Source organism: Apodemus sylvaticus, chromosome 17 (assembly GCF_947179515.1).
Source record: "Apodemus sylvaticus chromosome 17, mApoSyl1.1, whole genome shotgun sequence".
In the NCBI taxonomy this organism is placed as follows: Eukaryota; Metazoa; Chordata; class Mammalia; order Rodentia; family Muridae; genus Apodemus; species Apodemus sylvaticus.
Genome location: NC_067488.1, coordinates 2,067,692 through 2,179,300, shown reverse-complemented (window position 1 = coordinate 2,179,300; position 111,609 = coordinate 2,067,692). Strand labels below are relative to the sequence as shown.

The following is a 111,609-nucleotide window of genomic DNA, read 5'->3' as shown; positions in this document are numbered from 1 at the left end:
TGCTACAGTAAACTGCTTGACAAAGGCCATCTCTACTCACGTTAGATACCATAGCTGAAAATTCTCGGTCCCTTCCACAATTTGTGGAACTGCTTTTCCTCTCATGCTCTCACAGTTCAAGAGTTAACAGTGTGGATACACCTAAGGCCAGAGATGTTACTCCTATATATAATATCAGGGGATAATGACCTCTTCTTAGAAACAGAGAGTTATTCAAAATTGACCGATCCTGTGGAATCACATGTCCTAGTGTCTCCCTTGCTATGAAGGGACAAAATAACCAAGGTAACTCTGACAAAGGAAAATATTTAAGTGGGGCTAGCTTTCAAAAATAGAGCTTAAGTCCATGATCATCATGGTGGGAAACATGGCAGCATGCAGGTAGATATGGTGCTGGAGGAGCTGACAGTTCTACATGTTGATCTGAAGGCAGCCAGGGGGAGGGTCTGGATCACACTGGCCAGACTTGAGCATATATAGGAGACCTCAAAGCCCTGCCTCCACAGTGACACACTTCCACTAAGAAGGCTATTCCTAGACGGGCGGTGGTGGCACACGCCTGTAATCCCAGCACTCTGGGAGGCAGAGGCAGGCGGATTTCTGAGTTCCAGGCCAGCCTGGTCTACAGAGTGAGTTCCAGGACAGCCAGGGCTATACAGAGAAACCTTGTCTCGGAAAAAAATCAAATCCAAAAAACAAAACCAAAAAAATCCCAAACAAACAAACAAAAAAAGAAGACAAAGAAGAAGAAGGCTATTCCTCTTCCAGTAAAACCACACCTCCTTGATAGGTTATTTCTCTGCCAGTGAAACCAGTCAATTCAAACCAGAGTATATTATATTAAAGGAATGTTTATTGGGAAGCTGCTCTTGGCTGGGGCCAGGGGAGTCACTATGTGGAGGGTAGAGGGAGAAGAAGAGAGAGTGGGCATGTGCACAGAAAGAGAAGAGAAGGGGCTGGAGAGATGGCTCAGCAGTTAGGAGCACTGACTGCTCTTCCCAAGGTCCCGAGTTCAATTCCCAGCAACCACCTGGTGGCTCACAACCATCTGTAATGAGACACCTACAGTGTATCCATATACATAAGATAATTAAGTAAATAGTAAATAAGTAAATATTAAAAAACGAAAGAAAGAGAAGGCAAAGGAGGAGGGGAGAAGGGAAGAGGAGGAAAGGAACAGAAGAAGAGAGAGGGGAAGAGAAGGGAACAAGAAATAGAAGAGAGAAGAGAGAAGAATGGGGTGTGCAAAATGTCTGGATTATGTAGGAAAGAGTCTCTGTGGGAAGGAATTCAGGGTTGGGGCAGGGTATGCCAGGTAGGGAACGCCAGGAGAACCTGGAGTCCAGGTCTTCTTTGATACATAAAATATACACTTCAGTCCCTTGTTGGGGGTGCAAAACCAAACACTCCTAACAGTGGCACTTCCCATGGGCGGAGCATATTCAGACCACCACACCCCGGAACTTCATTTATTCGCTCAGTTTTGCTCTACAGAAGGCGCCTCTGCCCTCCACCACCCCACATCCTAGCGCATGGTCCTAGGGAGCTATGCATAACAGAGTTCCGCCTTTTGTGGCAGGCTGTGTTGTATCCTACTGACAAAGGAAGCTTTAGGGCTGAGGGTGTAGCTCAGTGATGAAGCACTTGCCTACTCCTGGGGTTCTATCCTCAATACCAAGTTAAGTAAGCATACCCTATTTCTAGCATGGAGTTAGCCTACGGGTGGTTCTGCTGGCTTGCCCTCAGGGACCTAGCAACACCTGCTGCCACCACCAAGTCCGACAGGTGAGCTGTGGGCAGGTCACCCCAGCTCTCTGTTTTACATATCCCCCTCTGCCCCATCTCTGTCCACCCCCTTCACTCTATCCTCATGTCTCTCACTGCCGCTACCCTCTTCCCCAGGTCCTCACTCCTCCCCCCAACCCATAACCCTCTTTACACCAGATCTGTTACAGGCATAATTTCTCAGGGATGCACTTTGGCTCTGGCCTGCCAGAAATTATATGTTATAACATCGATGTCATGACCCTGGGGCTCTCCTGGTGTCTAGACACACTGGGATCCCACTTGACTGCTACATGTGACTACACATCTGCTTTCTGGTCATCAGTCACTAGGCACTCTATCCACCACAGCTGGTGAGTTCCCTAATTTCGACGTAAATGCTTCTCTGAGTCTGACAGTTTCTCTGGATGAGGCTTGGTCTTTCCAGCACGGTTTCTCTCACCCCCTTGACTAATCTTAAAATCCCTGGTACCGGATGAGCTGTGTCTGCCTATGCTTTTCACACTGGCCCCTGGGTGAGTGACAATTGACCAGGACAGCTTGTGCCTTCTGAGGTAGGTCTCCCCTGAGTCCCAGGGACATCTCGTTTAAGACTGGCAAGCCTTAACTTACAGGAGACCCCAGCCCCAGCCCCGCGTGAACAACACGGAGCCAGAGATCGATGCAGAAGCAGAAGGAATTTTATTGTTCTGGTTTGCTAGGGTGGCGCTGCACGCCAAGGACAGAGAATGACCCCGAGCAGCCCTGTCGGTGAGTGAGTTTTTATACAGTTTCAGAGCAGCACATTAGGCACAATGTGATTGTCAGACCAGTGTGACTTTAAACTGATTGGTCTTTAGGGAATGAGGTGCCAAGGACTTCCCTTGTCTGTAAGTGGCCAAGGTTGTGGACTGTGTCTATGTGCTCTGGGTCTCCCTCACCTGCAGGTGGCTGATGGCCAGGTTTCCCCCCCCCCTCCCCGCCCTGTGTGTATCCCCCCTCCCCATCTGTGGAATGTAATTAGCCCCTCCCTTCCAGAGAGGAGAAGTGACTTTGTGCTCTATGACCTTTCTCTTCAGGGAGGGGAGGGGTCTGGTAGAATTTTCCCAAGTTCCTGAGCCAACCTCTTTACTCAGTCCCAGGCTCCTCTGTACCTCATCCGTGGGAACTATGTCCTGGTACGCGTAGCTTCTAAATTGATCAAATCTGCCCTCGGTAAACTGCTCAAGCTATTGGAGAAACATGAAAAACTTCAACGTAATTTCCTTTTCCTTGCTCCAGCTCTGCTTGTTTCTGTATGGTCCCCTCCCTCCCGCTTCTCTGCGTCACACACATCTGCTCCGTCCAAGGTCTGCTCCAAAACAAGCTGCTAATCCAGCCATGCTGAAATATGAGCGTATCATTTGTCTATGCGTGTGATTCAAAGTCTAGTGTCCTCCACATGCTCTGGCTCCTACAGCTTGCCCACGTGGACCACGGACCCCTAACAGCTCCTGACTTCCCACAACCAGCCTATGCTCTCTTTTCCTTCATGGACTCAGATTTTATTACAACTTGGCTTAATTCAATGGCCAGAAATTGGCACACCTGATTTCCAAATTCTCACTGCCGTGGACAAATGATTCCCAAATATCTTATATCTAGACTTGCTCTGCTCCACACTTAAGGTTCCACTTCCCCACTCTTAAAAAAATTGTTATCTCTTGATTTTTCTATAATGATTTTTTAAAGATTTATTTATGTATGTGAGTACTCTGTCATACTCTTCAGGCATGCCAGAAGAGGGCAGCAGATCTCATTACAGGTTGTGAGTCACCATGTGGTTGCTGGTAATTGGACTCAGGACTTCTGGAAGAGTAGTCAGTGCTCTTAACTGCTGAGCCATCTCTCTAGCCCTAGAAATCTTGATTTCTTTGCAATCTACTCTCCAAACAAAGAAACAAACAAACAAAAACTTAAGATTATTCTATAAATTCTTATCTAAGTATTTGTAAGTTACTCACTGGATATGACTTAAAATCTATCTATTTATCTATCTATCCATCTATCTAGCTATGATTCAATTGCTGTTTAGAACAAATATATGCATGTATGTGTGTATGTTTTCAAGTTCAACTCCATATATGTGTATGTAACTTGGTTTTAATGCTATGTGAATATGTGCATGCAACTTGGATGCAACTTTAAGCTTTAAAAAGTATATATCTGGGGCTGGAGAGATGGCTCAGTGGTTAAGAGCTCTGACTGTTCTTCCACAGGTCCTGAGATCCATCCTCAGCAACCTCATGGTGACTCACAACCATCCATAATGAGATCTGCTGTAATGAGATCTTCCACCAAGATAGGCTCTGCCCCCTTCTCCAAAAGACACCAAGAGCCGCCTAAGATGTGGGAAGAACAATCCTCTCTTCCCCACAAGAGGAATTAGGTCAATTCTTCACCCTCACCCCCTTAGTTAAAAGGCCCGCTTGTGTATCAACAAGACCTTGTGCAAGCAACAAGATGTCTGCTTGCTCACTGGCCTCAGAAAAATGAAAAGAGAGAAAATGCCAGGAACCAAACTGACCTTACTTTCCATTTTTCTTTCTTTCTTTCTTTCTTTCTTTCTTTCTTTCTTTCTTTCTTTCTTTCTTTCTTTCTTTCTTTCTTTCTTTCTCTCTCTCTCTCTCTCTCTCTCTCTCTCTCTCTCTCTCTCTTTCTTTCTTTCTTTTTTTTTTTTTTTTGGTTTTTTCGAGACAGGGTTTCTCTGTGTAGCCCTGGCTGCCCTGGAATTCACTTTGTGGACCAGGCTGGGACTAAAGGCCTGTGCCACCACTGTCCGGCTTACTTTCCATTTCAAAGATAGACAACAATATAGGCCCATTGCCAGTGGGAGGGCACTGAATTATGATTTTAAGATTAAAACCATGCAAAAGACAAAAGTGGGGAAATGTGGACCGCGAGGCTCCTTCCCAGTGACAGTGCTGCTCTGTGTAAGCTGCTGGAAGCTTAATCTGTGGCTTCCCCTTTAAGAAACACAGAGATCAGCCTGGCTGAGGAGCTGACAGGCGCCTGACCTTTGGTGGCTAGAGAGCAGAGTTTTCTGAGAGCATAAACAAAGTTTTGATGAACAAAGTGACCAAGATGTTCTGACCGGTCTGACCAAGACAAGATAAAATAAAAGTAACAGTTCTCTGAATCACCCCCCTGCCCTTCCTGCTACTGGGTCGCAGAGAAGGCCACAAACTGTCAACAATCTTATTGCAAAAATCCCTCTCAACCTGTAAATTTTAAAAATATATTACCATCCCACTTGCAAATAGGGTATAAAAGGTGTGTGCTTTCTTTGTGTGGGGTTGATTCTGCCTGCATGGTTGAGCTCAGACTCTGAGGGGTCTGTTGAGGTGCAACAGGGTTATTAATAGGAAAGTAGATTCTAACAACACATATGCTCAGCTTTTGTGTTGTTTATGGATTATTGTAAATATAAAGGTTGGGTGTGTCTTTTATCCAGGAAGTTAAGTACCTAAAGCAGGACAGAAATCTTGGCCCTTGATTTAATATATTCTGCTACAAATATTTATCACTTTAATAGCAGAAACCAAGGTTTCAGAAATCTTCTAAGAGTTCTTCATGTGTAAAAATCAGGACACAGGCCTCATCCTCCTTGAGCCCGTACTGCTAATCTAGGCACAGTCTACCTTGGTACCAGAATCAGAAAACACATTTCTTGTTTTGTTGTTTGTTTGTTTTGTTTTGTTTTTTTTGGTTTTTTTTTGAGACAGGGTTTCTCTGTGTAGTCCTGGCTGTCCTGGAACTCACTATGTAGACCAGGCTGGCCTTGAACTCAGAAATCCACCTGCCTGTGCCTCCCGAGTGCTGGGATTAAAGGCATGCGCCACCATTGCCCCTTAGAAAACACATTTCAATGTAACTTTTTACTATTCCTTCATTTAAATGACTGTTTCTAGTAGTCAACCAGATGTGTCTCAGGGTAAACAACTGGATAGAAAAAGGTATAAACTGTCTGTAAGGTCCGAGGATACAGACGTTTAAGCTGTGAGTGTGTAAGGAAGTGTTGTAAAGGCTATGAAGGTGTTTTAAGGTTGCAAGTGAAAGCATACATGGTAATAAAGTGATTTAAGGCATAGAAAGAAAGACAAATGCGTCAGATTTCTTCCCCTCACTATGTGACTGTTGTATTAAGACTTCAAAAGTTTAGCGTTTTAACATTAATCAACGGGGTTCTGATAAGCTATTAGTAACGCCTTTCCTCTGTATGGTCCATTAATATCATAGTCACAAGCTCAAGATTTTCAGCTTCCTTTGGTTGTCTTTTAAGTATAGACTTAAAAGTCTTTCTCGTTGTGCTAAATCTGTATACGCCCACTCTTCTGGAGAGAGGGAAGAAGCCCCTTTTTCACAGTCTGTAGTCATACTGAAAATCAAGATCAAGTGAGCTTTTGTCCCTTCGGTTCCACGGAAGGTTTCTGTCTTCTCTGAGCTCACCTTAAAGACTATTCAGACTATTATTCATGCTTTTTGAATCCCTGCCCCCCTCTCTCTTTTAATTTAAAAAGATTCTTGCAAGTTTCAGGGAATTGACTTAAATCTACCTCTTATGGGTCAAATGGAGCCCAAATATGTACCCTGTAAAATCAATAGCCTAAGGTCACTGTCTAGTGCCTTATCTACAAGGCGGGGTCTCTTATTTTCCCTCCCCCAGCTACCAAGACCATGGGTCTAAAATGTCTCAAGTGTATATCTAAATAAAAACTTTTCTCCCTAACCTCCTTAATTTTCTCTTTTGCCCCTACTTTAAACACACATGTCCCAGCATCCTGCCAAGTCCAGGTGTTTCCTCAAGATCTACAACAAGGACAACTCCAAAGCGGCCAGCCTCAGGTGGCGCAGTACAGTCTCACAGACTACTTCAACTGGGCCTGCACTCTAGCCCCAAATGGTCCCACAGGGCCCGCACAGCAGGTAAAACAGCCAGCTCTCCCAGGCCTTGACTAGCACCCCAGTTTTCTTAGGGCCCCCAAAGATGTTGATGCCCTCAGACAGCAGGAAGCAGTCTAAAGGACACAGTGCCTACATTCCTGCCCCACCATCCCTTCCTAGTTCCTCATCTTTAGTTAAACCAAAAGGAAGGAATTGTTGGTACCAGGACCTCCGATACCTGTGACATCACATAGGCGCCAGTGCCACAATCTATTTCATAATATATGGTATTATGGGCATATATTTCCAGCGCATAGGAGGATGAGTCAGGCAACCAGGAGTTAGTGTTGCCTCAATTTCTCTTGAGTAAGCCACAGTATAAAGATTAGCATTTCTTCTAGCCTTCCCCCGACAATAACCTGGCAATAGCCAGGTATGCCTGATTCAGTACCAAAGGGGCTGCTTGTCCCCTCCACACTCTGTTGCCCTCTTTCTTTCTGTCTCTGTCCCTTCTCTCCCCATTCCCCTCCCCATTCTCTTCAAGTGCTCATGGCTAGCCTCTATTCTCTCTCTGCCTTTCTCTGTCTCTCTCTGTCTCTGTCTCTGTCTCTCTCTCTTTCTGACTTTCTCTGTCTCCAAACATATTCCTAGCTTTGAGAACTCTAGCACAAATAGCAATGTCTGAACCCAGATATCTCCATCTTGCTGGCAAGGTCAAATAGGTTCATGCTCCCAGGCTCAGGAACCACCTCCTAACCTGAGTGAAAACTCCCTGATCAACCCCTTACACCAAAATATAATTGGACAATGCTACAGCTCACCCCAATCCCCCTTGCTTTGTGATCTCAGCCTTTAAATATGCTGTGCAATTTCTCTTCAGGGTTCTAGTTCAGCTTCTGAGTCTGTTCTCTGGCCCCAATCCATCAGTAGCAGCTTGATTATAATAGATTTTTTTTTTTATCATCTGCATTAACCTGGTGTTTGAGTTTTGTTAGGTTTATATTTAAATTTAAAGAACCCTACAACACCACAACCTACAACCAAACTTTTACCTCATGGACCTTGAGGGAACATTCCACACCTAAGTCATAGAATCTACTTTCTTCTGAAATAGTCATGTACCATACAATGTTTTAGCTAATGGGGTATGTCCCATGTAATTTTGTTCCCTGAAATGTGTAATAGAATTTAATATTACTACATCCAGGGACAAATGTAGTTGCTGTAAAATGATAGATCATGTGATTTGGATGTTGGGGGTGGGGGGCAGGGGAGATGCTGATGTCAATGACCACACTACACTGCTTCTGGTCGGAAAGGATAGCCCCTAGGATCAGACTTGTACAACATAATGTCTGATCCTAACTGTGCTACTTGCTCATACCTTTACTATAAATACTATACTATTTTTCTGGATAGACATGAATAAATTTATATTTACCCCATGTAGTGGCTATTCCTGGTTGTCAACTTGACTATATCTGGAATGAACTCTGACCTAAATCTTGGCTTGGGGATCTTGAGGCATAGTGACTATGAATCCCAGAAGATTAAGAGAGGGAGCTTTCTGAGTTCAAGTTCATCTGGGACAAAGCAAGTCCCAGATTCAGGCTTGGTGGCACCCGCCATTAATCTGGGCTGCACCTTCTGCTGGAGACCTACATAAGAACATTGGAAGAAGGAGGATTCACTCTCTCTTTTTTGCCTGCTTGCCTCATGGGACCGAGCAACTACTAGATCCTGGGATTTCCATTCATAACTGCTGCTGATCATTGTTGGGAGTTGGACTACAGACTGTAAGTCACCAAAAAATTCCCCTACTATATAGAGATTACCCATACATTCTGTGACTCTAGAGAATCCTGACTAATATACCCCAGATGGGGCACTGATGACAGAATATAACTTGCTGAGCTAAAGAGCTCTCTGGGACTGCTTACCGGTGAGTGTAAAACGGAAATCAAGACAGAAGCCAGATTGTTATACATGGTTACACATTGTTACTAAGTCTCCACACCTTACAAGAATACATTTCTGTTTCCAAAGCCTAATGTAGCCTGCAGACCACATTTCCTACACCTGTGCTGAACTTGTGATTCCCCATAGTGTATGCCCATCCCTTTTAAACTCCTAAACCTATGATACATGATTGTCCTGTTGCATTACAAAAATCTGTCTTCCCAGATCCCTTGATAACTCTCCTTCTATAAGATATATTCTTGCAATTTTTTACCCCATAAAGGCTTGAACCCTGAGCTCCCCACTCTTCTGTCCAGGTGCCAACAGTCAATTATCTCCACAGCTGCTTTCTACCAACCTCAACCCTTCCCCATACAAGAGACCTCAAAAGTCATTGAGCTGCTGCTCTCTGAAATCGGGACTTTGGGAGAGGCATTTGTCTGGCCAGCCTCTGATGCACCTCTAAATACAGCTTGCTTTAACTAGACATTTAATTGCCTCCCAGCCCCAAGGTCTGACAGTGAGGAGTTATTTCCAGGAGTGTGGGTGACCAGCTGTAGCTGCATCCCTGGAAAGCCCACCCTGACATGAGTGACAGCTCAGGACAGCTGTGTCCCTGGAGCTAGCTCCCTGCACAATTTGCAGGCAGTCTGGCCAGCCCAGGAGCCTCTTCTCAGCATAGGAACTGAGAGGGGCTTAGGCATCTTTTAAATTTCCAAAAGTTTACCAAATCTCCTGAATGATGTGTGTCTTCCCCGAAGGATGTTTAAATTCTGAAGAAATAGCTCTAAGACACTAAGCTGTTTTTTTTTTTTTTATCACTATTTTAGTTTAAAAAAAAAAAAATACTTCTGGGCTGGAGAGATGGCTCAAGCGGTTAAGAGCACTGACTGCTCTTCCAGAGGTCCTGAGTTCAATTCCCAGCAACCACATGGTGGCTCACAGCCATCTGTAATGGGATCTGATGCCCTCTTCTGGTGTGTCTGAAGACAGCTACAGTGTACACATATACATCAAATAAATAAATAAATAAATAAATAAATAAATAAATAAATAAATAGAAACAATACTCTGACCAGGTGATGTGGCACATGCTTTCAATCCCAGTGCTTGGAGGAACTCTGTGAGTTCAAGGCCAGCCTACTTCAGGACAACCAGGGCTGTTACACAGGAAAGATCCTGTTTCAAAAACCAAACACAGAGAGAGAGCGAGAGAGAGAGAGAGAGAGAGAGAGAGAGCGAGAGAGAGAGAGAGAGAGAGAGAGAGAGAGAGAGAGAGAGAGAGAGAGAGAGAAACAATACTTCTATTTATAAAGAAAATCCTGCTGTCAATCAAATGTATATACACAAAAGTAGTAAATAAGTACAATTAAAAGTTGAAATTTCATTTTTCATTTTTTAAAAAAGATTTATTTATTTAACGTATATGAGTACATTGCACCCATCTTCAGACACACCAGAAGAGGGCATCAGATCCCAGTATAGATGGTTGTGAGCCACCATGTAGTTGCTGGGAATTGAACTCAGGACCTCTGGAAGAGCAGCCAGTTCTCTTAACCACTGAGCCATCTCTTTAGCCCTGAAATTTTTTTCTTAAACCTTGATGGTCATGTCCTTCCATCTCCTGAGATGTGGCAGTCCTCTAGCCACCAAGGCCTGTGGTGTCCCTGTGACTACCAGGCCCCTGATCACAGTTCTGAGGAGTCCTGTCTGAGCTACAGGAGGCAGCTTCCACTCACAGGGTCTCCATACAGCAGTCTTTTTGTGTTAGACTGAGTGAAGGTAGAGGTTTTAGGGCAGAGTGAGGTATCCCAGAACGCTTCATTTCAATTCTAAAACAAAGAGTTCCCACGGGAACTGAGACAAATTGGCCACCTTGAGTAGGTTTGTCCCTGGTCATGTCCACCTCCATCCAGCTTTGTAGAGAATGACCAGAAGAGTCAGACAAATCTGGTCCTGTCACTGCCTGTCTGGAGACCCTTGACAGTACAACCAGTTTTGTGTTCTCCTGTCCCTCCCTGCTCAGTCTGCCCCCCACCACACACACACACACACACACACACACACCCCTTACACAAGGACAGGGGCTCTTGGGATCCAGTTCCTGATGTCCTTCTTGGCTTTGTTGTTAATCAGGAGTCCTCTCTGGCCTGACTTGGGGCCAGCTGCACTGTGGTATTCACAAACTGAACCCTGCCAAGAAAAGACTGTCAAATCTTTAGGAGGCCAGAAAACTGTCTGCAGCAGCCTCTTCCTTGATGTGACCTCTGCTGAGTTTTATCTGATCCTCCTGGTTTGAATTAGGGTATGTATCTGTTAGGATGATTTCTGGCTAGTGAAACAGAGGCCCAACGATTCCGGTTTAACAAGGAGATTAAATTTCTTTTCCAAGAGAAATAACAGTGACGATACAGTGACAAAGGCCATTTGACAGCTTTTCACTCCTGGGCTGGGGACAGAATTGTGGTATCCTAATTCTGTTCTTCATCGCTGTCACACTGTGGTTCAATGCTGAGTGTACCACAGTCACATGTCCCAAGAGGCTCCAGGCCCCTTCCAGCTATCCTTCTCTACCCACAGAGCAGAATCACGATTAATCTCTGCCCACATCTGGCTCCAGAGAATACTCCCAGAGAACATCATTTGCCCCAAGTACATATGGTGAGCTTACCATGGACTCTACCAACATTCAACCTTTGTCCAAAATTACTCCCTTATTCCCTAAAGACCAATCAGTAGGATGAGGAAAGAAGTCACACGCCTCCTGTTGACTGACAAGCACAGTAATAAGCTGCATCTGGTAAAACCCTCAATTCTTTCTTTTTCCCTGAGACAGGGTTTCTCTGTGTAGCCCTGGCTGTCCTGGAATTCACTCCGTAGACCAGGCTGGCCTTGAACTCAGAAATCCGCCTGCCTCTGCTTCCCAAGTGCTGGGATTAAAGGTGTGCGCCACCACCGCCCGTAAGACCCTCAATTCTTGTATTCTAGTTGTTTTAAAATATTCACAGTGCCCCTTATCAGCAATAGAAAATCAGAGACACTGTATCTTAAGTATGACTCTCCCACTCTGCCCTCTGCACTGTCTTCTCCAGCTTCCAATAGCCAATAATCTCTCTACTCCAATTGATAGACCAAAACAGGGACAATATACTTTACAGGTAAGGGTCATGTTTGCAATGGAGACAGTTAAGTTCCTGGCCGGGCAGTGTGGCACAGGCCTTTAATCCCAGCATTTGGGAGGCAGAGGCAGGTGGATTTCTGAGTTTGAGGCCAGCCTAGTTTACAGAATGAGTGAACACCTTATCTCTCCTATAAAAAGAACTGCAAGAGGTTGGCAGATGTTGCTCTCTCAAGTCCCAATTTAGGGTGAGGCATCTGGCTGGTCAGTCCTGGATGTACCCCAAAATACAGTTCTCTTTCATTGGTCTTTTCTCCTCAAGATTCTCAGGTTTAATACTATAAAATCGGTTTCTATAGATTTCACAGATGGGTTAAATCATATAGCACTTATCTTCTCTTGGCTTGTTTATCTCTCTTAATTGTCCCCAGTTCCATCGCTGTTGCCTCAAATAATTGGACTTCATCCTTTCTGAAGGCTGAACTGTGCTGCACTGTGTATCCGGGGCACTTTTCCTTTACCTACTCATCCGCTGGGAGACATTTAGTTGGTGTCTTCCACCTTTCGCTGTTGTGACAAGCACCACAGTAAACACATAAGCTTAACATTCCTAACATTATAGGGAGCCAATACTACAGAGAGAAGGGTAGCTGGCTGGCCAAGAACTTAGGAGCAGAGTCAGTGCACAGCTTCAGTGCCAGGTGAGGTAGGCACAACTGCCTTTAAAAAAATGGTCAGCACTTGGACATGAATCCATCTATTGGTGTGGTCTTTGAGCTGTGAGTATCCAGGAATGCTATAACTGTGAGAACTTCTATATTGATTTTTTATTTATTGTATGTAAGTACACTGTAGCCGTCTCCAGACACTCCAGAAGAGGGCGTCAGATCTTGTTATGGACGGTTGTGAGCCACCATGTGGTTTCTGGAATTTGAACTCAGGACCTATGGAAGAGCAGTCGGTGCTCCCAACCGCTGAGCCATCTTTCCAGCCCCTCTATATTGATTTCTATAGTAACTATACTAATCTATATTTATACCAGAAGTGTCTTATCTTAGTCAGTGTTCTATTGCTGTGAAGAGACAGCATGACCAAGATAGTTCTTAGAAAGAAAAGCATTAACTGGGGCTTGCTCTCATTTTCAGAGGCTTAGACCATCACCATCTTGGCAGGGAGCACAGCAAGTAGGCTAGAGAAGTAGCTGAGATGTATATCCTAGTCAAGAGAGAGACTGGGCCTGACAGCGGTCTTAGAAACCCCAAAGCTAAAATAAATAAATAAATAAATAAATAAATAAATAAAGTAAATGAGTAAAATAAGTAAATAAGTAAATAAAAAAGCTGGACAGTGGTGGCACATGCCTGTAATCCCAGCACTTGGGAGGCAGAGGCAGGCAGATTTCTGAATTCGAGGCCAGCCGGGTCTACAGAGTGAGTTCCAGGACAGCCAGGGCTACACAGAGAAACCCTGGCTCGAAAACAAAACAAAACAAAACAAAACAAAACAAAACAAAACAAAATGAAAGGAAACAAAACCCCAAAGCTCCCTCCAGAGGCACACTTACTCCAGCAAGGCCACGCCTCCCAATTCTTCTACTCCTTTTACTTCCTGGTGACTGATTGGCAACCTCATTATCTGAGTGCAATCCATGGGATCCACATGGTAGGCAGAGAGAATGGACTCCTGTAGATTGTCTTCTGAGCCCTATAAACGTGCTTCAGTAGATGCATCCTCTTTTACAGAAATAAAAAAAGAATCATTATGTGTCTTAGTTAGGATTCTACTGCTGTGAACAGACACGGTGACCAAGGCAAGTCTTATAAGGACAACATAGAATTGGGGCTGGCTTACAGTTCAGAAGTTCAGTCCATTATCATTAAGGTAGGAGCATGGCAGCATCCAGGCAGGGATGGTGCAGGAGGAGCTGAGAGTTCAACTTCTTCATCTGAAGGCTACTAGGAGAAGACTGGCTTCCAGGGACCTAGGAAAGTGTTAAAGCTCATACCCACAGTGACACACCTACTCCAACACGGCCACACCTTCTAATAGTGTCACTCCCTGGGCTAGGCATATGCAAGCCATCACAATATAATACATTTTTAAGTTTTAAAAAAGTTATGAGCTGGGCGGTGGTGGACACGCCTTTAATCCCAGCACTTGGGAGGCAAAGGCAGGTGGATTTCTGAGTTCGAGGCCAGCCTGGTCTACAGAGTGAGTTCTAGGACAGCCAGGGTTATACAGAGAAACCCTGTCTCAAAGAAAAACCAAAAAAAAAAAAAAAAAGTTATGTGTGGGGCTGGAGAGATGGCTCAGTGGTTAAGAGCACTGACTGCTCTTCCAGAGGTCCTGAGTTCAATTCCCAGCAACCACATGGTGGCTCATAACCATCTGTAATGGGTTCTGATGCCCTTTTCTGGTGTGTCTGAAGACAGCTACAGTGTACTCATATACATAAAATAAATAAATCTTTTTAAAAATTATCTACCAGAAAACCTGCAATCAAATATAAGAAGGGAAACAACAAACAAACAAAACCATACAGATCTTTAAAAATCCAAAAGTATAAACTCCAAATGCTCCTGTCAAAGGGCACTGTGCTCTCCCACAGCCGCTAGCAGCAGGGAGTAGTTGTGCTTCTTCCTCTGTTTCTTTGAACTTTCCAGATGTACATTGCTTATTTTTTGGATTTTCTAAGCTCTCTCTTCCTTGTATAAGAGGTTATTGTTTTCACTTCTCTCTACTTCGCTGGTTTTACAGTCTGCCATCTTGCCCTGACGTTCTTGCACTGAATTGTTCTAATTTTTATGTTTTATTTTCCTTTTCTCTATGTGGCCCTGGTGTGCTATCTAGTCTGCCACTTCCCTTATCTTGTCCTGTCCTCCCCAAGCCCAGAGCTGAGATTACAGGCATGCACCAACAGACTAAGCCACTCACAGTCTTTTACCCAGCCAGAGCAGTGTTGAGAATACCTGGCTGATCATGGCCTTCTTTCTCTCCTTCAGGGCAGTCTTAACTCTGCTCACTGTACAGTGAGTACTCAGTAAATCTCAAAGGCGCTGCAGACGATGCAAGAGGGTGCAGAGGCTTTAAATGTCCTCATTATCATTCCAATTTCCTCTTTTTAAAATGCCACTTGGTCATTCTTACCTTTTATGTTTTATAGATCTAGAGAAATGAATAATAGAATAATTAAGAGTTGGTATAAATTTGAATTACCTCTCCAGGAACATTCTCCAGCATTTACCTTTGAATTTGGGGAAGTATTGAAGTGCATAGAGAAGAGGTTTCCAGAAGCAGCTGAGCAGCACAACATAACACGATATCATTGTTCCTGAATCCAAGTTCTCAGCCTTCACAGTCTAACGTGGCATGTCTAGCTACCTTTATGATCTCCACATAAATAGTTCAAAAACTTTAATTCCCTAAGTGTGGTTCCTCATAAAGTAAATTGCTTTTCTAGTTATCCATTGGAATGAAAATGGTTTTTTTTTTGTAGTCTTAAATCATCTATGCATTAATTCTCAGCACATTTGCTTTTCTAATGATGATTTATAAAAGTGAATTAAAATACGTATGGGTCAGAGACAACTCACGCAGATGCTTGTGGTTTTACTGCCAACGGAAGCTGGTGCAAGATGCAACGAGTTTCCTAGCCATTCTGGTCAGTCTGGGTCAGCAAGGTGAGGTCAAAGCAAGGATCCTTCATTGCTTTTTTCTGTTTCTGGAATGTTGAAAGACGCCATCACTTCAGTCATCTGTCTTCAGTGTAGAACTCTAGCTTAACATCCATTCCTCATTCTCCCTTGGGCTGGGCTATATCCTTAGACATCTGGAAATAGAGGGCCTCCATTTTTCTTTCACCCCAATCATAAGTTCAAGGTCATCCTCACCTACATGACAAGCTTGGCCAGCAGGGGCTACATCAGACTCTGTCCAAAAACAATAAATAAATAAGTTAATTAAAAAATAAGGGAAAAAGTAAAAAAGGAAAGAGTCTCAAACAATCAAACCAACCACCATAGTCCAAATGCTACTGTGAAAGTATCTTTTATGTATCATGAACAATGGACTCAACAGACTGAGAGATGCACATGGCCTGCCCCAGAGAGCATGCGTGTTACCAGTGGGCTGCAGTTCCTCAAAGGGAAACCTGATGGCCCTGGAGAGAAGACCCGGACCACTGACTCCCTGCTGGCTAGCCCACCTCCTGATTTCAGTCAGTCCGCCCCATGACTTTGACTTATGTCTGTAGCCTCAGTACTTCTACAACACAGTGAAAATCTGAGACAGGAGGATCTCCCCAAACCTGTGGGCCTGTCAGTCTGCCCAGATCAGCAGTAGATAACAAGAGACTCTGTCTCAAACTACGTGAAAGGCAAAGAGTTACACTCAAGACTGCCATCTGACCTCCACATAGGTCATGACACACACAGATACACACAGACACACACACAGACACACACGCACACACATATATACTCACACATACATACATGCACACACATGTATATATACATACTCTACCACACATAGATATTTACATACAAACAGGCACATACACATCATATACACTATACACATGAGCACATAAAATGCCACCTTATGTCTTATATGGTTGATGTGTATAGAATTTGTAGATTGGGGCTGGAGAAGTGGCTCAGCAGGTAAGGACCCTTGCTCCCAAGGTTGACTACTTCAGTTCAGTTCCTGAGAACCATGTGGTAGAAGGAGAAAACTGACTCATGAAAGTTGTCCTCTGATGTGCACCCATGGGCCCCCTAACCAGCAAACAAACAAATGTAGTAAGAAACATTTTTTCAAAATTTGGATCACACAAACTTTACACAGTGGGTATTTAAAGGCTGTAATAGGAAGCATTAGAAATAGCCAGAACTGACTATGGTTTGCACTGTTAATGTCTTTAACAAGCCTATAATTTTGCTCTTACCTACACCATGAATATAATGTCTGGATCAGAGCTCTCTCTTCCAAAGACCAAAGTCAGAGAGCAACTTTCTCACTACTGCTAAAACTTTGCATTCTCTGGCATAATCATTGATCTGTTTCATTTCTTTTTAATTTTAAATTTTCACTTTTCATCCTTATGTTAGTCAGTGTTCTATTAATGTGAGAAGACACCATGACCATGGCAATTCTTATAAGAGAAAGCACTTCATTGGTGCTGGCTTACAGGTTAGAAGTTTAGTCTATAATCATCATGGCGAGAAGCATGGCGGCATGCAGACAGGCATGGCGCTGGAGAAGTAATGAAGAGTTCTTTATCAGGATCTACAGGTAGCAGGAACAGAAAGACACATGCACGGACTTGGGCTTTTGAAATCCCAAACAAACCCCCAGTGATACACTTCTTCCAACAAGGTTATACTCCCCATCCCTCTCAGGGGTGCCACTCCCTCATTTAAATCTATGAGACTGTTGGTGGCCTTATTCAAATTGCCACATTTCTATTAAAACTAATTCTTTATGTGAATACACTGCCACTGTCTTAGACACACCAAAAGAGGGCACTGTATCCCATTACAGATGGTTGTGAGCCACCATATGGTTGCTGGGAATTGAACTCGGGACCTTTGGAAGAGCAGTCAGTGCCATCTTTCCAGCTCCAAAACTAATACTTTAATAGCTAAAATTTATCCTTCTCGGTCCAGTATGGTGATGTATGCCTTTAACCCTAGCACTTGGGAGGAAGAGGCAGGTGGGTCTCTGAATTTGATCTATAGAGTGAATTCCAAGACAGCTCAGGCTACACAGAGGAGCCCTGTCTTAAAACAACAACAGCAGCAGTAACAACAACAACAACAACAACAAAACAAACAACAAACCAGAAAAAAACTACAATCAACCAATCAAGCAAAACAATAAACCAAACCAAGGCAAAACAAACAAACAAACAAACAAACAAACCCCATATACCCTTCTCAGAGTGGAAACGATGGCTCATGGCTCATATATTAAGCACATGTACTTCTTTTGCAGAGGACCCAGGTCTGGTTCCCAGCAAGTTTGGAGGTGATTAGCTCCAGAGTTTCAATGCCTTTGGTCTCCTTAGATATCTATACTCACAGATGCATACCCACACAGACATAAACACAAAGACATACTTTAAAAATGAAAGATACATTTTTTAAAGGAAGAATTTGTCTTTTCCCATCTATCTAAATCAACATACATTCTTTTGTACAGTTCTCACTATCCCTTTTTCTTATTATTTTTTAAACTAGCATACAATATAACAGGTTTTATTATGATATTTTCATGTATGCATACCACCTGCTTTGTATCTTGTTGAAGTCTATTTCTCTAACCTGGTTCCCTGCCATTACTTCTTAGAAATAACTTTAGCCATTTTGCTTCATGCCTGCCAGCCATTCCATATTGATAGTACAAAGAAGGGAAGAAAGAAGGAAAGAAAGAAAGAAAGAAAGAAAGAAAGAAAGAAAGAAAGAAAGAAAGAAAGAAAGAAAGAAAGAAAGAAAAAAAGAAAGAAAGAAAGAAAGAAAGGAAAAGTCAGCCTGACTATATAATTTGGCTCAAAGCAAGTTCAAATTGACCATATATATGCTCAGAGGTTTCTTAACATATTTTGAGAACTGCTCTCCTTGGAAAATTCCCCAACTGCAGCCTTCAATTAGGACCATGCAGGATAGGGGTCAGCTTGAACTGTTATGTCTAATTTACTAAAGAAATATGGAAAAAGACCGGCCACCCTATAGCCCCTCTCTCTCATCTGCTTATAGGCTTTGTCCCTATATAAGCTGACCCTGAATAACACACAGGCAAGAAGCTTTCAACTCCGGATTCTGAAGCTGTTGCCCTGATTGGTAAGTCTTTAGGTGTGTGTTCAATAAATTATCCTGAGCTGGGCGGTGGTGGCGCATGCCTTTAATCCCAGCACTTGGGAGACAGGCAGGTGGATTTCTGAGTTCGAGGCCAGTCTGGTCTACAGAGTGAGTTCCAGGACAGCCAGGGCTACACAGAGAAACCCTGTCTCGAAAAAAACAAATCCAAAAAACCAAAAAAAAAAAAAAAAAAAAAAAAAAAATTATCCTGGTCTGACTGAGATTGGTGTTCATGTGGTTTGTGTGGCAACTTCTGAACCCTAACAATATTTACCTCCAAACAGTCCTCTCCTGTCCCTTCTGGTAGTTTCTGTCTTTCTTCCTCAGAGAATTTCCCTTCTGTTTCACCTTACTCTGCCTGCCTGCCTGCCTGCCTGCCTGTCTGTCTGTCTGTCTCACACACAGACATGCATATATACATGCACATATAATGATGGGAGCACAGCAAAAATAGTCCTTGCGCCCACAGATCTCCAGAGGAACCAGGAATGTTAAGCACACAGGATTGTCTTTCCAATGGGAAAAATGAAAAGCCTGGTCTTCCATCCAGAAAACTGAGAGTTGGAAATGATTAACTACTGGTGGTCTACATTATCTGTTGGGCTAGGCCATATTAAGCTCCTACGACCAGGACCAGAGGTAGCTAATAGCCCACATGACCTCTATGTTATGTATGGCCAGTCCAAGCCCTCAGGCCCTTAAGCTAGCACAGATAGCATAAGTCTAGAAATCATTTTCTTTGAAGAAATGATAGTGCCCTGAATTGAGTTTTAATGTAATTACACTTCTTTGTGCACCAGGGATTATATTATACCAGGAAAGTTGTTTTTTTTTTTTCAAATTACACTGAGCTGAAATACATTGGCAACAAACCACCTGTTATTAGACTTCCTGAAGTCTGATCCAGGTTGAAGAAAATCTTGAAATTTGAAAACCAAATCTGGGTTTTTATTTCTATCTCTTCCTGCAATTTGCCTCCCTGTATAACAGGGCAGGGACCCTTAACATAAGGCTCTTTTTAACCTTCTTTTCTCCCCAACCTCTCTTTCTTTCTTTTTTTGAGACAGAGTCCTCTACATAGCACTGGCTGTGCTGGAATTTACTAGTAGAGTAGGCCAACCTGGAACTCACAGGCATCCACTGGCCTCTGCTTCTGGAGTGCTGGGATTAAAGGTGTGTGCTGCTATACCTAACCTGATACTGATTTCTTTTTTGTTGTTTTTGTTTTGTTTTTCCAAACAAGGTTTCTCTGTGTGGACCTGACTGTCCTAGAACTCACTTTGTAGACCAGGCTGGCCTTGAACTCAAGAGATCCACCTCCCTTTGCCTCCCAAGTGCTGGGCTCAAAGGTGTGTACCACCCAGTCCAATACTGATTTCTGAGGAAAGATTTACTTTTATTCTGTGTGTATGGATGTCTTGCTTGCATGTCTCTGTGTGCACTGTGTTTGTACCTGCTTCTCTGTAAGAACAACTGCTCTTTAGTACTGATTTTCATTGGATTGTTTAAAAGAATTTAAGGTTTAAAATAAGAAGAGTAAACAGCACTATTTCACTTGAAAAATATTGATTACTGCCAGGCGGTGGTGGCATACGCCTTTAGTCCCAGCACTTGGGAGGCAGAGGCGGGCAGATTTCTGAGTTCGAGGCCAGCCTGGTCTACAGAGTGAGTTCCAGGACAGCCAGGGCTATACAGAGAAACCCTGTCTCGAAAAACCAAAAACAAAAAAGAAAGAAAAATATTGATTACTTTAAAAATAAAAAAGTATCCCAAATTAGAATAGGGATATAGCCTGCTGGTCTCACCTCAATGTTACCACTTATCAAAGCCTGCTTGAGACAATGACTGCTCCAAACTATTTGTGATGTGCTCAAGCTTCAGGTAGTGACCAAGTTAACTGCCCCCAAATGGAGCTTATAGGTTATTACACATCAGCAGGTTTTAATGTTCTGGCACTCTTCTTAATCTAAGCACATTAATTTTAATAAAACATTTAATTTTCAACAGGAGTTAGACTTATTTTAAGTTACTTTTATTTTGAAAGTCTTGCTTATGTATGTATGCATGTATTGTATTTTTGAGAGAGTGTCTTAAAAAATTGCTGTCTTGAAATTGCTATGAAGTTGGATATGACCCTGAACATCTTATCTTCCACCTCCAGTTCAGAGGTTCTGGAATTGTAGCATGTGTAGCTACAAGTTATACAGTGTGGTAGGTGGAACCCAGCATCTCCTGCATGCTAGGTAAGTCTTCTAACAACTGGACTACACCCCAGCCACAAAGCCTTGTTTTCCAGGAGTATAAAATAGTACAGACTCTCTAGAAAATAGTTTAATGAGTTTTATTTAGTTGTTTCAAGAGATTTTTAAATAATTATTTTAATTGCTTACATCTATGTATGTATGTGTATGTGTGCATGTGCATGTGTGTATATATGCGCGTGTGTGTATGTGTGTGTGTGTGTGTGTGTAGATGTACATGTGTGTGCAGGTACCCATGGAATCCAGAAGAGGGTGTCAGAGTCCTTGGAGCTGGAGTTAAAAGCAGCTGTGAGTGGCCTAATGTGAGGACTGGGCACTAAACTCTGGTCCTCTCTAAAAGTATTATGCATTTTTAACTGCTGAGCCATCTCTTCAGCTAAAACTATACAAGCAGTAACCATACAACACAGTACTATAACATAGACATTTGTTTAGATTGATAAAACTTCTGTTTATACAAAAATAGCTACAGGAATGTTCACTGAAGCCTAATTCAAAAAAAGTTAAAAGCTAGAAATGGGAGCAAAGTCTCCCAGGAGATGGTTAAACAGGCTGTAGTATATCTGTAACATATTAAACAGTATGTAGTAGTGAACCAGCTATATATACAGGCTGCAGTACATCTGTAACATATTAAACAGTATGTAGTAGTGAACCAGCTATATACAGGCTGCAGTACATCTGTAACATATTAAACAGTATGTAGTAGTGAACCAACCACCTATGTACAGCTGAACTCCTTTTCACAGAGATTATTCAGATTGTATAATTTATGGACAGAACACTCTGCTTTGCTTTAAAAATTTTAAACATTTAATCTCTGTGTATGTGTGTGTGTGTGAACATTTTTCTTTTTCTTTTTTCTTTCTTTCTTTCTTTCTTTCTTTCTTTTTTTTTTTTTTGTTTGTTTGTTTGTTTTTGAGACAGGGTTTCTCTGTGTAGTCCTGGCTGTCCTGGAACTCACTCTGTAGACCAGGCTGGCCCCGAACTCAGAAATCAGCCTGCCTCTGCCTCCCAAGTGCTAAGATTAAAGGCATGTGCTACCACAGCCCGGCTGTGTGAGTATTTTTCTAAGATTGAAATGTGTACTCAAGGTTGATTCTATGCCAAAGGATCCTCCTAAGGTCAAGGTTGCTCCTGCTTTCTGAAAGTTTGTTTTTTGTTTTTAAGCTAGAATCTTTTTCTTTTTATTTATTTATTTTATTCCTCATATAGACGGTTGTGGGAACCTTGTGGTTGCTGGAAATTGACCTCTGAAAAGCAGCAGCCAGTACTCCTAACTGCTGAGCCATCTCTCCAGCACATTTTTATAAGCCTTGCTTATCAGCAGTGTTGCTTTAAGTTAAATAATCACATAAAATGAGGGCTGAACTATGAGTTCACAGAGTGAGCAGGCACAGTATGTATTCCTCTGTGTTGGGTACCTCCCACCCCCGGGGAGGTATCCTTGACTGCTTTTGTAAGACCCGAAAGAACCGAGGGCACCCCAGCGCCCCACGCCTCAGAAAACGACACCCAAATCACTTGCAAGAAACAGTCTTGATGCAATAGCAAGAGGATTTTTATTCCAGATCTCTGGGGTCCACAGTCATACACCGTGCAGGGGTAGAGGACTGTAGGACCCCTAGTGCCGAATCAGGGCAGCTTTTATGGGTTTATAACAAAGCCCTCGAATCATAAACCAATCATTCCTTAGCATCGAGAGCCCGAGTAGTGCGAGCCAATCAATTTGTACCACTCCATAGTTTTTAGGTCAATCAGTTTAAGTTATCTGAGCCCGAGCTTTGTGGACCAATTAGTTCCTAACTAAGGGCGGGCTCTGGAATGCGACCTTTCACCTAGTTTCTAACAAAGAGCGGGGTCTGAAACTTCTGACTTTTTGGGGTCATTAGAGAGTTAGGCTGTATTTTTTATCCTTTCACTTTCGGTGGTTTGCCTGCTATACTCTGGATTGTGGTCATTTTCTTGAGATTACAGCACTATTTCTATAATATTTCACTACTAAATACACGTCTTATGCATAAGGCATATAAAATTTTATAAGTTCTTTTAGACTTAGTGGTTCCTATGGTGGCCTTTGCAGAGTTCAGCCTAGAAGCCACGCTTCCTTATCTGTCTTTCCAGCAGTTTTCCATGTACTTTCTTTCTCCTTGAATGAAAAAAAAAGAAATGAAAAGGAAAGGAAAAACATGACTGCTCGTTCGTATGGTAGAGGAGAAGTTTGTTATAGATATGTGGGAGAGCATAGGCAGAGGTAGGGCACCTTGGAGCATCCAGAGCGGTCACGACCCTGAGCCAGTGGGGAGGGGAAGGGAGAGATGAGAGCCAAGAACTGCAGAATTTTAGCAGAATCTTTGTATCTGGCATGAAGCTGTTGTGTTGGCACCTCTGTTGTGTTGGCACCTAAGCTTTGAAAAAACCTTTTGTCAGTGATTGTTATTGAAAGGATAGAAAATACAGCCTAACTCTAATGACCCCAAGAAATCAGGAGTTTAAAATGCTATCTTGCTTTGTTAGAAACTAGGTGAAAGGTCACATTCCAGAGCCCGCCCTTTGTTTAGACCTAGCAGAAAGGCCTTGAATAGGTGATCCTGGCCCCATAAGGTAACTGGAAATGGGCTAAGCTTATCTTCTGTAAACTTACGCCATTACCCCTAAGCAGGAGTTCACGCAGCTGTAGACATTATAGGAAACTAATTGGTCCACTGAGTGTGGGCTCCGATAATTTAAACTGATTGGCCTAAAAACTATGGAGTGGTACAAATCAATTGGCTCCCATTTCGCGGGCTCTCCATGCTAAGAAATGATTGGTTTGTGATTCGTGGGCTCTGTCGTAAACTTATAAAAGCTGTTGCAATTCGGCAATCGGGGTCCATAGTCCTCTAACCCTGCGTGGTGCACGGTTATGGAACCCACAATTCTGAAAATAAAGAAATCCTCATGCTATTGCATCGAGACCGTTTCTCGCGAGTGATTTGGGTGTCGCCTTCTGGGATGTGGGGTGCTGGGGCACCCTCGGTTTTGGGGGTCTTACATTTATCAGAGATTTTTCATTTGTTTTTCCAACACAGGTTTTCTCTGTATAGCAGAGGCCTGTCTTGCACTCCCTTTGTAGACCATGCTGGCTTCAACTCACAGAGATTCACCTGCCTCTTTTTCCTGAGGCAGGCATTAAAGGCATGCATCACCTGGACCAGCATTATCTGAGATTTTATGGGTCTAATTCTTTTAGGTTTCTCAGAGCCTTTGCATAGCTTAATCTGGAAAGAGGCTTGGCAAACCAGGAAGTCTCCCATAGCTGAGAATCACTTAGGCAATGGGTCCTTCAATTGCCCCTAGGTCAGACTGAAGTTTGGGTGTAAGGGGAAATTGACCTGCCAAATGTACCTTTTCTGTAACAAAGAGAAGCGCTTCAAGGCTGTAATGGGTACCCAGGCTGACCCCCTGCTGGTGAGAAGCCTAAATTCATCCAGTAGTGGTCCCTCTGCTATCAATTGTCCCTCCTAACCCACCAACACTGGCACAAATGTACAAAAGGGGGGGCACAGATAACCAAAATGTCTGGATCGTATAGGGAAGAGTTTCTGGGAGAAGGGAAGCCCAGCCCTTAGGCTGGAGATTTCTGGGGAGAGAGCAGGATATGCCTGGAGCAGGTAGGAACTGAGAGAGGCTGGGGAACCTGGCAGCCAGGCCCACTTTGATGTGTAAGTAGGCATCACAGCACCTTGTCCTGGGTTTGGAATTCCATACTCCTCACCTAGAGGACGAGGATGTAGCAGCTAATGAAGATGCTTCTGAGTTCCCCAAGACTGTCATGCCTAAGTGGCAGGGAGCCAATTCCGATATAAAACACACAAAGGTCTTTATTAAGAGCTCTTGAGCATGAACTCTCACTGTCATGGTCACAGTGGGTCAGAGTGAGAGCCTCTAGTCTAGTGGTGCAGGGTATCTACTGTGGTTACAGCAAGCTTGGGGAATTTCCACACTAGTCAGCAAGTTAATATTCTAAAAACTGCATTTCTGGTATAATCTGCAGGAACCAAACACAGACAAAACAATCTGACAAAAATGATGGCTAGGTTATCTATTTCCTGCAGGATGTCTTAGGTTATCTATATGTTGAAAGCGTCTACTCATTCCATTTTTTGTCTCCATTCAGAAAGTAGGCCATAGCACATCTATTGCAGGAGCAGATCAGGAAACTAGGTCATAAGGCATCTGCTCCAGTGGCAGACCCCAAAGTCCAAGAACAAGAGAAAGTTCCCCACCGAGGAACAGCCTGAAGAGAGCCACGTGAATGGGAGATGTGTTATCCCAGGGTAGGTCTGGGTTGGGCATCCTATACAGTAGCTAATCATTCAGGACACAGGAATGCAGTCTATTCAGGACATCTCAGCACCCACCAATAATGGTTTAGATTACCTAACCCTAATATTGTAGCCAATCAAAATTGCACTAATGTCAGGGTTTTGGCCCCTACCAATCACATTAGAGATTACCTAATCCTTCTAGAGAGTTCCCCTTTGATATGTTTTTATAGAGATAAAAAGAAAAGGGGGATATGTCCTATGGATGTGTGGTGAGGTGTGGGGGAAGGGGTGCCTCAGTGGGCCCATGCTGAGGCATCCCTTCTCCCTGAGGGAGCAGCCACATGATTGGTATAGTATAGAATAGAGTTTATTCGGGGCATGAGGAGGGGAGTCAAGAGGATAGTAGAGGCAGAGAGAGAGAGAAGAGAGAGGGGACACACACACACACACAGAGAGAGAGAGCAGAAGTAGAAGAGTAGAGGAGTAGAGGCTGTCCATGCACACATGGAGAGAGAAGGGGGAAGGGAATGGGGGGAGAGAGGGAGCAAGGAAAGTGCAAGAGAGGAACAAGAGAGCAAGGAGGGGGCAGGCATCCGCTCTGATAGTGAGTCAGGCCTACCTGGCCAGGTAACTGTGGGGTAGAGCTTAGATAGAATGCTAACAGCCCTGGTTCCCCATAAGAAGGCCTGTGCTCCTTTGTCTGGGTCACCACCATTTTGATGCTGTGGTGACCCCAGCATGCTGGTTGTTTCTGCAGATTAAATGGTCTTTGTTCTTGCATACTGTTTGAGTCTGGGGTCTTCCTTCAGTGATTCCCAGTCAGGGCAACTGTCTTGCAGGAATGAATGGCCAGCTCTCATGTGGAGGGGCCCACTTCCCACCTTCCTCCTATCTACTTGGTTAAAGGCATTGTGTATGGAAACCCTGGGCAACCTGGCCAGTCTCATACATCACTGTGTGGCAGCATCTAGTGGAGCACAGAGTGTGGATCGTGGAGCACAGAGCATCCCCCTCCTTGATTGGGGCCTTTCCTACCTCTCACACTGGTGATTTTACAGGTTAAGGAAACAGAGCCCCTAAAGAATCAGTAAATTGGTGGATTTGTCCCCCTAAACTCACAAGGAAGATTTCTTCCCATCTCTTAAAACCCTGCTCCAGTGCATAACCCCTCCTCTGCAAATGGCAGATGCAGATCTGGGCCTGGGGAAGGCAGAAGGGGATATAACTAGCCCTCCACACACATGGGCCCTTGCAAGCCACTGGCCCCCCCTTGGGCAGGGTAGACTTAACAGGACTCAAATCCCCATTTCCACTAATGATCTATACAAATAAAAGATGCAGAATCCTTTCTCTGAGAAACCCACTGCCCTTAAAGATATATCAGACTCTGTAATGGTTACTCACAAACCCTTGTGGGACAACTGGCAACAACTTTTGTAGACACCCTTCACAACTAAGGAATATTACAAGCTAATATAGATGTGGCTTTTCTCTTGATCTTCTCTGATTAGAATCAAAACTGCTCCATGGGTGAGGAGAGGCTTAAGGTCTCCTGCCAGATTCTAATGAGGGGTCTCCAAAAGGCTGCTAGGAGTCCCACAAATATGTCTAAAGTAGGACAGGTCATACAAGGTAAGGAGGAGACTCTAAGGGGCATTTCTCGAGAGATTGCTGGAAACCTACCACACCTATACACCTCTGGACCCAGAGGCAAGGGAAAACCAACCTGCTGTGAAACCAGGCATCCGTCAGCCAAGCAGCACCAGACATCCACCAAAAACTCCAGTGACTGGAAGGATTTGAAGGTAACCGTATGGCTGAGCTTCTGGAAATAGCTGAAAAAGTCTTTAAAACAGGGAGATTCTGGAGGATAGGCAGAACAGGGGATTTTCCAAGGTACTACTGGTGACTTCTGGGAGGGAGAGACCTGATACCTGAAAGTAAAGAGTATAGCATATGAAAGAGAAGTGGGGAAGCAGGCCCTCCTCGGAAAGGATGGCCAACCACGTCAGGAGGGAGGCCCTGACTCTAGAATGGTCAATGCACACATTGTGAAAAAACGGGCCATTGGAAAAATGAATTTCCCAAGAGACTTAAGAAGGGAGAATCCAAGGTATTTGAAATAGAAGAACTGAATGACTGCGGTTGTCAGGGCTCACGTCCCCTCTATGAGTCCCTAAAGGTGGAGGGGAAGCCAATAGAATTCCTGGTAGATACTGGGGCACAGAATTCACTCTTAAAACAACCTATAGGACCCCTATCCAACAAGAGAACATGGGTCCAAGGAGCTATTGGAACTGATAAATATTCATGGACTACCCAAAGAAAAGTGGACCCAGGAATGGGATGGGTAAGTCATTCATTCATGGTCATTCCTGAATGCCCATATCCACTTCTAGGCCAAGTCCTCCTAACCAAGATGGGGGCATGGATCCTCTTTGGTCCCAAGCAAGTGCAGGTCTTAAATAAGAACGGTCCCATACCTGTACTGACTGTGACCTTAGAAGAAGAATATAAGCTGGCTATATGACATCCTTCTAAACACTGGCAAAGACCTATACCTAGAGAGGTTATGGGAAGAAATTCCTGGGGTATGGGCAGAGAAAAATCCTGCAGGGCTAGCTAAGCATTGTGCTCTGATCCTGTTGTAACTGAAGGCCAATGTCAGCTCAGCCAGAGTTCACCAGTACCCCATGCCTAGAGAGGTAAGATAGGGAAAAACACCACACATAACTCAACGCTGGGAGCAAGGGATACTGGTCCCTTGCCAATCAGCCTGGAATACACCCCTCCTGCCGGTAAGAAAACCCCACTCCAATGACTACCAGCCCATACAAGACTTAAGGGAAGATGTGAACAAGAGAATAGAAAATATTCTCCCTATAGTCCCCAACCCTTACACGCTGCTAAGAAGTCTGCCTCCCAAACGGGATGTCTAACTGTACTAGACCTTAAATATGCTTTCCTTGGTGCCATCAGCACCAGCTCATTAGTCCTTGTTCACTTTCAAAAGGAGCGATCCAGAGAACAGATTTAACAGACAGCTAACATGGACTAGGCTGCCACAAGAATTCAAGAACTGCAGACCACCTTTGATGAGGCACTGCATGAAGACCTGGGTGAGTACAGGCAGGCCTACCCCTAAATAATTCTTTTGAAGTAAGTTGATGACCTCCTTATAGCTGTTCCATTTGATGACAGAGGCCTTGCTCAGAGAACTTGACCAGATGGGATATCGGGTGTCTTTGGCAGGCCCTGCTCTGCCAAAGTGAGGTAGCCTACCTTGGAAACATACTTAAGGGGGTGGGGGAAAACGCCTGCTATTCCAGGCTGGAAAAGAGATAGTTCTCAACATCCCTGCCTCCAAGACCTGGTATCAGATTCATGAGTTCTTGGGCTTAGCAGGATTTTGTAGACTCTGGGTACCTGCATTCATGGAAATCCCACCAGAGGGCAGGAGAATACTTTATTTTATTGTTGTTGTTTGGTTGGTTGGTTTTGGTTTTTTTGGATTTGGGTTTTTTTTCTGACACAGGGTTTCTCCGTATAGCCCTGGCTGTCCTGGAACTCACTCTGTAGACCAGGCTGTCCTCAAACTCAGAAATCCACCTGCCTCTGCCTCCCAGAGTGCTGGGATTACAGGCGTGTGCCGCCACCACCGCCTGGCTAGGAGAATACTTTGAACTGGACTCAGGATGGACAAAGCTTTTCACAAACTCAAGGAGACACTCCTTGAGGTCCCAGCACTTGCCTTGTCAGATATTCATAAGCCCTTCCACATGAAAATAGACAAGAACAAAGGCATAGCCAAAGGGTTATTGACTCAGGCTCTGGGCCTTTGGAAAAGACCAGTGGTCTGTCTGTCTAAAAGGCTGGACCCTTCAGCAAGGAATGGCCAACTTGGCTACAAATCGTGGCAACCACTGCTTTGCTGGTCAAGGATGAAGATAAAATCTCCATGGGACAAGAACTGATTATAACCACCTCTCATGCCATTGAGGGGATTCTCAAAAACTCCCCAGACTTCTGGATATCTAGTGCCCGCCTGGTGCACTATCAGCCCCTGTTCCTAAACCTGCCTTACATTAGATACCACCCTGCCTCTGCCCTGAGCCCGGCTACTCTGCTCCTGAACCAGACCTGGATGTCATGACTTCTCGATAGTGCTGAACCATGTCCAGAATCTGAGACCAGACCTACTGGACATCCTCTGGCCAGATGCAGTCACTGACTGTGAGTTGGTGGTCCTCCTGTGCCTGATATAAGGCTAGAAACACCCCTATTTTATTTTATAGATGGGAGCGGCTTCATGAAAGGTGGTGCAGTAGAGGCTCTTAACTCATGGCCTTTAGTCTCACCACCTGGGACTTTGGCTCAGAAAGCTGAATTAGTTACCTTGACACAGGCACTAAAACTGGCAAAAGGCAAACTTGTTAGCATCTGCATGGACAGCCAATATGCTTTCACTATGACTCGTGTTCATGGACACATGTATAAAGCATATATCAAGATTGGGGGTTACTCCTTTTGGCAGAGTATAGACTGTCAAAAATAAAGATGAAAGCCGGGCGGTGGTGGCGCATGTCTGTAGTTTCAGTACTCCGGGAGGCGGAAGCAGGTGGATTTCTGAGTTCGAGGCCAGCCTGGAACCAAAGAAAGAAAGAAAGAAAGAAAGAAAGAAAGAAAGAAAGAAAGAAAGGAAGGAAGGAAGGAAGGAAGGAAGGAAGGAAGGAAGGAAGGAAGAAAGAAAGAAAGAAAGAAAGAAAGAAAGGAAGGAAGGAAGGAAGGAAGGAAGGAAGGAAGGAAGGAAGAAAGAAAGAAGAGGTCCTGGCCTTGTTAGAGGCATTATGGCTGCCCATCAAGGTAGCCATCATTCACTGCCCAGAATATAAAAAAGTCACATAGAAGAGGGCAAGAGGAAACAGGCTAGCTGATAGGCTGCAAAACAGGCTGTGTTAGACTCCACGGTCAAAGTCACGGTGACACTGGTCCCTCCAGAGTGTCCCCAGGCTCTGCACTACAGCCTGGAAGAAAAAAGGGATAAAACAAAATGTCAAGGACTTTATCAGAAAGAAGGATGCTTCCACTCAGTGGATGGTCTCATGATCCCTCCTTCAGAATTTGCTAGACAGCTTATACATCAGATTCATCAGAATACCACCTGGGTCCCAGGAAACCCAAAGAACTGCAAGGGAATGCCAAATATAGAATCTTTCACCTAGGACCCTTAGTAGATGAGATCATTTCCCACTGCCTGCCCTGTAAGGCAATAAAACCCCCTAACCATGGGGCAAGGAGGCCTGGGAGCCCAGCTGTGAGGTCAAAGGCCAGGTGCAAACTGAGAAGTAGACTACACTGAAAACAAGCCAGGTCTGGATGGATGATGGATGGATGGATGGATGGATGGATGATGGATGGATGGATGGATGGATGATGGATGGATGATGGATGATGGATGGATGGATGATGGATGGATGGATGGATGGATGGATGGATGATGGATGGATGGATGGATGGATGGATGATGGATGGATGGATGATGGATGGATGGATGGATGGATGATGGATGGATGGATGATGGATGGATGGATGGATGATGGATGGATGGATGGATGATGGATGGATGGATGGATGATGGATGGCTGGATGATGGATGAATGGATGGATGGATGATGGATGGATGGATGGATGGATGATAGATGGATGGATGATGGATGGATGGATGGATGGATGGATGATGGATGGATGGATGGATGATGGATGGATGGATGGATGGATGATGGATGGATGGCTGGCTGGATTAGATTCCTTTTCAGGCTGAGTAGAGACACTCCCTACTAAGAGAGAGACAGCCACTTTGGGTGCCAAGAGGTTACTGGAGGACATCATCCCGAGGTATGGACTGCCCCTGTTGCTGGGCTCTGGTAATGGACTGGCGTTCATCTCTCAGATAACACAGTCACTTGTTAAGACATTGGGGACAGACTGAAAACTACATTGTGCTTATCACCCCCAGAGTTCAGGGTAGGTAGAAAGGATGAATCGGACGCTAAAGTAGACCTTAACTAAATTACCTCTAATAACTGGCTGTGACTGGGTGGTCCTTCTGCCCTATGCCTGATATAAGGCTAGAAACACCCCCTATATTTTAGATTGACCCCTTTTGAGATACTTTATGGGAGACCTCCTCCCCTCCTATCTAACCTTCAATCTGAAATTCTTGGAGAATATGACCATCAGAGATTTCTGAAGGCTCTTCACAGGATGCAAAGCAAATATGGCCAAACATCCGTCAAGTCTGTGAGTCTGCATCTCCTAGTCCCCATTGCTTTGAACCAGGTGATGAGTTCTGGATTAAGAGATTAACCACAAGACTCTTAACCCTGTTGGAAGGGCCCACATATGGTGATACTGACAACACACATGGTTATAAAGGGTGACAGGATAAAGACTTGGATCCATAATTTCCATGCCAAGCTTGCTGGGTAAGAAGCAATTTAACAGCTGAAACACCACAGGGAACGACTTCTAAAAGAGCAAGCACCTGAGGCCAGCATCGGACGTTAGCAAGGATCGCCTATCTACTAAAGCTAAGAGTTCAAATACTCTTGCCTCTTGTGTACCCCACTGCACCCTACACCAAAAAGGGTCCTAATAGATGGAGAAAAAGCTCCATCTACCTGCTCCTTATACTTGCTTTGCTTAGAAATCAGGCCATAGCCAATAACCAAATGGCCACCTTGAAACCCAGAGACTTATGGAGAGAGGTATACACTCTGACCCTGACTGGTCCAGTGAGTACCACCTTTCCTGTTTTCAGCCAAGACATTTGCACCCTAGCTGGAGACAACATACAGAAGAATCCAAGATCAAGAGGCAAGCCCTGTTCATCATATCAGGAGCTGCAAAATGCTAGGTCAACTTGCGGAAAGGACTGTCAAGAATGACAATTCGCAACCATCCAAGTCTATGTGTGCTCAGGGACAAGTGACTAGGGGACTTGCGGTGCTACTGAAAGCGTCTTTTGCAGTACACGGGGCTAGGAAGCTAATGCTCCTTGGTAATCCAGATCTTATCCAGATCCACATATATAGAATAGCAAACCAAACACCCGAGGACTGGTAGGCTCATCATGGGGGAGAAACCCCATCTCCATCTTAATATCAGAGAGGGGACAGAAGAATAGAGGCTGGGAAGCTGGAAAAATTTGGGGCTTAATGTTGTATCATGGGAAAAATAGGGGACTCCTATCCAGATCTAAAAACAAAAAGTCCCATCTGGACCTTCCCCTGTAGTGATAGGACCAGTGGTTCCAGTGGTTGATGCCAAAACCTGTCCTAAGAACCGTGAGTTCAGCTTCTATCTTAGACCCCTCTTCCCTCATAAACTCAGTCTCGTCCCCTGTTCTCACACCTCTCCCTAGAGTCTCATCTCTCCTGTTTGGACTGCTCAACTTTACCTTCAATTTTATTAACTGCTCTACTAACATGGCCAGAGAAGATTGCTGGCTCTGCCTGGACCCCAGACTTCTTCTATATTACACTGGCTGGCTACCACAGGAAATTTGTTAATGCTTCTAAAAAGCCCACCAAGATATTCCTGGGGAACAGCCCCCGGCCCTCACCCTTTGCAATGGTTTGTATATGCTTGGCCCAGGGTGGCATTGTTGGGAGATATGGCCTTGTTGTGGTAGGTGTGATTTTGTGGCTTTGGGCTTTAATCACCCTTGTCTTTGTTGCCTAGGAGCCAGTATTCTCCTAGCATACTTTATTTTTTTCCAAAGATTTATTTATTACTATATGTAAGTACACTGTTGCTGTCTTCAGACACACCAGAAGAGGGTGTCTGATCTCATTATGAATGTTTGTGAGCCACCGTGTGGTTGCTGGGATTTGAACTCAGGACATTGGGAAGAGCAGTCAGTGCTCTTAACTGCTGAGCCACCTCACCAGCGCCTCCTAGCAACTTTTAGATGAAGACTCAGCTCCTTCTGCACCATGCCTGCCTGGATGCTGCCATGCTCTCGCCTTGGTAATAATGGACAGAACCTCTGAACCTGTGAGCCAGTTCCAATGAAATGTCCTTAGAATAGTTGCCCTGATCATGGCATCTGTAAGGAATAAAATGTAAGCAATATAAAAGAAATGACTATGGAAACCCAGCCTAGAATGTGTGTGTGTGTGTGTGTGTGTGTGTGTGTGTGTGAGAGAGAGAGAGAGAGAGAGAGAGAGAGAGAGAGAGAGACAGAGACGGAGACAGAGAGACAGAGAGAATGATAAAACTGAAGGCCAATGCCCTAAGGTAAACGCCTTAATTCTGATTGACTAAAATGTAACGACAGAAACCAAGCCAAGAGTGTGTTCATGAAGGCGCTAAGCCGAATGCCTGATGAAGTAATGCTGAATACCTGAACTACAATTGGCTGAAATTAGTTTAAAAGCTCAGGTCTGGCCACTTGCTTGCTCCCAGAGCCCCCCACGGAGACACTGTTGAGAGACCAGCTCCTCCTGGAGCCAGCCCAAGCAGACCGGGTTCCAGGGAGGCCAGGAAGCAGACCTTACCTGCACCGCACCCCACCGCATCGCACCGTACCCCACCGCACCGCACCGCACCCCACCGCACCGCCAGCAAGTAAGGAGGTCAGTGCAGCGCGCCGCGCATGTAAATGCGATCCCATTTTGCCATCTAGTGGTTTACTGTGAATAAACAGGCTGTAATAAATCTAACCTCTAGGTGAGAGGTTTCTCTTTCTGCCATAATAATTTGTGAGACAGTATCTGTTCACAGAATTAAAACCCTAAGACAGCCTTCAAGCAGTGACTGGAAAGGGACTATATGTGACAGGAGAAGGGGGCTTCTAGATAGCTTCTCTCACCTTAAGCATCTTTGCGATCATAGAAGGTAGCAACTCCTGCCATGGTTTGCATGCACATGTCCATCCACGTATACGCCAACACTGCAGCTGTGTGTTCTGGTTGCATTATTACCTCAAGTTCGCTACCTTCCTTCCTGTCAGCACCTTTGTGGAAAACGGGTTTTGGGGGCCTCAGCAATTCTACTTTCGGTGTTGGGTCAAGCATAGCTGCACGAATCAGCACTGGTGCTACAGCCTTAGTCAAAACTGATCAGGCTCTTCAGGCCATAGCAATCTTATAGATTCTGATTTAGCTCACTTAGAAAAGTGTATCCATCACTTAGAACAGTCAGTGGGCTCAGTGGCAGGAGTGGTACTACAAAACAGAAGGGGATTAGATTTACTCTTTCTGGAGTGGGGAGGGCTCTGCCAGGCCCTGGGAGGGCAGTGTTGCTTCTATACCAACATCTCTGGCATCATCAGAAATATTAAAGGCAGGGTTATTGGGAGGCTGCTCTCAGTGACTTCACTGGGCCCAAAGGCCACTGCCAGGGAAGTCAACATGGGAAGAGGGGCAGGGAGGGAAAGAGAAAGGGAAAGAGAGAATGTATGTCCACACACAAGGAGAGAGGAGAGAAGGGGAGGGGGGAGGGGCAAGAAGACCAAAACGTCTGGATTATATACTGCGATATTTTTTCCAACCCAATTACCTGGTGTTGGTTTTTTCCACACAGGTTGTCTGCCTACGCCAGCAGCACAGATCACCTGTCTGCCCGCCGTGTGGGCTGCAATGAGATACCCCAGGCCAAATAGTTCCACGTGGGACTTTAAGATGGGGAAAGGGGAAGAAGGAAGGAAAAGAAAAAGAGAGGGGGAGAAAGAAATCTCAACTCAATTAGTATCAATACCAGCTATACACTTAGATTGGGCGGATCTACCACTATTCCCATCTGTTATCCCATAGAATTTGTGGTTTCTCCAAGCCAGGAGCTTCTCTCCACCCTCTCCATTGATCCTCTGTAGCTCCTCCCCCTTCCCTGTCAATCCTTTTCTCCTCCCCCAAACTCTCAGTTCCGCCTCCTTCCTCCTGCCCAATCATTGGCTCTAGCCGTTATTTGAAAAGTAAAGGTAGGGAGAAGGTTCACAAGGCACCCGGTTACATGACTAACTCCTTGTCTGCAGCCCCTTCCAGGAGTGGAATTAGCATCAAAATACAAGCCCAGGGCTATCCACAACATATAGGGAATATCCTCTGGGAGACAGGCAGCCCAGTCCCTGGGCTGGAAAGATCAGGGTTGGGGGCAGGGTATGCCAGGTAGAGACTGAGGATGATGCTAGGAGACCTTGGAGGCCAGGTCTGCTATGTAAAATATGTAACTCAGTCCAAACAGGAAATCCTTGTTTTAGGGAACAGAAGACAGTTGGCTAGCCACCTGGAAAGCTCCCCTAGAGTCTGGGATCTTGAACTTAACTTCATTTTATGATCTAAATGAAGTCTGAAAATAAAATGGCAGCACTTAGGCTAAGTCTCATTTGATCCCGACACTGGTGCTTGCTCTAGCTGACTTGCCAGTGGCTTGTTGTCATACTTCTCCACCATGACAGACTGACTCCTCCTTCTGGACCTATAAACCAAGCCACACTCTCTTCTTTAAATCGCCTTGGACATGGTGCTTAATCACAACAGAAAGGGGACTAGTATGTCCAGTCCAGTCTGAGACTCTAGGTAGTCGAGGCTGGCCTTAAAAGCAAGACACTCCTCTTGCCTAAGCATCTTCAGTGCTGAAATTATAGGTGTGAACCACTATCCCTGACTCCAGGAATTCTTTCATGTGACACAAACTTTCAGGAGCATTCTGGTGAATTTATTAAACTTACAAGTGTTCATGTCATCTGCCTCTTCAATTTTGCAACCTAAGATTTTTTAGCTTCAGCTATACTTTAACAGGTAAACAATTATTGGCATAAACTTAAATTGTCTAAACTTACATTCTTTCCATAGATAACTGATTAGGTGATCTCCAATATCACAGCACTGGGATGAGAAGAACTGATGTGTTTGTGGAATGAGGTGGCGAGATCTCCAAGGTACACTGCAAAATAGCCAAAGCAATAACATGTTGCTAGTTATGACATCCGATATCTGTCTTAAAGGAGGGAGAACTTGTACCTCTGCACTCCCATCTATACGTTAATTTACTCGCATTGAGTAAAACATCTGCACAAGAGTATATGTAAAATTAATGACATGCTTTGCACATCTGATGGGAAGCTACAAACTGAAAAGGAGACATTTTGACTTCATTCTGTTATACTAAGTTGGAAGCAGTGTTAAATCCAAAAAGTGCATTAAAATATACACTCACAGTTGGGCCGTGGTGGCTCACATCTTTTAATCCCAGTGCTTGGGAGGCAGAGGTAGGTGAGTTCGAAGCCAGCCTGGTCTACAAAGCAACTTCTAGGACATACAGGGCTGGCTATAACACAGAGAGACCATCTTGAAACAAATAAAAATAAACATCCATTCATAGTGTGCCCGGTTGCATCCATTTCCCTCCAAGTGCCCCGTCTAAGGAGCTGCTGTGCCCTCCTTCCCGCCCTTCTCTTTCTTCCTCTCTGCTTGCTTTCTCTTCCTTTATAAGTGAGGAAGCCATGATCTACAGTGAGGTGTTCAGGGAATCTTCAGGGGCTAACTTCATTTTTTTTTTTTTAAATACATACAACAACGGCCAGGAGTGGCAAAAGATGCTGGCACCTCCTGTGGAAGGAGGAGCACCAGGAGCACCTCCTGTGGAGGGAGGAGCACCAGGAGTCAGGGTCATTCTCAAGAACTCAGAAACTCTCCTGCCTCTGCCTCCTGAGTGCTGGAACTAAAGGTGTGGGCTATTACACCCAGCTTAAAAGTAAGTAAGTCTTATCAAATAGAAAAGTGGTTGAGTGGGGTATATAGCCCTCTTGCAATCCCAGTGGACAGGGCTCTGGAAATTAAGCTGGCTAGCTAAACTGGCCAAATCAGTGAGCTCTGGGTTCAAGTAAGATAGCCTGTCTCAATATCTAAGGTGTGGAGTAACTGAGGACAGGAACCAACACCAGACTGTCTCCACATTTTTCACACTCATGCACACACCACACATACACACCCTCCACATTCCCCCACCCCACCTCCCACCCCCACATATATACCCCCCATACCACATACACATCCCCCATACCACACAGAGAGAGTAACTGATTTAAAGATATTACTTAAGATTTTATTTTAACAAAAACCATAAAAACTCCTGTGACGTATTCAGTCTGTCTCTGGGCATGCATGCACGGCTCCATTAATTGCCTTTCACCTTAGTTTTTGAGACAGACTTTCATTGATTTGACACCTGGCCATCAAGTCCTGGGGATCCTCCTGTCTCTGCTTCCTCAGCGTTGGGATTAGTCACAAAGTGCTGTGGCCAGCTTTGACAGGGCTTTGGAGATTTGGACTGAGGTTCTCATGTCTGTGTAGAAGCACTTGGCCCACTGAGCCAACTTGCCACTTTTGTTTTAAGTAATGCATTTCTCACCCCTTCCAATGCCATATATAGCAGAGGATGGTTTGGACACTGCCTTACCCCCACCTCCCAGGCCCAGTGCTGGGATTACAGGCATGTGCCTGCATCATATATTCGTATTCTATGAAGGGGATAGAGACGATGTTCGTCAGTCAAAAGTGCCTGCTGCTTTCAGGGGACCCGTTTGGAAAGCAACCACCAGGGTGGCTCACAGCTGCCTAGAGCTCCAGCTAGATCTGGTGTCCTCTTCGGGCCTGAGTGGCCCATACACGTGGCATACACACACACACGTAAATAAAAATATCAAGTGTTATATTCCGAGTTTGGTCACCAGAGAGAGAAAAGAAAGCACAAATGTGTGTGCTGGATGATGCCAGAAATTAAAAGAAAAACAAAGACCCATTTAAGAGAAAAATATACAAAGAAACAGCCTAAGAGAGAAAACCAGAAATAACAGAAATACTGTCCCAGGGTGCTGAGGCACCACACTGGAATCCAGGCAAGGAATCTGACTTCCAATGCTTGTTGCCTATGCATGCATGTCTACCTGGTGATGTACCCCTGTGGCTTCCTGTTTGAAAAACAGCACTCAGGGCCTGGTCAAAGTGTTCCCTCAGATTTATTTCTTGGTTTATTTTTGGTTTTTCGAGACAGGGTTTCTCTGTGTAGCCCTGGCTGTCCTGGAACTCACTCTGTAGACCAGGCTGGCCTTGAACTCAGAAATCTGCCTGCCTCTGCCTCCCAAGTGCTGGAAGGCATGTGCCACCACTGCCCAGCTGTTTTTATTTTTAATATTTTAAAGATTTATTGTACATGCACATGTGAGCACATGCATGCACACATGAACTGGAGTTGCAGGTGGTTGTGAGTGGCTTATCCTGGTTGCTGGGAACAGAACCCAGGTTTTCTGCAGGAGCAGCATGCATTCTAACCACTGAATCATGTCTCTAGCCCTATAAGCCTCTTAAGTGTAACCTGTTGTTCTAAACAGATACCCAGGGCTTAACAGCAAAGCCATTTGCTGTCAGAGACGCTCCTCCAGTTCTTCCTCTTCCTTGGTTACCTGCAACCATCTGTTCGGAGACTAAGTTTTTGATTGGGCTGGGGTTGGGTGGAGAGAGGGGAGCAGTAGCCTGGGCTACATGAGATATTGCTTCAAAATATCTTGCCTGGGAAATCCTGAAGAAGTCATTGGATCAGCTGGAGCTGGAGCTGGGGTCATAGCAAATTATGGGCTTCCCTCCCTGGGAACCAAATTCCAGTCGTCTGGAAGACCTTAACTGCTGAGCATCACTCCAGCCCCCTACTTGGGGTTTGAAACGGAGTTTGGTTGCTGTGCACAAAAGCCCAACGAGGGTAGGGAGGATGCTGCATATTTGAACTTAGAATCTGGACTGATTCATGGATTTGTTTCCCTTGCAGCAAGGTCCCATTTTACAGTTTTATATTGTATGTATGTATGTATGTATGTATGTATGTATGTATGTATTTAAAAGTAGGCTTACAAATACAGTGAGTTTATTTATGTGCTCAGGGAATACACTCCAGTATTACACTGTGTGTGGAATTCTTGTGAAGTCAACTTCCCACCACTCCTGTGGTGGTGGCAAAGAGAATGGAGGGCCTTGTGATTACTAGGCAAGCATTTTACCACTGAGCTAAATTCCAACTTCACACTGTTTTGATTCCAGAACTGACCAGTAAGCATAGTATCAGAAGAGTCTGTCTCAGAGAAAGTCTTTGTATTCTTTATCTCTCCAATCAGCAAGTCATCTGTTATTGTTTGCATTGGTTTATTTTTGGTTGTGTCACATCTTAATTTTCCTGTAGCTAAGTTGTACCTGTCAAAAGTTACATTAGATTTAGGGTTCTAGTCAGAATATATTTGCCTATATCCATGCTATATGGAAACTTGCATTTTTTTCTTTCATTTTTGTTTTCAGGCAGGACATCATGGAGCCCAAGTTGGCCTCAAATTCTCTACATAATCCAAGATGAGCATGAATTTCCTTTGGAATTTGTTAGATCTTCAACGATCACACCTCATAGGAACCTCACTTTCAGCGGGGCACTTGCTGCTCCCCTAGAACAGCGTTGTGATTGGCTCTATCACACACAGTTGTGCTCTAACCCCCAGGGGGCATCATTCAGATCTAGTCATTTTTTATCTATGCACATTCTGAAACTTGACCATGAGTTATCGCTTTAATGTCTGAAGAGTGCATATGGACTCTTAGTCCTTTCTTCCAAGGTAGGCATTTGAGAGTACTGAACCATCAAGGTCACCAGGACTCTGATGTTCCCATACTGGCAATATTTAAGCACAGTGGTGGTTTTAGATGTGTATTTATACTGTTCTAAAGTTTCTGGAAGTGTTGCATATATTAAATGTAATACTTTGGTACATTTGAAAAGGACACCACACAAACAAAATGGTTGGAGCAGCAAGAAGACTGTGTGCTTGCTCCCAAGCCTGGAAGGATAGAAGAACCAGCAGAAAGCTGTCCTCTGAGTGCCACAATACATTTGTGCCCACACATGTAATGTAGTAAAACACAAGCCAGGCAGTGGTGGTGTATGCCTTTTATTCTAGGACTTAGGAGGCAGAGGCAGGTGGTTTTCTATAAGTTTGAGGACAGCCTAGTGTATAGAGCAAGCTTCAAGGTCAGTCAAGGCTACACAGAAAAACCCTGTCTTGAAAAACCAAAAACCAAAAAATAACAGACACCCCCCCATAACAACAAAATCGACCCCACAATGGCAAACCAAAAAAAAAAAAAAAAAACCAGTAGTAGTGTTTAATTTTTAATGATTTTGTATGGCTAGGCATGTATTAAAATTTAGCCTACACTTGCAGTGTTCAGTAAGAGTGCTTTGGCCTGTCTTGAGTGTCTTAATGAGTTTAGTGTGGCGGCATGCACACGTGCGAGCTGGAGGACCCTGGGGCTTCCGCTGTGTCTCACTGGCACCATCATGGCCCATGCTCCCGCTGTGTCTGCCTCGCTCTCACACCAGTGCTGGGAGTCAGTCCAGCTTGTGCAGTAAAGCACTCTTACCTTAAGCAACTCCCCAGCTCTGAAGCTGTTACAGAGCAGCAGAAATTCTTTCTAGACAGAAACTTGGGACAACTGTAGTGGTTCACACCATTAATGGTTGTGGTGCATGCCTTTAACCCCAGCACTTAGAAGGCAGGGGTAGGTGGCAAGCCTGCTGTCTGGAGTGAGTTTCAAGACAGCAGGAGTTACATAGTGAGACAAGAAAAAAAAAAGAAAAAGAAAAAAAAAGAAAAAAAGAAGTTAAGAGCATCCAAGTGCCTTAAAACAAATTTCTGCACAGCTGGAAGTTAAATTGACTTTATCAGTGCTTTGGTGAAGCAGATAGACTGTGTTTGAGACTAGCAGCATCCAATACCAAGTCTCTTCCTCAGTAACAGAAGCATAAAATGTAAATCTGGTTAACTGGGACCTTGAGTAACAGCTACTTGTCACTAACACCCTTCTTTATAGCTGATGGGACAGAGCACCATTTGCAAATTAAGTCTCCAGAGTGATGTCTCTGAACATTCTCTGGGAATGCTTTTTCCAAATGGCTCAGGTGATGATAGGAATTGTGAAGTGAAAACCATCTGTCTTCAACTAGGAATCAACATAGAAGGCTCCTCACTGCTTACTGCATACCAGGCCTGGGCTACATCCCAGACCATTTGTGAGCATATATTTGTTTGTGTGCGTATGTATGTGTGTAAACCAGAGACCCCTCACATCCCAGACAGGGTCTCACTGTGTCCCAGGATTCACTGTGTAGATAGAGTAGTGGCCTCAGACTTTCAGAGATCTGCCTGTCTCTGCCTACTGAGTGCTAGGATTAAAGGAACGGATAACTATGCCCAGCTGCACACACTCATTCTCAGAGGTTAACTTCAAATATTTGGTTTGTTGGTGGCAAAGCCAGAAATGGGTAAGGAAGGTAAAATAAAACCCATGAACCAAAGGTGTGTTCTTAGTAGACCACAATAAAAGGACAAAGTCCCTTCCCACAGAGAATGTAACAAACAATTTAAACAAAACAAAAATGGTCTGTTTTATTTACAACACTCAGTGCATCTTACACATGACATATTTTCATTTCCCAAGTCTTTTGATAGCAATTCCAATTCCAGTTTGTGCAATGAGTTTACAGAAACACTTTTAAAATAGCCATTAGACCTTAAACGTAAATCCTAATTTTTGATATTTCACACTATATTAATAAAGGACTGCTTTTAATTAAGAAAAACTAAACTCTGCAATTAATTACTACCCTCTGGGATCTTTAACTCAAATACAAACTGGATTAGCCTATGAAATAATAACATTAGATTTGGATAAATTATTCCAACCTCCCATCCCCAATAAAATGCATGCACAAATTAAACATGGTAAATTACATTAAAGATATTTTATTTCAACATTCATTTTGGACTCTCTCAACTGTTTTATTTCTCAATTTATGGTATAAGAAAGGGACACTGCAGTTGGAGAACGGTGACACGCCCACGCCCTGCTCCACAACAAAGGCTTTCAGAGAGCCTATTTTAGGGAAACAGGCAGGCATCAGGGCTCTCATTCCAGCCGGCACGGCAGGCTTTCTGTATTGCCACTGTCTAGTCACCGTCACATACATTTCAGAGTTGATGACAGAAACCAATTCCTCTGTTCAGTGACAAGAAATCGCTGCCGTGCCACACAAAGAGGCAAGAGTAACAACTTTACACAGACAACTGATTTTTGACCCATATCTGCCTCCTTCTACCCAAGCAAACAAAAAAACAAAAAGGCCTGGCTCACAAGCCAGAGAGAAGGAAGGCACAGAGGCCACTTCCACACTGACCCACCCAGTGTATCGCTGTGCTTCCACTCCCCATAATACATTTCTCTTCAAAAAGATGGTATTCTTGCTACCTGGTGTAGGTACCACCTTCTACAAGTGATTGCACTGGGAGACACTGAACTGAAAAATAAAGTTTCTTATTGACTTAGCCCAGAGAATTATAAGGAAAAGGAACAGTGAGGTAGAGTTGAGAGAGTTCAATTAATTTGTGAGCACTGACCTTTTGGCACACTGTATAACTACAGACTCCCATGACCTTCTCCTTGAGCCGTATCGTGGCATCCCCTGAGGGAACATGAAGCTCACACCAGCCACCTGAAGGCTCCATTCGTGGCACATCAGCTATTATCCACCCCAATAGTGAAGCAAATAAAAACAATGCTATCCATTTCTGAATTTATTTAAACAAGTAAGTTAATTTAGAAATCCCATTCAATCAAACAAAACTTCTGACGACATGTAAACATACTGCCATGTTCCTGAAAGAGATGTTAACACCCAATAAAAAGTTATTAATCGCTTCTGAGGAAAGCTGTCCATTAATAAGGCCAGTCTTCAACAGAATGAAAACCATTTTACATCCTGTAGCCTTCCTAGTTGACAACACTATTAAACTAGTTTAAGGACAGTATTTATTTAATGGATAGACCAGTACCATTGGTTACAGCTTTTAAAAAGGTTCATTCCTGGCGCCACATGAAAACAAGCCGCTCAAATCAATAAATCATGGCTTTTTTAAGAATCACAATTCACTAAAGTGATGTTAATTATGGTCCTTGTCAAATATGTTTGGTAAAGGCTATTTACAGTGTACATGGCCAAGCATGCACTATGAACAGTTACAGAGAAGCCTGCCACTTTCCTAGGGATCACACAGTGCCTGAAAATGGTGACAGATCATACGTCATTTAAATCAACACAGTTTCAAGCAGAAAACATTTTTTTTTCTTTTTTAAGCACAAATGCAATAGTTACATGAAAATTCTTATAAAAACATGAATCCCCTTCAAGAAATTGATGCATATTCTACACACTACAGGAGGTTAAGGCAGTAAAAAAATGTATTCCTGATAACCGGAGGTCTCCACAATGTCAGTTAAAGCTGTCTGACTACTCTTCCATTCTCCGTCATATGCTCAAAAGTTGTGAATTACTTCATTTTTAAGGTAAAAAAATTACTAGCAACTAAGAGTTGACACTGGAATATTGCTAGGGAAAAGAAAAATATTAAGTTGGATTTTGCCTGAAAAGTTTTCAAATCATAAACAAGAGCATTGTTAGTCTCAGTCTTAATGTATCAAATAATATATTTACCTTTCTTAATTTAAAATATACTGTTACTTTGAATAATTCAAGTAATGTAAGACTATCAAAAATAACTTTGTAAGTCATACAAGTGTCTGTCAATTGCATTTTTCAATGTTTTAATTTAGAACTTTTAAAGAACTGTAAACTAAACCAAGACAGTTTAGTTAAATAAATGATAAATGACTTTTTATTTGCACTTGTGATTCTTTTAATACAAATTGCTACAACAAATACATAAGATATGGCAGATTATGCATTTGATCAAAGCACTTTGATTTAAGCCTAAACAGATCCGAATGGTCTAAGGTCATGCGTAAGATCCAAGGACTAGCCTACTGGCTTCTAGGCAGCCTTCTCTCTAATCAGAATCCATCATTCCTCAGATGCAGATGAGACAGGACACAATCTGTTGTAAACAGGGAACTGCTGTTAAACCAGGAAATATTCTTAAATTACGATCATTCTCGTTCAGTTGAAAAGGCCCTCCCAAGTGTCCTCCAGCACTCTAGTGTGTATTCTGTCGACCTCTTAATTTCATAAATTAACTTTCCTTTGATTCCATTTTATGGTGGTTGTGTTCAGTTTTGTTTTAAAAATTGGTTTAAATTTATATAAAACTCTGTACATGTTCACAAATTATTGCATAAACAGCATAATCTTCAAGACAGTGTTTGTAAACACATGTCCAAGTCAGGAAAAAAAAAATTCACGTTTCCCGTCTGGCCTTTTTCTTCTTTTTTATTTGTTTTGGAGATTCCCAGTTAGTTTCAGACTTGGCTAAAGGGGGAAAAAGGGAAGGAGAAGGAGAGAGAAAAATGTAAGGAGAATAATCAGTACATATCAACAGATCACACAGTGCCTGATAATGGTGACAAGACTATGCGTCACTTAAATCAAGTTTCAAGCAGAAAATGTTCCTTTTTTCTTTTTTAACCACAATTGCAATAGCTACATGAAAATTCTTATAAAAATGAATCTCTTTCAAGAAACTGCTGCATATTCTATACACTACAGGAGGTTAAGGCAGTAAAAAAAGTAACAACTACGGTGACAGGTAGTGGTGGTGCATGCCTTTAATCCCCACTCAGCAGGCAAGTTCCAGGACAGACAAGACTACAAAGAGAGACCCTGTCTCAAAACAACAAAATGAAGTAATGAAACATAAAACAACCCCCCACCAACCCAAAAAGTAACAACGATGAAAAAAACTTTACTAATGTTCACATTTTATTGTTGGAATGCCTTGGATATTTTCAAGTTAGCTATTCTCTGCCTCCCTTCTTTTCCCACGCAGGCTATTAACCGTGAACTGCGGATACTGAACTACAGACTCTGAGGTCCTTTTTCTCCTCCTCTCTCTTTTGGAGAGGGGACACCATTCTGCTGCTTAAGCTGGTTCCTTGGTATAGACAGCTGCTGAAGGAGGAAAAGGAACCACACAAAGCCCCAGGGGCACATGCAGGTTAAAGGGCAAAGAGCCCAGGGAGCAGGCCTGCCCTAAGTGGGCTCTCATCGTCCCTGCTGCCTGCATTAGCCTAGTAGCTTGGCCCTCACAACTCAAGCCCGTGATGTTTCAAGGAACCACATTTTTACAAGGCAGTTCTGTTCTACTATCCCACCAGACAGCTAAGAAAATGCAAAACAAAGCACTTACTTTGTGAGGGAGGCACACTGTTTTGCTTAGCATTTGACTTGGGCTTGTCTGTGTCTTGTAACATTGGTGGCACTTGGGAAGAGCTCTTGTCAGAGTCACCTTTTGATAAGGTAACGGATGGCTCGGCAGATATAGCAGGTGGAAGAGTCTTGATAGGCTATTTCGGAATAAAACTGTCTCAGGATTTTGTAAATTTCATATAATATGATGTAGTAGAGCAATATCCAGAGAGTAGCAGCAAGCAAAATTAAAACGGCTTCTAATTAGTTTATATGTAGCAGTGTAATTCGTTTCTGCCCTCTGGAGGCACAACTAAACAAAACATCATCTACAGCATCTATGAACACAGCGTGAGATAAAACAATAAGCACCGCCAGGTGGAGGTGGTGGAGGAGGTGGCGGTGGAGGTGGAGGTGGAGGTGGTGGTGGAGGTGGAGGTGGAGGTGGTGGAGGTGGAGGTGGAGGTGGAGGTGGTGGAGGTGGAGGTGGAGGTGGAGGTGGCTGTGGAGGTGGCTGTGGAGGTGGCTGTGGAGGTGGCTGTGGAGGTGGAGGTGGTGGAGGTGGAGGTGGAGGTGGTGGTGGAGGTGGAGGTGAGGTGGAGGTGGAGGTGGAGGTGGAGGTGGAGGAGGTGGTGGTGGAGGTGGGGGGGGGGGGGCGCACACCTTTACTCCCAATAACCCAAGGGCAGAGGTGGGGAATCTGAGTCCTAGGCCAGCCTGGTCTACAGATGGAGGTCCAGGACAGCCAATGCTTAAACATATAGGTTAAAATTATGAAAATCTAATTTCGAGGGGGAAGCTTTTTTAAAAACTAATCTTTACCAATTTGGGCTACCTGGCAGAATGAATAAGGGCACACATTCCATAGTGGGCTAGCCAGTTAGTTAAGTTACTATAAAACTTAAAGAAACTATAGAAAACTTAAGAAACTATAAAATCAAGTTTCATTTTCTTGATTTATCAGAAAAGTCTATTAATCAATGTCTATCAGCTTTGAATTCATGAAAACTGTTTAAAGACAAAAATATTTTTCTATTTAGGTTTTTTTCTCTTTTTCTTTTTCTTTAGAGGCTGACAGACTAGGCTGTATCTGAGCTCAGGACATCCTTCTTGCTGATACATCCTACCCTCCACAACCAGGGCTATTACAAACAGCAGCAGCAGCAGCAGCAGCAGCAGCAGCAGCAGCAGCAGCAGCAGCAGCAGCAGCAGCAGCAGCAGCAGCAGCAGCAGCTTGTGTGTCCCACCATAGACTGGGAATGGTCCTACTGACTGAATTCACCTGTCTACACCGTCAGATATGGCGTCTAATAATGAAAATAAAGAGTCTAGGGTAGTGACTAGTCAGGGCAGTATGAAGAATGCGTATTTGGAGTCCCTGGAGGCTTAGAGATGAGTGGATCTTCTCACTGGACAGCCTCACCTCTACCGTCACTCAGGACGCAACAAGGGGAAGTTGCGTTTCTCTTGCTCCTACTCCTTCCTGGCTCCACGGACACAAGACAGTGATGTGAGCCCAGCACTCCTTCCTTCCATTGAGGTGTTGGATCTACGTTCATGGTCTCCCGTGTATCACCTCATATCCACAGCTTTATTATCACTTCTCGTCTTCTTTCCCCTCTATTTTCTCACTTATATCAAGTCATAGAAAGGCTCCATTGCATTTTTATAAGATGGCCTCAAGCACAATTTACTTAAAACACTAGAATGTCAAGACTATTCTTTGCAATAATAATCACCTTTATGTATACTGAGATTATATCCTTTTACCTCAGAATACTTTTAGGGGTTTAAATGCATCAAATCTCTGTGTGAAGTATGACTGCTACTGTTTTAGAACAACACTGCCACGGTCCTTCTTTTAGAAGCACAGTTTGTCAAAGCCAGTTTACTAACAGTAAAGGTTTCCTCAGAGATGTTATGGCTGGTCCACTGCTGTAATCTCAAACCTCAAACAGTAGGTGGCTCATAATCCTCAAAAATAATTTCTGAATATGTGAGTCAGGCAATTCAGTAGAATGTTATTTTATTTAAATCTTTAAGATTTATTATGTGTGTTTTGCCTACAAATATGCATGTGTTTCATGTGCTTGGTGCCCAAATGAAGTTATACACAGTTGTAAGCCACCACGTGGGTGCTGGGAACCAAACTGGTCTGCAAAAGCAAAACCACTGAGCCAACTTTTTAGCCCCTTACTTTAGTAAGGCTCAGTGTATCCTGCTGTTGTTTAGAGACATCATAACCAAGGCAACTCTGAGTGACTGGGGGCGTGCTTACAGCTTCAGAGTTAGGCCGTATGGTGGGCACTGTGGCAAGGACGGCACCAGTGCAGCGGCTGAGACCTACATCCGGACCTACATTCCGGGACAAACTAGATTTAGCATGGCATTTGAAACCTCAAAGCCTATCCCTAAAGACACACTTCCTCTAACAAAGCCACACCTCTTTTTTTTTTTTTTTTTTTTGGTTTTTTGGATTTTTTGAGAAAGGGTTTCTCTATATAGCCCTGGCTGTCCTGGAACTCAGAAATCCGCCTGTCTCTGCCTCCCAGAGTGCTGGGATTACAGGCATGTGCCACCACTGAAGGCAAAGCCACACCTCTTAATCCTTCTAATCCTTCAAGGAGTTTTACTCTCCTATGACTAAGACATTCAAATCTATGAGCCTAGGGGTGGGGGGTGGGGGTGGGGGAGGGCTTACTCAAACTACCACATGCAGGTTACCTAATTAGAAACCATGTTTTTATTTCATGTCACCTTTCATAAATTCATCTCTTCTCACTCATCAATATTTCCATAGAAGGCATATGATTAAAAAAATTAGTCACTGTCAGGTACAAAAATTTGTCACATGCCTAAAATCCCAAGTTAAGGATTTTATGCCAGCTTTGGCTAGATAGTGAGTATAAGGTCAGCCAGAGCTATATGAAACCTTGTCTCAAAGAATAACAACAAAGCAAAACCAAACCAAAAGAAAATTAAAACAAAGTGAAGCAAAATAATTAAAAAACCTTAAAAATTTATCAAAATTTTAAACTGAAGATGTACATTTTAGGCTAATGTGGCTGGTAAAAGCACCTTCTCGTTGGTCTTCTGTTCTTTAGAAGAAAGCATGATATGACAATTCCCTTTAGCACTGGGGGAATCTGTTTCACTATGGGCAGTGGGTGCTTGAAACTTCAGGTAGTACCTGAAACTTGCTCTGTAGACCAGGCAGGCTTCCCTTGAAACTCAAAAGATCCACCAGCCTCTCTACCTTCTGAGTGCTGGGATTAAGGGTGTGCATCATGCCTGGCTTGTTCTACATTTCTCTTCAGGTTTTCTTTGTGGCCACTTCATTTCATGTGTTTGGCATAGTATTTTAATAAAATATTGATTATTGTATAATTATTAAGGCAACACAATTTTATTCTTCTTTAAAAGTTACCTGGCTATTGTTGATGAGTACTTCAACTGGACCACTAGTGCTCATGGTCTTCAGGGAACAAGCTTTCTCCTGTTTTGGACAGGCTTTCGAGGCATTCACTGGAAGCTCTTCTCTAGTGTCCTTCTCCAGGTCTTCTGCGTCCTGCAGAAGAAAGCTATTTATTATATTAAACTTCTTGATGACTATAACAATTGATTCTAACAATCATTCTTTATTGATTAAAATCCATTTTATTTATTGTCCTGAACACACCCTAAGGTATATTCACTTAAAAAGGTGTTCTAGCCAGGTATAGTGAGCCTATGGCTGTAATCTTGGTATCTGGGAAGTCAAGGCAGGAAGGCTACTACAAGTTCAAGGCCAGCTTGAGCTATAGAATGAAACCCTGTCTCAAATCTTGTCTTCTTATCTATACTAAAACAGATCCCAGAATGGGAACCTTTGTGATCAAAAGAGACCAACTCAAAGAGAATAAGTTTAGCATTTAATTTACAAAAGGAAACAAGACTTTAAAAACAGCATTCCATTCAGTGACTTCAGGGAGTAATATATTTATTTATATATACAAATTATAAAGCGTACATAGAGAACTTCAATTAGTCATGATATGACTCAAGCCATGTAATTTCAGGGACAAATGTCTTGGTTTCTTTGTTCTTTTATTCCCTTAGTTGTAAAAGTTTGTACAGGCAATTTCCAAGGCCCTATCTAAGTTTTAATGTATTCCATGTTCATTGTTTATATTTTTAAAGTATAGCAAAATAATCCTAGACTTACAAGAACACATAGAATGTGACATGCATGTCAATGCATGTGAATGTCATATTCTACTGACTATTTTAACTACTGCCCAAGACTTTCCTTTCTGGGCAGTGAGAGTCCTCACTTGTTACCAGGCCCACAACTTGAATCTGATCCCCAGGACCCATACAGCAGAGAGAACTGCCTTCTCAGAAGTTGGCCTCTGACCAACACATGTGCACGCACACACACACACACACAAATAAATGCCATGACAAATTTTCTTCTAATACTGCTATTCTATGACTACATGACATTAGTGAGTTTGAAAAGCAACTAAATCCTGATGTGAATTTAAGTTCAGCAGGTGGGATTTTGTTTTTTTGTTTTTCCTTCTCTAGACAGGGTCTCAGACTCAGAACTAAGATTAAAGGTATAGACTACCAAATCCAGGCAGCCACCTTTAAATTTTTCTGAGATAGTGTTGCTCACTGAACCTGAAACTCACCAATCTGGTAAGCTTGGCTGGACACAGTTTCAGGGATTTGCTTGTCTCTCACCCTGCCTTTCCTTGCTGAGATTATGATTACAAGCACACATCAATCACTATTTCCAGTATTTTCTGTGGGTTCTAGAGATTCAAACTCAAGTTTTTGTGTTTGTGTAGCAGGTTCTTCAGCAAATGAGTCATCTCCCAACTTCCTATTTTCTTGATGAACTTGACCATTTTATTTATAAAGAAATGGTCCTCTAGGAAGTCAGGGACTAACTAGGGAGGAGTTAGGGATACAGACAGGGCTCAGGGCATGAAGAGTACATGGACCAGGTTTCTTCAGGACCATGGAGTCCAAAATCCTACCCTTCATCTCCCAAGGCTTTCTACTGTCTTAGAAGATCATATTAGGTTTTTAAGTTCGGGAAACACTGAAAGACTTGCACTTCACAATCAAGTGGCTTGTGGGAAAACAATGGAGCAATATTATCCTTGACCCCACAGTAGCTCAGAGAGGCCCATAGATTCAAAGTGACAGGTGGCTGATGGAGGCCTCCATCTTGGTGGACTATTTCTGAAGTATATGGAAGATCATAGTTAACAGTATGCAAAGAGCCAAAAAGCAGTATTGGCTGGTTTGGAAGCAGGAAATAGGTATGATGTTTCTGGGGAACGTTAGCACTGGAGAGGAGGATCAGAGGGTAGGTAGAGAGGAAAATGGAAGTGGGCCCAGGTCTGTTCCATCTACCTGCTGGTGAGGCTAAAAAGGTAGCTCTGTAATTTGTTTTGTCATGTGTGACCTTGTTCTGCCTTTCCCATCTCACCATTTCATAATAAAAAGTACATGTCTGATTTTGTTTTAAAGGTGTAAATCATTGATACAGTTTTTAGGGTAATACAATTTTTATTATAATATAATATAGCAATTCTCTAACATGTCTAAAATTTTAAAAGTCCAACTTTCATATTTTAAAAACTCACTGGAGAGGGCAGTGACCAGGATCACTTGCTGCTTCTGTACTGGAATTGGATTACTGTCATTCACAACCATCCATAACTTCAGTTCCAGGGGATCTGATGGGTTCTTCTGCCCTCTGTAGGTCGGTACTAGGACTCATGTGGTACACATACATACATGCCAAACACTCAAACATTTCTATAGATTGCTCACACGCTGTCGTTTATCTCTACTTATTCCTAGTGCTTATACATCATCTTTCCATACCACCCACAGTGGGTGCATCATAATGAATGCTCATTGTTCAAGTATGTCACATACCTGTGTGTGAGAATTATCTTCACCTTGCTTCTTCTTTTTCTTTTTTTTCTTTTTCGATTTTCCAGTTGGAAGAGATCCTTCTCCTTTTTCTTTATCATCATCATCTGAAACCTGATGTTAAAAATAAAATACTGAAGCAAAACCAACTGGTTAAGTTTATATTTCTCAGAACAATTGTGAAATAATTGCAGTCACTATGTTTGCTCTTTATCTTCAAAAATATAAATTAGAATAAGCCAATTAACAAAACTTTAACACCTCACTGGCTTTGGCACTTAGCAGCTTCAGCACTTGGGAGAGTGGACTCTGCCCTTGCCCGGGCAGTACAGTAGAGCTGCCCCCAACCATGACTGGGCCCTGAGCCCTGAGCCCTGGGGTGACGCTCTCCTGCTCCTCACCTGGGTAACACGGGTGTGGATGAGAGTCAGAGAGCAGCCACTGCCTCCTGCAATGGTAGGCTAGCCAGGCAAAGCTGGAGCACTCATCCTGGTGGTGCCAATGGAGGAGAGGATGTGGGAGAGCAAGTAGGCTGACTATCTGAGCTACCACCCAGGCTCGGCTCGAGGGCTTTGAGTTGGCCCACCCCAAAGTCTACATCATCTTTGAACTGTTGGAGCTCATGAATGAGGCAGTTCTGCATGCTTCCAAGACAAGATCTTTTCTATATTCCTTTTTTTGTTTTTTAACTTTGCTTTTGTGGGAGAGGCTGCAAAGGTGGAGGGCAGATATGAGGGACAGGGAGATGAGTAGGACTTGGGCGCATGATGTGAAACTCAAAGAATCAACAAAACCTTGGAAGAAACCTCACTGGATGGACACACAAGGATCAGGACTCTAAGGCCAGCTTGGGCTAGATGAGGCTCTCTCAAAACCACTCCAAATCTCAAACTCTAGATCCCAAGAGAGGACCACTACCTTGAATTTTTGTGTACATTCGGTTTTTTCTAGAGATTTATATAGGCATAAAATTTTATAGAAATATACAATATCACTCACCTTTTGCTTACTGATTAGTGCATTTCCAAGTGTCTATTCATACTTTGTTGAATTTAGCTTTAATTCCCTTTTTCTTTTCTTTGCAGTGTTAAGGATCAAACCCAGGGATCTACCACTGAGTAGCTGAGCTGTACACATACATCCACACCACTCTCTACATCTCAAACTTTATTCCTGACTTTCTTCTTTGCACATATATATTAATGAAGTGGATGGCAAATTATAGTCCATCTTGAGGCCTACTGTTTTTCCTTCCTTGTGTGTGTATACAGACAGATATTTGCACATCTGTGTTTGTATGCCCATTTGTGCCATGACATGGGGGTCAAAGAGTCCTTGTCTTCCCTCTTAAGACAGAATCTATTAATTATTTAATGTTATGTACACCAGCCCAGGTGGCTCAGTGCCTCCTGGGATTCTTGTCTCCACCTCCCATCCTGGTGAAGGACCACAGGGATTAAAGGTGTGTGCTACCAGATGTGGCTTCATATGAGTTCTGGGCATTCAACTCAGGTCCTCGTGCTTGTATGGCCATCTCTTCAGCCCTTCCCACATCTGTTTGTACAAGCAAATTTCATTTTTATATTGTCTAAAGTTACCTGCAGAACACAGGCTGACTCTACAGCTCTTCAGTAGTTAGTCTGCCACTTCTTCACTAAAATCTCTACCAGCCTCCTCCATCCCTCCTCATACTGTGCATCACTGTCACCCACTCGTTGCCTCTCCCTCAGTTCTATCTACTTTTCCCCTGAACCTTGTTTGCTAATACTTCTTTTAAAGAAAATTATTTATTTTATGTGAATGGATGGGTATTTTGTCTGTTTGTGCAGTGATGCAGTATCTGAGTTGTTGGATACCTTGGGACTAGAGTTACAAATGGTTGTAGGCCACCATGTGGGTGTTGGGAATCAAATCCAGTCCTCTCTAAGAGAAGTATTCTTAACCCTGGAGCCATCTCTCCAAACCCTAATACTAGTCTCTTAACTACTAAACTTTATAAAATATGGCTTTAAGTCCAGGATTCTTTTAATCTTCTTGATACTGAGAATTGAATTCAGGGCCTTGTACATGCTCAGCACATGCTCTTCCACAGAGCTACACCCTCAACACTGATTCCAAAATTTGTAATGAAAATGCTCTAAATTACAAGGAAGTAAGTACAGACACAATCTTTAGGCCGAACCACTCAGTATTCAGTACCGCCTCCTTCCCGAGACTCAATAGTTCTTGCCTCTGAGCCCTAGAATTCTCTTTAGTCTCTTTAACAAATAAATACCTTTTAATACCCTACACTTACCCTTTGCTCAGTAGAAACTGGCTCCTGGGATTTTAGAAGTGAAGCTCTATCTTCATCTGCCCAGTTCCCCCACTCCTCTGCTGGTGCATTCCAGTCTGAGCTAGGATCAGCAGAAGACAAACCATCTAAAAGATAATAATTTGAATTAGTTACTTGTCATTCTGCCAGAAGCTAAAATCCAAACCCTAGAAAATCTTTATATGGAATTAAGCTGTAGCTTTAACTATTCTTCTTTCCACTGAGCATATTTTAAGAGGTAGGAAAAAGTGGAAACATAGTAACCTTTGTCCAAATGTTGCTAAGCACAAGATTCAGTGGAACTTTTAGATGCACCACAAGACATACTTTAATGTTACTCTCCTTTGTCAGTCTTCTAAATCTTTACTTTTTCCTCTATTTTTAACCTGGCCATATTTTTATAACCAATCTATTTTTTAGGGTACAGAATTAAGCTTTATTTAACAATAGTACCAAAATTATATACCCTCATAATACACTTGTCCTATCCTTGTAAGCTTTTCAAGATCAGGCTCTTCAGGTTACCAAATCATGACAGACTATGTAAGCTCTTTTCTTTTTTCTTTTTCCTGTCCTGTCCTTTCCTTTCCTAAGACTTGTAGCCTCCTAATATTTTCAGATGATTCAATTGCCTCTAATCTGATGACTCTAACAGCATCCAAGTCACTTGTAAGGCTTTCATCACCCTAGTCTTAAATGTGTTTATCCTAGCACTCAGAATTCCTGTCTTTCACTTTGGAGACATAGCCATTTTACTTAGGAAACTATCACTGGTCAATGCTAGAGGGGAGCAGAGCACAAGCCTTTGTTTCTCTTAAGCTAAGTGGTTCCCAGAGTTAACTCTTCCCTCTTCCTCTGCAAACCATTCACTTCCGCATACATTCTTATGGTATCCACTTACAGTCAAGTTTTGTTTAGGATGACAGAGATTATACTTTACTTCCAAGTGGTCAATAAGTCTTCCTAGCATCGTTTAACTGTACAGAGCTCAACAATTTCCCATCATTTTTTAAATGCTACTAATACCAAATACTAAAGTTTTTTTGTATGCACTCTATTGCTTCTGGAATTTCTAAACCGTTCCACTGATTTGTTCCTGGGGTAAGGCCAAACATGACTTGACATACATTTTAGCAACAAGGAGGCACATCTGCCTCTTTTATGCTTACTGTTACTTTTTGCTACTTTAATTTTCCCAGGTAAACTTTTTGTTTATAGGAGAGATACTAACAGATCTTCACAAAATCTTTAATACACATTTGAGAAAACCAAAGAATGATCTGAGAGAATGCTCACAGGAAAACAAACAAGCAAAAAAAAAAAAATTTTCTGCACAGTATGTTCCCAAACTTATGTGAGGAAGACACATATTATAAATAAATATAACATATAAATATTATATATTAATATGTAAATATATCCTCTCAGGATTGCAAGTTCATCTCCTCATGAAGAAGTTCCTTAGTAAGCTCTAACTATGTAGTAGAACCAGAGTCAAGTCAGTCCAAGAGTTATAAGATGTGTACAGAAGCCACTCTCACTTGCTTCTAACAGTCTAACTACTCAGTGGAAGATATGTAAGCATAAGAAAAGAATGACACATTTTTACCACAGGAGACTGTGGAAATAGAAGGGTGGGAAATCCAAAAATAAGCAGATCTCATAGTCAAGAAAATGTGCAACAAGTGATTGCAAGTGTGAAGTGTGCTCCAAAAGACAATTTATTCTTCCAGATCAATATTTATATGTATCATGAGCAGATGAATATTTAGTCAGTAGTTTGGAGTATTAATATAGAGGTTAAGAACATGGGCCTCATTGTCAAACAAATGTTCATTAATAACCCTTTATAAGGTAGTATGATACAACATTGCTTTTTCTTCATTCTTTCTTGCCAAGACAGGGTTTCTCTGTGAAGCCCTAGCTGTGCTAGAACTCAGCTATCTGCCTACCTCTGCCTCAAGTGCACCATCAAGCCTGGTTTAGTCCTCCTACACTTCTGATTTTCTTATTTTTAAGTGCACTGGTGTTTTGCTTCCATGTGTGTCTATGTGAAGATGCTAGATCTGCTAGAATTGGAGTTAGAGATAGTTGTGAGCTGCCATGTGAATGCTGGAAATTGAACCTGGGTCTTTAGAAGAACAACCTATCTTCTTAATTGCTGAGCCATCCCTATAGCCCCTAGCTAAGTTTCTTAATCTTAAGGAGCTCTATATCAACTTCATAGAACACTAACAAGAAAACGGAAAATATACTTAAAGCACTAGTTCATAGCAACATAATAAGCATTCAATAAACGGCAGCTATTGTTCTTAGTGTCAATGATCATATTAAGAATTTATAATTAAAACTGATGGATTACTGAGAAATTGCTATGAGATACACTTGTTTTTTATTTTAAATGCTAGAGATTCAATCCAGGGCCTGGCCCATTATAGTAACATCCCACGTCTGATATATTTGATATTTTAAATATAGAAACAGAGTTGTTTTTATAAGTACAAATAGATCCAATATATGTTTTGGAGCTGCTCATTTTATAAAAAACATTTGTTACTAATATTGTTAGGAGACTTCAACTTTCTGAGCTTCATCTTAAGATTTAAATCTCATTAATGAAAAACTCTAAAAACTTTATCCATTAGTCTTGTCTCTAAGACTCATTGCCAGAAAAGAAACTATCAACTAAATATGCAGCATACTAACATATGACTCATTTCCTCAATGAATACTATAGGGTGTGTGGGAAGAAATAAAAATCTAGATTAATATTTAGTGAATTACTTTTCAAAAGGTATAGATAGCTTTCAAGTCTGGGAAACAACTTCACTCTCTGATATAGTTTCTGTAAAAGCATTAACAGAAGCATAAATCTGTGGCGACTACATAAAATCCTATGCTATTTTTGTTTACTGAATAGAGATTAATTTTTTAATTAACTGGGATCAAACAAAAGCTACTTAACAGTATAATAACCCAAATCCAAATATTACCTAGAGATTTTCCCATGAATTATACTCAAGATTCATGTGTTAATAAACTATGTAGCTTTTGTCTGTTTTGCTGGTGATAGTGTTTGAACACAGGGCTTTGTGCAGGCTATGCAATGAGCTATATCTCTATCACTAGTGAACTTCTTGAACAGTTTTCTTGAAAATAAGTCATTTCTTGGCACCCACAATAGTGTCGGGGTTTGATGACTGTATATGGGATGAATCCCCAGGTGGGACAGTCTCTGAATGACTTTTCCTTCAGTCTATACTCTATACTTTATCTCCATATACTCCTGTCTACACTTTGGTCGGTCTTTCTTTCTTTCTTTCTTTCTTTCTTTCTTTCTTTCTTTCTTTCTTTCTTTCTTTCTTTCTTTCTTTCCTTTTCTTTTTCCTTCCTTCCTTCCTTCCTTCCTTCCTTCCTTCCTTCCTTCCTTCCTTCCTTCCTTCCTTCCTTCCTTCCTCCCTCCCTCCCTCCCTCCCCCTCCCTCCTTCTCTCTCTCTCTCTCTCTGTCTCTCTCTCTCTCTCTCTCTCTCTCTCTCTCACTCACTCACTCACTCACTTTGGTCTTTCTTCTTCTTGAGCTTCATGTTGTCTGTGAATTGTATCTTGGGTGTTCTGAGTTTTGGGGCTAATATCCACTTATCAGTGAGTGCATTGGGCTACCTTACTCAAAAGACTAGATATTTTCTAGTTCTATCCATTTGCCTAAGAATTTCATGAATTCATTGTTTTTAATAGCAGAGTAGTACTCCATTGTGTAAATATGCCACATTTTCTGTATCCACTCCTCTGTTGAGGGACATCTGGGTTCTTTCCAGCTTCTGGCTGGAATAAGTAAATAAGGCTGCTATGAACATAGTGGAGTACGTGTCTTTATTACATGTTGGAGCATCTTCTGTATGTGCCCAGAGTGGTATAGATGGGTCCTCAAGTAGTACTATGTTCATTTTTCTGAGGAGCCTACAGACTGACTTCCAGAGTGGTTGTACGAGCTTGCAATCCCACCAGCAATGGAGTGTTCCTTTTTCTCCACATCCTTGCTAGTATCTGCTGAAGTTTTTTACCTTAGCCATTCTGACTGGTGTGAGGTGGAATCTCAGGGTTGTTTTGATTTGTTTTCCCCTGATAACTAAGGATGTTGACCATTTCTTCAGGTATTATTTGGCCATTCAATATTCCTTAGTTGAAAATTCGTTGTTTAGCTCTGTACCCCATTTTTTAATAGGGTTATTTGATTCTCTGGAGTCTAACTTGTTGAGTTCTTTGTATATATTGGATATTAGCCCTCTATCTGATGTAGGATTGGTAAAGATCTTTTCCCAATCTTTTGGTTACCATTTTGTCCTATTGATAGTGTCCTTTGCTTTGCAGAAGCTTTGCAATTTTATGAGGCCCCATTTATCATTTCTTGATCTTAGAGCATAGGGACTAAGCCATCAACCACGGAGTGAGTGCACATGGCTCCAGCTGCATATGCAGCAGAAGAATGCCTTATCAGGCATCAATGGGAGGAGAGGTCCTTGGTCCTATGAAGGCTGGATAAGTGCCCAAGAGCAGGGGAATTGAGGGTGGGGAGGTGGGAGTGGGGTGGGTGGAGGAGCATCATCATAGAAGCAGAGGGAGGGAGGATGAGATGGGTGGAAACCGGGAAAGGGGATAACATTTGAAATGTAAATAAAGAAAATATCCAATAAAAAAACATGAAAAATTTGAGGCCAGTCTGGTCTACAGCATGAGTTCCAGGACAGCCAGGACTATACAGAGAAACCCTGTCTTGAAAAACCAGGGGGAAAAAAAGTAACTATGGACATAGAAGACTGTCAATATGCCATAGAAAACATAAACATGGTATTGATACATATTAAGTATAAAACTTTTTTTTTTTTTTACAATAGTATCTTGTTCAGGTTGGTCTTCAACTTGATACTGATTGTAATCAAGAAAAGATTTTGAATCCCTGATCTGTCTTTTCCTTCCAAATGATTCTATCCCCCAATTACTGGGATTTCACTCATTTACTTCCACAGTTAACTTTCTAAAAATATACTTTATTTTTTTATTTTTATATTTTTTTAGTCAGACAGGATTTCTCTGTGTAGCCCTGGCTGTCTTGGAACTCACTCTATACAACAGGCTGGCCTCGATGTTAAGAGGTCCGCCTGCCTCTACTTCCTGCATGATGGATTAAAGGTGTGTACTACCACTACCCAACATTTTTCTGTGTTTTTATTTTATGTGTATGCACGTGTGCCATGCCCATGGAGGCCAGAAAAGGGTATCAGATCCCATGGAGCTAGATTTCAGAGAGTTGTGAGCCATTATGCATGCGCTGGGGCTGAAACCAAGTCTCCTGTATGAGCAGCAAGTGCTCTTAGCCCCTGACCCACTTCTTTAGACCCACCAGGACCACCAAATCCCAATAAGATTAATGTTTATTTAGTAATTCACTGTTTGTATATTCATGTTTATGTATGTGGAAATGAGATGACAACTTGTGGAAATTGGTTCTTTGCTATCATGTGGGTTTTGAGGCTCAACCTCAGGTTGTAAGGCTTAGAGGCAAGTGCCCTTATCCACTAAACTATCTTGCCAGACCACACCTTGCTTTAAGTATCTAGAATCTTACAAACACACTTTTATATGTAATTTTTCTTTTTCAAACTATTGGTTTAGCAGCCAATGATGCTTTTTCATATTTAAAAGTTTCATACGGGTAAGGTTAAAAATGTCCAGCAGGAAACCTGAGGCTGCTAGTTCAGTGTTCTTATTAATTCTCAGCAGCCCAGATCCTTTACTGATGCTCTCCTGTAATTACTCCCTAGTTCTGTATTGTAGAAAGAGTTATTTTTTTCCTAAAGCAGCATAGATTATTTTGTCTTTAAAACCCATGCTTTTGTATCCTTATACACCTTGATATAACTTATAAAGTTTTCTCAAAAATATTCAAATTACACAGAATAAATTATTTATTCTATTTTATAGTTCAATATACTCTATTCTAAACTCAGGACCAAAACTAAACTTTTTCAAGCAAGTATTCTTAGTTGGGAATCATGGTACACCCTTGTAATTCCAGAACTCAAGGGATGAGAATTTGATGCCAATGGGCAACAAAGTGAGAAGCATCAACACAATACAGCAAAATAAGTCTTTTTGCTTGTTTGTTTTTCAAGACAGGGTTTCTCAGTGTATCCTGGCTATTCTGGAACTCACTCAGTAGATCAGGCTAGCCTGGAAGTCAAAGTCTTCCTACCTCTACCTCCAAAATGCTGGTATTGAAGGTTGGCATTCTTCCCCCAACACACACACACACACACACACACACACACACACACACAGACACGCGCGCGCGCGCACACGCACACACACTAACTCAGTCTTGATCCCATCTTTTCCATCTTTGGATATGGGTCTCTCTAGTCATCTTTCTAACCCCATCTCAATCTTTAAGGACTGCTTCATTCACTGTGTTACAAGCTTGCCTTCATGATGACCATTAACTATTTTTATTTCATTTTTTCCATTTACATATTTTTATGTGTAGTGCCATTTTGCCTATATGTATGTCTTGTGATTACTATTTTCACTGTGACTGTAACAAGCAGGAATTAATAAAATCCAGTGGTGCAAGACAAGACCAGCAAGGCCTGAATCTCCTCCTCTTCCATTAAAAAAAAAAAAAATTTTTTTTTCTTCAATTCCTTTATGTGAAAAGTGTGAGGAACAACAATGTCTACGTAATGTACCTGAATACTGAGTGGGATGTAGGATCTGGGCCAGTCCTGGGCAGAGGGTTTGTGCTCACCTTCCTCACCATTCCTACTTCTAAATCATGACTTTCATCATACATTACACTAAACCGCCTACAAAGAAGTGCATGCAATGGCTGGGGACTGTGGTGCTCGCCTTTAACTCCAATACCTGGGTAGATGGATCACTATGAGTTCTAGACTAGCAAGGGTTATTTCATTAGATTAGACCTTCCCCCACAAGTATGTAAGAATTAGCAAGTTTTTCTTTCAGGAGATTTCAACTCAAAAACAAAGCAAAACCTATTAAATTAAGGTCAAAGAGAACAAACAACATCTGGAAGATAATTTTAAAAACTTATTTAAAAACTTTTTCACAAAACATTAAATCTATATTTTCTTTTCTAAAATAGGGAGCAAATGATGGAATATATACACGGTAGGAAAGAATGTGATATAAAAATTCAGAGGAAAGAATAAATTCGGAAATTTCGAGTTCTGGGAGGTGGGGGAACCTTGTAAGTTTGTAATTTTAAATGAAGGTAGTAAGCTCTTTCAACATGGAGGCAATTTAATTTTTTTATTTTGAGACAGGATTTGGTATGCAGCCTTATCAGATTGGAACTCCTACACAGACCAGACTGGCCTCAACTCACAGAGACTGGCCTTGTCTTTGCTTCCTGGCACTTTGGGGCACGTACACACATACCTTTTTAACATGTTTCTATTGGAAATTGGGCTATGAAAGTGATGTCAACTAGCATAAAAATATATCTATATCACAATTCAAAGCCACCACTATAGTGTCTATTTCTTCTTTTATACTAAAAGTAGAGAAATAAAACTATTTAAAACAGAAAAAAAAAACTAAAAAATTAGTCCTACAGAACTGATAAAACTCACACTGCCTTAGTCATTACGGAAAGTTAGTTTTAGTTCCATAAGTATTCAGAATCAAGTTCCAAGTAGTACAGTTGGTGTTAAATTATATTACTATGACCTATAAAGGGGAAAAATTAGGATTAAAATTAAGACATAAAGCATGAATCCAGGACGCTAAAAAGAAAATTCTCAGAGAAGTAACTGAAAAAATTTAAAAGGACATACTTAACCCAGACCATTCATCATCGAAATAAGGTTGATTACGGCTAACATCCCACTGATAATCAGAAGTGGTAGACTGAGAAACTGGCTCAGCAGTAGATCCTTAAATGAAAAACGAATGCAATAAAATTAAAAATGGAACTTCCTAAGGAGGTTTCATAACAAAAGTTCTAAACTTTTCACATGGACTCTATTTTTTACTTCTCCTAAAAGGAAAATTTAGACATAACAAAAGAATTAAAAGTAAAAGTAAAATTGAGGGCAATTTTAAATAGTGTATAATAATAACTACACCAATTCAACACCACCACCATTCCATAACAATTAGAATCTGACTTGTTATCTGCAAATTTCAAAATGCTGAAAAAAATGTTCCATTTTTCTTCTTAAAGATTAAGCAGTAAAACAAAAAATCTTAATGCTAGATGCTTCAGGGTATGCATATATCCTTAAAACTCAGAAAAATGATTAGAAAATGTTTTTAGTTAGCTCAACTTTTAGGCCACAGAAAGTTAAAGAAAGAGAATTAACCAGAGAGGTGAGACACACAAAAGTCAGAGAAACAAGAGTTGCTGGAAGTTTAGAGAGTTATGTTCAGATGCACTGAAAAGAAGAGAACATTATTTTTCTAAGTTGAGTTGTTGGAAAAGGGATGAGAGTGAGGGGTTACAAGGTTTCTTGGGAACTCAATGAAAGCAGTGGTGGCCCAATGTCCAGAACTTTTTATGCAAAAATCTGAAAATACTTTGGGGGCATAAAAGTCCATGAAAGTAAGATACAAATCCATTGGCTACAAATTAATTCAGAATGCCAATGAAAGCATGCGATCAGGTGTACACACACACACACACACACACACACACACACACACACACACACACACGCCAGACCATCTGAATCCAAATTTCATGTGCATTAAGAGTCCTTCTGTGACTCTGTTAGTCACTGGAAGTCAGAGCCACTGGCAGGAAAAACATTTTAAGAAATATAGGTTCCTGGCTAGTATAAATAAAACTAACAATCACGTCATTCCCTCATAGTTTTCACTAATATTTACATTTCCATTTAGTTATGTAGATGAGACTGCTAATTACTGTCTATCTAGATACTCAAAATGGTAATATATTTTAATATAAAATTTAACACATTACTCTACGTATGTGGTAATATTTAGCATATTAGCCACTCAAGTTGCATAAACATAACCTCATTACTTCAATAGCTTCTACTGCTTTCTCTGTTATATAGTCATCAAATGAAGGAAATAATCAACTTGCTCTTCTGGAAATGAAATATGGTCAACAAGATGAGGAGTTAGCAAACTGCATCTTGTAGGTCAACTCCAACCATGATTGGTCCATTAACCAAGAAAAATTTCATACTTTTAAATGGTTGAAGAAAAGGTCAAATGAATAGTGTTTTGAAATCAGTATATTTATTTGCCTTTGATCTTAATTGCTTTCTTATGATCATGGCAGAGCTGAGCTGACAGTTGTGGAAATGAAAGTATAGCTCACAAAACCTAAACTATTTACTCTTTGCTTTTACAGACTCTGCTAACACCCATTCTAGGCTACTGTTCCAGACATCATGAAATAACATCATTAGTAAATGAAGTCCACAGGAAGCTTTGTGAACCAAGTAGTATAAATCAAAGTGCTTCATATTTGATAAATATGTGTAGCTTCTGTTGATTATAAAAGACCTATCCATTTAAGTGTATTGACAGTTTATAGTGTATACTCCCAATCAACAGGTTCTTAAAAGAACTACTGTGTATGTGTCTGAGAGGCTTATTTATAAATTCAAAACAAGTAAAAGTGAATAGAAATATGCCAAATTTAAGCAGAAGTTTGGTGGAGTGTAGTAAGCATATCCTAACCCAGCAGTTCACAATCTGTAGGTCATGATCCCTTTCATGGGAATCACTTTAGACCATCAGAAAACACAGATATTTATATTATGACTCATAACAGTAGCAAAATTACAGGTATATTAAGTAGCAATGAAAATAATCTTATGGTTGAGGTCATCACAACATGAATTGTTTTAAAGGGATGTAGCATTAGGAAGGTTAGGAACTACTGTTCTAACCTAAAGGGAAGACCTTCCAGGCATATTTATACTAATAAACTGCCAGTGTTAGACCACAGAATCTACGTCACTTAGATGTCCCCTACAACTTAAAAAGACCTTTGCTATTACATATATTAATTATGTTGATAGCAATATATGATGCTAACCAATTTTCTAAATAACAAGTTCTAAAATTAAACAAAAATGTTTTGGTGAATTAAAGACTGTTTTCACATACCAGAGACAGCAGAGTTAAGTGTGAGAGGTGCAAAAGAAGCAGAGTTCTGTTGAGAGGCACTCGTGCCCCTAGCCACACTAGACCAAGCAGCTGGCAAAATAAAGAACGTCACTTGCAACCTTCAATTTGCAAAGAACTAGAAAGATGTACAGATTTAAAACTATGATAGCAATATTTAAAGATTATCCTTAAAAAATGAGAACCAATAATACAGCACTAGTTGTTATTTACAGAGTGTCTACTATGTGGATGGCTCTTTTATACACTGAGTTCTCAACCCTGCTAGGCCACTTTAGAGCTAGCAAATGATCTGCTAATATTTAGAAAACTGCTGAGGTATAACTGTTTCCAAGTCTACTCTTTCCACTATACAATTATTTCTATCTTAATTTAAGCAAGTACTTTACACTAGGTAGCTAGGTAGCAAACTTGGTGCCTGACATTTATTACAATCAATTCTCACAATTATTTAAATATGAGGTTCATTCTGGCTATATAACTAAATGTCCATAAACTCCTAATACATCTGTCTGAACTAGTCTATTCTTTTTTTTTTTTCCCCGAGACAGGGTTTCTCTGTGTAGCCCTGGCTGTCCTGGAACTCACTTGTAGACCAGGCTGGCCTCGAACTCAGAAATCCGCCTGCCTCTGCCTCCCAGAGTGCTGGGATTACAGGCGTGCGCCACACTGCCTGGCTTGAACTAGTCTATTCTAATTCTACTATACTATTCTATCTTTTTAATATTTTCAAGGTATTTCTCTGAAAACACAATGACACTTTGGTCAATAGCAGGCTACAGACACATGTAGCCCTATGAGACTTTCTGACCTAGTGACATCCTAGGTTCTTAGTGTGTAAGTACATGCCATGATGCCTACACAATGACAACCACCTAGTTAGTATGCATTTTTAAAGGTGGCTTGTTACTTGATATGACTGTACTCTAAGGCGCATACACACCTCCTCAATGACCCATCCTAAACTTGCAATTTCAACAAAATTTTAAATCCAACTAGGGAAGCCCACCTATCTAATTGCCTGCTTTATTTTATCTGTAACAATATTAACCAAACACTACCTAAATTTATGTTCTAGTAGTGAAACTATATAGCTTCTATAAGTAAGGTAGAAACATATTACAAGGTCAGTGTTCCTAACATTATTCCATAAAACCTAATCATTTCTTTTACTAAATATGAAAGGATACTTTTAGTATGCTAATTTTGTTCTTTCTGTTGAAAATGATGGTAGGAATTTAGAGATTATTTTTATAGACAGATTTCTGAATTTCTAGATAGTTTTTGGACATTACAGGTGAGGAGAGCAACTTGAAACAGAATTAGTGAATGAATCACAGTTTGCTTGTTTGTTCAGAGATTAGTCTTTTAAAAAGGATGGGAAGCTAATAGCTAAGGAAGATGTTGTGGGTTTTGTTGTTGTTTTTGTTTTTCCTCACAAACAGAAGAACTTCCTAGTATCCAATACTACCCAAATTAAGCTAAGTTATAGAGGCATAAGGCCATTAGACAAATGGCAAAGAACATGAATAGGTAAATGGTGAAAGCTGTAGAAATGACCAATTAATTCATAGAAAAATACCTAACTGCATCAGTGATTTAAAAGTCAACCAAAATAATTTATGCTTATCAAAACAGTAAAAAAAAGTTCAAAACTAAAAAAAAAAAAAAAAAAAAAAAAAAAAAGGGTTCAGCCTTGGTAAGTAAGAATACGATAAATGGTCACTTACACTGGAAGATGAAAGTATGAGAGTAAATGACAATAAACACATCGATGTTCTCTAAAACCCAAGTTCTTCCCAAGTCTTTCCTAATCTATCCTAAAAAATACACTAAATGTAACATTACCTAAAATAGTTTTAAAAAAGTGAGATACAGAATGATACAGAGATAGGTAAGTAAACTATATTATATTTAAATAACATAGTACACAGTGCCATTAAGTAAACATGCTTATAAGAACAAGTAAAAACTTTCTTATCAATTTGGGGATGGGGAAAAAGAAACATAAAAATGCATACTCAATTTAGTTTTGTAAAAGCCTAAAATTACACAGTGGAGGAAGAAAAACAAATACAAAAACTGACTGCAGCTGTGGTGTGATAATAGTTTCCCCTTATTTGCAACGTTCCATATTTAATAAAGATTTTTCTATAATATATAAGTAAATGTTGCTTAAAAGATCAATGCCTTTCAGTAGAAACAAGCTGCTCAACTACTAATTTTTACCATTAAAATCCAGGGAAAAATCATTATAGTAGGTATTTACAGACTATAAAATGGATGCTATAAACTACTAGTACTTTTATTCACTATTTTTATTTAGATTCAAACTGCTAAAATCTACCATGTCTACACATTACATTTATGACATCACTAAGAATATACAATTACGGGCTGGAGAGATAGTTCAGCAGTTAAGAACACACTGACTGCTCTTCTAGAGGTCCTGAGTTCAATTCCCAGCAACCACACGGTGACTCATGACCATCACCCTTTTCTGGTATGTCTGAAGACAGGCACAGCGCACTCATAAATAAACAAATAAATCCTATCAATCAAAATTCTATCAGTTAGCCCTACTGATGAGCAAATGTGATGAGAATGTGAAAGCACTACACAGGAAGTAAATGTTAGTCATGTTAGTTGCTCTATTCTGTGCAAAGGGTCTAAGATAATCATTATTACTTTTGCATGGCAGGACTAGTATTTCTTAGTGTCTGTCTATTGTTTTTTTTTTTTTTTTTTTTAACAGTATCTCCTATAGCCCAAGCTATTCTCTAAATCATTATGCCACTGAGGATAACCTACTGGTCCTCCAGCCTGGGATTACAGGAATGCATTAACATGTCCAGTTTAGGATTATTTCTATTAATGGCTTGCTTTCCTCCACAATTCCTGAAAAATTCAAGCTGTACCAGATTACCAATTTTAAATGAATTAAAAATTTTTCCTAAAGGTTCTTACCAATGCCAGCAAATATTGAGCGATCACTCCAGTTCCTTCCCCAGTCTTTCCCATTTGCATTAGTATCACCAGTATCTTGAGTCCAAGCAGATGGCTCTGTTTTCCTCTTGCCTGTGGAAGCAGGTGGGACAGAGTTCCACTTCTCCTCAGCTGCACTCAACTGTGAGGAGAGGTTTATTGACTTTTCACTCCAGCCTCCTCCATTGACAGTAAGATTTTCATTCAACCCTGAAGACACTTAAAGAAAAGAAAGTAACGATTAAAAACAGATATATGGTTTCTTGTTAAAAATGGGGTAATTTTGTATTTCTATGATAGCTCAGCTTATCAGTACTTAGTACTTTTTCTTTCCCTCATAGTGTCCTTTAAGTAGCCTGAGTATAAAAATGGTAAGCTATGGAGTTCTTACATGGTTTTAAAGTTGGTTTCTGAGACAGGGTCTCACTATGTAGCTTACATTAGTTTCATGGTTCTCCTTGATATGCTGGGATTACAAGCATGCACCACAATGCCTGGCTAACAGATTCCTTAATTTAAAAGTCAACAAAACATGCATACTAGTGATGCTCTCAATGGCAAAATGACAAACTGAAAACACTTATCTAGTACACTCTGAATACTCACCCACTATGAAAATGAAGACTTCTCTTTAGTTACATGCTCTTAGATAAACTTTTGTATATTATAATACGTATAATGACTACACATTAGAACCAAATGAGAAATTTAAATAGATTCTATGGCATCAGCCAAGACCAAATGAATGTCAGGACCTCAGGACCTCAAGGACAGAGTCCAGGCCGTGTGTGTGTGTGTGTGTGTGTGTGTGTGTGTGTGTGAGAGAGAGAGAGAGAGAGAGAGAGAGAGAGAGAGAGAGAGAGAGAGAGAGAGCAAACACCTCCTAGATGGGTAGCCAGGATTGAGACATGAGGGCACAGAGCAAGCAATGGTGTTAAGAGCAAGCACAAAATGAAAAGGTGCTTTTCCTGTGACTCTTTTGCTTTTAGGCTGGTATATTGCTCTCCCTGCAATGATGAAGAATGAGCGAATTAGGCTAATTTTTTGTTTGTGAAGCACTCAATAACTTTAAACTATATTCATTATACCATATTTGCTACCATCAAGGAGGCAGTTAAAATTTATAAGAACTACATTTTCTTAAGATACAGAAAAAAGTCTTTTGCCCCAAACATGCCCATATTACATTCATGCCCAACAGGGATCTTTCTCTTGAGGGTTCAATGATGCAAGCAGAAGAACTGTACATGTACATAAATTATTACTGAATGTTTTTATGTATGTGAGGGGAGCTACAGCATACCAAACCCTAAGTGTGAATGATTTTCCTTTTCCATTTTTCAAATTCTCTGAATTATGATATTAATTTAGAAATTAAAAGTAACTTTAATCCCTTTTCTTTCCTTTAGCATCATGTAAGGAAGAGACATGTATTCAAGTTTCTATTTTGATGGGCCTTCAAGTTAAGTGTCATGTAATTTCTCTCACCCTGAAGTGTAGAATCTCCTTTTCCAGACTTAAAGTTGCTAACTTGAACATTTAGATGAGAATCACCTGGGTTGAAATAAAAATAAAATTTATTTAATACTAAACAGGCCACTATGCACATTAAATCAGGGGGAACATACAATTGTGATTTATAATAAATCCTTCAAGTGCCAGTTGACATTGGAAAAAGTGATTTTACAACATATTTCACATGTTCACAGGGAGTCTTCTTTTTTTTTTAGTTACCACACTTTTAATTAATTAAAATGCCAAATCCTAGAAAACTGCCCAGATATAAGTAGTGAGCTTTATTACGCAATGCCTCTGAATTCTGAAGGTTCTTTTAGGTAGGAACTGAAAAATTGAGCTCTGAAATTGGATTCAACTTGCCTCATCTTAACATGAGCTGCCTTTCAATAATCCCAGAAGCAAGCACATCAACTTAAGGAAAGTACTGCCACATTTGGGATTAACATAGGAAATATGGGTAAAAAGTGAAAATGTGTATTTCAACATAAAAATTCCAAATCTCTGGCACAAAATAAGCACAATTATCACAATGTACCAAAACCAAACTAAACTAACTCAAATCCCAAAAAACACAAGGTGCAAGCAGGGAAGGCATGCCCAAGTCAGCGAGAGTCACCAGCACAGAGCTCAAAGCACTGGTAACATATGACAGCAGAATGAATAAGGAATGCTCACTATTGCACTACAGCAACAATTTCAGTAAGTCAGCAGACCAAACAAACAAACAAACAAGGTTAGGAAGGTGATCTGCTAACAACCGAGAGACAGGAAACAGGGAGGTCACTAACAAAAGACAAAGGAAATAAACTAGTGCTTCCATGAAGTAGCTCTCAATATTAGATTTCTTACGCATCTGAGTACTTGGTAGGAAGGACATTGGCTCAATCATCTTTGAAATTCTGGTTTAGCTTTATTAATACCTATATAGTTGCCAGAAACAAAACAAAAACGGCTGGATAGACAGGACCTGCAGTAGCCAGAACACTGGGCTGGATAGACAGGACCTGCACTAGCCAGAACATGCTTGCGTCATCTTGGAATGAAAGTGCCCAGCATGCAGAATGGTGATTAAGTATTCCATTTAATCAATGTCTTATCCACTGAAAGGAATGGAGATGTAAGAGGACTGGGGCAAAGCAACACACACAAGGAAAAGAAGCAACAACATTCTCTAACGTGACTCAAGGCAGAAAGGCAAATTTTAATTTAATAAGCCATTCATTAGGCATTATTAACAACACTGCTGTTGTGTGGTAAACCAGGATGTGGTTCACAATACTCTCATGAAGAAGGGTATATCAGCACAAAGTTAGCAGTTCAAAAGATTGTGACATATTTTGTACATCTGACTTAAAGGAGTTTGATTTGATGTACCACTCTTATGTTCCACTAATATACCTTTATTCTTCTTGGAACCAACAGGAAAGGATGCAGTTGTAAGTTGCTCGGTGGTAACTGTGGTGGTATTTTCTATCCCAGGGATAGTTGAATCCAATGAACCAGAATCAGTCAGCACTTTATCACGTTTACGCTGCTGTCGTTTCTCTCTGTGACTAATTTTAGTTTCCCAGGCTCCTGACATAGCCCGAGAAAAAAGATGTTATTCAGTTAAGGGGAAGACAAAAAAGTTGTAGTTTTGAGGGAAAAAAAAAATGAGACGGGACAGATATAATAAATTTAGATATTAAGCTAAAAACCAAGAGTGCTGATTATATTAATTTACCCTAAGAATTTATCCTAATCTCATATTATACTAGGTAGGCAAAAAACTATTTTTATTCTAGTTTTGTTTTTAACAAAATGTGTCAACTACAGTTTAGAAAAAGTGATAGAAAAGAATCGTCTCTTATCTTTTTATCCTGTTGGGTAGAAGTGACAGGAGAGCTTTATCTGCTCCTGATCCATGAGTTTAGGGTGTAATAATAAATGGCTTATTCAAGAATTTTGCACACAGCCTTCTAGGAATGGTATATTTAAGAAAAATGGGAAACTGCAAACCATATTTTTAGGAAACAAAGACAAGATGAATGGTCTCTCAATTGCTCACAGTATTGAGCAAACATACATTTAAAGGATAAATAAGCACTATTAGATGCTTAAAGGATTTAGATAACCAAGTGTTTGTTAACAACATCACAGATCTTTATGAAAAAATTTATGGCAATTAAGAAGAGCTACATACAAGATTAAGTGAAACAAACGCAGCTTTTATAGCACACAGCTCAGTCTGAAAAGTTCAATCACTGTCTACAGGCCTTCCCTGCTCAGATACCTTCATCAACCTCCTTCCCGTCATGGCGTGAGCTGTTCTGCACTGCTTTAGCATCTGACTTTGATTTCTTCTTATTTTTCTTTGACTGAAATAGTAAAATAGAATATTACTTATTGTTTTTGAAAAGGTAGGAGCCAGTAAAATACATAATGAAATGTATGAAACTGACAACTAAGATATTTCAGCTTGATTTAAAAAAAAAAAAACAGCGTATTAAGTGGCAATGAGGTTATAATTGACTGGTTACTTTATAATTACAGTAATTTTCTAATTTATTGTTTAAAAATACAGAAGGTATTACCCCATTTTAGATATGAAAAACAAAGGTAGAACAGGCTCTACTGTGTCAGAATTAAATTTAGTAAGTAAAAATTCAAGGTTTTCTTGGCTCCAAAACCACACTATGCTCTTACACAAAATGTGTCCTACATTACAATAGAAATATAATACTGTATTAGGCTGCTCTAGGAACAATGAAATTATAATCTACCATCATTTTCTGAAGGAAAATTATGTACCAAATAGTGGTTTGATTGCACAAGATATATTGCTGATAGATCCTATGTACTGCAATGAATCAACTGTATAAAGCAGAGATTATTTGGTCAGTTTCAAAGCAACATGGGAAAAAAACCCCTCAGAGTGCATATGCTTAACAGCCCAATAAAAATAAAAATTCTAACACAAGATACATAAATTCTGGAACAGTCTTCCAACTCCTTACTGCTAATTTTATATGCTCCTTTCAAAGGTGTGCCAAAACTCTACATGATTTCTGAATTTAGATAGGTGGCTCCAGAAAAGAAATAACATTAACAATATAGTAGGGTTTTGGTGCTGTTGTTTTATTGAGATTAGCTCTCCTTTACCCTAAGCTGATCTCAAATATAGCAGAGGATGACCTCAAATTCCTAAGCTTCTTGCCTCTTCCTCTGGAGTGTTGGAATTATTGTACTGACACACTTGGTATATAGGTGTGTACCACCATACCCAGCTTTAAACATTTGGTTATATATATATTGTAGTCACTCATTTAGTCACTGAGATTAGCTATTCACTCATTACTGTATACCATCTATTTTTAATTCGATATATTTTTTATTTACATTTCAAATGATTTCCCCTTTTCTGGCCCCCCACTCCCTGAAAGTCCCATAAGCCCTCTTCCCTCCTCCTGTTCCCCCATCCACCCCTTCCCACTTCCCTGTTCTGGTTTTGCCCTATACTGCTACACTGAGTCTTTCCATAACCAGGGGCCACTCCTCCTTTCTTCTTGTACCTCATTTGATGTGTGGATTATGTTTTGGGTATTCCAATTTTTCTAGGCTAATATCCTCTTATTAGTGAGTGCATACCATGATTGATCTTTTGAGACTGGGTTACCTCACTTAGTATGATGTTCTCCAGCTCCATCCATTTGTCTAAGAATTTCATGAATTCATTATTTCTAATGGCTGAATAGTACTTCATTGTGTATATATACTATATATATATTTTTTTTTTTGCATCCACTCTTCTTTTGAGGGATACCTGGGTTCTTTCCAGCTTCTGGCTATTACAAATAGGGCTGCTATGAACATAGTGGAGCACGTATCCTTATTACATGCTGGGGAATCCTCTGGGTATATGCCCAGGAGTGGTATAGCAGGATCCTCCGGAAGTGATGTGCCCAGTTTTCCGAGGAACCACCAGACTGATTTCCAGATTGGTTGTACCAATTTGCAACCCCACCAGCAGTGGAGGAGTGTTCCTCTTTCTCTACATCCTTGCCAATACCTGCTGTCTCCTGAGTTTTTAATTTTAGCCATTCTGACTGGTGTGAGGTGAAATCTCAGAGTTGTTTTGATTTGCATTTCCCTAATGACTAATGATGTTGAGCCTTCCTATACTCAAAGGATAAGCAGGCTGAGAAAGAAATTAGGGAAATGACACCCTTCACAATAGCCACAAATACCTTGGTGTGACTCTGACCAAACAAGTGAAAGATCTGTATGACAAGAACTTCAAGTCTCTGAAGAAGGAAATGGAAGAAGACCTCAGAAAATGGAAAAATCTTCCATGCTCATGGATTGGCAGGATTAATATAGTTAAAATGGTCATTTTGCCAAAAGCAATATACAGATTCAACGCAATACCCATCAAAACCCCAACTCAGTTCTTCATAGAGTTAGAAAGAGCAATTCTCAAATTCATCTGGAATAACAAAAAACCCAGGATAGCTAAAACTATTCTCAACAACAAAAGATATTCTGGGGGAATCAGTATCCCTGACCTCAAGCAGTACTACAGAGCAATAGTGTTAAAAACTGCATGGTATTGGTACAGTGACAGGCAGGTGGATCAATGGAATAAGATTGAGGATCCAGAAATGAACCCACACACCAATGGCCACTTGATCTTCAACAAAGGGGCTGAACACATCCAGTGGAAAAAAGATAGCCTTTTCAACAAATGGTGTTGGTTCAACTGGAGGCCAGCATGCAGAAGAATGGGAATTGATCCATCCTTGTCTCCTTGTACTAAGCTCAACTCCAAATGGATCAAGGACCTCCACATAAAGCCAGACACTCTGAAGCTAATAGAAAAGAAACTGGGGAAGACCCCTGAGGACATCGGTACAGGGGGAAAGTTCCCGAACAGAACAATAGCTTATGCTCTAAGATCAAGAATTGACAAATGGGACCTCATAAAATTGCAAAGTTTCTGTAAGGCAAAGGATACCATCAAAAGGACAAATCGGCAACCAACAAATTGGGAAAAGATCTTCACCAACCCTACATCAGATAGAGGGCTAATATCGAATATATATAAAGAACTCAAGAAGTTAGACCCCAGAAAACCAAATAACTCTATTAAAAAATGGGGTACAGAGCTAAACAAAAAATTTTCACCTGAAGAACTTCAGATGGCTGAAAAGCATCTTACTGTATACCATCTTGAAGTTATGGGTTACATTTTAATTACAAGATATTTATAATATGAATAAGCAATAGTATAGTTTGAATGAACTGAATAGATGGCGTCAAAGTGCATTCCCTATCTATGAGGAACTTGCAAAGAGAGTCAGCCTTATACACTTGTGAGTTTCTCATCTACAGTTCCAACCACTTCATGTTGGAAATACATGGAATAAAAATACTCCTGTACACGAGTACAGACTTTTTGGTCAGCATTCCCTGAATAATACAGTGTGAAAACTATTTATATATCATATATTGTTAAGCACTATAAATAATTTAGACACAACTAAAAGTATGGGAAGATATATGTGATAGATATTACAGACACAGCAACATTGTGTAGTATAAGGGATTTAAGTACCTAAAGAATACTGGTATCTGCATGGAGTTCAGGTGCCAAGACCACACAGATTGAGGGACGACTGTATTTTTAAATTGTGAATTGTGAAATGTAGTAAAAACTGTTTTTGACATGACAATCTATTTTTAAAAAATATTATTTTTTACAAGTTGTTTTATTCTCTTTATAACTGATCTGATTTTGGTTTTAAAAAAAGTTTTTATTATCATGTGTTATATTTAGCATACTACTTTATTATATTTACCAGATTGTTCATATCTACTTTTTAAAATAATTAAACTTTTCAAAGAATTCAGTGGCTTTCATATATTCAAAGTACTTGTAAAACTACCATTACAATTTTCTTTAGCCCTAAATAGAAACCTTGACTCCATTAGCAGGCATTCCACAGCTCCCTTTCCTCACTGAACTACTTATCTTGTCATTATGATTCAAAAGAAAAGGTAACACACTGAGTAGCTGTTACAGTCCAGAGTCTATTCAGTACTAGAGAAATCAGTGTTTTAAGCTTTAAAGCCAGATGATTTTGTGACAACCATACCGCCAACATTTACTCAGGGTTAAACTACATAAAAGTGAACTGATGGACTGCTCTGCTAACACTTGCTTTGTTAAAAAAGAAAAGAAAAGAAAAGAAAAAGAAAAGAGAAAAGAAAAGAAAAGAGAAAAGAAAAGAGAAAAGCAAAGCAAAGCAAAGCAAAGAAATCAGGATAGATTTGGGATTTCAATGAATAAACTATTATTAAAAATATTTTAGCGAATTAACGAGGGTAATATAAGTCTGATATCTGGAGTAACCACGGCTAATCTTGTCTGAAACCTAGTATATACAGTATACTTCATCTCAATTCAGATTAATTTTGAGTATTTAATATCCACATGTGGCTAGTGGTTGCTATATCAACAGTATGTCTCTAGAAACTATAGTAAACACTCCTTTACAATTAAGGAATTTGAGGGTATAAGGAGAAATACCTGCAGAAACTGTCTGTCTACAATCATGGGTTACTAAGTGTGAAACTAAGCATAAAGTCCAGTTCTAAATCCAGACTTGGCATTTACAAATACCCTGTTAGTTTAACTAATTGCCAAAGCATATTTAATAATGATAATTAAATGTAAAATGATTTATGTAGTAGACAAATCAAGGTAGAGGTGAGCTAAAAAGCTTCCTTTCTGCTGTCTTGCTTTCAAATGCTAGAAGGTGCTACCTAGGCTGCTTGGGGAGAATGGTCATTAATGGTCTCACTCTGCCAGGCAAGAGGTGCTAAGTGGTGCAATAGTTGAACAACTGGTATGGGAGTAACCAATAACTTTGACTGGATCTGAGGCCTGCTCCACAGGAAGGAATTCACATTTAGTTCTGTAAACATTAAAAAGGGGGTGGTGAGGATGAGGCCATAGGCTTTAGTAAGGAAGCTACAATGGTTTTGTTAAAGAAACATGCAGTAAGCCAGGACTGGTGGTGCACCCCTGTAATTCCAGCATTCGTGAGGCAGAGGCAGGCAGATTTCTGAGTTCAAGGCCAGCCTGGTTGGTCTACAGAATGAGTTCCAGGACAGCCAGGGCTACACAGAGAAACCCTGTCTCAAAAAAATAAATAAATAAAAAATAAAAAATAAGAAAGAAAGAAAGAAAGAAAGAAAGATCTTGTAACTCTCCACGTGCTTTCTAAATATTAGTTTATTCCAGGAGATTAGTGCTGCTGTCAGCTTTGGTAAGAGAAGCTTCTTTTTGCAATGGACAGTGGTTATTTCAGAAAGTTGTAACTGTTCAAAATACTGAGAATAAGTGACTGAAATGCTCAGCCCTACATGGGACATCTGTGTCACTCCCTTGAGGGCTTAAAGAACACCATGGAAGAGGAGTTTTGGAAAAGGATACAAGAGCCAGAAGATGAGGCTGAGTATTGTTTTTTTCTTCAGTCATGTAGCCACAGGATATCCATGTTCCTATAAATAATGCCTTATCCATGCCCCTCTGAGATTAAATTGAGTGGTATACCCCCCAAAGATAGAAACTGAATAAAAAAAATAAAGATAGATTAATACTCACTCCGGTATACTAAGATTTGTCAGTAAATACCACCTTGGACTAGACTTAAATATGCTTTAACTTTACCACTATCTCTAAAAGTTTTTACCAAAAATGTACATTCAGATGAGACAGAATAATATTCAAGTAAAGTTTTAAGATTAACATGCAATACATAGTTATTTGCCCCGGTTATCTTACTGACAAAGTCTTCCTTTGTGTATAGAGTACATTCATGTTATATGAACATTCTCCCTCTGAACTCTATCTCTAGCCCTAACTCTGCAGCACAGGCAAGCCTTAAACTTGTGATTTTCTTGTCTTGGTCTCTCATGTGGCTGGGATAACAGGCCTGTGCACCTAAGATCCCATTTTACTGTCTTATACTTTTAAGGAGATCTACTGTAGCTAAGACGTCTAGGGGACACCTTGACACAATAGTTTAGCTTTCTGGTAATTATTCTCCCAACCATATTTTGTTGTCATGTTCCTCCATGAAATCACGTAGATTATTGTAAATCTTTTCCAAACAGCGTAACATTAGAAATCCTAAATAATTTGATTTAAAAAAAAAAAAATATATATATATATAATCTGCTGAATAGACATTTCTGAAAAGACGGCATGGCCAATAAGCATATGAAGAAATGAGCAACACCCCAATCATCAGGGAAATGTAACTCAAAACTACAGTGAGATATTAGTTTACCTCAATTAGAATGGCTCTTATCAATAAAACAAAACAAGGGCCACTGTGGGAAAACTGCTAATTAAGGTCAAAGTCTACCATTGACCTATATATAGTCTTCCAGGGTTTGTCTCGTAATGGGGGATTCCCTTCCCTAGCAGGGCTTCTCCTTCTCTGGGGAATTCTAAGCTCACATTTGCCTCAACCTGAGGAATGTCACATAGCCTCAATAAGATTACAGGATCAATTTCTTTTCTTCTAATAAGAACCTGTCCAATCCACATTCGAGATTCCTGAAATGCTTCTCCTGAAAAGCTTATGAAGCTTCCCAGGTACTCTAAGCCCAATGACATTTTCCCATCCCCTAAAACTTTATAAGCACTGAATGGCCCTAAGTAAAGTTTATTAGCTGGTCCTGGTGTGATCATTCATGAATTAGCCGTCTATCTGCAGGGCAGAGAGATGGTTCAGCAGATCTAAATGCTTGTAATGCAAGCTCAAGATCTGATTTTTCTCCAGAACCTGCAGAACCCATTTAATGTAGTGGCTGTAATCTCAGAACTACATTGAGGAATAAAGAGGCAGAGACAGGAGTATGCAGGGCAGCAGAATCAAGAGACTCTGCTTCAACGAGGTAGGAGAAAAATCAATTCCCAAATGTTGTTTCTGACCTCCATGTACATATTGTGGCACACACATGCCTACTCACATGTGCATACACACACGCATGACGGTGAGCTATAAACAAAGAAACTGTACTCTTGGGAATGTAAACTGATAGAGTCAGTACCACAAATATTATGAAAGGTTCTCAAAAATAATAGTAAACCTACCATATAATTTAGCAATACTCTGATTAGATATATATCCAAGGAAGTGAAATCATTCTGTCAAGGAGACACTGCATGCTTCCATTCAACTGGGAGATTTTAAGAGTTAGTAAGGAACTCAGTGGTTAAGAGCACTAACTGCTCTTCCAGAGGTCCTGAGTTCAATTCACAGCAACCACATGGTGGCTCACAGCCATCTGTAATGATATCTGATGCAGTCTTCTGGTGTGTATGTGAAGACAGCTGCAGTGTACTCATACACATAAAATAAATAAATCTTTAAAAAAAAGTTAGTAACATGGAAATATAAAGTAGAATAGAGGTCACTAAAGGGTAAGTGTATGGAAGATGATAGAGGTACACAGAACTGGGGGCAATAGTACTAATGTTCTCCAGAACAGAATAATAGTTTACAACAATTAATTATACATTTTCAAAATAACTCCTAGAAAAGAGATTGAAGATACTCACTAAACAGAAATGGTAGTATTTGAAAAGATGGAAGACACTGATTACTCTGATTTGACAATTACATATTTGTATTGATTTATGTTGTTAAACTCCATAAATAAGTACAAATATTGTGTCAATAAAAACCCAGTCCTTTCTTGAATTAGCTCCATATAACCAAGATTTATAAGCTATCTGCTATGTGTCAGATGTCATTTATGTGTCAGATGTCATTTTTGAAGCTAAGTACAGAGAACTAAATGCCAGTGAATATCAGCTGTGCCAAATACAAAAGAAAACAGATATTAGGAAAAATTCTCATCTTTAAGTGCTATCTTTCCCCTCTTTATATTGAAAATACATTCTTTTCTCATACAATATATCCTGACTATAGTTTTCCTCCTCCTCTTCCTCCTCTATCTCCTCCTTCCAGTTTCCCCTCCTATTTGGATCTATTCCCTTTGTCCCTTATTAGAAAAGGAACAAATTGCTATGTTATCTGGAGATAACAACAAAACATAGCAAAATAAAACACGGTAAGATAAAACAATGACAGTCACATCAAAGTTGGACAAGGCAAACCAATAAATAGAAGAGCCCAAGAGAGAAAGCACAAAAATCAAGAGACTCACTTATTCACACACTCAGGAGTAAGGGCTACCTTCTTAATGCTTAACTCCCAGTAAATCTATACTAGTGCATTTATCCACCTTCATTTTCTTCTGAAAATAAAATAATAAAAACAATGAGGCAAGTTTAGAGAATTCCTTAGAAATTCTTAGAACCTCCTTAGGAATTACTCAAAATATGCAAATAATAGTTCCAACATTCAATTGTGAATCCAGGTAAACTCACTTAAATACTTAGAATGTGTCTATACTTAAACAGCCATGACTTGTAAAGCTCTTAAATTCTGACTCTATTTTCTAAGATGCATTACACAAATGTAAGCAAATAAGCACTCTGTGTATGCAAGAGGCATTCAGCATCACCATAGGCTATTCTAGTTGATCCTTGTTTCAATGTATGCTGCTTTGGATTGTTTTGTTTGGTCACAATTCTCAAACCTCTTGGTCAGAGAATACTTTTAGACACTAAGGATTTATTTATTTAGTTATGCTAATGTATTTCAAAATAATCACAATTATCTATCTATATAATTATACCTATAGAGTGGCATTTTTCACAACAAATGACAATGTGAGAACATCATATCTTTTAAACACCTTTAATATTTATTTGAATAACTATCTACTTCTGTGTCCAATTTACTGCAATAACTTGTTTTTATTATGGAACATGAAGAAAATGCAGAGATGTTCACAGATGTGTGAATAAGTTTTATTTTGTGGTGTTGGGGCTTTAACCCAAATGATCTATTACTGAGCTCCATCCCTGGCTCACACAAGGATCTATCCAATCAATGGAGAAGTGGGAAGGATTGTTCTCTCCCCTCTTCAGATAATTCTGAGCATTCTCCCTCACTATTATATCAGATTAGTGTTTCCAGGGTTGGAAATGATTAGAAGGAAAAAAGAAAACAAATAATTGCTAAAAGACATGAGATTTCTTTTGGGAATGAGGAAATTATTATAAAATTTGATTGTAGCTGTATGTAGGGTTTTGTTGTTGTTGTTGTTGTTTTGTTTTGTTTTTTAAAGACAAGGTCTCACTATGTAACTCTAGTTGTCCCGGAACTCACAGAAATACAGCTGCCTCTGCCTCCTGAGTGCTGGGATTAAAGCATGGTTGTCATGCTGTGGTGCTTTGAATAAGTTTGTCCTAGGGAGTGGTACTATTAGGTGGTGTGGCCATGCTGAAGGAAGTGTGGAAGTATGCCACTGTGGGTGTGGGCTTTGAGACCCTCCTCTTAGGTGCCTGGAAGCCAGCCTTCTGTTTGCCTTTGGAACAAGGTGGAGAATTTCTGCTTCTCCAGTGCCATTCCTGCTTTGATGCTGCCATGCTTCCTGCCATGATAATAATGAATTGAACCTCAGTCACTGTAAGCCAGCCCCAATTAAATGTCCTTTATAAGAGTTGCCTTGGTAATGATGTCTCTTTACAGTAATAAAAACCCTAACTAAGGTACATGCCCAATTTAGTACATTTTTTATTTCTTTCAAGATAAAACTCTTAAAAAAAAAAAAAAAGAAAAGAAAAAGAAAAGATCAATGTGGCAGGACCTGAAAAAGGTTAGATCAGGCTAGTTCCATAGGCAGGAATTTTAGATCAGGTTCAAAACTGGAGTGTGGGGCTAGAAAGATGGCTCACTAGTTAAAAGGCTTGTTTTGTAGAAGATCCAAGGTGGTTCTCAGCACCCATGTTGGCAACTTGGAACTGTATCAGGTATTTGATTCCCCTGCCCCTGACCTTCTCATGTATCTGCAGGCACACCATGCACATAAACTTACACAGGCATATATTTAAATAAACAACCAAACATCATAAAAGGAAAAAAAAAAACCTGTGAAATGTCTTCTAAGATCACTGACAAAACATGAAGTATTTTTGGCAAATAAACTATCTGTAACTAAAGTTTCAGAGAATCCAACGCCCTCTTCTAGCTTCCATGTGCATTACACATGCATGTGCACGCATGCGCGTGTGTGTGTGTGTGTGTGTGTCGTGTGTGTACACACACACACACACACACACACACACACACACAGAGGCATAACACCCATACACATAAAATAAATCTTTAAAACTTTTTCATACTCTACCATATTTAAAGTAACTTTGAATGAATATGGATATTTAATGGTCTTTGTTTTGTTTTAAAAGACAAGGGTGTCCTATGTAGCCCTGGCTGGTCTTGAATACACAGAGATCTAGCTGCCAACTACAGTGCTGAGATGAAAGGTTTACACTACCATGCCTAGGTTATACATGACTCTGTAGTATAAAGGTTTTAGTCGACTACAAAATACTAGTTCTCTAACTTAAACAAATTTTATGAAATATTAAGATATTACATGGTAGACTTCTTTTTCTTTTTTGAGATGGGATCTCACGTAGCCTAAGCTGGCCTCAAAATGAATTAGTACTTAGCTTGGTTGAAACTACCCTTGAATTTCTGATCCTCCTGCTCCCGCCTCCCAAATTCAGGGATGAAAAGCATGCCTCACCATTCCAGGCTTAAAAAGAAAAATCATATTTATAATACCAAAAGTGATATCAGAAATTTTTTAAGTATTGGAAGTTGTTAATGTCATAATAGTAAATCTAAATCTTCCAAATTTCTAATTTTCATCTGACAAGTCCTTTTAGCATTTGCAGTAAACACTATCTTGTTTTCCTTGTCATGGTGGAATAATTTTGTTTATTCTTGAGAAAATGTCTACAGATGGATACCCATGTCTGAAAAGCCAATCATTTCAAAGAAAGAATGAGGTAAGTTGCTAGTTCATCTTACAATTCACTGTATAAGTGTTTTTTCTTAAAATAATCACTGTTCTTCAGCATGAAAGTATACCTTTATACAGTCACATTTCATCATGAAGAGTAGTTAAAAAACATGTACTTTAAGATGGCGCATCAGGTAAAAGTGCTTGCTTCCAAGTCTGACAACCCAAGCTCACCATCAACCTCTAGAACCCACAAGGCAGAATGAGAGAAACAATTCCTCTTTGCAAATTATCCTGTCCACATGTGTGCCTACATAGACACAAAATAAATATGATAATGAATACAGATTAAGAATTAAGCTAACAATCTAGCAAACTTTCTTCTTCCAACATGGAATGGACAGCAGTAAGAACAAAAAACAGCTTGAGTCATAGTAAAGAGACAGAATTTTTTTTCTCCCTACTCCAATTAATTGTGTATTTGTTTTAGATTCCAATAGAAGCCCCTCTTTCCGGTCCCTACTCCAACACCTCCTCTCCCACCCCCTCCCTTTCTCCTCTGAGAAGGGGGAGGACCCCTGGACACCAGCCCATCCAGACACATATAGAACTGGGCCCTCTCCCACTAAGGTTAGACAAGGCAGCCAGGTTGGGAGAACGGGATCCACAGGCAGGAAAGAGTCAGAGACAACTCCTACTCCAGTTGCTGGGGTGACCCACACGGAGACCAAGCTGCACATCTGCTATATATGTGCAGGAGCCAGTAATTTCACCCACTGCTTTGGCACCATCAGAGCAAATATCAACACAGTAAAAAAGGCAAATCACATTTTAGTTACTATGTAAATAGTTTTGTTTTCAGGGACTCAACCAAAGTACCCTTAGGGCTCCTTTCTCAGGGATTCAATGACCAATTTTTAAGAATTGCTGCCTTAGAGTAACTGAAGAAGTATTATTACCAGCCATGTAGTCTTGTGTAGTTAGCTACTTATTTATCTATTAAAGATAAATAAAACAGCACTCCCAGTGTTGCTTATTAGGATGAAGTGATATGAAAATATTTCACTCATTGAATGCTGTTAATTTTTATAATGAATATTAGGAATGATATTAGGATTTCAGTGGATATCATTGACTTTATCTTTTAACAATCTACTAATAACCAACCTTTATACGTTTTGTTTATGACTGGTTTTCTAATTAGCAATTTTCACATTTCCCCCTTAAATTTAGACCTTTATAATCCTAAATGCAAATGGATTCATTAATCATAAATATTGCTGACAGATGAATTTGCCTAAAGCTTTACGTATATATAAATTAAAAGAAAAAACATCATATGCCCCTCCACCTTGACCTCCCAAGCGTCTTTAAGGCTTTCTCCCTGAGTGTGAATAATACCCATATTCATTTGATTCTCTCCCTGCAACACTGGCTTCCCTTTCCAGTTACTGAAAAACCATCTTGAATTAGGTCAATATTCTCTCTTTTTTCTTTCCTTCCTTTTTGAGACAGAGTATCATTATGTAGTGCTGGCTGGCCTGGAACTCACTGTGTACAGGGTGGCCTTTAACTTATTCTTTGCTTCTTCCTCCAGAAGCTAGATTAAAGGCGTGCACCATCATCCCCAGCGAGTCAATCTTTTCTGGCTACCCAAGTAGGATTTCCTGTCTCCTTTTTCCACTGAATACCTGGCACCAAATACCCTATTTTATTAGACGGCTTCTCTATTTGGCCTCCCAGATAGTTTCTTTCTTTGCTTCTCCTTACTTAGATTGCAATATTTCTGAGGGTAAAAATATAGCTGGGTGATGGTAGCAAACACCTTTAAAACTAGCACTTAGAAGGAAAGCCAGGGCTATACAAAGAAACCCTACCTCAAAAATAAACAAACAAACAAACAAACAAATAAATAAATAAAATGCCTAAAAAGACAAACATAAAAAACTATTATTATTTCTCTATCCCTTCAGTAATTATTTAGCATAGTGCCTGGCTAATAGCCCTATATGATCTGTACTAGAAGCTAGGTATGAACGAGGCACTGACTGCCTCCATTTCAAAACAAAGATTTAGAAAACAACTACATATGGTGGCATGTACTTGTAATCCCAGCATTATGAAGGTGGAGGCACGGGAATCATAAGTTTGAAGCTAGTCTGGGCTCTAAAAACAGAGATTAACATATATTAAAAAAATAAATAAAGCCAACCTAGAAAACTATGGCACTTAATCTGATATATACAAATAAGCTCACTTTAGCTCTCCATATATAAAATATATGGGCGTGTTTTTTTTCTTTCTAGACCAAGTTTTATCTCTTAGACTTAAACAAGAGAGACAACCAGTATTATAACTTGAGATATAATTACTCTTTGTACAAAAATCAAGCTCCATAGGGCTGGAAACAGCTCAGTGGTTCAGAGCAATTGTTACTTTTCCCGAGGACCCAAGTTCCGTACCTACTGCCCACAATAGGTTGCTCACAACTTAACTCGAGGCCCTGGGGGATCCACAAGAATGTTAAACACACTCCCTCCCCTACCATGGAGCACACACACGCATGTGAGCACACATGCACATACAGAAGCACTGTAGAAACCAGAGGACAACTTCTCCTACTATGGTAATGAGCTCTGGGATTGAACGCAGGCCTTAGGCTTAGTGGCAAGTGCTTTATTTCTCAGCATAGTTATTTTGTTAAATAAAGTCAACTGTAGGCAGATACTAGGTAGATAATTCAATTCCCCTAATAAGGGAAATCAGTTTAAACAATACCACTGGACAATTTTATTAAGCATTTTTTATATTAAAAAGTACATTATCATGAGTAACAAGACTCTATTATGATAGAATCAAGCTAAGATTTGTTATTTGTATAAAGCCAGACCCTTACTCAAACAAAAGAAACTCAAGTTGCACATTACATTTGGCATAATGAAACATTTACTAACACCACTGTAATGTTTAAAAAAATGGTGACATGGTTTTCTTTAAAAAACATAATAAAAATTTAACTTTTGCCACCTATCCAGTATGATTACTCTACATTTTGCAGTTTCCTTAAATGGAAGACTTACACTCCTATTAAACATGAAAGCATAATTTTATGTCATTCACTTTATTAAAAACTTTATATACATATGTTCCCAAGCTTACCTTTTCATTTTTCTTGTCTGTCTCTGGTGGCTGTTTTGCAGTTATACTTCGGAGAGGTCTAACAACTTCATCCTCGGGTACTTCAACAGTCCGTCCATTTGGCTGCATAGGTAACAAGAAAACACTATAATATCAAACTGACTTACAGATAAAACCAAAGATTTATAACTGTGAAATATCATATACAAGAAAATTCTTCTCTGACCCAAATTAACAGGGTTGCTTTTATATGCCCATATCATCTAAATCTCATTGGACTAATGAGTGTTTTGTGATGTGGTGTGTGTGTATATATAAATGAATTTATTGTTTTTAAGTCTTTTTTAACTTTCATTGTCTTACATGTACGTCTACTGGCCATGTGTCCCTATAGAGGTCAGAAGAAGGCAACAACTCCCCTGTAACAGAAGTTATAGATGACTGAATCCCTTTGTGGTGCTGAGAACTGAACTCAGGTCCTCTGGAAAAGGAGCCCTCTCCAGCACCTCCCTCCCCACAATGAACATATAAACAATTCTGTACCATAAATTTTCTGATCACACACAGTAGTTCCTCCAATTAAAAAAAAAAAAAAAAAGAAACAGAGGTAGTTATAAGGAGCTGTGAAATGTATTTACACTATGATCACCATTAGCTTGGGTAATCTCAGAGCACCTAACCATCTCTAGATTTTATTTCTATACCTATAAGTTTGGCGCTATTTCAAAAAAAAAAAAAAGTCAGTAAACTTCTTTAAGTTGGGTTTTTTGTTGTTGTTGTTGTTGTTTAAATTATGTGTACATGTGTGTGATTTTGTGCATGTGAGTGTGGAGACAAGAGGAGGCTAAGATCTTCTGGAGCTTAGTTATAGGTGGTTGCAAGTTACTCAATGTGGAAAACAAATTCAGGTCCTCTGCCAGAGTGGTACATGCTCTTAACCAGTGACCCCATTGTCCAGAGCCTCAGCAAACCTTTTTGTTTGTTTTGAGACAGATTTTCTCTGTGCAGCTCTGGCTGGTCTAGAATTCAGATTCACGTGACTCTGCTCCCCGCTCCCCCTCCACCTAAGTACTGGGAACAAACTTTTTTTTTTTCCTTTCCGAGACAGGGTTTCTCTGTATAGCCCTAGCTGTCCTGGAACTCACTCTGTAGACCAGGCTGGCCTAGAACTCAGAAATCCGCCTGCCTCTGCCTCCCAAGTCCTGGGATAAAGTGCGCCACCACTGCCGGGTGCAAACTTTTTCTCTATAGAATTAGACAGAAAATATTTTAGGATTCATATAGTCTTTATTGAAACTGTAACTGCGGGCATTGGTGGCACACGCCTTTAATCCCAGCACTGGGAGGCAGAGGCAGGCGGATTCAAGGCCAGCCTGGTCTACAGAGTGAGTTTCAGGTCAGCCAGGGAAACCCTGTCTCGGAAAAAAACAAAACAAAAAAACCAAAACCAAAACAAACCAAACAAATAAACAACAGAAACAACCAAAATGAAACTATAACTCATCCACAGCAGCAAAAACAAGTAAGCAAAGATGATATACAGATCAATGCATGTTAGAAGATCCTAATGTTGCTTCTAATTCTATAATGTAATGGCTAAATTCTACTGTCACAGACACAAGCAAACAAACAAAACAATCAGTTCATTCTTAACATTTCTAAAATGAGGGGGTTTGTGGGCAGAATCATGTCTGTGATTCCCCAAATCCACTTTGTAATCAGAATCGTTCCTTCTTTGCCCCCTTTTACAATTCTGAGTTCCATTACCAGAAATGGCGCCTGAAGCATTTGGCAAAAGGAGCCCATGCTATTCATTTAATTCTTCTTTCTGAATCCCGGATCACTTCTTTTCACTTCTTTATTTCTCCATACCCAACCCATTATAGTCAGAAAATTAATGTGCTAGTTTTAAAAACAAACTGCACATCATGGTACAGCTATGCACTGAAGGAGAAAAAGTGTTAAATAACTGTGTGTTTCTTATGTACTTTTTCTTTGGCTCTCTTCCCAACCCCCCTTTGCCTTGTCCTATTTGGGTTTGTATTTTACTTTTTTTTAAAGATAATGTCTGTATACTAGTAAGAAAGAAAAAAGGGTGTGGATTTGGGTGGCTAGGGAACAGGGAAGAGGCTGGAATGAGTTGAGGAAAGGGAAATCATATTTTGTATGAAAAAATCTTTTTTTAAAATTTTAACAAGTGTCTATAATGTGACTTTACATGTATTGTTAAAATCAATCAAGCAGGAGCTAGAGATAGTTCAGTGGTTAAGAGCACTTGCTGTTCTTGCAGAGAAACCAAGTTTGGTTCCCATCACCCACATGGTGGCTCACAACCATAACTCTTAATTCCAGGAGATCTGATACCCTCTTCTGTCCTCCCCTGACACCAGACATACATGCAAACCACTTATACACATGAAGTAAAATAAAAATAAATCTTTAAAAATATCAGAGATCGTTTACATTGTAAAACCCAATTTGTAGGTTTTCCAAAGATTTGTGGCAGGAAGTGGAAACAAAAGCTGTCTTCATTGCTGAATAAATGTCTAATTAATCAACATTTAATCTGCTGGAACTTAACCTGTTAAAATTAAGATGGTGAAAACCAAAACCAAATTTCCTTACTCTTGATCTGGTTTTCTTTCTTCGATGTTGTTTGATCACTCTCTAGGTAAGTTTGTGTCAAAGGATGGACTAGTGCGTGGAAAGGTAAGAGTGCTCAGTAGGCGATCTTTTAAATCCTTTAAACTGGTCTCAAACTCTTACATATAGGCAAACGTCCTACTTCAGCCTTCCAGGAGGAAGCTAGGAAAGCTATCGCACCTAAATATCATGGACTATTTTTCAGTTGTCTTCTCAATCGAGCTTGACTGTTTTCATTCCCTGTGGTTAGTTTTTCCTTCCTCCCTCTACCTCTTCCCCTTCTCCTCTCCTCTCCTGAGACAAGGTCTCATTGTGTAAGTGCTGGCTCTTGCTGTATAGTACAGGCTGGCTCCTGCTATATAGTACAGGCTGGCCCTAGCCTCTGGAGTGCTAGGATTAAGGGCCATAGGCTACTGCACCTAGCCTGCTCTATCTCTCTATGTAACTGAACAATATTTCCTCTTAAAATTTTGGTTACAATGATTAATAGCAGACTTCTATTTCATGAGCATCCTTAACAGGATTATAAAACAATCTGTATCTGAGGTAAGCATTTATAGGGTTTAAGGAGTGACTTCTAACATGAGCACTGTTTTTACTTAGGCATGTAAATTTTATACCTGGCTACAAAATTTGAACAGCATAACTTGAAATTACTTAGAAACTAGAAGTTCAATTACCAATTGCCACAGAAATGGAACATGAGTTTTGGAATCAGACAAACTGAGATAAGTTTCATGTGGAAGTTAAGACAACTTTGGGAGTAGGTTCTTGAAACTGAACAAAGCTCACTGGGTTAGCAGCAAGTATCTTTACCCACTGGGCATCTTGTTAGTCCTAATCATTGTGATTTTTAAGCACTTTTTTTAAATTTTACTCTCAACTTTGTGATTTGTAAGTATGAGAAAATGGTATACCTAGCTTCTAGAGCTCTTGTTAGAATATACCAAACAGGAGCAAGTGAAAACATATCTGTTCAAAAAGTTTCCTCACTTCTAATATCCTTTCCTATCTATCGGCATGATGCTGCCCATGTGCCCTAATCTCATATTCAAGTACTTATGGTCATTTTTATATTAGCAATCTCACAAATGTTAAAGCATGGTGGTCAAATCATACTGGACATCCAACAGACAATGCTATAGACATAAATTCCTTCAGAAAGTTAGTAAATTCTCTCCAGGGCTAAAAATGGTGTAGGGCTTGCTTTTCAAGAGACAGTATTTTTTGTTACTTTCTGGTAAAACACAAAAATGACTAGCCTAGTGTACACCTTTAATCCCAGCACTCAGAAGGCAGGTAGCGCTCCAACTTCAAGGCTAGCAGGGTCTACATAGTGAATTCTAGCCCAACCAAGGTTATACAGTGAAACTGCATTCCTAAGAAAATTATGTAGCATTTATATGTGTTCATACAATCAATACCCAGTAAACAAGAGAGTAACATGTAGACTCCCAAAAATCCTGAAACAAAGAAAAGCATGATCCCTGTTCTTCAGTAGTTTACAAACAGCAGAGCATGGTAACAGCATGTGTGTGTTAGTTATCCTAACTCTTGGAGGCAGAAGCAGGACTGAGGCCAATAATACAGCAAGTTCTAAATCAACATGTGCCAGAACATTAGTCTCACTCCAAGGGGGTGGGGATTAGCTCAGTGGTAGAGCTAAACTGCCTAGCAAGTACAAGGCCCTGGGATCAGTCCCCAGCTCCGAGGGAGGGTAGGTAGGGGTGGTGTCTTACTCCAAAACCCACAAAAGCACAGCACAGCACAACCAAAAAGGATAGAGCATAGCAAAGGAAGCCGAGTACAGAATAACACACACCAAACAAAATAAACAGGGAACAGTATTCTTATTTCCCCTTTCTGAAGAACAAGGGTGTCCTAGCTGGGAAGGCAGCTCAAGCTCAGCCTGTGGAGTACAGTGGTAGAGCATGAGGGCTTTACTTCAGATCTCCACACTTAATTAACTCTCTCTCTCTCTCTCTCTCTCTGATGCATGCAAATACATAGTTTGAAGGCAAAGAGAGAGACTAAGATTGAAATTTCAAATGTGTGTCACCCTGAACATGTTTCTATTTCACTACATTTTAAATTTTTACTTAGGGTTAAAGCTACAGGGAACATGCAGGAGTCATTAAGTGTGTTAGTGTACATCAGAAAAATGGTAAGAGGTAAAGCATGAAAATTCAGAAGAGTTAACTTTAGCAGAACACATGTATCCTTACAATAACTAGTAATTTCTGAGTATTTGTTCTGTGCCCAGAATCTACCAGAGGCTTCACATACATGATTTTTGTTTATGGACAAGAAAGATGGGAGCCTTCCCAAAGTTAACTCTAAATATACTCCCCATAAGAAAGACTTTTTAGTTGTAAAAAATTCTTATACAAATTCCAGATCATTTCTTAGAAGTTTAAAAGTAGACTGATACATGTTAGATACTTTATTACTACACACAGTGCAGCCTGTAATTTATCTATTTTAAAATCCAACTCCAATTAAAAACTCTTCATAACCATCTTATGAATTTAATCTATAATACAATTTGCAAATTTTGCCATATAGTCCGAGCTGCTTCATTCAGTGATGAAGGTCCCAGTCAAAGTCCAATTCTTCAGGGATTCCAAACTATTTCTCGATTAATTGTATCATGGACATTCAATACCTGTCACATGGCTAAATTATGCTCTGGATAATTTCTGAAAAATGACTGCAAGCACTGTTTTCAGTCTGACATAAGAAAACGTGATAAGGACAACAACAGATACAGCAGATTGTCTATGTTCTTCTTGCCTAGACTCGGATGATGGCTTCTACAAGTTTAGCATTCTGTACATCAGTTTCAAAATTGTTAGCAGAACTGGACAAAACACAAGAAATATAAAAGCTCCCTAGATAACACCAAACTTAGAACTTTCTTGAATAATAACTTAAAAATATCTCCAAAGCACTTTTTGAAAATGTTATTATATCCCAACTGCCGTTTGCCGTTCCTCCTTTCCTCCCTGTCTCCCCCCCATTCACTCTTCCTCCATTTCTGTTTAGAAAAGGGCAGTCTCCCATGGATATCAACAAAATATGGCATATCAAATTGCATGCCATAGGCACCTCCCCTCATTGTAGGCTGAATGAGGCAACCTGGTATGAGGAAAACAGTCCCAAAAGCCGGCAAGAGTCAGTGACAGCCCCCGCTCCCACTGTTAGAGTCCCACAAGACCAAGCTACACAGCTCTCACATACACAGAGGGTCCGGTCAGACCCGTGCAGGCTCCCTGGTTGTCAGCTTAGTCTCTGTAAGCTTCCAAGGCTTTCTTATACTTAAAAAGTAGAACATGGATCAGTAATACGAAAGTAGAACAAATACACGTATTCGGGGGGCTTATTTGCTCTTGGTATCTAAGAAGAACATAGATACTGATGGTCTTTTTATACTAGGACTCTGCCAGTATGAAGCAAAACAATTTACTCAGATATGCAAAATAAACAAATTAATCTTTATAAAAAAAAAAAAAAAAAAAAAAGGAAAAAGTCACATATCTAAACAAATGGAGCCAAAATTCTGGACTTCTTAAAAAGTAGGTTCTTTTTTTGTTGTTTTTCCCCCCAGTAGAAACTTCTAAAACTAAAGCAATAAAGATGTAACTTAACTGGGGAAATTGGGTTTATTCTATGAATACAATTTAGTATCCTGAAAAATGTCATGGAAATCAGAGGTACAGTAAAAAAAATGACCTAGAATAGTCAAGTGGTGGCACAAGACTTCAATCCTAGTACTCAGGAGGCAGAGGCAGGCGGATCTCCATGAGTTCATAGCCAGCCTGGTTTATAGTGAGAGTTCCAGGACAGTTAAAGCTACTATGCAGAGAAACCCTGTCTTGAAAAGCAAAAAAACCAAAAAACCACCACCAACAAAAAACCTCACAAACAAAATGCAACATGATCTTCTTTAGACTGGAAATTAGAATATAATTTTGCTTATGAAACTCCTCTTGTCTATGATCTCAAGTATGTCACTTAATCTCAAGGCTCTTCTGTGAAACCAGGCGCGATCCTTCCTTCTTTAAAATTTTTTTTTATTTTATGTATATGAGTACACTGTAGCTGTCTTCAGATATAACAGAAGAGGGCATCGGATCCCATTACAGATGGTTGTGAGCTACCATGTGGTTGCTGGGAATTGAACTCAAGATCCCTGTAAGAACAGTCAATACTCTTAACTGATGAGCCATCTCTCCAGTTCCACTTAAAAGTTTCTTAATCCATTATTATTTAGAAAGATTTTACCTTTTAAGACATTTGTGTCTGTAAGTATGTGTAAGCATGTGGAGGTACCCATGAAGGCCTGAGGCATCTAAACCCTGTGGAGCTTGAGTTACAGGCATTTGACAGTCACCTGATGGGTGTGCGAGGAAGAGAACTCAGGCATCTTTTAAGTGCTAAGCCACCTCTCCAACCCCATATTACTACTATTCTTTTAATAATAAATCCGGACGAATAGACTTTAAGATAAAGAGAGGGTTGTTACTTAGTGGGAGAACACTTCTGTTGTATACAGGAGACGTGCATTCACTCCTTTGTATGTATCCTAAAGAAAAATTTGACCTATGTGTCAAATAATAAAATTTAAGATTTTGTAAAAAATGTTATGTGTATGAGCCTGCATGAGTATATGTACACTGTGTGTAGGCCAGAAGAGGGACTCAGATCCCCTGGAAATGGAGTTATGAATGTCTGTAAGCTGCTAAGTGAGTGCTGAGTATTAAATCTAGTCCAATCCAAATCTACTTTCAGTAGTACCAAAATCAAACCAAAGTTAAAACAGTTCTACTAAGAATATACTAAATTATACATTTATTTAGCTCAATAACAAATTACTCAAATGACTACAAGTGTGATTTTAGGCATTTCATCAGCAACCAATCAACAAAGCCTCTCATGTCAGGTGGGTTTGCCACTGCCTTTCACTCTATTAGACTTGGAAAGTAAACGAGAAGAGCATATCCTGGTGACTATCACAAAGGAAACAATCTAATTGAAGACAGAATTCTGAAGGGATACCAATTTCAAATCGAGTGATTGGAAAAGGCTTTTCTGAGGTTGATTTTTATATATGTCAAGCCAATTGGCTTTAAACTTGCTATGGAGCCAAGGCCAGCCTTGAATTACTAACCTTGCTTCCACTGCCCAAATGCTGGTATTACACACTTTAGACTTCTGGCTTTCTAAGGTGAATTTTAAGATAAGATCTAAGGACTGATAAAATTAATGGTGAAAGACTTTCTAGAAACTTTACCATTTGTTCATGTAAAGACAATGAACTATGAAAACATTTGTGAAGACTCAAACCAGACAACAATAACAACAAAAAACCAACAGTGGTAGTCTAAAGCGGCAAATAAGATGAAGCTAACAGTGGTGGCGCACGCCTGTAATCCCAGCACTTGGGAGGCAGAGGCAGGCAGATTTCTGAGTTCGAGGCCAGCCTGGTCTACAGAGTGAATTCCAGGATAGCCAGGGCTATACAGAGAAACCCTGTCTCAAAAAAGATGACACTAACAACTGACTTTGAAAGAAAAGCAGGTGCTGGGACATATAAGCCATGGAAAGAGGTTTTGATTCTGAGTACAATAGCTATTAAAAGTTGATCTGGGCTGGATAGATGGTTCAGTGGTTAAGAGTACTGACTGTTCTTCTGAAGGTCCTGGGTTCAAATCCCAGCAATCACATGGTGGCTCACAGCCATCCATAATGAGATCTAACACCCTCTTGTAGTGTCTGAAGACAGCTACAGTGTACTTACATATAATAATAAAAAATAAATCTTTAAAAAAAAAACATTGATTTTAGGCAGGATAGAAATTCAATATTTCAAAAAGACTCCTTACTAGCTAAGCATAGGGACAAACGCCTGCAATCCCAACAACACTAAGAGTCAGGACACCTCTGCTGAGACAGGAGGCTCCTGAGTGAAGAGGTGAGCTTGTGGTGCTGAGTAAGAAAGACACTAAAAAAACAGGGACTAGAGATGGTTAAGGCAGTGGTTCTCAACCTTCCTAAGGCTAGAGACCATTCATCATCTAAGAGCAGACATCTTCTGAAATCATTACTCAGACTAAAGAGCAAATGAAGAATACATTTACTCATTTAAAACCAGAACTGACTTGGAGCAACACACACACACACACACACACACACACACACACACACACACACACAAAACACATAAAAGAATGATTTTTTTTTTTAAAAAAGTCAATAAAAGAGAAAAAGAATGAAAGAAAGAAAGAAGCCAGCAAATGAAAAGTACCCTTCCCTTTCGGTTTTAGAGACAGACCCGCAATTCTTACCTGAAAGAACTAAAGCTAGATTTTTATTAGACGATAAAAAGCAAACCAGTGTATTAAAAATTGATAGGTTGAAAAATATATCTAACAGCAAAAAAAAAAAAAAAAAAAAAAAAAAAAAAAGCAAGGTGGTGGTGACGCCCATCTTTAATCCTGATACTTAGGAGCCAGAGGCAGGCAACGTCTATGACTTTGAAGTCATCATGGTCTATCCAGGAAGTTCCAGACAGTCAAGACCACGCTGAGAAATCCTAAAACCTAAAAATAAAAGATATATTTAAAAGGCTTAATATGGGGATGGAATGGGGGTTTGTGGAGGGGAAACTGGGAAGGGAAATAACATTTGAAATGTAAATAAATAACCAATAAAAAATGTTAAAAAAAGAAGGTTTAATATAATCATTCCATAAATTAAAACAAAGTTTTAAAAATAAATCTTGGGGTTCCGGGGAGAAGGCTTAATTGTTCCCAGCACCTATATAAAAGCCACTTGTATCTCTCAAAAGCAAAACAAAAAAGAAAACTAAGACATAAAATCAGTAAAACAACTTAGTCAAAACCTGGGTAAAAAGCATTTACAACCAAGTAAATGCTGGAAATAAATGATGTGCTCAGCTCCAATGCAACATCTGTATCCCCCTCAAAGCTCAGAGAACACTGAGGAGGAGGAGGAGGAAAGAAGGTAAGCTCCAGAGGATGAGGAGGAGTGCTGTGAAATGCTCTTTTGGACACAACATGGCTAGTGTACTCACGAAGAAACAGTAACTGTGTTACCTGCCCAAGATCAAGCCAGTCAAAATCCCTCATGTATGGGGAATGAACTTATAAGGCCTCATTCTTCACTAGTTACTGGCTGTTGACAGGTGCTAGGACAGAGGGCGTCAATTTTCTTTCAGGGTTTGACTACTGATAAGTTGCCTAAATTAAGGTAGGTGGGAAAGTTTTACACCCTCCATACCTTTGTGCATCCAGGCAGCACTAACTGGGCCTAGTGGGTCACTGAACAAAGGGTATGTGAAGTCTTAGAGGGGGTGAGGGAATAGGAGGACTAGGTATAGGTATAATTAATTAAGAAACAAAAAACCAAATGCCTTTAATTCCAGCACTTGAGAGGCAAGGGCAGGTAAATCTCTTGAATTTGAGGCCAGCCTGGTCTACAGTTTCAGGATGGCCAAGGCTGCAGAGAAACCCTGTTTCCAAAAACCAAAACAACAACAACGACGACAACGACGACGACGACGACAACAACAACAACAACAACAAGAGAAGGTTTTCTTCAATGGAGGTCTATCAAACACATCCCAGGGCAGGCCAGACGCCCAGGAGTAGTTAGTCACCACAAAACAGAATCATGTTTTAGGGTGCACATTTTGTCTTACTGGTTTTATTTGTTTTGGCTTTTTGGTTTGATTAAAAAGAACAAAGAAGAAATATATATTTTATATATGTGAGTACACTGTTGCTGTCTTCAGACACACCAGAAGAGGGCATCAGATTCCATTACGGATGGTTGTGAGTCCATCTGGAAGAGCAGTCAGTGTATAAGCACTGAGCTTCTCTCCAGCCCTTCGTTTTTGAGGGTGCAGAAAAGGACAGAGTACATGAAGTTGGTTGAATCTGGGTGGTTGGGGAAGGGCAAGGAATATGGTCAAAATGTATAAAAATTAAAATAAAATTTATTACTTTATTAAGAAAAAAAGGGGGGCTGAAGAATCAGTTTAGAATACTTGTTTCTTCCAGAAAGATTCAATTCCCAGCACCCGTATGGTTGTTCATGACTAACTGTAATACCAGGGAATACCAGTACCAAGGGATCCACTGCCCTCTTTTGGCCTCCATGGTCCCAAACAATGCTTATGTGCAGGCAAAACTTTCAAACACATGATAAAATGTCTAAGACAGAAAGAGGAGATTAAGGAAGACATTCAGCACCGATTTTGGCTTCTATACCCACCCACACATGTACAAGTTCACACAAACATACATACATACATATATATACATGCATATATATACATATATATGACATGCATAAACTTTTTGAAAATAGGGATTTCATGATTTAGGCACTATATCCTGAAACATTAAACGTTCATTCCAAGAAGCTAGTAGTTTATATCACCAAATCCACCTGAATAAGTAACTCAACCATAAATAAATAAATAAATAAATGAATAAATAAATAAATAAATAAATAGGGGCAGAGTCTTGCTGTATAGCTGAGGCTGATCCCAAATTCAAGATCCCCATGCCTCTGCTTGGGTTTTATGATTACAGGTACACCACTACTGCATAGCTAGAAAGATCTTTGTTTTTTGATGAATACCATAGTTCAAAAATGCCCTGAACCTCAAAATGTAATTCTTCAGCCTCAGTGCCAACATTATAAGGTCATCTGGGTGTACTGGTGCACAATCCCAGAGGTGATGACAGATGGAGCTCTGTGAATTCGAGGTCAACCTGGTTGGTCTACACAGTGAGTGTTGAGTTCAAAGACAGCCAGAGCTGCAGAGTGAGACATTGTCTCTAAAACAAACATACAAAAAAGAATAAAAGTTCTTATAGTAAGGACTTTATAGCTCTATTCCAGTGAGTGGTTTTCAAACTAATCAGCTTGTTATGAATACTAATTTAAAAAACCAGGCAGAGGTGCACACCTGCAGTGCCAAGCACTCAGTGCTGAGGTTAGAGCACTGCAGCCAGGAGTTCAAGATCACCTTGGGTAACAAAGAAAGCAGGTTCCCTAGATCTAGTTCTAAAAAGTTTGAATTTTAATGGTCTGAAATACAACTCAGGAATTCACAAATTTTAAAGGCATTCAAACTGACTCTACTGCAAATACCCAAGAAGGGAGACTTCAGTGTTTTAACTAAGATCTTCAATTTGGACATATAATAAGTCAAACAGATTAGGTTAAATGTTTTATTCAAATTTTGGGCTCCCTATTCCTCCCAAGCAGACAGTGTTTTTCTCCAGCTTTTAACATTTCTTAGGCTTTTCCCACTAATTGTTTACTTTAAAAGCAACCTCTGTGATAGACATTTGGTACCCCCCTGGCACCAGAGTGGGGCTTCATTGTTAATGTAAATAAAGCCCCTCAGTATTCATTGGAGAGGGATTCCAGAACTCTCAAGAATACCAAGAAGTGGGGGCTAGAGAGATGGCTCAGAGGTTAAGAGCACTGACTGCTGCTCTTCTAGACGTTCTGAGTTCAATTTCCAGCAACCACATGGTAGCTCACAACCATCTGTAATGGCATCTGATGCCCTCTTCTTTATATACAAAATAAATTAATAAAATAAAATCTTTAAAAAAAAAGAATACCAAGAAGTACAGATGCCAAGTACCTTATAAAATGAAGTATTGGTATGTCACGTACACATATCCCCATACACTTGAAATTATCTTTAGGGTACTTATACATAGTCCAAAGTACATATTTTATATACAGTTGTTATGCAGTATAGGCTAGGGACTAATGACAAGGGAAAAAATCTATACCTAATTCTATACCTAAACTGCAGTTTTTAAAAATCATTGATCTGGGGAAGGGAGGTCTCATGTATCCCCGGATGGTCTCTAGCTTAAGATGTATGAGATGACCTTGAAAGTCTAACTCTCCTGTCTCCACTTTAAATGTTGGGACTATAGGCATATGCTAAGACCCCCAGTGCATGCATGCAATTCTGGCCAATGAACCCAGGAAGTCATACATGCCAGGTAAGCACTCTAACCAACTTAGCAACATTACCAGGCCCTGGTGATAAAAAAAAAAAAAGTTGGTCCTTAGTTGGTTTAATCCATGAAAGCATGAGCATAGACAGGGAGGGGACTGTGTACAAACATCTTCTGTAACTGTCACAGAGCTCCGTGGCGAGACACTGAGTTTTTGCTGTTCGTGTTTACTTCATAGTAAGACGCAAACACCCCTTTCTCTCGCTTTCAACCTGTAAGTAGGCCATGTTTGTTTTTCCTTCCCCTAAATAAAAATACAGCACAGTACAAGAAACAAATGAACAGGAAATATTGAAGTTTATACTTAGCCCTGGAAAGCAGTATTTTTCTAAGGGGAGGGTGGGATGGGGGTGTCAGGTCTTATCAAATGAGAAACCAATTTTGTGAGTCACAAATGCATTAAAGAAAAACAAGTGTATGCCTGTGCTAGAGCATAAAATATATTTCTGAGCTGTAGTCAAAAGTTTCAGATCCATAACTTCTCTGATACATTCTTACTATTCGGCAGAAGGTTATTTTTTTCACCTAATTCACATTCAATGATCCAAACTCAATTCCAGCTCCGCAAAGATCTCAGTAGATTTACTTATCACCCATCCCCCCTTTCTTAACACAAATGAAAAGTGGGATGAGCCAAATCCTATCTGCTGTACATTTTTCATAGCTAAGTTCTTCCTCAGATGAGTCACCTGTGTCATGAAGTTTCAGATGGACTCTTGGCACACTTGTATTTCTCCTCAGGTCCATCTGAAATTCTAAACATTCTAAAGAGACTCTGAAATTTTCATAACTTGCCACAATCCAAATAGGCCTTAGTATTAATGTATGTGGTTTGTTTCAAGATCACCTTTACTCTGAAGCCAAGTGTTCTATTTTCATTAAAACATTACTCAACCCTTGAAGCTGTCTACAGAACTTTTAATTATGCATGTTCTCAGTGTGCTGTTTTCTCTTCTCCTAACTTCAAAAAGTATTATACTGATAACTTTCTAGGTTTCCTCACTTCTATCTTTCCACTCACAATTAAAACATGAGTGCTTATGATATAAGCTATCAGCCTTCTATTTAGCACTTACAGGTCCATGAACACAGTCTTTAATGAACCTATCACCCACACTAGCTGCTATGATTGACTTTAATTCCTATATGGCCATTAAGCATACCAGAGCACATCTCTCCATAGTAAGAACCTGGTACTGACTTACTGAAGTACTCTGAAAAGGTGAATCGTTACATTCAGATAATATAAAAATAGGAGGTATTTCTTTTTCTTTTGGAGACAAGGTTTCTCTCTGTACCCCTGGCTGTCCTGAAACCGTGTAGTTCAGGACAGCTTCAAACTTAGAGATCCGCCTGTCCCTGACCTCCCGAATGCTGGGATTAAATGAATACACCAACAACACTACACTAATAAATATTTCTAATGTTACTTATCTTTCATATTACATAAAATATGCAAAACAGGCTACTAAAATAGTTCAGTGGGTAAAAGCACTTGCCAAGAAGCCTGAGTTCAATCCCCAAGATCCACGTGGTGGAAAGAGAGAACCAACTCCAAGTTCTCCTCTGACTTCTGTATGTGTGCCATGGCACAAGATCTCTCCAACAAATATACATGTAACAACATACTACATAGAAATCACACACAGCACACAGAAGTAAAACACTAAGGCCTAATAAAAATGTAATATCTTTTGCATTTCCACATGTGGTCCAGCAAACTGCTGCTTGAAACTTCCTCCCAACCTTCAGCATTCCATTTTGTCACCTCTTCTTACTTTTAATGAAGTCCATCTTACTTCATTAAAAAAAAAACGAAAAACCTTCCACATCGTGGACTGCGTGTACTATAGACTGACTACTTGGTTGAAACTGCCTTGTTTTGCTCAGGGCCACATATCCCGAAGGAGTATTAGATCGCCAGCTCCCTTTTGTCCAGCTCCTGTACCAGCAACCCAATGGTCGGTCACACTCTCCAGTCTAAGGCAGGGTAACCATTTCCCTTTAACATTTCCAACTGAGTACGTCTCGATCGGGACACCTTTAATCCTCTTTAAGCCAGAGTTTTTAGGTCACTGTATATCCTCCACTAGCCACGGTCTCAGGTCTCAACGTGACTTGAGATAGACATCGCTCGCTCTCTCTTCCAAGCAGTCTTTTCAGAACTTCCCAACGTCACTGTAAGGTCCCATTAACCTTCACATGCATCCTATTTTCATAGGCCTCTAGGAAGGATCTGTTTTGGGGGAAACCAAGGTTCCCATAAGATGCCTGTAAGTTTGGGCACTTTTATTTATTCCTACCCCTGGAGTTAATTTCCATACAGTAAAACTCGACTTTCCTACTGGTTCTTACACTTTGCGACTTCCCCCTACTCAAGGAACGCGTTCACCTACCACCTCGTCCTGAGCGCTCGATTAAGCGCTCTCGACTCCCTTGACCACCGGCTTCCTCGCCACTACTCACTTTGGGCTTTTCAGGCAGCTTCTTCCGGTTCTTCTTCTTTTGCTCCTCGCTTCTGAGATTCTTCAGCTGGGCCGGGTCCTCGGAGGCCGGAGACAGCGGGGCTGCCTCCTCCCGCTTGCGGGGCGGGCTCCTTCGCTTCTTGCGGGCGCCGGCGCAAGCCACGGCCCAGCCGTAACCTAGAAGGAAGAGCAGCAGCAGCCCGAGGGCGCCGGTGCCCACCAGGATCACCCAGCCCGGGTAGCGCTTCGGCTCTAGCCCCAGGTCGAGGCCCAACTCCGTGCGCAGAAAACCTAGGCCGAGCGAGAGCAACTCCCGCAGCCGGGCAGAGCCCTCCTCGGCCTGCTGGGCCAGCTCGTCCTGCCAGCTTCGTGCAGCCATCTTCCCTTCCGTCAGACAGACTCGCGGGAAGACGCCGGGGAGCACAGACGCCGCTGGAACAGTCGTGGGAGCGACGAGGGCCGCGACACCTCAGGCCGAGCGCATCGCAGCCAACTCTCACGCCGGAGCAGAGACTAGGGGGAACACCGTCGCCACTGGGAGGCTCAAGGGTTCCCAGTCCCTGCGGCCGGCCTCAAGCCGCCGCCGCCAGGAGGGCACGGGGCGGCGGGGGCAGAGTGTCTCCAGAGACGGCCGCTAAGCGGCGTCGGGGCGCCAGCGCAAGGCCCCGCTGTCCTCCCCCGGCGGAACAATGGCGGCTCCGGCCGCGATCCACGCTGCGCACGGAGGCCGGCCGGGTCACGTGGAGGCTGTGGGCGGGGCGTGTGTCACGTGGGTGACATGGGCGGGGCCGGGCGGGCTCTGGGAGGGGGTTCTCCGTGAGCTGTGTACCGTCGGCTGCTGGGGCGACGGGGAGCTTGCGGAGCCGGAGCTAGAAGCCTGACTGCGGAGCTCCGGCAGGCTCGGGCGCTCTAGGTGCGGTGAGGGATTCAGATGTGGGGCCTGCGCGCGAGCAAGGCGGTCAGACCCATCGAAGTATGAGCAGACTTTCCTCTCTCTTTCCTGCAGGGATGGTGCAGTGGACCGGCTTTTCCTCCCTAGGTCAGGGGCCAGTTGGATGCTTCCAGAGGGAGCTCCATGGAGTCTGAGGCGGCAGGCACAAGTAATTCACGTCTGAGTGTTTCTTCGGGGCGGACTAACATGTTAACATTTGCCAACGTTTGCGTCCTTTCTTTCATTCACTCCTGCTGTCTGTTGTCAGGCTCCAGAATTAAAAAGTCGGCAAGCCCGTGGGAGGCACTATTATTTTCCTACTAATTTGTAGCCTTAATAGGAAATATTGAGAGGAGGCCCATTAGACTGTATTTATATGCAAGCGAAGCATATTATTTTAAGCTTTTATACAACACAAAAAGAGTTGCAATTTTTGAACACGTGTTGTCCAACAGTGAAATGTGGCATTAGAAAGAAACTAGGTAGGCTGGGAAACGTCGCTCAGCGATAGAACATGCTTGCTGAACATATGCGAGGCTCTGGCTTCTATTCCCAGCACCAAAAATAAATAACTGAGGCGTCTCTTCAGTTCTTAATTATAAAAATGCTTGAGGACTACCTTAGCATTTGTATTTTGACTTTGTTGTAAGGAAACAGTGTCTATAATTAAATGATAATTGGCATGTAAGCAACTGAAGTAAATACAAACTAAAAACCTATTCATGTATTTTGACCCATCAATATTGTAATGAGTCTTGTGATTAATGAGTGGAATGGAGTTTTATAAGTAATAAACTACTCTTGCTAAACTTTTTGCAGACTTATAATTAAGGGCTAAATTATAAAGGCCAGAACCTTAAAAATGAGATCTGCATGAACTCTAAAGATTAACAAATTCCATTCATATTTTTTGGAATAAGATTTATAACCACACCTTGTGTTGGTCATAGTTTTCCTAAGAAGTTCTACTAATCATTTTAGATTATCACCTGTGGATTTTTGAATCAGAGGATTACAGTAATTGTAGGTTAGCATACTAGTCCCTTTGACAGTCTAGCAAGTAAATGATTTAATAAGATCATGTCATCTTGTGTTTTTTTTTTTTCCATTTGCTGTATTTGGTATTGGGGACACACTTGTCATCGTATCTTGCCCTCCCTCCCTCCTTCTCTTTGTTTATGCACATGCATATGCACTTAGTTTTTGTGGTCATGCAGGGGATTGAACCCAGATCCTTAAGCATAGTAGGATCCCACTGAACTATGTCTTTATCCATCATGCAGTTATATTTTAAAAACAAAAAAGTGGGGTCACAACCAACTGGTTTGCATTCATTACAGTTAACAAAACTTGTAAGAATATAATTCTTTATACTTCCATAAAGTTAGGGTTATTTGTTGCAACAGCACAATAATGAGATAAAAATTTAAATAAAGCAATACTTTGAAAGAATAAAGGCAAAAGAGCTGTGTGTGATGGAATACTAGCTCTGATCTAAGTCGACAGTCCTACTTCCTGGTGAATGCCAAAGATAACAATGTGTCTAAAGCCCTCTATGAGAAGTTCAGTGTTGGGCGTGAGTGCTTTTTCTGAGTAACTCATTCGAGGGACTGCCAATCATAAATAAAAAGGAATGAGCTATAAATACATACAACGGTATGAATGTACCTGTTAATGCTGAGAGAAAGAAGTCAAAAAGTACATAGTGTATGATTCCATTTGGGTATAATTAGAAAATGAGAACTGATCTACAGTGATAGCAGATCAGTGGCTACTTAGGGACGTCGGGGGAGCAAGGAAGTCCAAGGAAGGTGTTAGGAAGGGACCCAAGGACACATGGGAGCCCAAGGTGAATATGTTCTTTGTTGCCATCATTTGATAGGTTTTCCAAGGTTCAAGTTATATGCTTTAAATATTTTGGTTTAGGACTTATCAGCTGCTTCCAAGAAGCCATTCAGGGTGTTTTTAAGTTACTTATCAGGCTAGAGAGATGGCTCAGCAGTTAAGAGCACTGACTGCTCTTCCAGAGGTCCTGAGTTCAATTCCCACAACCTTGTGGTGGCTGACAACCAAGAGGGTTTAATGCCCTCTTCTGGTGTGTCTGAAGACAGCTACAGTGTGCTCACATACTAAAGTAAATAAAGAAATAAATCTTTAAAAAAGTCGCTTATCCCTGGATATGGTAGTGCATGTTTGTGATTGATTCAGGAGTCGGGAGACTGACACAGGAGGACTCAGAGTTCAAGTAGTCAAGTGCCATTTCAAACAAACAAAACAGACACCAGCATCTGCTGTTCCCTGAGTTTTTGATCTCAGTCATTCTGACTGGTGTGAGGTGGAATCTCAGGGTTGTTTTGATTTGCATTTCCCTGATGATTAAGGATGTTAAACATTTCTTTGGGTACTTCTCAGCCACCCAGTATTCCTGATTTGAGAATTCTCTGTTTAGCTCTGCACCCCTAAATGCTTATTTTTATTGCTGTGAGTAAAATATGACCAAAGAAAAGTATGAAAAAGAATTTTTATTTTGATATACCGTACCAGAGGGTTAGGGTCTATAGGGCCAGAAAAGCAGGCAGCAGGAAGCTGATTGATGAGAAGGCACAGAAAAAAAGGGGGGAATGGGAAGATTCTATAACCCTCAAAAGCCTGACCCCACTGGCTTTCCCTTTCCAATAAGGCTCCACAATCCAAAATTCCCTAACCTCCTAAAATAGCACCACCAAGAATTAAAAATGTTTTGACCTCTGAGGGACTTCTTATTTAACACCCGCCCCCCCCCCCTCCCAAACCAAGTAAAAACTCATAACTTTAGGCCCTGCAAAAGTGGTATTCCAAGCAAAAGTTTTTCACATTCAAGATTTTTTTATTTCTTGTTTTTTTTTTAATTAAACTAATACAATTTATTTTAAAGCATACAACTCAGTATTGACATTTTTTAAGTCATCAACTTAATTTATAATAGCTAAATGCCCCTTAAATATATATGATGTCTTCTGAAGCTAAAAGTAATATGCACTTAGCCAGTTTTAAAAATCGATTTGGAATGTTAAACATGATAGAAGTAAAAAAGAATCTCTTTTTTCCCTAATTATCTTATTATTTCCAATTTATTCATTATTCTTTTTGTTTTCTTTTGTATTTTATTAGATTTTTAAATTTACATTTCAAATGTTATCCCCATTCCTCGTTTCCCTATGAAAACTCCCTTCCCATCCCCAGCCCCCTGCTCACCAGCCCTCCCACTCCCGCTTCCCTGCCCTGGCCTTCCCCTACACTGGAACATCGAGCCTTCACAGGACCAAGGGCCTCTCATCTCATTGATGTCCGACAAGGCCACCCTCTGCTACGTATGCGGCTGGAGCCATGGGTCCTTTCATGTGTACTCTTTGGTTGGTGGTTTAGTCCCTGGGAGCTCTGGGGTACTGGTTGGTTCATATTGTTTTTCCTTCTATGGGGCTGTAAACCCCTTCAGCTCCTTGGGTCCTTTCTCTAGCTCCTTGGTTGACTGTGAGAATCCACTTCTGAATTTGTCAAGCACTGGCAGAGCTTCTTAGACTCCTGTCAGCAAGCACTTGTTGGCATCCACAATAGTGTCTGGGTTTGGTAACTGTGTATGGAATGGATCCCCAGGTGGGGCAATCTCTAAATGGCCTTTTCTTCAGTCTCTGCTCCACACTTTCATGAATTTGTTGTTTTTAATAGCTGAATAGTACTCCACTGTGTAAATGTACCACATTTTCTGTATCCATTCCTCTGTTGAGGGACATCTGGGTTCTTTCTAGCTTCTGGCTATTATAAATAAGGCTGCTATAAACATAGTAGAGCATGTGTCCTTGCTATATGTTGGAGCATCTGCAGGGTTTGTGCTCAGAGTGGTATGGCTGGGTCCTCAGGTAGTAATATATCCAGTTTTCTGAGGAACTGCCACACTGATTTCCAGAGTGGTTGTTCCAGCTTGCAATCCAACCAACAATGGAAGAGTGTTCCTCTTTCTCTATATACTCACCAGCATCTGCTGTCCCCTGAGTTTTTGATCTCAGCTATTCTGACTGGTGTGAGGCCAGTCAGAATGCAAATGATTTGCATTTCCCTAATGATTAAGGATGTTAAACATTTCTTTGGGTGCTTCTCAGTCATCCAGTATTCCTGAGTTGAGAATTCTCTGTTTAGCTCTGTACCCCATTTTTAAATAGGGTTATTTAGTTCTCTGGAGTCTAACTTCTTGAGTTCTTTGTATATATTGGATATTAGCCTTTTATCAGATGTAGGATTGGTAAAGATCTTTTCCCAATCTCTTGTTTGCAGTTTTGTGCTATTGACAGCGTCCTTTGCCTTACAGAAACTTTGCAATTGTATGAGGTTCCACTTATCAATTCTTGATCTTAGAGCATAAGCCATTGGTGTTCTGTTCAGAAACTTTTCCCCTGTGCCCATGTGCTTCAGGCTGTTTTCACTTTCTTTTCTATTAATTCCAGTGTATCTGGTTTTATGTGGAGATCCTTGATCCTTGGACTTTAACTTTGTACAAGGAGATAAGAATGAATCAATTTGCATTCTCCTACGTGTTGACTGCCAGTAAACCAGCACCATTTGTTGAAAATGCTGTCTTTTTCCACTGGATGGTTTTAGTTCCTGTGTCGAAGATCAAGTGTCCATAGGTGTATGGGTTCATTTCTGGGTCTTCAGTTCTATTCCATTGATCTACCTCCTGTCTCTGTACCAATACTATGCAGTTTTTATTACTATTGCCCTGTAATACAGCTTGAGATCAGGAATAGTGATTCCTCCAGAAATTCTTTTATTGTTGCAAGAGTTTTTGCTATCCTGTTTTTTTTTTATTTCAGATGAATATGAAAATTGCTCTTTCTAGCTCTATGAAGAATTGAGTTGGAGTTTTGATGGGGATTGCATTGAATCTGTAGATTGCTTTTGACAAGATGGTCATTTTTACTATATTAATCCTACCAATCCATGAGCATGGGAGATATTTCCATCTTCTGAGATCTTCAATTTATTTCTTCAGAGACTTGAAGTTCTTGTCATACTGATCTTTTACTTGCTTAGTTAGAGTCACACCAAGGTAGTTTATATTATTTGTGATTATTGTGAAGAGTGTTGCCGGGCAGTGGTGTCACATGCCTTTAATCCCAGCAATTGGGAGGCAGAGACAGGAGGATTTCTGAGTTCAAGGCCAGCCTGGTCTACTGAGTGAATTCAAGGACCGCCAGAGCTATGGGGGGTGGGGGGGAAGGAAGAGTGTTGTTTCCCTAATTTCTTTCTCGGACTGTTTATCCTTTGTGCATAGGAAGACCATTGATTTGTTTGAGTTAATTTTATATCCAGCCACTTTGCTTAAGTTGTTTATCAGGTTTAGGAGTTCTATGATGGAATTTTTGGGGGTCATGTAAGTATATTATCATATCATCTGCAAATAGTGATAATTTGACTTCTTCCTTTCCAAGTTGTATCCTGTTGACCTCCTTTTGTTGGCTAATTACTCTGGCTAGGATTTTGAGTGCTATATTGCATAGGTAGGGAGAGAATGGACAGCCTTGTCTAGTCCCTGATTTTAATGGGATTGCTTCAAGTTTCTCTCCATTTAATTTGTTGTTGGTTACTGGTTTGCTGTATATTGCTTTTACTGTGTTTAGGTATGGGCCTTGAATTCCTGATCTTTCCAAGACTTTTATCATGAAGGGGAGTTAGATTTTGTCAAATGCTTTTTCCGGTGTCTAATGAAATGATCATATGTTTTTTTTCTTTGAGTTTGTTTCTATAGTGGATTATGTTGGTTCCTTATGTTGAACAACCATCCCTGCATCCTGGGGATGAAGCCTACTTGATCTTAATTTTGATGTATTCTTGGATTTGGTTTGTGAGAATTTTATTGCGTATTTTTGCATCAATATTCATAAGGGAAATTGGTCTGATTTTCTCTTTCTTTGTTGTGTTTTTGTGTGGTTTAGATATCAGAGTAATTATGGCTTCACAGAATGAATTTGGTTCCTTTCATTTGGAATTTGTGAAATAGTTTGAAGAGTATTGTTATTAGGTCTTCTTTGAAGGCCTGATAGAATTCTGCACTAAACCCATCTGGTCTTGGGCTTTTTTTGGTTGGGAGAGTAACAATGACTGCTTCGATGTCATTAGGGGTTATGCAACTGTTTAGATAATTTACCTGATCATGATTTAACTTTGGTACCTGGTATCTGTCTAAAAAATTGTCCATTTTATTGAGATATTCCAGTTTTGTTGAGTATAGGCTTTTGTAGTAGGATCATGTTTTTTTTTTTTTTTAATTTCCTCAGTTTCTGTTGTTATCTCTCCCTTTTAATTTTTGATTTTGTTGATTTGGATACTGTCTCTGTGCCTTCTGCTTAGTTTGGCGAAAGGTTTATCTGTCTTGTGGGTTTTCTCAAAGAACCAGCTCCTGGTTTGGTTGACTCTTTGTATAGTTCTTTTTGTTTCTACTTGTTTGATTTCAGGCAACCAAATTTGATTGTTTCTTGCCCTCTAATCCTCTTGGGTGTATTAACTTCTTTCTGTTCTAGAGCCTTCAGATGTGCTGTCAAGCTGCTAGTGTATGCTCTCCCCAGTTCCTTTTTGGAGGCTGTACTACATGGTTTTGTGTGTCAACTTGACACAGGCTGGAGTTATCACAGAGAAAGGAGCTTCAGTTGGAGAAGTGCCTCCATGAGATCCAGCTGTGGGGCATTTTCTCAATTAGTGATCAAGGGGGAGGGCCCCTTGTGGGTGGGGCCATCCCTGGGCTGGTATTCTTGGGTTCTATAAGAGCGCAGGCTGAGCAAGCCAGGGGAAGCAAACCAGTAAGGAACATCTTTCCATGGCCTCTGCATCAGCTCCTGCTTCCAACCCTGCTTGAGTTCCAGTCCTGACTTCCTTTTGTGATGAACAGCAATGCAGAAGTGTAAGCTGAATAAACCCTTTTCTCCCCAATTTGCTTCTTGGTCATGATGTTTGTGCAGGAATAGAAACCCTGACTAAGACAGAGGCACTCAGAGCTATGAGTTTTCCTCTTAGCACTCCTTTCATTGTGTCCTATAAGTTTGGTTATGTTGTGCCTTCATTTTCATTAACTTATAAAATGTCTTTAATTTCTTTATTTCTTCCTTGACCAAGTTATCATTGAGTAGAGTGTTGTTCAGCTTCCACATATATGTGGGCTTTCTATTGTTTTGTTGTTATTGAAGACCAGCCTTAGTCCCTGGTGATCTGATAGGATGCATGAGATTATTTCAATCTTCTCATTTCTGTTGAGGCCTGTTTTGTGACTGATTATGGTCAGTTTTGGAGAAGGTACCATGAAGTACTAAGAAGAAGATATATTCTTTTGTTTTAGGATGAAATGTTCTATAGATAAATCCATTTGACTCATAACTTCTGTTAGTTTCACTGTGTTTGTATTTATTTTCTGTTTCCATGATCTGTCCATTGATGAGAGTGGGGTGTTAAGTCTCCCACTATTATTGTGTGAGATACAATGTATGCTTTGAGCTTTAGTAAAGTTTCTTTTATAGATGTGACTTCTCTTGCATTTGGAGCATAGATGTTCAGAATTGAGAGTTCTTCTTGGTAGATTTTTCCTTTGCCGACTATGAAGTGTCCTTCCTTATCTTTTTTGATAACCTTAGGTTGAAAGCCTATTTTATTCAATACTAGAATTGCTACTCCAGCTTGTTTTCTGGGATGTTTTGCTTGGAAAATTGTTTTCCCTCCTTGTACTCTGAGATAGTATCTTTCTTTGTCACTGATGTGGGTTTCCTGTATGCAGCAAAATTTGGGTCCTATTTACATATCCAGTCTGTTAGTCTATGTCTTTTTATTGGAGAATTGATTCCATTGATATTAGGGGATGTTAAGGAAAAGTGATTGTTGCTTTCTGTTGTTTTTGTTATTAGAGGTGGAATTATGTTTATGTGGCTATCTTCTTTTTGGTTTGTTAAAAGACGATTATTTTCTTACTTTTTCTAAGGTGTAGTGTCCCTCCCTTTGTTGGAGTCTTTCATTTATTATTTGTTGAAGGGCTGGATTTGTGGAATGATATTGATTAAATCTATTTTTGTCATGGAATATCTTGTTTTCTCTATCTATGGTAATTGAGAGTGTTTTTGTTTTTGTTTTTGTTTTTTTGGGTATAGTAGTCTGGCCTGGCATTTGTATTCTCTTAGGGTCTGTATGAGATCTGGCCAGGATCTTCTCGCTTTCATAGTTTCTGGTGAGAATTCTAGTGAAATTTTGATAGGTCTGCCTTTATATGTTACTTGACCCCTTTCCCTTACTGCTTTTAATATTCTTTGTTTTGTGCATTTGGTGTTTTTACTGTCATATGATGGAAGGAATTTCTTTTCTGGTCCAATCTATTTGGGTTTCTGTAGGTTTCTTGTATGTTTATGTGCATCTCTTTCTTTAGGTTGGGAAAGTTTCCTTCTATAATTTTGTTGAAGATATTTTCTGGCCCTTTAAACTGAAAATCTTTGCTCTCTTCTATATCCATTATCCTTAGGTGTAGTCTTCTCATTGTGTCCTAGATTTCCTAGATATTTTGGGTTAGGAGCTTTTTGCATTTTGCATTTTCTTTGACTGTTGTGTCAATGTTTTCTATGGTATCTTCTGCCCCTGAGATTCTCTCTTCTATCTCTTCTCTTGTATTCTGTTGGTGATGCTTGCATCTACGACTCCTGACCTCTTTCCTTGATCTTCTATCTCCAGGGTTGTCTCCCTTTGTGATTTCTTTATTGTTTCTATTTCCATTTTTAGATCCTGGAAGGTTTTGTTCAATTCCTTTTCCTTTACCTGTTTGATTGTGTTTTCCTGTAATTCCTTTAGGGGTTTCTACATTTTTTTTGGTTGTGAGCCTAGCCTTTAATGGCTGAGCCATCTCTCCAGCCCTTGTGTTTGCTCTTTAAGGGCTTCTAGCTGTTTACCCGTGTTCTCCTCTAGTTCTTTAAGGGAGTTATTTATGTCCTTCTTAAAGACCTCTATCATCATAAGATGTGATTTTAAATCAGCGTCTTGCTTTTCTGGTGTGTTGGGGTATCCAGGGCTCGCTGTGGTGGGAGAACTGGGTTCTGATGATGCCAAGTAGCCTTGGTTTCTGTTGCTTATGTTCTTCCCCTTGCCTCTAATTATCTCTGGTGTTAGCTGGTCTTGCTGTCTCTGACTCTGGCTTGTCCCTTCTGTAAGCTTGTGTGTCAGTACTCCTGGGAGACCAGTTCTCTGGGAGGAATGTGGGTATGGAGAGCCATGGCACAGGGTCTGCTCAGAGGTGCAGACAGAAACTGGAAGGATCCTGTCCCAGGCTGCTCCTCAGGTCCTGTGTCCTGAGGTCTCTGAGTGGGTCCCTCTGAGCAGAAGCAGTGGTCTTACCTGTGCTCACATGCTTGTCAGCACTCCTGAGAGACCCACTCTTTCCCAGCGTTGGTATTTGGATATGGAGGGCTGTGGCACAGGACCAGCTTCGGGCATAAAACCAGATGACCCTACCCATGATTTTTAAGAACAAAATTTCTCAACACTACCATTATTTATTATAGAGATAACATTTAATACTTTTATATAATAAGTATGCATATATAATATCAATTTTAATGACAAGATATTATGTGCTGCTATTAAGTTTATATTTTTGAGAACTTCATACATACATGTAATATGATTATAACACACTCATCATATTTTTCTTCACTTCAGCTTTCAAAATGTAATCACCAAATTTCATTCATATGTGTGTGTATGTATACACACACACACACACACACACACACACACACACACAGAGAGAGAGAGCTGCTGTATTTGGCTATCCACTGGAATGTGGGAAAACTGCCAGGGGGAACAACCTCAAGAAAGGATGATTCTCTTTTGGTCACAGCTGTCAACTGAAGGGCAAGACATTATATTGCTCATCTCTACTGTGATTAAGAAACAAAAGCATTTGTTTTCTTACTTTATGTGTATTTCTGTTGTTTCATACATTCCTTTCTCTATCCATGCATGGTCCATCTATTGCCATTGGCAAACAGCAAAGCCCTAGCCTACCCAAGATCCTCCCAAGCTAGCCAGAAGACTCAGAATTCCTACCCAGAGTCTCAGCTTCATCCCGACCCAGGGCAGTTGCAGCAGGGCCTCCGACCTTAGTCCAGTTGTTTTGCTTTCATGTATGTAAATGCACCATATGCATGTAGTGCCTGCAGAGTCCCCAGTCCTGCGGTCCCTGGGGCTGGAGTTGCAAATAGGTGGTTGTGAGCTACTTATCTAAGTACTAGAATTAAACCAGGGTTCTTTATGAGAGTAGCTCATGCTGTTAACTGCTGTGCCATCTCTAGCACCTTCTACTGTCATCCTTTATACTTTATTGTTGGACAAACTATAGATTTTGTGTTGACATCAAATATAATTGCCATGAACATGCTTGTGATTTAATCTTCTTAAATATCCTTCCTTCCTTCCCTTAGGATGGAATTCCTGGCACTGTAATGCTTAAGCAGTAGTATATTAAAAATGAGTTAAGCTGGGCGGTGGTGGTGCACGCCTGTAATCCCAGCACTTGGAAAGCAGAGGCAGGCGGATTTCTGAGTTCAAGGCCAGCCTGGTCTACAGAATGAGCTCCAAGACAGCCAGGGATGTACAGAGAAACTCTGTCTAGAAAAACAAAACAAAACACCTGAAAAATGAAAAAAAAATGAGTTAAATGTTTGTTGTTGTTGTTGTTGTTTTTGGTGCATGCACCACCACTGCCCAGAATTAAATGATTTTAGCTTAAAAGTTTTGTTTCAATTTTCACTTGTTTCAAAGAGCCTGAAGCAGTATTATTTGATGCCAGTAATTTTATGGAGAAGAGGGTTAAGTTTTACCCCAGTGTTAAGGGACTGAGCTCAGACCTTTACCCCAGTGTTAAGGGACTGAGCTCCCTCCTGCTCTTGATCCTCTGGTAACATGTCTAACAGGGTCTTCCAGTACCCTGTTCAGTCATCTCTTGGATTTTATGCATGTGTGAATGTTCTCCACTTGACTTACTTAACAAG

At 40.7% G+C, this 111,609-nt stretch overlaps 1 protein-coding gene across 8 annotated transcripts; it reads right to left on the bottom strand.

Moving 5' to 3' along the window:
* Nucleotides 1–41,652: 41,652 nt before the first annotated feature.
* Mtdh (metadherin) lies at nucleotides 41,653–100,321 on the bottom strand. 8 transcript variants are annotated; one of them, XM_052161071.1, is made up of 13 exons: nucleotides 99,632–100,321; nucleotides 84,465–84,566; nucleotides 70,636–70,720; nucleotides 69,762–69,938; nucleotides 68,334–68,399; nucleotides 66,828–67,064; nucleotides 63,843–63,932; nucleotides 61,532–61,630; nucleotides 53,661–53,785; nucleotides 51,368–51,478; nucleotides 48,855–48,995; nucleotides 45,429–45,585; nucleotides 41,653–44,551 (listed from the first exon to the last, which is right to left on the bottom strand). In XM_052161071.1, exons 1-13 carry the CDS (start codon nucleotides 100,007–100,009, stop codon nucleotides 44,481–44,483), a joined length of 1,839 nt encoding a protein of 612 aa, XP_052017031.1. In that variant the 5' UTR covers nucleotides 100,010–100,321; the 3' UTR covers nucleotides 41,653–44,480. The 8 variants fall into 8 exon arrangements, with proteins under 8 accessions (XP_052017031.1, XP_052017035.1, XP_052017032.1 ...); XM_052161075.1 differs by lacking the exon at nucleotides 69,762–69,938; XM_052161072.1 differs by lacking the exon at nucleotides 68,334–68,399 and having other exon boundaries at nucleotides 99,632–100,320.
* Nucleotides 100,322–111,609: the final 11,288 nt, after the last annotated feature.

Excerpts from the sequence above, each read along its gene's own strand:
- Mtdh (XM_052161071.1), bottom strand. The coding sequence starts at position 100,009 with ATGGCTGCACGAAGCTGGCAGGACGAGCTGGCCCAGCAGGCCGAGGAG. Across the intron at positions 70,721-84,464 it reads CAGACAAGAAAAATGAAAAG|TCAAAGAAAAATAAGAAGAA; the intron begins GTAAGCTTGGGA and ends TTACTATTTCAG. Across the intron at positions 48,996-51,367 it reads AAGATAATTCTCACACACAG|GACGCAGAAGACCTGGAGAA; the intron begins GTATGTGACATA and ends TTTCTTCTGCAG.